The sequence below is a fragment of the Castor canadensis genome, chromosome 12 (genome assembly GCF_047511655.1).
Source record: "Castor canadensis chromosome 12, mCasCan1.hap1v2, whole genome shotgun sequence".
Lineage (NCBI taxonomy): Eukaryota > Metazoa > Chordata > Mammalia > Rodentia > Castoridae > Castor > Castor canadensis.
The window spans coordinates 108829140-108973318 of NC_133397.1; the positions used below are offsets into that span (position 1 = coordinate 108829140).

A 144179-nucleotide genomic window follows, 5' to 3' on the forward strand; every position below is an offset into this window, starting at 1 on the left:
CAATGGAGAAAAGCAGGGCATGGTAGTGAGCACCTACCTTGTCAGCACAGTGACAGCCAGAAGCATAAACAGGAGGATGGGGTCCAGGTAAGACCGGGAAAAAAATGAGACCCCATCTCCAAAATAATCAGAGCAAAAATGGAAGGTTTAGTTCAAGCAGTAAAGTTCTTACCATTGGGAAGGGCTCGGCCGCAGTATCTCACACACACACAGTATCACACACACACCCTCGGCCGCAGTATCTCACACACACACACACACACACACACACACACACACACCCCACACACACACACACACACACACACACACACACACACACACACACACACACACACACACACACACACACACACACCCCCCCCCCCCCCCCCCAGTGAAGAGTAGCAGTAGGGGCCTAGGTTTGTTTGACTCCAGAGTTTCCATGACTTTCAGGCAAAACAGTTATCAGAGCTAGAGAAAAATACAAGCAAATGACTTTCTACGGATGATAATTTTGGTTTGTAGAATTAAACTTGGTGAAGGCACATGGAACCATTTAAAAATTCTTTTGACAAAGTACAAGTAAATCGTGGCTTCCTTAGACAAAAACAAAATAGGTACTTGCCAATCAGCATTTATGAGTTATACTCAGGGGAAATTTATTTTATAAGAGGATTCTTAATTTACCAAAGGGAGTTATATATATGTAACTTTTCAGAAATATGCCTGTTACCCAAGGTCAGGAGATTATATTTCCACACACGCAACTGTGTTGCCACCTAGTGGCTGGGCTGATATTTTATTCAATTTATTCAATAAGCAATTACTGATCAAACATCTAGGGCATTAACTACTATTATCTCCCTCTTACCCATGAGAGGGCAGTAGAGCTCATGTATGTGAATTAATTTATCACATCCATACAACCACATTACAGATTTGATCTCATATTTGGTACTTGGAATTCAATCTGCTTTGTTTTGTCAAATAATCTTCCTGAAGGCAAAGTTCAAAAAAATAAATCACAGGGCTAGAGTGGGGCTCAAGTGGCAGAGTGTCTGCCTGACAAGAGCAAGACCCTGAGTTCAAACTCCAGTACTGCAATAAAATAAATAAATAAATAAATAAAGGCTGGAGGAGTGGCTCAAGTGGTAATGCGCCTGCCTAGCAAGCTTGAGGCCCTGAGTTCAAACTTGAGTAGCGCTAAATAAATAAGTAAACATCAAAAACATGCTATTTTAGCTCAAAATCTCATCTTGGACGACTATCTGGGAGGCTTTCTAAATACATTCATAAGGGAGCCGGGAAATTCATAAAGATCAGTGTTCAAAATTGATTACAAATAACATCCTTATTTCCTCATTGGGACATGATTAAAGAAAGAAGTCTTGTCATTACTTCTCCCTCATTGCAGAATGTAATTCCTGTTTTATTGTCCACAGCGCATGGTTTCATCGAGGGTTTTTTTGTTGTTGTTAAGTGGGGATTGCGACAGTCGCCTGTGATGTGTTAACCAAACGCACCTCTCTTTCTGGGAGTCTTCCACTTTGGGACCTCTATGTGAACAAATGCGGGAAGGGTTTGGTCACCAGATCCGAGCTGGGGCGGGGCGGGGCGGCTTGCCAGTGCCCGGGAAACAGGCTCCACTCACCCTGCCCGAGCGAAACTGGCTGGCTTGCAGCAGGCACAGCGCCATGCACACACCTGGGCAGAGCGGGGCGCGCAGCCGGCGGAGCGCGCACGCCGGGGTCTCAGCCGCGCGTGGCGGCGGACCACAGGCACCCGAGCGAGGATCAAAGGCGTCCTGCTGGGGACTCCAAGCCATTGCTGGAAACAACGTCTTCTGCTTGAGCTCGGCCAGAAAGCGGTGCTGCTGTCTCACTAGAAATCGCAGGCAGGCGACAATTCTACAGCTTCCCTGAGAAAGGTGCCATTTGGCTTTCTTGATCAAGCTAAGCTTTAGCTCGCGGGTAACTGCGAGGAGTCTAGCGTCCCGTAGAGCTCAGGCCCGTCGCGTAGGCACGACGAGGGCGAAGAGCTCAGCTCTAGGCCTTGGCAGGACGACGGCGGCGCTGCCACCTGCTTCCTGGGGTCGCAGTCTCCCGCGACCGAAGTTCTGCTCAAGGGTCTGGCGGGTTCGCGAACTGGAGGCGGAAAGGCTCTACTCACGCCGTCCGGGGCGGTGCCGCGGACCGGCCCAGCGTAAGGGTGGGAACGGAAGCCAATAGGAAGCCGGTCATGATGGATGGGCGGGGTCTGGGGGGCGGGGCCTGGAGTGGAGGGCGGGGTCTTCGGCGGGGCGTGCGGGGGCGGGACGGAGTCGACTCCAGTGGGACCCCAGAGACCGGCGCCTTAGCGGCGGACCCGGGTCTCGGAACCTCTCTGTGGAGGCAGCGTCGAGGCCCAGGCAGGTAGGCGCTGGGCGGTCCCCGGCGGGGTCTGAGGCCGGTTGGCGTCGCCCGCTGGGCGTCGGGCGCGAGGCTGTGGGGTGGCGCCGCGCGGTCGGCGGGGTGTCGGGAGCCGGGCTGGCGGAGTCATAGCACCCGCGCGCCCGGCATTCTCGGCGCCTCCCGGGCCTCGACCTGCGCCCGCGACGCCGGGGCCTCGGGAGACGCTGTGCGAGGGTGGGCGGGCCGCGCGGGTCCCTGGACCCAGCGGTGCTCGGCAGTCCAAGGAAGACCCGGGGCGGGGGAAAGGCGGGCTCTCGCCGGGCTTAGCCGGCGAGCTGGAACCTGGGCATGCCGAGACGATGGACTTCAAAACAGTTGGTGTGCTTTTTTGTGTTTGTGTGCGTGTGCGTGTGCGCGCTTGGATTCAGAACAGACTCTGACAAGCACCGCAGTGAAAGTCGCTAAGTAGGGTTTTAATTTAAAAATCTGACCCAAGAGGATTTGAGTAACTAGCGCACGGAAGATGATTAAATAATGAGTCAAAAGGCTCCGGTGCCAGCCGACATTCCAGGTGTAACTTTTCTGGGCTTCTGCTTCCCTGATTGTAAAAGTGGCGTTCGGGGGGTCATATGATATGAGGGAGAGAATTCTGCCCATGCCAGGCATTAATATTTGTGCACCCGGGGCATGCATGTTTTGTAAAGCAACTGCTAAGAGCCTGGCACACAGTATGCACGCTGTAAGCCTCTACCCTTCAAGCTAGTGATTCATCTATAGTGTGTTAGATAAAGTGTTGAATTTCTGTTTACTTTGTAAACAAGTTGCTGAAGCTCTTTTCTTACAAAAATCACTCTTTTTTTTTTTTTTTGTAGTGTGGTCTATTTTTAAACTGACTCATGAAAATTTCTAGGCTGGGCACATATCTGTATACTGTTGCTGGATCATTTACCATGAAGTTTGGTGGCAATCAAAGAAATCTACTTTGCCTCAGGTAAACAGTTGTAGTTTAAGGTACCTGGTAAAGTAAACTAGCAGTATCGCTTCAGATTAAGACTTTCATTTGTTTTTGTAAATTGAGGGACTGCTCAAAGGAAGATCTGAGCCTTCCAAAACAAAGTTAACATACGACTGTTTTTTGTACAGTCTTTATTACAGACATTTGTGTTCTTTAGTATGGGTCTGCGTGTCCGGAGTTTTAGGGGGGCGATGGGAAATAAAAGAACGAATAGCAGGTTTCTACTGGTGATACTTACAGGAGTGTTCCAGAGTAATTTCCTAGGCAGAAATCAGGAAATGTACTAATTGCGTCTCTTGGCCTTTCATTAGGTTTTTTTTTGTGTGTGTGTGTGTGTGTGTGTGTGTGTGTGTGTGTTGAGTGTGGCAGAAGTTTTTTAGATGTATAAATAAAGCAAAAAATTAATCTTTCTGTTCGACAACAGGCAGTTTTCTAAAGCTGGATGTTACATTCCTTTTAAATGACCTGTATTGCATCTTATGTTATAGGCAAGAATTTTAAATCCCTGAGTAGCAAGATCAAACTGAATGGAGAACTAGTGGGAATAATTTCTGTACTATTGTACAAGTTTTACTTAAACATTTCAGCAGTTCAGTGGGATGACGGGTGTCTTGAAACTAAAAACACCACTTTTAAGCATGTACTTCTTAATAAATTTTGCTGTGAATTTATAACTTGTTGATCTTACAGGTGTAAACCTTACATTTACATTATTTAATGAGCACTTATGGTGTCCCACAGTACAGTTTTAGTACTTAAATCGTATTCACATATGACAAGAATGTAATTTCTTCTGTCTGGGAGCTAACATTCTATCAAGTGAGCTAAAATAGTTACTGAAAAATCTGTTATGAACACTGGTTATAACAAGAACATCAACTAGCATCAACCTGAGCCAGGCAGCGTTCTAAATTTGTTACATGTATTCAATTAAATAGTAATGCTATTATTATGATCTCTTCAATTCATTGGGAATAGAGAAATTGAGTGACTTGCCAGTGACCAGGTAGCCTAAGTAGCAGAGATGGCAGTCAGGTACCAAGTCCCTGAGCTTAACCTCTGCACTATACCAAACTTCAAATTCTGTGAGATGCAAGTGATAAATCCAGTGGGTATTTAAAAGAGAGGTCTATGAAAAACTTCTTTTAAAAGTGGGGGATGGGAAGAGAGGGAGAGGGTAGAGAGAGAGACAGAGGGAGAAAGACAGAGAAACTGGTATTGCAAGACATAGACGAAGGCATGGCCAACGTACAATGTAATTACACTTTGTATGTAAAAACTTTTTTTTTGTTGTTGGTGAATGACATGGGATTCTTTTTGTTTCTAAGCTCCCAGTCACTCAAGAAGTGTAATCATGGCATTATCTTAGCAATATAACAGGTGTTTATTTCTTAATAAAGAGTTTAGACTATCTGTTCTCAAACCATAAATTAAATGTTAGATACAAGGAAAAAAAAGCACCACGCATGGTGGAGTACACCTGTAATCCCAGCATTCAACAGGCTGAGGTGGGAGTACCGTGTGTTTGAGGCCAGCCTAGACTGTCTAGCGAGACCCTGTCTCAAAAAAACCAACCAACCAACCAAACAAAAAAATCCCAAAGGGCTGGAGGTGTGGCTCAAGCAGTAGAGCGCCTGTCTAGCAAGTGCAAAGCCCTGAGTTCAGACTTTAGTACTGCAAAACAAAATAAAACAAAACAAAAAGTCCTAGGGTTTCAGTGTAATAACAGAGGTATAGAGTTTAATAGGGAACGCTAATGAAGAAAATTTATTCTATATGTGATAGGGAGGGTTGAAGAAAAGATACCTTACTTGAATCTGGCTTTGGAGGATGAGTTTGTTGAGATGGGGAAGATATGAATGAAAACCAGAGATCTGTATTTGAGGAATGTGTTATAGTCACTGAAGTCTAGAGATACAGAGATGGGTGGTTGGGCTAAAATGAAGAATTCCTGGAAGTAATGTAGAAAAAGGAAAATCCAGAGCATGGTTGCTGACCACGTTAGGACCAGCGCAATTGCTAGGGTAAGGGTGGAGATTCAGTTCCCCTCATTTGGAATAATGAAGTGAGTGATTAGTCCAGTTAGACAAAATCTTTTGCTATGAATGTGGTATTAAGGGTACTTTTAATACTTTGAAGTACTGGGTATTTTTATGAAATAACATCAGATTTAGGTAAATAAAAAATTATGATTCAGAAAAACAAAAAAAGGGTGCTGGTTTCAGGTATGGAGAGCTTATATATCCTACTGAGGACTTTGGGCTTGATTCTAAAGATGATGGAGAGCCTGAAAAGGGTTTTAGGTCATTAGGAAAGATAACATCAGTGATAATGAAGTGTGGAGGTTGGTTTAGAAGAGAAGCAAGAATTAGGGAGATAAGCTAGGAGGCTTTGCTACTGAATAGTCCAGATAGGAGCAGATAAGTACCTGGAGTAGGACATTTGTTATAGAGGTGGAGAGAAGAGGATAGACAGATGATGGTGTGGAATGGGGAGCACTTAAAACTCAGTTTGTTCTGAAGGAAAAGAAAAGTAAATGGTTTAGTATCTTAGTTTGGAAAAGTATGGATAAAGGATCTTGGGTTTTTTTTTTTTTAATCTGGGATTATGAGCTCCAGATCTTGTACTTATCTAGGCAAGCACCCTACTACTTGAGCCACACCTCCTAGTCCTTATTCTATCTTTTAATGTGGGAGGGGGAAGATAATTGTTTCATCTTTGAACTTGAGTTTGAAGTATCTATGGAGTACTGAGAGGGAGATGTCAAGATAGGAGCCATGAGGTGTGAGGTCACTGACAGGAAAGTCAAAGAACAGATGACACTGCACCCTGGGGATTTTTCTAAACCCAGATTTATAGAAAGTGAGAATGTGTAACATAGATGGAATTTTATTTTCTGTAGTAAAAAAAATAATGCAAAAAAAAAAAAAGAAGAAGAAGATAGATCCAGAGCCCAGAAGGTTGGTTGGTGATTCAGATTTCAGAGTTAGCCAGTAAGTGTTCATGGAAGCCAGAAGAGCAGGTGAAATTGCTCAGGAAGAGCATATAGAATTGAAAAGGACCAAGGATAAATGGTTTGCTCTGTATAAGGAAAAGGATCAATTATTTACTCAGGATGATTTTCTCATAAATTGTTATTATAAAGCAGTGAAATGCTCTTAATTGAAAATTAAGCAACTTTTCCATTCATGTGAGTTCTGTTGTTTTAAAATTTCATTTGGAAGTCACTCAGTTATCCAGAGGTACGTTGTTCAAAGTATTATTGGAATCCTTCTTTTCAGAAAACTTGATAGCAAATTCACAGCCACATAGGAAAGTAGATATTCTAGCTTTATGATAAAATTATTTTTACTCTCCTTTCTGTTTTCATGGCATATGTATACCTTGAGGCAAACCTTTGAAAACATGACTGTCCTGTCACTTGATTGTTAAGTCAAAGATAGAGCTTTAAAAAACAAACACACTTTGTCTTCTGTGAATTTAGATTATCAGTAAAGTATTCTGGTTCATTAATCTTGATAACCAGCCTTACTCGTTCTTGACCCCTAACTGCTTAGCCATTTCTACAGTTCATATTCGTCTTCAAAGAATGAAGGTTTGCCACCACTAAGGTACTCAAAAGAATGTGTTACAGTTTTGAAGGCATTTTCAAAACTTTTAAAAAATTTTCTCTTCATTTGTAGTATCATTAGTATACTAAGGTAGAGGTACCAAACTTCTGTTCAGGGCTAGATAGTATTTTAGACTTTGTGGACCAGTCTTTGTTACAACCTCCCAGGGCTGCTAAGAAAACTATCAAAGAGAGTAGGTGAAGCATGGATAAGCATGGGTTATGTTGCTGTATAACTTTATTTGTAGACACTGAAACTTGAATTTTATATAACTTTCACTTCACAAAATGTTATACTTCTTTGATTTTTCTCCCTCCAACCATTTAAAAATGTAAAAACCACTTCTAACTCACAGGCCTTACAAAAACAGGCAGTGGGCCAGTTAGCCCACAGAGGCAGGCCATAGTCTTGCAACTGTGTCCTGGGGGATATTCTTTGAAATACTTGTGTTTGTAAGTTTAGTTTTTTTTTTTTAAATCGTGGTTCTTTAAGGTTATTCCTTGTTTTTCTAAATTCTAGTACATATCCTAAAGCATCGGGACATTTTTCATTGATCCTTCATTTCTCATATAGAGTAAAAGGAATATTCCCTTTATCAGTTTGGAACCTGAGCTACAGAAGAACAGATGAACTTGAACAATAGCAGAATAAAAAATACAGTTTTTGCTTTGTTTTGTGGGACTGGGGATTAAACCCAAGGCCTCCGGCATGCTAGGTGAGCGCTCTACCACTTGAGTCATGCCCCCAGCCCTTACTGATTTTCAGATAGAGTTTTACTTCTTTTGCCTGAGTTTGCCTTGAACTCTATCCTGCTTCTACCTCCCGAGTAGTTGGGATTACACATGCATACCATCCTGCCCAGCTAAAATCATGTTTGAAAATATTTTTCAATACTCAGTACTCCTTAGTAAGCCAATAAAATAGTGATTTTTTTTTTTTTTTTGTTTCAGTGAAAGTGGAGGCATTGAAACTGGGGTGAAATAAAGGATCCTAACTTGGAGTATCCTTGGAGTATTTCAAAGGGTTGGATGAGATGGGTCTTTTAAAATCTTTTTCTTTTTTGACTTGAATGAATACTTTTTATCTTAAAGAAAAGAAAGTTTTGTCTTCACTTCGTAGGCATTAATAGAAGGTTATAAGATTGAAGGGTTATATAAATGATGGTGAGATAAGAAAATGAAATTCAAAGAAATTATTTTTTCACATCTAGGTATCCCAGGTGTTCAGCCCACTTTCAATGAGGAAATTCAAGATTTTTTTCCCTTATAAATCTTAAACTCCTTCTTCGCAGCCTGAAAAAAATTTAAACATTCAGTTTAGCATTATTAATCCATTTGGGTCTCTTCCTTTTCTCTTTGAGTACTGAGGCTTGCACTCAGGGCCTCGAGCTTGTTAGGCATGTACTCTGCCACTTGGGCCACGCCTCCAGTACTCATGATTTTCATAGCAGTGATAAGTAATTATTAGTTTTCCTTCCAAGTTTGAGTTCTAGGACAGTTTAGCGAGTTATTTTTCCTGTAACCTAAAGGGGTTTGTTTTTTTTCCCCTCTCCCCGTGGGAGTGGAAAAACAAAGTCTTCATTCAAACTGTGTGGGATATGTTTGAATTGGTTACTTAGCAATCTGCAGCATAATTTTGTTTTTAAATATTTATGCGTACTTTTTAATATACTGATTGAATAAAGGGTCTATTACGGTTGTAATAATAAGGCCTGCTGGAAGGAAATGACACAGGCTGTTCCACAACAGTATTTACTAAAAATCTCCTTTTCTTTGATTCCTATTTAAACTGCAGGGGGCAACAAGGAACAAAAGAGAAAAATTATGAGAATTAGAGTTATGATTAATTTGATCATAATCATAATTCAGTGGTTATCTTTGCACAGTTAATTTATATTAACATGATTCAAGGTCAAACATAGTGTGGAAGGATTTTATCTGCTGTTAGTAAAAATGATGATGTGTTCAAACAGGTTTTATTTTTGAACTGCAAATGCATTCTTCAAGTGTGATATTTTAAAGAGTTTAATGAAAATTATAATTTACACATCAAACTAGTTCAGTTTGCCTTTAAATTTATTGTTTTATAGGACTGGGGGTGTGGCTCAAGTGTTAGAGCACCTGCCTAGGAAGCTCCAGGTCTTGAGTTCAAACCCAGTACCACCAAAAGAAAAAAAAAAAGGAATGCTAATATAACCAATATATATATTTAGAAAAAAAAAACGCATTTAAAACAAATTTTTCTGTGGTACAGGGGATTGAACTCATGGCCTTGTACTTGCTAGGTGGGTGCTCTACCAACTTGAGCCATTCTGCCAGCCCTATTGTTTTATCATTAGAAAAAAGCATGAAGTAAAAATTACAGAGCCCTGTTCAGTAGCTTGATCTGGAAGTATAAAAATGTTGAGGAAATTGATGACTTGAAAAAGGTATAAGCCTTTTAATGAAGACTGTTTAAGATACGGTTTTATCAAATGAGCAAAATCTGAATAAGATGACAGGCTCCATACATTTGTAATAATGTTGCAAATGAAAGCTGAAAGTCTTGAAAATAAAAAAGATTATTATTATTATTATTTTATTTGTTGCTGTGTTAGGTATCCAATGCAGGGCCTCAGGCGTGCTTATATATAAGTGAATTGTTGATCATCGTAAGTTAACTGAGGAAAAAAGGTTTGTTTTTGTTTCTGTTTTTTCACTGTTGGTCATGGAACCCAGGTCCTATCGCATACTGGACAGGTGCTCTACCACTTAGTTACATCTCCAGACTTGTGGGGGGGGAGTTTAAATAATTGTAAGTAATAGAATAGCAAATATGGTTAGAAAACATAAAGCAGAAAATTTTAAGCAAAGCTGAAGATTCAGATAATAACCCCCCCCCACACACACATACAGGCTTATACTTTTAATCACTTTTTAAACACCTACCAGTAGGGAAGGAGTTTGGCAACACAGAGGTACAGGTGGACAAGCAGTTGGTATAGCATTACAGTGAACTTATAGGTGTCCTCTTGCTTCTGTCCAGGGCACAGGCCCGCTGCTCTCTATAGGGAGCTTTCCAGAAAAGGCAATAGGCAGGTCATGGGCAAGCACACTGCCCAGCAGATGCTTGGGCTCTCTTTCTGTCCCCTTTCTTTTAAGGGCTAAGAGTGTTGTTTGAAATCGCTATGTATGGCAAAACTTTGGTATGCATAGAAGACTCTTTGAAGGTTGTTAATTAAAAGAAGGTTGTCCAATTTAAACTGTATTTTATTGAATGGTAATTGTACCTATTTTCTGTGTCATACAGAGTTTGATAGTTGATAAGAGATAAGGAGCTAAAGGTTGGTAGAGTGACTCAGCCCTAAGTTCAAACCCCCTTAACCCCCTTCTCTCACCCCCCCACAAATCAAAGAGATAAGGAGCTAAGAGGATTGTGTGTCTAGACTTTTTTTTTTTTAGTTGAAAGGCAGTGTCATTTGGCAATTATTTTCTAGTGTTTTTGAATAACAAAATTTGCACATTTAAAGCATATTTTTTGGCATTGTTGTGAGCTCACTTTGAAGCTTTATTCTGAAGGGTCCCATTTGGCCATTGTTATGTCATAGAAGACATGCAACTGTATCTTTCAAACATTGTTACCATGTCTCCAAGACAGCATTATCAGTGAAGAAAGTTTGGGCAAAATAAAATGTAGAGATATTATTACATCTCCTTTCTCTGTCATCAAACTTTTCATCATAATTCTCCTGAAGGGAAATTTGAAACTTTGAAAAAAAAGTTCGGCAAAAAAATCCATCATCCCCATCACATCAATAATTGAATTTGATGTGTATTCCAAGAAGAGAATGAATTCTTTCAGCTTAGTTCTTCGTTTACTGTGAAGAATGATCACATGACTTTGCTTATCACCATTTTGTATTAAGACTAAAGAACTCCCATTGCTATAGAGTGTGTTGCTATTTTTATCACTCATGACAACTTATTGTTTCAGCTAGAATTCTCAACCCTGACCCAATTAAAAGTAAAAGAATAAAACAGACACTTAAGTGAACCTGATAAGCATGTAGCATTGTTCTGTGTTTTCCAGACTGGAATTAATTTAGGAACAGGAAACATTACCTATTTCATTGAATTGAGTACTTTTTGTTTTGTTGTTAGGTTGAGTCTTTTCTCTAACTTAATTTTTATATTATGCATCTTAGCATTTTAAATGTATTTAAATAATGATAAAATAATATTTGATCTTAACTTTGTATTTTACTTTATTGTATGTGGTTGGGTAATTAGTGTTTTGTGAAACTTCTGTTTGACTTGTGTGTATTTATTGTGGTGCCAAATATATTTTTTCAATGAATTTGGTCAAAAAAGTTCATAAATATTGCTCTATAGTGCACGAGAAAGAGGATTTGATTCACACAGGTGAACCAGACCTGTGTTTTCTATAAAACTCTACCAACATATGGTGATACTGCACTTAGACAGTCTCTCTTTGATATTCCATCCTTCCTTGGCCCCCACAATTATGACTGCTCACTCTGTCTCCTCCCCTTTTGATATTACATGTTCCTTGAAAGCCAGTTTCTCCCCACAAACTTTCCTCTCCTTTGCCCAGTGCCCCAGCCTTCAGTTTTGCCCTCATCACTAAGAAGCAAGGCATTCCCCCCAGGTGAAGGTAATCACTGATTTTCCTCTCTGTGGCCCAAGTTTATTTTGTTCACTATTGTGTCCCACTTTAGGAGGGAGTTGTCCAGTTTCAAATGAGTATTCTTGCATTGATCCCTTTCTAACCACAGCTCATTGTTAAGTACCTCTTTAAAGAGTGTGTCCTGAGACTGAGGCAGGAGGATCAGGAGTTTGAGGCCAGCATAGGCTGTCTCAAAACATACAAATAACCAAACAAAGGAACAACAACAAAAAAATGATTTGCATCCTCAAGTAGCCAGGTCTTTAACTCTTAGGGCTTTTTTATTTTTTGTTTTCTGTTTTTGACTTTTTGAGAAAGATTTCCTTTTTTTTTTTTTTTTTGCAGTACTGGGGCTTGAACTCATGGCCTTACTTGTGTCACTCCACCAGCCCTATTGTTGTGAAGGGTTTTTCAAGATTGGGTCTTGTGGAACTCTTTGCTCCAGCTGGCCTCGAACTGTGATCCTCCTGATCTCTGCCTACTGAGTAGCTAGGATTATAGGCGTGAGCCAACGGCGCTGGCTTGAGTCAGATTTTTAAAGCCCAGGCTGGCCTTAAACTTGTGATCCACCACCTCTGTCTCCTGAGAGCTGGATTTATAGGCATGTTCTACCACACCTGGCTTTTCATGGTCATTTTTATTTATTAGGTTAAGGTCTTATAATATATGAGCAAGCTCAACCCACTTGAACTTGATCCTTATTAAACACATACTTTCTCATCTTCCTTCCATTTCCATAGGACTGCCATCCTTTTCAGACCCCCACGATAGCCCTAGCACTTTCTTTCATGAGCCTTAACTTCCCCTGCACTTGTTATATATTTCCTTTCTTTTTTTTCTGCTATTTAAGAAATACAGCTTTTGTTTGTTTCTTTTTGGCCACCTTTAAAATATTTCATTTGAAGTTGCTTCTGTTTTTTTTGTTTGTTTGTTTGGTTTTTTTTTCTTTTTGTACTGCTGTTTGAACTCAGGGCTAGGCAGGCACTCTACCACTTGAGCCAGTCTGCCAGCCCTCCCCCCTTTTTTGTTTCACTGTCTCTTTTTAGGCCCTTTTCCTCCCATGATGTCTGTGATCCACATTTTTCTGGTGTTGTTTCTTTCACGTTATCTGCTATTCTTGGTTATTTTCTGTGGTCCTTAGTCATGACAGTGCTCTCAAGGGTTCTTTGTCTGCCTCTTGCTGTTTAGGGAGCCTCTGCTCTTGCTTTTTTCCTATTCTACTCCTTTACTCTCCTTAAACCTTTAGCTTTTTCATCTTTCAGTTTACTTTTGGGAGAGAGTAAATGGAGAAAGTAGAGTCCTTTGGATGGGTAGCCCCAAGCCTACAGATTCGCCTGCATCCTTATCCTTTTGTCATTACCTCCTGCTGCAGTAAAAGAACTGTCCCTCTTCCTGGAGAATGCCATCCTTCCAAGTATTGAAGACGCTTGCCCTTTTCCTCTTGGGGTTTTGTTCTCTATCCTTATTTCTTTAATCTTCTCTACTGACTCCTTTCCACCAGTGTTTAAATATAACTTTGTTCTTTCCTGTCTTAAAAAAATTTTAAAAAAGCATTGCTGGACCTTATGTCCCTGTGGACAATACAGTGGGTTTTTGTTTTGTTTTGTTTTTCGGCAGTGCTGGGATTTGAACTCAGGCCTTTGCTCTACCACTTGGGCCATGCCCTCAGTCCTCCTACTTCTCAATTCACTGTGATCTCCCCTAGCCTCCTCCCAGGCACTGAGGCTGCTTTTGCCCAGGTCCTAATGACCAGAGACACTCAAATTGTTACCTTACTTGACCTTTTGACAGTGCATCTGTTACTGTTGACCCCTTTTTTCTTCTTGAAAGTTTCTTCCTTTAGCTTCCATAATTTTACATACTCCTGATATTTAGCTGCAGATAGTATAGGAGAAAAGGAGAAAAGATTTCACTTGTTAGCCTTGCTTCCCTTTGGTATACAGGACTAAGCTCTGGTCAGCTAGCCATAAACACTAGTGCTATATGGGCCCACAGGAAGGCTGCTTAAATATAGCTGCCCTTTCATCCTTTCTGCTTCCTGGAGTGTGGAGGTAGTAACTGGAGCTGCAATTGCTAGTATGGACTATGAAGTGATCTTGAACAAAGAAGCTATGAGTTGAGGATGGCATAGCAGAAATACAGAAACCTGAGAACTGGATGACACACACTTTTGAAGAGACAGAGAAACAAATAAGTATATTAATTAAGCCATCTGCTGTTTTCACTTTAAATTATATGTGCTCAAACATAATCCTGACTGATACACTACTCTAAAGTGGTGCTGTGAAAATTGAGACAGCCAGGCAGGTGGCTCACACCTGTAATCCTAGCTACTCAGGAGGCGGAGATGAGGAGGATTACAGTTGAAAATCCCAGGCCAAAAGTTTCCAAAACCCCATCTCAACCAATAGCTAAGCAAGCACAGTGGTGTGCATCTGTCATCCTAGCTACAAGGGAGGCTGAGATTGGGAGGATCGCACAGTTCCAGGCCAGCCCAGGCTAAAGTCAGTGAGATTCCATCTCAGTCCATAAAAACTGGGTGTTGTGGCGCATGCCTGACATACAGCTACATGGGAAGTGTAAATAGGAGGACCATGGTCCAGGCTGGTCTAGGCATAAAAATGAGACCTTATTAAAAAAATAAGTGGAGCAAAAAGGGCTGGTGGCATGGCTCAAGTGGTAGAGGGCCTGTCTGGCAAGTGCGAGGCCTTGAATTCAAACCCCAGTGACTGGTACACAGTAGGCACTTAATAAAGCTTAACTGCTGTTACTGCTATTTTCATTCTCACAAAGCTGTGCATGAATTGGGTGTCCAGAAAGTGATGAATGACTTTTTTTTTTTTTTAAACAAGTGAGAGCTGGGGCTTGGCTCAGGTGGTAGAGCACTTTCCTGACAAGTGCAAGGTTCTGAGTTCAAACCTTAGTACCACTTACAAAATTAACAAACAGGAAGCATTGGAAGTATAGTGGTGAGCATAGCTGCCTTGAAAAATTAACAAACAAAAATACTAAAGTATAATACTTGCTTACACTTATTTTAAAAAATTATAAAAACAGATAAACTAAAAGAAAACTCAACTGTAGTTCTGTTACCCAGACCACTGTTAGCATTTTTGTGTGTATTCATATTAACTCTAAATTCTATGAATTTATTCATACAGATTTAAAGATTGCAAGTTTTCTTAGAGAAAAACTGTATAGTTACTTCTCACCAGTCTGTTCTGGCATGCTTCTTAGGATATTGAAATCACACTGTGATCAGTTCAGTACTGTTGTCGTGTAGTGATGGGCACCTGTTTTGGCCAGCATGGTGTAGTCCTGTTTCAGATTTGCTGAGAGCTGGGCAGTTGGTGAGGATGACCTTGCCTTGTCTGATCATCTTCAGAGGCCCTTTGGACCCCAGCAAGTACTTTTCACTTTTTATAAGGAGCTGGAGCCTAGAGTTGATCTACTCCAGCAATTTTTTCATCTTCCTTGTGGCTACCATCTTCTGCCATAGGTATGGAATGGTTCCCAACCTAGAACAGATAGAGGATAGGACAGAAGATTTAGGGTCTAGAGATTCAACCTGCAGGGTTCCCAGTATCACTTACATCTTGGCCACTGGAGCCCACTTACCAAGAGCCCATACAGATTTTTGTTTGTTTAGTTGTTTTTGTTTTGGGGACAGGTCTCACTGTGCAACCAGTCAGGCCTTGAACTCGAGACTCTCCTGACTCAGCTTATTGAGAGATTTCAGGAATGTGCCACCATGCCCAGCCAATACAGATTTTTAAGTTACCTTAAATATACTACTAAGTCTTTATAACATTCTTTACATAATAGAAGTTGAACATAACTTGTATTGGTATTTTAGTGTATGGATTTGTCATTCCTTATTGGAAATTTATTTTCCATTCTATAACATTCTAAACTTACTCTTATACATACATCTTTGTCAATCCATCCAATTATTTCCTTAGAATAAATTATTAAAAGTGATACTTCTGCATCATGTATATGTATTTTTTAAAAAACCCACTTACTTGGGTTTTATTTGATATAGGAAAATATAAAAACTACCATTTAAAGGCCCACTATTCCACCATCTGGATAGGCCCTGTTTTAGCATTTAAAGTATCTCAAGCATTGTAACAAGTTATAAAATGAACAGTAGAACATTTGCTTCTCTATCCCTAGGTCCTTCTTGCTGGTGCCATAGTAGCCCATTCTACTGAAGGCAGTTTTACTTTTTGTTGCTTTTGTATTGTTGAGATAAAACATGCAAGGAATGTGTAACTTGGAGATGTGATTTAGAAACTTGAGAAATTCATCTTGTAGCTTTTTAGCTTTAGAAAAAATAGGAAGTTTATGTTTTATAGTGGAATAAGTTTATGTTTTTAGGAAAGCCCATTGTGTCCCTGGTTTGAAATTCTTGAAAATTGTAACTCTAAATGAAAAATAATAGGGTACAATTATAAATATACTATAACTGCAACTACATAAAAATAGTCTCATGAAAAAAGGCAGGGAGGAAATACACCAAAATATACCAGTGATTATGTTGGAGGTCATAGACTTACGGGTATTTCCCCTTATTTTCTCTAAAAAAAAAAAAGGGTATTGTTGTTTTATAACTTTTAAAACATTAAAAAGTAGAATCTTTTTAGCTTTTGGAAAAAACTTTCCAACCATTGAACACTTTAGGAAACAAGGATTTTGCTGCCTTTATTTTCTGTTGTCTTGCTGAGAAGAATGTAGCCAAGCAGGAATTTCTGATTTCAGCTCTAAATTATGTTAAGGTTGTTTTAAAGAAATTTGTGTAACTGAAAAGTTCTAGTTGGGACAGTTATTTCTTGCTTAGAGGACATTAGATTAAAAGATTAAAATACTTTTCTAACTTGCATTAATATCATGTAATTCTAAAAGTTTTGTGTTATTGAAGCTAGTTCTATGGGTAATTTTTCACATTGTGGTATTTTGTTAAATGTCCCCTTTTGAATGTTTTAATTTGACTCTTACCTAAGCCATATCTGGTTGTTTCTTTCTTTCTTTTGTTTTATTTTGAAACAGAATCTCCTTGTATATCCTGCACTGGATTTGAACTCAGACCCTTCCTGCCTCAGCCTCCTGAGTGCTGGGATTACTAGTATGTACCACCACACCTGGCTCAGCTAAGCCATTTTAAAATCTAGCTATGAGCCAGCTGTTTTTATCCCCTTGGAAAGAGTCAGGCATCAGTCCCTGGGTCTCTTGTACTTTCATACTTTCGGGGACCCCTGTTAAACACTTTGAGTGTTTTATCTTGAGGTTCCAGTCCCTTTCCCCTTAGAAGGCAGGGAAACAGAGAACCCCTAGTTATTTTTAAAGGCTTCCCTGTTGTCTCTCAGAATCCTCACTATTAATTAATTGCAATTCTCTTATGCAGCTTTGAGAAAGGTAATGGACTGAAGTCAGCAGAACAGTTTTGCCCGCACTACTTTGAAGCTGTGCACTGCTCTCAGATGTGAGGTATTTGACTTCTATTGTTTTGATTTTGGCCTTTGAGGCCCTGCTAAAACTCAGAGAAGACAGGAAGAGTTGCATTTGACATCCTGTTATATTAGTTGATATTATTGTTATGTCTACCGACAAACAAATCTTTGGAATAAAGCAGAACTAGGTTACTTAACCAGTGCAGCTTCAGCTTCCTCATCCACAAAATAATAAATCTACCATTGTAGAACTAATAACTACCCATCAAGATTGTTGTGAGAATGCAATGCAGTAATGAAAGTACATTAGCATAGTGCTTGGCTCGTGTAAGCACTTCATAACTATTGTCATTTAAAACCTTACATGTCTAGACAGACATACCTCTTCTGACCTTCCTGGGTTTTCTCTGCTTACATTTTTTAAATAGTTTTTTTATCCTATCTAATTGATTTTTTTTTTGAGACAGGGTTTCTCTGTGTAGCCCAGGCTGGCCTGGAACTCCATCTTTCCTGCCTCAGCCTCTGGAGTGCTGGGATTATCATAGGTGTGTGTTACCATGCCTGGACTCTCTTTACAATTTTCTGAAAATCTTTGGATAGTGGTGATTAGGTTCCATTGCTGATCAGAAATAGTGTAAGAACTGAGTTAGTCTGAGAGCACTGCTTGATGTCAGTCATGCTATTAGATGACATTAAATACTCTTCTGTTACACCATGACCTTCTTTTTGGAAGAGACATAGTGCATTATTTAGAAATTTTTTAACTTGGATTAATTCGTTTTCATTTTTTCCCAAGAGTCTCTGTCTTTTCTCTCTGTCTCTCTGCTTCTGTCCCTGTCTCTCCGCTTCTGTCCCTGTCTCTCTGTGTTGCTGGGGATTTTGAATACAGGGCCTTGAGCATGCTTCGCATGATCTCTGCCCCTGAACCCAAAATGTCTTTCTAAATTTATGTTTCTTAGGTAGATTTAGGTGAATGTCTCACAAATGCTGGTATTTGGTAAAACATGACTTTATAGGTTTACCTTGTTTTATTAGTTTTTTATTTAGCTAATTATTATGTTTCAGTCCAATGATGGGATTTGGTCATTGCACCAATTAGCATATATGTCATTAGCAGATAGAAGGGGTTCTGCTATAGACACATAGTTCACATTCCTTTCACAAACGTTACCTAATAGCAAAAGAGGTGACTTAGAAGCCCCTCATTGACTGGAGAAGCCAGTAGACTATTAGAGATTTGGACAGTAATTATTTGTGGATCAGCTAGATAGTTATGATATAATCTTGATGATATCACTGTACATTTTAAACTGTTTGGACCCTCTGTTTTTTTTTTGTTTGTTTTTGCAGTACTGGGGCTTGAACTCAGGGCTTATACCTTGAGCTACTCCACCAGCCTTTTTTTTGCGTTGGGTATTTCTGAGATCTATATTTCTTGTGATCTATTTTGCCCAGGCTGGCTTGGGCAAGATAGAACTGTGATCCTTCTGATCTCTGCCTCCTCAGTAGCGAGGCTTACAGCAGTGAGCCACTGGTCCCTAGCCCACCCTCTCTTGTTGCAGCTAAAATACATACTTGATTTTCATGAGTGAAACATCATACCTTTCATGTTGAAAATGGAATGTGGAACCCAAGGTAATTCCTAGGCTTATAGCAGAGACCTGGGGTGAGGCAAGAGCTGCTGGGGGCTTGGTCTCTGTATTCCTAGTGTGGGGATCTGATCATTTTGTTCCTCAGCACTCAAAATGCTTTGGGCTCCTGCAAAGCTAATTTCTAAGCGTATATTGGTCTCTGGGCTCCAGAGTAACTGTAGAAATCAGAATTATCTCCTAAGTGCTAGCAGGTATGGTGACATGAAGAGCCTCTTCATCTTCCTAGGGATTTTAAGATTTTTAAAAATAAAAATTTAGCTAAGAAGTTGGTTTGAGGACTTAGTTCTTTTTCTGCTTTATTTAAAGTGTGTTTCCCAGTCAGGTGTGGTGGTGCGTGACTGTAATTCCAGTACTCAGGAGGCTGAAACCAAGAGAATTACAGGTTTTGGGTCAGCCTAGACTACATAGTGAGACCCTGTCTCAAAACAAACAAAATAAACAAGTTTAATAAGAATTCTCCAGAGTAAACAAAAGAAAGTATTATTTCTGTTTTATTGCAGAATTTTTGGCATCCTGCTTACATTAGGCCCCTAAATTGGAATACCTTATTCTGTACTCATGATTTCCCAGGACTGTTAAGGATTGTACATTATGATGTGAGAAAAGCATTAAAATTGCTCTTTTTTACTCAATTAATCTAAAAAATAAAGTTTGACTATATAGCTAGTATTCATATTGACACTGGTGCTTTCACTCCGAGTCAGACTTCATATGAGCAAGGAATTCCTTGGAAAAAATTGACAGTGACTTTTAGCAGTCTGTGTGTGTCCAAGCGGGTGGATTTGTAGATTGTATCTTAATGGTAGAATCATCACAACCCTCGAAAATGAGAAGAGTGATGGTCATGAAAATATTTTCCACTTTATAGTTTTCTGGTTATGTTATAGAGAAAAAATTAAAAAATAAAGTAAGTTATACCATTTTCCTTTTCCAAAAGAAAAGTGTTCCAAAATTGATTTTCTATAATAACAAGAGGTTATCATGGTTGTTGATTTTCTATACTGACAAGCAGTTATTACTATTATTTTTTAATATTAGCATGTTCAGTATACCCCTTCAAGGCAAAAGTGAGGTTTTTTGTTTTGTTGTTTTGTCTTTTTGGCAGTACTGGGGTTTGAATTCAAGAACTTGCACTTGTTAGGTAGGCGTTCTAACATTTGAGCCATTTCTGCTATCCTGTTTGTTTCTTTTTTTTTGAGACAAGAGTCTTGCTATGTAGTCTAGACTGGCCTGGAACTTGTGATCCTCCTGCCTCAGCCTCTCAAGTGCTGGGATTATAGCTATAAACAACCATGCCAGCTCAAAAGTGATGTTTTAACAGCAAATGAGAAATAAATGGTTTTTCTAAAGAAACATGATTTATAAAGAAAATGTGACATTGATAAAGTATGTTTTGCTATTTGTTTTTGCCCCAAATGAAGAATATATGTCATCTGTAAAACTCTATCTGCACTTTGAATCAGTTTGTCAATTTTAAAAAATGTAAAACTGTCCAATTAGTTTGTATGTATAGTTGCTAGATACTGAAGAAAATGGAAATTTGATATTGAAGTGTAACAGGAGCTCTTATTTAATTGAGGTGAACAGAGCTAACCAATGAGCATTTTGATTCAGTGACACTCTTCTCTTACTGGTTCTGTTTTGTGGTCATTTACTCTCTTATTTTTGTGGCCCCTTGTGTTAGTTTGCCAGGGGATGCCATGACAAAGCACAAAAGACTGGGTGGTCCCAGCATCAGAAACTGATACTCTCACAAGTCCAAGATGAAGCCATGGTGTGGTAGGTTTCTTCTGAGATGATGTCGTCTCCCTGTCTTCCTGTGGTCATACCCTGTATCTATTTTTGTTCACATTTCTTCTCTTACTGGATGGGGGTCTATGCTGGTAATTTCATGTTAACTTAATTACTTTTAAAATCTTGATTGTTAAAAACAGTCATATTCTGAAGTACATGTTAGGATTTCAGCATGTAAATTTTCAGGAGACCCAGTTCAGCCCTAACATCCTTAGAACCAAATATTGAAATAAACTGAATCTAAGATTAGATCATTGAAGGGCTCAAATGGTATTGTTCCTGCCTAGAAAGCATGAGATCTGGAGTTCAAATTCCCAGTACCACCAAAAAAAGAGAGAGAGATTAGATCATTGAATCACTATATCTAGAAAAAAAAAATCATGTTTTTTTTAATGTATAATATTTGTAATTAAACTTTAGTGAGAATGAAGTGGTTACTATTGTTATATATTTATTTTTTGCTGGTACTGGGATTTGAGCTCAGGGTTGAGCACTTGCTAGGCAATGAACCACACACCACTTGAACCACATACCCAGGCCTTTTCTGCTTTTAATTATTTTTTAGGTAAGTTCTCATGATTTGCTGGGTGCCTGTTTGAGACAGGCCTACCAACGGCCTCCTGTATAGTTGGAATTGTAGGTATGCACTACTGTGGCTCCTTATTGGTTGCCTGGGCTGGCCTCAAATGATCCTACTGATCTATGCCTCCCGAGTAGCTAGGATTATAGGCATGAGCCACCGTGTTTGGTTTATTAATTTTTAATAATTAAAACTAATAAAATAAATTGATCTTTAAATGTCTTTATATTTTTCGTTTTTGTACTTTATAATCTACACAATGTTCTAGTTATATATTTCTATAATTTACAAATATAAATTAATTCTTTTCAGAGTTTAAGATTAAAATTTAGGTAACTTTAACTTCGATATGGCTAATTCTCAAAATGTCTTTCTATCCTGAAGGTAGCAAATGACATGCTATTAAATTCTGCCTTTTGGGCCAAGGGTGTAGCTTAGTGGTAGAGCATGTACTTTGTGCACACAAAGCCCTGGATTCAATCCCCGCCACCAAAAAAAAAAAGAAAACAGAAACAAATTCTGACTTTCCAGTGACGATGATGACACGTGTGTGACTTTAGTCATCTGCTCTTGCTCAGCCTTGGTTTCCTCATCTGGAAACAAAGGTTCCTTCCTCTAAGGACTGTTGTGAGGATTGAATGAGGCTGTGCATCTCGTACCTAGCAAATACTAGGTAAAAAATACAGATATAAAGTTCTCTATTATTGTGGTGCCACTTATTGTTTAAATAAGTTATTTTGATGTTATTCATTTCTACTGAAGGTGTTCTGAGATTTTTTTCTTTTTTAGCAGTACTGGGGTTTGCTTACTAGGCAGAAGCTCTACTGCTCCAGCATGCCCCCAGCCCTTTGATGTTTTCCCATTCTACAAATGAGGCTACTGAAGTAAAGTAACAGGCATCACATTTTTCATAAACCTTTCTTCTTTTAAACATTCCTGACAACATCAGGATTTCCTCATTCATTCAACAGATACGTACTAAGGAATTACTAAATAGTGCACCCTCTTTAGGCCCCTGGGATGTGGTAGGGTAGAGACAAAAATAACCAAATAGAGTAATAGGGTGTCAGGTAATGATCTGTCCTACAGAGAAAATACAGCTGGCTAAGGAAAGGAGTCTTACCTTACAGAGGATGGAGGGGGCAGGTGAAAATTGAGTGGAAATGGAAAATGAGAGTGGAGAGGTGATGACTTCTGAATTTGTGTCTGAGCAGTCAAGATAAGAAGTTGAAGTTAGAAATACGCTCTGAAGGTGGAGCCACCGCAATCACCATTGGGTTGGGTGCAGGAATGACCGTGAGGGTTAAGTGGCTGTAGCAAGAAAATTTCCTGTGGTAGCTGTTAAAATAAGTGAGTATCACAGCAGAGCTGGGGTCACTTGAAAAGGTTTGTGAATAATACGGAGAACCACCTACAGAAGACAATCACAGAGTTATCATTACGCTGAGCCCTTGGCCAGTGCCTCGAACTTTTAAATAGACTCTGCCTTGCGTCAACTCTCATTTTTCATTCTTTCATCAGAGAAACCTCAAAAAATTCCTGTGACAAATGTCACAACAGACTTGATAGAACTGTGAAAGGATTACATTTACTTTTTGAAGTGTCTTTACATTTCTTGTTTTGCAATTAGGCGCAATCATTGCTTGAGAGATTTATGCTTTGTGTTACGAGTACTAGTCAGATTTTTTTAAGTTTCCTTGCTATTTTGGGAGCCATTTTTAGTTACTTACGAGGCGGTTTTCTCGGCTGGGAGTGAGATAAAAGGCTGATATCCTCTATGTGCTTGCTTTGAAGATTTGTTATTCAAAGAACAGTCAATAGATGATACGTGTTTGAAAAGTCAAAGCCAGCTTGACACTTGCCTTTTTCCCCCCTTCTATTGATTTGGTCTTTCTCATTTGCTTTAAAATATTTTTAGCTAAATTTTAATGAAGAACTTTCTGCAAGATTTGCTTTCTGTAGACTTTATTACAAATTTTAGGCTGAGTATAGTGGCTCATACCTATAATCCCAGCTACTTGGAGATCAGGACGGTCATGGTCTGATGCCAGCCCAGGCAAAAAGTTCATGAGACCCAGTCTCAGTAAAGGTTAGGTGTGGCTCAAGTGGTAGAGAACCTGCTTTGGAAGTGTGAAACCATAAGTTCAAGCCCAGTCCCACCATAAATAAATAAAGCTAGGTGTGGTAGTACACAACCATGGGAAGTGTAAATAGAAGATTGGTGGCCCAGGCTGGCTTGGCATAAGTGCTAGACCTTATCTCAAAAATAACCACATTGATGCTGGGCACTGGTGGCTCATGCCTGTCATCCTAGCTACTCTGGGGGCAGAGTTCAGGAGGATTGCTGTTCAGGGCCAGCCCAGGCATAGTTCATGAGACCCTGTCTTGAAAATATCCAACACAAAACCTGATTGGTAGAGTGGCTCAAGTGGTTGTGTGTGTCTGCCTAGAAAGCGTTGAGGCCCTGAGTTCAAACTTCATACTGCAAAAAAAAGAAAAAAGAAAAAAAATAACCAAATCAATAAAAGGGATGAGGACTTGGCTCAAAAAGTAGCTGAGCACCTTCCTAGCAAGTGCATGGCCCTGAGTTCAAATCTCAGTACTTCAAAAAAAAAAATCCAGTGGCTTTACAAATTAAATGATACATAATATAAATATATTCAGTAGAAAATTCAAAAACAGCAACTGTGTGTGCTTCCTCACAACAGCCTTATAAAGATTAAGAAGTATCTGTATTTTTTGTGGGAGTGGATAAAATCATGCATTAGTTAATCTCTTTGTGCCTCATTTACTCATCTAAAAGGAAGTTTTCAGTAGTGTCTAGCTCATGGAGTTATTAAAAATTAGATGAGTTACTTTTGACAAAGTGAGCATTATCTATACGGTAATTGTGATGATGATTCTATATAGATGTAAGAGTGAGCTTAGAAGGATTAAGTAATTTGACTAAGGCTACAAAGCAAGAGCCGGGTCTGGTGGTGTTTGAACCCTGTGTAACTCCGTAGCTCTGGACTGCTAAGAGTGTTGATTATCTGGTATTACTGAAATACATGGAGAAAGGAGCAAGGCAAAGTGTCAGCAGTCATGTTAGAATCAGAAGGTGAAAAACTTTTAAGGCGTATGGACTTTATGTTATCTCTGGTACATCATGAACTATTTACGTATTTAGTTTTATTTAAAGCAGAAACTACTTTTAAAAATATCCAAACTTTGAACATATTTTGTGTATGTACCATGAAAACACAGGTGTATGTACTTGTGACATTTTTTAAAACTTTAAAACTCTACATGGTAACTTTTCTCATCCTTTTCAGTATTATCTGTTGGCTGTAGTTGCTTGTTTTGCCATTATGTTAGTATTGACTTGCATCCCTAAGTAGTAGTAGCAAGGGTCAAACAATTAAGATAAATTTATAGGAAGAATTTAATACAGTCATCTCCCAGTATCTGTGGGGGGTTGGTTCCAGAACCTTATTGATCATACCAAACTCTTGTGGATGCTCAGGTTCCTTATATAAAATGGCTCAGCATTTTCATATAACCTATGGATATTTTCACTGATGCTCTAAATCATCTCTGGCATATATTACCTAATACAGTGTAAGTATCACGTAGGTAGTTATTAGTACATTGTTTAGGGAATAATGACAAGTACATGTTTAGTACAGATCACATTTTTTTTCAATCCACAGTTGGTTATGTCCACAGATGCAAAAAGATACAGAAAGGCAACTGTATTCAGGAAATGATGTCCACTGACTTAATTTATTTCTGTAAACTGGTGGTAGTGGGAGGTATTATTCAGTTTTGATGGCAGGATCTTGGTCTAGTTTTTGAAAGTTGGTTGTTCTTTGGAAGTATGGCTTGGCAAATAACTTGGTAGATTATGGAGCACCCCCAAAAGACTTGTGACTTGATCATACCTAATTTCAGAAATAGCATTCTGGTAACAACAATGGAGTGGATTGAGACAGAAGTCTGGGAGGCTATATAGGAGACTGAGAAAGAAGGGTATAAACTAAGGTCACTGTAATGGGAACAGAAATGAAAGGAGACATATTTGTCAAGATGTATACTGATACCCGCATACATACAGTGTTTAAATAACTTGACATAGGGTGATAACCTCTATTAAGCACTTGTATTGTACACGATACCTTAAATATCATTTCATTTATCCTCCTAATAACTAGTGAATATTATTCCATTGATACAAATGAGGAAATAAAAGCTCTTGAGAGGTTAAGGAAACAAGGCCATACTGCTAAGTGAATTTCAGAGGATTTAAATCCAGATGTCTGGCTCCAAAGGCTGCATTCTTTGTATGATATACCATGATTCCTGCCTTAGAAATTAAATACATGGTCCCTACCTAAGTTTTCTAACATCTATTTCTATGGTTTGTGTCCTTGATTGCTGGGTTGAGCAATTTATTACATCCCCTAGGAACAAATTTCCTACATTTGGAGAATCTTATTCCTTTCCCACTGTGTAAAAAAGAGACTGTAAGAAGATTTTTATTAAGGAAGCTAAACAGAAAAAGAGCACATTCTCTCCTCAGCCTCACAACTGGCTTTAACCAAAAAGCTACTAAAAATCTGGATGTGTTTTATTCTTCTCTAATTCCCTGCTAGAGCTGAATAAGGTAAATCAAAAATAGCTGAAATTGCAGCCAAACTCTTTCCTTCTTCGAGATTTAAAAAGTAGCAACTTGAGATGTTTTAGAGGTTTGGCTAATTCCATGGTGAATTCCATGTAATAAAACTTGACACCCACCCTCAGCTCAACTTTACCGAAGGGAGAAGTTGAATGATCAGCCCTTCAATCTAATTTGCTTGCAAAGGTTTGTGGCCTTAGAAGTAGTAAAACAAAAGAACATCTTATCCTCTACTGTTCTTTTTAGACAATTTAAAATAAAACAGTAAGGACTGGAGGTGTTAGTAGTAGAGTGTGTGCTTAACATGTGTAAAGACCCTGGGTTCCATCCCTAGCACCAAATAAAACAAAATAATAATACACTAGAAGAAATAGGAAAATACAAGTCATCGTAAAGAAAAAAGAGTCAATACAAAGAAGTCTGAAGATGAGCTAGTTGTTTGAACTGGCCATGAGGAACGTCAAGATTATTATAACCATTAAATAGTATGCAATAAAAATGAGTATAATAAGTAAAGAGATAGAGTGTTTCGGGAGACAAATGGAAATATCAAAAAGAGGACTGAGTCCTAGGGGGTGTGGCTCAAGTGGTAGAGTGCTGGCCTGGCAAGTGTGAGGCCCTGAGTTCAGTCCTCTGTACTGCAAAATAAATAAATGAACAAGAGAGGGAGAGGGGAGGAAGTGAAAATTTAAAGCTGAAAAGCAGAATAAGTGAAATAAAAATTCTTAGAGAAGCTTAAAAGTAGATTAAACTTCTTTTGGTAGAAGAAATGACTAGTGAACTTAAATGTCCATAGAATTTATCCAGATGGAAATTCAGAAAGAAAAAACAGGAAGTGATGAATAGAGTAAAATAAAATGGAATGTTATTGGTAATGTGGGTTGGAGTCTCAGATGATGAGGAGAGAGAGAATGGGACAGGGAAAAAACTTTGAATTTGATGGAAAACATCAACTCCAAATCTAAGAAACTACAAACCTCACACAGGATAAATATAAAGAAAACTGCACTCAGGCTTATCATAAATTGCTGAGAAGCAGAGATAAAAAGACAATTATAAAGCAGTTAAAGAGGAAAAAAAAAAAAAAACCATACTGCATCCAGGGGCACTAGCCTAAAAGAGTTTGCTGGCCTCACATGAGAAGCAGTGCAAACTAAGTCAAAAGAATGACCACTTTAGGGCTGAGGGTGGAGCTCAGTGTAGAACACTTGCTTATCATGTGTGAGGCCCTGGGTTCAATCGCCACACACACACAGAGACAGCTTTAAAAACTAAAATACTGTCCCAAATTGAAAGTGAACTAAGTTATTTTGGATTAATGAAAGTGGAGGAATTTTGTGACCAGCAGGTCTGTATTACAAGAATTGTTTAAGTAAGGGTGAGAAAACAGAGATTAATAAAAATTTACAGAGAAGAAAACTAAAACCCAGAATAGTGACTGTGTTAATAAGTTGCAGGGTGAGGACTAAACTCCATTCCTTCTGAGTTCTAGTCCTGTTCTCTTTGTTTGGGAACCAGTGCAGTGTGTTGAGTGGAAGAAGCAAGGGGAGTGAGTGATCACATTCAGACCAGAACTCCAGCCCCACCAGCTGTTGGGACCTTGGACTCTTTGATAGCTATTTATTTCCATTTTTCGGTGAAAAATTTGGCACAGAGAAATCAGTATCTACTTTACATGGTTGATGGGAGGATTGTAATGTTCACTGAAGTCACTTTCACTCTATAGACATAAAATAAATACTGTTTCTCCTAATGTCTGTCTACTGTACTATCCTGCCTTTTTTTTTCAATGAATTTTTTTGAGGAGATCATTTTCCTTAGGGATTTTATCTCACCTCTTTCCTGAAATGTCATCCTATGGACCAATAATGATTCTGTTTCCATGTGGCTAAGTAGTTGGAATCCTTTAGTCAACTATTTTTTTTTTTCAACTAAACAGTCATTTTTTTGGCACCAGACCTGAAACTAGTGTTTTAAAAATAGCCATGAATATCTAAGCTCATTTCCCAGGACAAAAGAAGAGCTAAGAGTGTAAGTAAAACTGCAGTGAGTACTATATATTCCTTGGGGCCTGAATGTCTTAGTGAGGAAGAAACCTCAGATGATTTAATATTCAATGTGGTTGAGCTCAGTTCCAGAGAAGACATGGATTTAGTCCACTGGGGGAAGGAAGGGAGAAGTGTGGCTGTATGACAATTTATTTTAGATGACCAGATCCAACTCTGTTCTGAGAAAGTAATCCTGCATCTATAGAATTTTGGCTTGAATTCAAAGACTGGTTTTTGAATAGAATGATTAACACGTCATACTCACCATTCATTCACAGCTTTCTTATTACAAATAAGAAGCTTGTTAAATCTAGTCTCTAGCAGCAAGCCCTATGTGAAATTTTGACATGAGATGTTTTACTGAAAGGTGGTCAGATTGCCTCCCAAGTGAGATGCCCTGCATTTGGATTCTGCTCACTGCAGTAACTTGTATTCACATGATTTAATTGATTCTCACTCCATTATCAAGACACAGAAGACTAGCATTACTCTGAGGGACAATATCTTCAACAAAGGAGACCATTTCTTTTAAAATTTCATATTGGCAGTGTTTTCACTTGAAGTACTCATATTCAGGAAGTTAAGTCCACTTGACTGTTTTGGTTGTTTTTTTAATGAGAAATAATGAGAGAACTCAATGACTTTAGTAGGGTAGAGAAAAAAATGTGAATTTTGTTTTTTTTTTTTTTTTTGTGGTAGTGGGGTTTGAACTCAGGGTATTGCACTTGCTAGGCAGCTGTTCTACCACTTGAGCCACCTCTCTAACCCTTTACTGTGAAGTAGAAGAAAGACCTTTTAACCTGGGCAATTCATTTAGTTCTGAGCTTAATGCTCTGGTCTGTAAATAATGTATGTACAGTAATATGTATCAGCATTGTAAGGAGGAGGAAAGGAGACAGATTAACTGAAAGTGCTTTGTAACAGAAAATTGTATAGCAAAGTAATGACATGAATGACATTTTTTAAACATCTTTAAAAGTCAGAATGAAATAAAGATAACTATATGGAGAAATTCCTAGCATTGCTTTCATGCATATGTGTATTATAACCCATATTGGTTCATCTCTACCAAACCTCTTCGCTACTTCCTGGTCACCTTCCCATAATGGCCTCTTGTCAGTTTAAGATTACTTTTTTCAGTCCTCTACAGTGAGCTCATCAACCACATTCAAGTTTTAGGTTTCCTTTCCTTTCCCTGTTCCTCCTGTACACATTCTCCCCTTAGTGTGTGACCCATGTCCAATGATATTACTGCATTTGTTTTAGATCTAAAGTCCTCATATGAGGGAAAATACACAATTTTTGGCTGCCTAAGCCTGGCTAACTTCACTTAAAATGATGTTCTCCTGTTCCATCCATTTACTTGGGAATGACAAAATTTCATTCTTCTTTGTGGCTGAATAAAATTCCATTGTGTATAAATACCCATTTTCTTTCTTATCGTCTCATGTTTTCTCTTCAAAAAAATTGAAGAACAAGAGGACAGAACAGGTTCTGCCTGGAAGTGAGAGGGGGTTGAGGGGAAGGGGGTGGGGATAGGGGGAGACGTGACCCAAACAACGTATACACATATGAATAAATGTAAAAACAATTTTAAAAAGTCAGAATGAAAGCCAGGCTTGGTGGGGCACACTTGTAGTCCCAACTACTCAGGAGGCTGAGGCAGGAGGATCAGTTGAGAGCAGGAGCTTGGGCAACATAGCCCCCATCTCAAAAAGTAAAAGTGATTTCATTTGTACTAGAACAAAAACCCACAGAAATTCCAGATAGTACTTAGATATTTTATCTTTCATCACTTTTTTAATTTTAAAAATTAACTGTGTTGAGATAATTTTGTACAATAAAATGCACCCCTTAGAAAGTATCATCAGTGAATTTTGGCAAATGTGTTCATTCATGTAACACCACCTCTATCAACATGTAATATGTTCTCTTACCCTACTCCTGGCCCTGGGCAACCACAGTGATGTCCTTTCTTTCGTTGAATGCTAATTTGTTACAGAGTTATACCTACAATATGTAGTGTTTTGTTTCTGCACAATATTTTTGAGACATCTCTGTGTTGTTGTGCATATCATTTTTTCGTATTTATTGCTGAGTAATAGTCCATTGTATAAATATACCCCAATTTGTTTATGCATTCACCTGTCTATGGCCTTTGGGTTGTTTTAGTTTGGGACTATTATGAATAAAACTGCTATGAATAATCATGTCAAAGTATTTGTGAAGATATGTGTTTTCCTTTTGTGTGAAATAACTACCAGTGAAATTGTTATGCCATATGGTAGTGGTATATTTAATTAAAATTCAATTTAGAATTAAAGCAACTGGCTAGCTATTTTCCAAAGTGATTATACTGATTATACCAGCAATGTTTGAGAGTTCCAGGTACTGCAATACTTAAAATCGTCATTCTTTTAAATTTAAGCCATTCTAGTGCGTATGTAGGGGTATCTGTGTTTTAATGTTCGTTTCCTTAATGACTAATAGTGGTGTGCATCTTTTCATGTGCTTTATTGGTTACTCATAAATCTTTTGTAAAATGTCTGTTCATATCTTACTCATACTCTCATGTTGTAATTGTAGTGTTTGACATAGCTGTAATAGTTAATATGGTGTGTATTTTAAATCCTCAGATATACACATACATCACATATATATTTTTTATCATTGTCTGTGGCTTGCTCATTTTTTTTGGCAATACTGGAGTTTGAACTCAGGGCCTCATGCTTGCTAGGCAGGCACTGTAGCAGTTGAGTCATATCCCCAGCCCTTTTTTGTGATGGAATTTTTTGAGATAGGGTCTCGAAAACTCTTTGCCTGGCTGGCTTCAAACTGTGACCCTCCTGATCTCTGCCTCCCCAGTAGCTAGGATTGCAGACTTTTTTTTTTTTTTGTGCACCGTTCCTGGAGGTACTGCAGTACCAGGCCGATGCATGGAGTGGATGGAGCAAGCTCCTATTCCATCTTGTAGTTCCAAAAATCCATTTAATGAATTGTCCTCGGATAGAGGACGTATCAGATATTAAACTGATAAGAACAGATACTACACTTGATCTTAGCCAAAAGGCTGAGAAGCGATGATTACAGACTTTTGATGAAGTCCCTTACAAATTTTTTCTTTTATGGTAAATGCTTATTTTTTCTTTTATTATTATATATGTGCATACAAGGCTTGGGTCATTTCTCCCCCCTGCCCCCACCCCCCTCCCTTACCACCCACTCCGCCCCCTCCATCCCCTCCTCACCCCCTCAATACCCAGCAGAAACTATTTTGCCCTTATTTTTAATTTTGTTGTAGAGAGAGTATAAGCAATAATAGGAAGGAACAAGGGTTTTTGCTGGTTGAGATAAGGATAGCTATACAGGGCATTGACTCACATTGATTTCCTGTGCGTGTGTTACCTTCTCGGTTAATTCTTTTTGATCTCACCTTTTCTCTAGTTCCTGGTCCCCTTCTCCTATTAGCCTCAGTTGCTTTTAAGGTATCTGCTTTAGTTTCTCTGCGTTAAGGGCAACAAATGCTAGCTAATTTTTTAGGTGTCTTACCTATCCTCACCCCTCCCTTGTGTGCTCTCACTTTTATCATGTGATCAAAGTCCAATCCCATTGTTGTGTTTGCCCTTGATCTAATGTCCACATATGAGGGAGAACATATGATTTTTGGTGTTTTGGGCCAGGCTAACCTCACTCAGAATGATGTTCTCCAATTCCATCTATTTACCAGCAAATGATAACATTTCGTTCTTAATCCATTCGTCAGTGGTGGGGCATCTTGGCTGTTTCCATAACTTGGCTATTGTGAATAGTGCCGCAATAAACATGGGTGTGCAGGTGCCTCTGGAGTAACCTGTGTCACAATCTTTTGGGTGTATCCCCAAGAGTGGTATTGCTGGATCAAATGGTAGATCAATGTCTAGCTTTTTAAGTAGCTTCCAAATTTTTTGCCAGAGTGGTTGAACTAGTTTACATTCCCACCAGCAGTGTAAGAGGGTTCCTTTTTCCCCTCATCCTCGCCAACACCTGTTGTTGGTGGTGTTGCTGATGATGGCTATTCTAACAGGGGTGAGGTGGAATCTTAGCGTGGTTTTAATTTGCATTTCCTTTATTGCTAGAGATGGTGAGCATTTTTTCATGTGTTTTCTGGCCATTTGAATTTCTTCTTTTGAGAAAGTTCTGTTTAGTTCACTTGCCCATTTCTTTATTGGTTCATTAGTTTTGGGAGAATTTAGTTTTTTAAGTTCCCTATATATTCTGGTTATCAGTCCTTTGTCTGATGTGTAGCTGGAAAATATTTTCTCCCACTCTGTGGATGGTCTCTTCAGTTTAGAGACCATTTCTTTTGATGAACAGAAGCTTTTTAGCTTTATGAGGTCCCATTTATCTATGCTATCTCTTAGTTGCTGTGCTGCTGGGGTTTCGTTGAGAAAGTTCTTACCTATACCTATTAACTCCAGAGTATTTCCTACTCTTTCCTGTACCAACTTTAGAGTTTGTGGTCTGATACTAAGATCCTTGATCCATTTTGAGTTAATCTTGGTATAGGCTGATATACATGGATCTAGTTTCAGTTTTTTGCAGACTGCTAACCAGTTTTCCAAGCAGTTTTTGTTGAAGAGGCTGCTATTTCTCCATCATATATTTTTAGCTCCTTTGTCAAAGACAAGTTGGTTATAGTTGTGTGGCTTCATATCTGGGTCCCTGGGTCCTCTGTTCTGTTCCACTGGTCTTCATGTCTGTCTTTGTGCCAGTACCATGCTGTTTTTATTGTTATTGCTTTGTAATATAGTTTGAAGTCAGGTATTGTGATACCTCCTGCATTGTTCTTTTGACTGAGTATTGCCTTGGCTATTCTTGGCCTCTTGTGTTTCCATATAAATTTAACAGTAGATTTTTCAATCTCTTTAATGAATGTCATTGGAATTTTGATGGGAATTGCATTAAACATGTAGACTACTTTTGGGAGTATCGACATTTTTACTATGTTGATTCTTATGGTAAATGCTTTTTGTGTCAGATGTAAGAAATCTTTTTCTTCCCCAAAGTCATTAAGATTTTTTTTTCTGTTTTTTTCCTTCTAAAAGGTTTATAGTTTCAGCTTGTGATAATACTTCATGTTAGTTTTTATAAAATGGTGTGGGTGAGAGCCCAGGTTCATTTTTTCTGTATCAGTATTCATCTGATTCTCATTTTGCAGGAGCTCTACCACTGGAGCCACACTCCCCCGCCCCTCATGTTTTTGCCTGCGGTCAGCCTTGTCCCTCAGTCCTTCTGTCTAGGCCTCCCCAGCATAAGGCACTACACCCAGTTTGTTAAAATTGGGTTCACTCATTTTTTTCTCGAGCCACCACCCTCTCAGTTTTTGCCTCCTGAGTAGCTGGGATTATAGGTGTGAGCCACCTGCACCTGGCTGATTTTAATTCTTTAAAATATGTTAAGTCTTAAGGCTGGGGGTATGGCTCAAGCGCAAGGCCCTGAGTTCACCCGCGCACATGATTTATTAAGTAGTATTTTGTGGTTCAGAATGTGGTCTGTTGGTGAATGTTCTGTGTCTGCTTGAACAGAACATGTACTTTATTAGTATTGGGTATTATGTCACTTCTGGAAATGGCATTTGTGTCAAGTGAATTGATAGTGTTCAAGTCTTGAATGTATTTACTGATTTTTTGACTTTTTATTGTGTCAGTTACTGATGAAAAGTCATGGACTCTCCACCTGAGGTTGTGGATTTGCCTCTTTGTCCTTTTGTTTTTTTTGCTTCTTTCATCATGAAACTCTTACTAGGTACATTAAGATTTTCTTGATGAGTTGACTCGATTATCTGTCTGAAATATCCCTCTTTATCTCTCCTAATATTTCTTGGTCAGGAATCTAAGCAAAATTCATCTTTTTTTTTTTTTTATGGTACTGGGAATTCAAGTCAAACCCTGAGCTTGCTAGGCAAGTGCTCTACCACTTGAGCCACATCCCCAGTCCTTTTAAGAGTTTTGTTTTGTTTTGTTTCTCACATAGGTTCTTGCTTCCTTTAGCAGGCTGGCCTCAAACCTGGATCCTGTCTCTCTCTGTCTCTCAAGTAACTGGAATTACAGGCATGTATCACCAAGCCTGGCAGGGAATCTTCTTTGTCTGACATTAATATAACCAATCCAGCTTCCTTATATTAGTGCTTACTTAAGTGCTTATATCTCTTTACTTTAAGACATGTGTGTCTTTGTATTCAAAGTGCATTTTTTATAGACAGCATAGTTAGGTCTTGCTTTTTTTGTCAAGTTCAATAGCTTTAAGTGTAGTCCATTTACATTTAATGCAATTATTGATAAAGTCAAATTTAAGGGTACCATCTTGTTATTCATTTTGTTTGTCCCTGTGGAATTGTTTTTATTGTGGTAATGGTGGTGAATTCCTCTCCCCCATCTTTTTTGAATGAATTGAGTATATTTTTAGAATTACATTTGATTTTTTTTTTTTTTGGTAGTACTGGGATTTGAACTCAAGGCTTCATGTTTGCTAGGCAGGTGCTCTTACCACTTGAGCCACTCCTCCAGTCATATTTGATCTTTATTGATTTTTTTAACTGTTCGTTTTTTTTCTTTTAGTATTTACATTAGGGATTACAACATATAACTAACCTATTACTTCCTATGTGAAGTGAGGAGCTTAGAACACCATATTTCCATTTTCCTCTTCCTCCTTTGTGCTTTTCTTCCTTTTACTTCCATGTTGTTATAAATCCCACAGTGCATCAGTCAGTCACCTTTTAAAGAGATTAATAATGAGAAAAAGAAGTCTTTTATATTTATCTACCTGTACCATTTCTGGTTCTCTGCATCCTTTGCTTAGATCAAGATTTCTATCTGGTGTCATTGCTCTTCAACTGGAAGAACTTTCTTCAACATTTCTAACATTGTAGACAAGGCTAGCTTCAAGAGCATACTACCAATTTAGTACCCTGGGCCCTAATTTGCAGTACTCAGAGATTTTATGCTCTGTGCTGGCTGCCTTGAGAATCTTAATAATTTCATTTTTTGTGTGTGCTTTATTTCATTGTTCATTTTGGTTTTTGAGGCAGAGGTTCACTAGATAGCCCAAACTGGCCTAGAACTTGCTATGTAGCTGAGGCTGGCCTCAAACTCATTAGCTAGGAAGGCACTTGAGCCATGTCTCACCCTTAGCCTCAAATTCACCATCTGTGCCTCAGCCTCCTGAATGCTGGGGTTATAGGTGTGTGCCACCACGCCCAACCAAGTTTATGTTTTATTCGTGAAATTTGTTGAGACAGTAGAGCCTTGGGGCCTCAATTTATAAATGGTTCTACCTTCTGATACCTATGGGGAGGATTCTTAGCTACCTTCTCCAGCCCCTTAGCACACCTGGCTTCTTCTCTCTGCCCCCATACTGTAGTCACTAGTGCCCTTGGCCCTGAGCATGTGAGGTTGAAGTTGGAATGTGTGACCCGTGGGTATCTTGAGGCAGGGCTGACAGTGACTGTGTGGCCTCAAGCTGGCTGAACCATGGTGGGCAGCAGGGAGATGCTTTACCTTTGCAGAGATGAGCCTCTTGTCTACCCCTGAGTCAGATCTGAGACTCTTGTGGACAGAGGTGTAAAGATCCTTGGGGGTCATCTGTCCGTCATAGGTTGGAGTAGGAGGCACGTAGGACGTCCTGACAGGACTTCCCTGGGCCCTGCCATGGCCAGAACATTAGCATGTGGATTTGGCAGTTGGCAGAACGGGGCATTAGTAGTCAAGTGAGCGTGCCTGCTCCACATCATGGGATTGGGCTCTCAGAGCTCCTGTGAGGATCTGCACTTACCCTATAAGGCCTCTTCCCAAGAACGTTCTCCTGGCTGTCTCCGTGCCTGGAGAGATCACCTCTCCCTCCTTCTCTCCTGAATCTAGCTTGTGTTTTTCTCTTTGGGCAGCTTGAGGTACCTGCCAGGAGAAATAGCTGTCAGGGCTAGGCAGATATGAATTGTTTATCTTCAGTGATTCTTCATACAAGGAAAATGCTCTGGAAGTTTGCACTTCAGATGGGCACTGCACAATATATAGATGAATTGTAAAATTCAGGCTATCAGTATAATTGTTTTTATTTAAGAGAACATTAAATAGTGAATAAAAATACATAACTTGAGAAAGAGGCTGTAGAAGGGGGAAAAGGGCTTTATATATATATATGTATATATACATAATTTGTATATGTATAATTTTTTTTGAGACTCTTTTCCTGCCTTTTGAACAAGAAGCCTCACATTTCCTATTTGTACTTCAACCCCCAAATTATGTTGCTGGCTGAGTGCTGGTCTGCTGTTGGGATCTTACAGCAGTTGTTTAACTGAAAGTGTCTTTATTTCACCTTCATTTTGAAGGATAGTCTAGAACTCTAGATTCACAATGCTTTTTCTCTCAGTTCTTTAAAAGATTTCCAGTGTTTCCTGGTTTACCTTGTTTCCACTATATGAAATCATGTATTTTTTTTTTCTCTGGCTACTTTTGTCTCATTGTTTAGGCCAGGGTGGCCTTGAACTCTCTATGTGGCCCAGGCTGGCCTCAAACTCGTGATCCTCCTGCCTCAGCCTCTCCAATGCTGGTATTGCAGACATGTGCCACCATGTTTCTGGCTACTTCTTAAGATTTTCCTCTTATCACTGCTTTTTCACAACTTAATTATGTTTTGCCTTCTCCAGGCTGTCCTTAAGTATATCCTTTTTGGAGTTCATAGAACCTGTTAGATCTATAAGTTTATAGAGTTTTCATAAAACTTAGAAAAATTCATTCATGTAACTTGAAATATTTATTTTCTGCCCTCTTTCACTTCTGGAACTCAAGTTATATGTAGGGCAAACCACTTGATCCTTCCCTGTGAGGCTATTTTGGATTTGTTTTTATTTTAGCCTTCTTTCTGTGCTTCAGATCTTCTTTGGTTTTGTTTTTATGGTTTCTGTTAACTTTACTGGTCATTTCTTCTGAAATATCTTAAATATTCAACCCATCCAGTGAATTTTTCATTTCAGAAAGTGTATTTATATTTAGTATAGACAAATAGCATATATTATTAAATAAACACTTGATTTATTTTGTATAAAGCATTAAATCTGCAACTAAACTTTCATAAAATGTTTAACATAAATAAAGGACCTTATTACACTTTTATACATCTCGTTCAGTAGGCTTGCGTCAGAAAGGCAGTTTCTGATGAAAAGACTTCAGTTAAGTCACTAAGTATTGAATTCATTGGATATTCACACTCTACCTCTGAAAAAAGGCAAAGTTTGCTTCTATTGGGCAATTTCTCATGATTTTAGTGTTTTTACTGCTCATGCTGAGTGTAGCATATAAAGAAAACCTTCTAACTGCAAAAAGACTATTTAAAACTTTTACATAAATAACAAACATCACTGTCCAGATCAGAGAGCATCTCAGAAGCTGGTCATTCTGTTTTTCTTTTATTTTTCTTTCTCTGTGTGTGTGTGTATATATATGTATATATTTATTTATTTTAATTATTATTTGTGGTACTGGGGTTTGAAGTCAGGGCCTAGTGCTTGCTAGGCAGGCACTCTTATCACTTGCGCCGCGTCTCCATTCCCAATTTGTATTTCTTTTTAAAAAAGGTGTGTTGAACTTGTTCTCCTGATGAAATGGTTGGGAAAAAAAAACAAAACTAAATTCAGTACCATAAGAGATCTGTGAACTTGTGTAGTAAGGAAAAAGAAAGAAAGAAAGGAAGAAAAAAGTCCTGAACATCATTTTTGCAGCCAGAACATGTTGCTGTTGTTCACTATCAGAAGGGAATTCAGAAACCTGCAAGGACGCCATGTCTGTGTTTAGGGTGGTGAGCAGTGTGTCCTGGACACCAGGCTCTGTGCAGGTCTTATGTGCTAAAGACTGACAATAGTAGGGTGCACATTTATCTTCTATATTTTTGCAGGTTTGTAGTTACTTCCAGGGGAAGGCAGGTTTCATCCAGTTACTCTAACCATTGCCAGAAGTGAGTATCTTTCTAGTCCTTTCATCAGTTTTCTTTTTTTGTTTTGTTTTGTTTGTGGTACTGGAGTTTGAACTCAGGGCCTCACACTTCCTAGGCACATGCTCTACCACTTGAGCCACTCTGCCAGCCCAGTTTTCATTTTATTTGAAGTAAAATTTATATATCATAAATTAACCCTTTTGCCTGTCATCATTTTGTAAATCAGCTTTTAAAATGTTTGAAATTTTTCTCTAAGTTATTATGCCAGATACTTATGTAATTAAATAAAATATTTTAAATAATTTGGAGAAATTTGCTGTACACAAGGCTTGAACTAGTATTCTTTCTCAGTATTTAGTTTACCTGAATGGATTAGGATTGGTTTCCTTTTTAGTATGCTGAAAGTAGGTCTGTAACCTATTTTATAAGTTATATTTTAAGAGCTGATAAACTCTGTTATACTTCTTATATGAAAGTAAATGCACAGAAGAGCAATTAAATATGAAAACACAGGAGCCTGATTACAAATCCCCTCCAAGCATTCTGTTCATTATACTTTTAAAAATGCTTTTGATTTTTCATATTTATATTTTTTTGTGCTGTTGAGGGATTGAATGACCACTGCTAGCTCTTCTGTTGAGATCACCCATTGTGGTCATACTTTTGTGAGTTCTTCCTGACTTCAGTAGTCTAATAGCTGGAGAAGTCATTGACTCATTTTGTGGTATTAAGAGAAGAAACAAAAAATTTTAAATTGGGGAAGCTCTTCATTTTTCTCAGCCCATTTCATTTAGAAATGTGGAGGCAAGCTTGAAAAAGCTTGGGTCAAATAGGTATTTATTGGCTAAATTTAAGGAGTTTTCAAAAGATGAAGCTTGGAAGAGACCCAGAGCTTGAAGCCTGAGCATCACTTTGTCCATGGTGGAGGTCAAGACATGGAGCTGAAGGATCATGTAGGCTGGGAGAGCCATGGGGGAGGAGGTGCTGGGGGCAGGGCAGGTGGCTGACATGTTGAGGCAACTTTTGTTTGGCAAGTGATACTTTTTGAATGGGACCATATCCCAACCTGTATGTGAGAATAGGCAAGCCATATTATAAAGAGAAAGACTGACAATAGTCATAAAATGCATTAAAACTTTTGTTTTTGCTTGTTTCCTTTTGTAGGGCCAGGAATCAAACCTGGGGCCTTGGCATGCTAGGGAAGTGTTCTACCACATAGCCACATGCCCAGCCCTTTGATTTTGCTTTGAGACAGAGTGTCACTCTGCTGTAGCCCAGGTTGGCCCTAGACTCGTGCTCCTGTCTCTGCCTTCTGAGTGCTGGGATTACAGGCATGGCACCACTACACCTGGCTTAAAACTATGTCTGAGGTAGTTCATTTTTTGAAAGCTGTGATGAGTTACTGCATACATTAAGCACAGGTAGGGTATCTCTGATTGCTGCTTGTATTAGCAGTGTCTTCTGCTGTCATGCCCTCTGTTGCCAGTGAAGCACCGCTGGTACACCTCATCCATATTTGTGTGTGAATTCTATAGATTTAGCCATCTGGTGCCAGCTAAAATTTTAAGTTTATAAAATTTTTGTAACTCTGGCAATTTTTTTCTTTTTTTTCCCCTCAATTTGACTCATTCACACTTAAAACATGTTAACCAGGGGAAAGTAGAGAAAGGGTTAACAAGGACAGAAACCTTTAGGAATCTCCCAAGAGCCAGACAAAAAGCCTGTCTTGTCTGTAGTGAAGAAAACCAGAGTTTAAAGACACTCTAAAATCCTTAGGAACCCCTATTAACCATCAGATTCAAGAAGAGGATCTTGAGTAATCAACAGAAACTAGATAGATCTCTGCATTCTACACATTAGTCTTTTATCAAGAATTTGGTGTGGTTTTGATACTTTTTCCACTCACATAAGTTTGATTTCTTAAAGATTCATTAGAATGATTTTCTTTGAATTAGACTATCACCAAGGTTTATTTGCTGGTAAAGCTGGTTTTCCTACAGACTTGTGGGAATGGTTTAAATGAAAGTTGATAGAAATTCTGAAGAGCAGTTTCTCTGCCAAGAATAAGTTGTGTGTGTGTGTGTGTGTGTGTGTGTATTTGTGTATTTGTGTGTTGCATGTATATCAGTTTTGGTCAGCTGTACTGAGGGAGCTGGGCTAAGATATTTTCCTGCCTGCTAATCAGGGCCACACAGACGAAGCTCAAGGAAGGATGACCCTACCTCAGAAGTTTTGAGTCAATTGCTATTTATAACCAGTAGGCAGTAGATCTGGAGAGCAGGTCTTTGCTCAGTTGGTAGGAAAAGTTTTCTGCCAAATTTTACATTTAAGGAAACAGTTTATGGCTTAACTGACTGATGCCTCTGTGAGAAAGGAAGGAGTGTGACAGTGACTGTATTTTTTGCTGATTTGGGTCAGGGGTGTGGTGGCATAGCTGTGGGAAGCTCAGTCAGTGACAAAATAGGTGATTACATTTTAAAGCAGTGGTAAGTAATGGGTGCCTGGGACTCTCTTGAGCAGTGTCTGGAACCCTGTGCAGCTAATAGTAAAGTTGAAATCAGGATGTGCAGTGGTTATTAACAGAAAGGAGGACGACATCAACTGTTGGTGTATTTGTAAACTAGCTCTTATCTGGATGTATGTATATTCTTTTTGGTTACTGAACGTGTTTCTGTGTGCATATGCTTTTTAATAATATTCCATTGGTCCTTGTTTCCTTAAGAGAAGGTTTCATAAAGGATAAATTTATGGATGGGAATTGTAGCTTAGTGGTAGAGAGCTTGCTTGGCATGTGTAAAACTCTGGGTTCCATCCCCAGAACTATAACTATATATACAAAACAATATTGTATACTGCTTTGTGTAATTGCTTATAAATCCCATTGTCCCTAACTATAGGAAATTAAATATGGCAGAATATTAAAACTGTAACTTGAGAAATGCCACAGTAATAATTTCTTAGTATTATTATATTGCCATGCGAGGAGTGCCTTGATGGAGTTGAATCACAGGCATATTTTTACATAGGCAGTATAAATGAATTAGTTAGGGATAGGTGGGCAATATTTTACAGAAGATTAGATTAGGATAATACAAAACTGTTTTAACATATTCCTGTTTCATTTTAATAGGATTATCAAGATAAAGTTGTAGCCTTTTTCAACAAGGATCAGTGATCAAAATTGTTCTGTTTAAGGGGATATTTCCAAGTTAAACATGAAAGGAAAACACTGGGATCATTTCAGTTCTGACAAGATAAAGAATACCGTATTTCACAGTTAACTTGCAATGGAACCTTTGTAAGATTCATCGTTTGTCATGCACCCAACTGGGAACATGGATGTTGGGTTTTCTCGTTCTGCTGTTCAGACACTGTCAAGAAGCCACTGCAAAAACATCAAACAAAAAATTTCTCAGTGGGAAGGAAGAACTAATGGCGTATCTAATCCAGCTAAGTGGCATCCAAAGGATTTTGGAGTGAGATATAATTATCACCAAGAAATCCTTCCTAAGAAAACTCTAGTTGGTGAAGCAAAGAGCAAAAAGTTGGACGTAACCAACCCCCAAAATGTATGTCTACCTATGAGTGAAGATGCCAAAAGCTATGGTCAAAATGAGGATGTATGTGAGAAACACGAATGTGAAGACACACGCTCCTGTAAAAATGAATCAGAATCCAACTGGGTATGCTCTCGGATCAAACAGATTGAAAGCTGGAAAGTTGCTTTAGATCCAGAGCCTTCATTACCTCCTGGAAACTTCTATACCTCACAAATACTGTGGAAAAAAATAGAAGCACTTCCCCCAGATAAAGTCTTAAATTCTACTTTAGAGCATTGTGACTCTTCAGAAAAAGAACTGAATTTCAGAGTTCTGGATAGTTCTTACGGAATAACCAAGAGCTTAGAAAATATTTATTGCGAAGCTGAGGGGCAAGAATGTAGACCTTCTATAAATCCTTTGCCAAAACCCCGTAGAACATTCAGATATTTATCTGAATCTGGTAGTATGCCACATAAAGAAATAAACTGTGACAAAAAGTACTGTGAAAATAATTATTGTGCAGGATCTTTGGCCTCTTCTCAGGAACCTGAACCAAAGAAATGTGGTGGGAAGATCAGAGGGAGATCTAAAAGGTATGTTTTTATTCTAGGGATAATGATTAGTGAGTGTTTTACTAAGTAAATTTAGTAAACGTTTTACTTACTGAGGAAGTAATCCTTACAGGATTATAGAGCTTCTTTTTCCTTTCAAATGTATTTCTATTCCCCAGTTAAGGTTTATAGGCCTAGTTTGAAAATACAGATGCTGATTAACAAGGAGGGAAAATGAGAAGAGGAAAAAGAAGAAGTTTGGGTAATACCTACAACAATCTTCTGACATAAAAGCATCAGAAAACCTGACAGTTTGTATCTTTAAGAACTTATATGGTGGTGAGCTACCATATTTGTGATCCTGGCTACTTGGGAGGCTAAGATTGAGAGGATCAAAGCCCTGAGTTCAAACTCCAGTCCCACCAAAAATAAATAAGGATAATTACTTTTTAAAAAAGGAATTTACATGGAAGCAAGTACCTTCTTCGACTTCATTTAGTCCCACTTTTAATTAGGAAGTAACTTAATAAAAGAACCTAGTGAAAAATAGGAACGTGATTGTTAAAATCTTCATTTTTTCATGTGCATGAGGGCACCAGCCTAATTTATTATTCTTAGATCTTTGATTTAAAAAAAAAAGCCACCCTTGCAATTTTGCACACAATTCTCTTACTTATCAATTCTTCTGTACCCATGCCAATTTAAAGATTAGGGCTTTTAAAGACATAATTGAAATATCTCTCCTTTCTTAAGGAAATCCTTTGAATTTGAGGATATTCAGCACTTTCGAAATCGGAATTCACAGAAGATTCATGAAGAACTTGGAAGAAATTCTGGTTCAGCACTTTATTATACACAGTCTGAGGATAATATCTATGAGGATATCATATGTAGGTGTACACAGCTTTGCAATTAAACTTAATGAGTGTGCATTTGGTGATGCCCTTAATTATAGTAAGGTATTTTCTTTTAATAATCAACCATGTCTTGTTCTAGGTTTGTCTTTGTGATATGGAAGCCTTTGGTGTATAAATTCTTTTATTCTTTAATGAGTTTTATAATTAGTATAATGGACCATTCAGTTCAGAAGTAAATGTTTGCTGTACAGTATTTTGAGAATTCTTTCAGTCTGGTTGGGCACCAACATCATTTATAAGCTTAACATGCCATCAGTCTTGAGACCTATATCTTTACTGCACTGTAGAATAAGCAAACTGAATGTGGTCAGTTTTATTTCTTTGCTAGCTGTAGTGACATTTCTTCCACGTATTGACGTTCCTCTAAGCAATCTTTTCATTACTTTTAAAGACCCCACCAAAGAAAACCCCTATGAAGATATTCCAGTGCAGCCTTTGCCCATGTGGAGAACCCCTTCAGCATGGAAGCTACTGCCTCCTAAAAGTGCCTTCAGAACACCCAAGGTACTGCCAGAGAGCTAAGGGGAAAAAACATTAGAGTCTTGTTTATATTGTGTGCAAAAGGGCTAAAGTGGCTTAACTGGGGCAAAACTAAGAGCATCAAAATGTGAGGTGTGGCAGTGGAGGTGGCTTTTAGGTAGCATGCAGCTTTTCAATTTCTTTACCTTCTTACTGGGTTTGTTATTTTAGCACTTCAAAAAGAATTTCATGTGAGTATCTTTACATTGGCCATGAACTTTTCACTTCACTACAGTCCTTCTCCCCCCATACATACACTCCCTATTAGTCTCATAGCAGCCTATGGCCCTTTTAAATCCTTTTAGGACCTGCTGGGGTCCTAAAAGACCCTGGATTGAGTTAGAGAAGACTGAATTGTTTTTCTCCGGGAATTTGCTTACATTGTAGTAGGAGAATTTTGGATTGGAAAACAGAGAAGCTACTCTACCAATGGTAAAAGAAATGTATCCTCATTTGACATGATTTTAAGGAAAGATAAATATTTTTCTGGGGTAACTTTGACTTTGCGTGAAAACACAGGCGTTATGTAGATGGTCCTACTTTCCATTGCCCCTTCTGTTTCAGCTTCCTCCCAAGCCTCAGTTCCTTCACCGGAAGACTATGGAGCTGAAGAACTCCCAAGCTTACATACGGTCACAGCTCACGAAGGACACCACTCTGCCTGTCACTCTAACGGAGTGGAAGCTTTTCCGAGCTGGAGAAGTGGCAAACAGGAAAAAGAGAAATCTTCCGAGGGTGAGGAGTCCCATGACTTTCAGCTCCAAATCTTACTTCAGCATTTCCACAAATAACAATAAGTAAATTTTGGATTAAAGTGTATGATAGCTTAGAACTGACGTATTGGAATGAAACAATCTGGAAAGCATCTTTAAGTTTTAAAGTTGTGCTCATGCAAGAGCAGTACATGAATGGCTTTTGCCAGGGCTTCTTTATGAGTCTGGAAACTGATACCAGATGGAGGCTCCGCCTCAGCTACCTCAGCTCTTGTTCACATGGGCTACCTGTCTCAAGTCAGCAAAAGAATCTCCCATGTAAGGGCCATCCAGCAGTGACGTCAGGGCATACTAGCTCACTCACTCCTGTTCCAAAGTGAGTTCAGTTTTGTGCCTGAGTTTATAGATTTTTCAGTGATGACAAAGTATATGTCTGCCTTTCATTTGGGGCAAAAATTTCCAGTCAGGGAGGGAGAAAAGAAATCAAACCATTATGTGGGACTAGAAATTATCAAAACCATATTAAATATATGACTTCTTCCTTATGGGAGAAAAGACAGTAAGTCTTCACATCGTCTTGACTTGAACTGTTATAACTAAAATGAAGAAATTGAGATTACTTGGAGACAGGTATGTGTCTGTCTGTCTTTCTCTCTGTCTATGTAGATATCTATCTATCTTGTTTTGGGCCCAGGCTGGCCTTGATCCTCTTGGGTGCTGGGATTACAGGCATGTACTACCCTACCCAGCCATATATACTTTCTTTTAAGGGAGACACTTAAGAGATTATATGAAAATATTTTTAAACTCTGTTTAACTCAAGATGTTTTCGGGATTCATAAAATATTATGCAGATAATATGCAGTAATGAAGAAATCAGATATTTAAATGTTACTCTTTAATCCCATCTGAATTAGCCATATGTATTCGGTTAACACATAATTTTTATACCTGACTTTAACATTAAACAAAATCACAGCTGCTTCTTGGCTTAGCAATTGTTGATTGGTTCCTTGGGAGATACTCTGTTTCACAGTTCCTTTAATTCTCCTGCTTTGTTTCCTGGTTTTCCTCTTTAAAACTGGAGGTTTCAAGACCTTCCAGGTGTCCTGCAGTAGCTTTCTGTTCAGGTAGCTCATTCTGGCCCTTAAAGGAGCATCCCATGTGGCCAGAAGCAACAGATCATGTGCTCTTGGGGGAAGCAGACAAACTCCTACGGAGCTGCAGTGAAGACTTTTCTCTCTTGGAATGGCATTAACACGTTTAGGAATTGTGGATCAAATCGGATGTGAGGAGGTCCTTGGGGTGCAGCTCAGTGACAGAGTGTTTGCCCCCATGTGTGAGGCCTTGGGCTTGATCCCCAACACTAGAAAACAGACAAACAAATAAATAAGAGAGACTGAAGGGGTTTTGCACTGCTTTTGATGCTTTATGTACTGTGAATCTCAAATTTCGGAAGACCTTTCTGATGGTAGATAATATAATCCAACTCTTCCTTTTCTAGACTATTCCCAAAGATTTTCGAAGTGGGGAAAAAAACAATGGTGATGGACTCTTTTTGTTTCTTTATTTGCTTTTGAGACAGTCTCACTATGTAGCCCACACTGGCCTCAAACTCAAGATCCTCCTGAGTGCTAGGATTATAGGTGTGTACCATTATGCCTGGCTGATGATGAACTCTTAACTATTGAATAGGCTGTTAGTATTTATATCTGTGATCCTGTTTGGATTAAATCGTTTTAGAATGACCTGTATACAGTGCAGATTTTGGCTTTTAGTATCTTTAGGGACATTCCATAAAAAATCATTTATTTCAACTCTGTTGGCTCCAGCTTTCCCTGGAAGTTTAGAAATCATTGATGTAGTCCGAATGCCTACTCTCCACCCTTTCTTTCTTTCTCTGCTATGGAAGTCTGTGTGGGATTGTTTGCTAGAGCTCATCTTCTGATGGTTTATACTGTTTGTGCCATGTGTGTAGAGCAATGTGGTTTCTATCATTTCTTAAAAAGAATATTCTGCAGTGTTCTTTGCAACTAAAAGGTAAATGCAGGCTCCTCTTCCTAGCTCATTACCAAAATTTAAGTTTCTCTCTTTGTCTCTTATCACTACAGCAGTAGTTTCCTTTCCTTTATAATATTTGAATACACTTTGACTATACTTTTTAAGTGGACATTATGCTATTTTGGGTCATTATGAATCCAAAATATGTTATTCCTAGACATCTTTTCTATACTCCATACAACACCTTTTTTTAAATTTTGGATTCTGCTGTTGGTTCTTTGTATTGGTAATGTTTAAGAATGTTGACAATTTTTTCACATGAATGACAGCTATAAAAATCTTTAAGAGACAGACATTTTCCTAATAATTAATGGAAAAGAAAAGAGACAAGCATCCAGAAATGTAGAAAGAATCTACACACTAGAAGCATGTGTTTCTCACATGTTTTTTCTTGTGCTGGACTAGTTCATGGCCTGTTGATTGCCTGGCTTGCTAAAGAAACAGGGACAAATGATAGTCATAGGCACTAAGTTTTAGGCACTAAGTATGTTAAATCAAGATTGATAAGAAAGTATACATGGAAAAATTAGTCTATTGATTCCTTGTTTTAAAAGCATCTGTGGATCAACTTTAGTTTCTTTTTATGTCTGTCTCTCTGTCTCTGTCTTTCTCTCTGTCTTTCTCTCTCTCTCTCTCTCTCTCTCTCTCTCTTTCACACACACACTCACACACACACACACCCCTTTCCCAGAAGCAAAGAAAGGAAACAACTTAAAAATAAATGGTCTGGATTGTACTTGGTTGAGATGCAAAGATAACAGATTAAAGAGTGGAAAAGACAAAAAGCATATACCGGAGTATATTCAAGAGCTCCTATTTTAAAGACATATTTCTAAAATGAATTGTAATATTGATACTCCTAGTAGCAAAGAGTGTGTTCCCTTTGACAAAAGCTTTCCACATGTCAGCATCCTCTGTTTGGGAAGAATTCCTGAAGCAGAAATAACTGAGCCTCACCCTGCCTTCCAAGTGAATGAGTCTTTCCCTTCCTACTCGGGGCAAGTGAAAACTTGAGTTTAATAAAGGCTTGATCACCATCGGGAGTACAATAGCCACTTTGCCTGCATGTTGAGACACAGACTGACAAGGAGTCTCCCTAAGAGGCTGTGCTGGGCTTGTGTGGAAGGGTGATAGGGTCCTTTCCCACTTCCCCTATCTGTGTTATAAGCACTTGGTATCAGAACCACATATCCTCTAACTTGAGCTCATCATTTTAGAGTCAAAATTGACAAATGTAAAGGTTTTTATGTATAAATGGATCTTTTCTTTAAATGAGAAGCTCTAATAATGCTATCAAGTGGCAACCTTGTAGCTGTCAGTTTTAACTTGTATTTTTTGGCCTTTTTTTTTTCAGCTTGTATTGAGGATAGATGACGTATTTGAATCTAAGAGAGGGAAGAAGAGGGTTAAGTTACACCCTTACACTGGAAAGGAAGTGCTTCCCTCGAAAGGTAAGAATAGTATTTGTTCTAGCTTCTGTAGCTAGCGTAGGAGGGAGAGTCATTGTACAACTTCACGTTTGATATGTATTAGAATTTTTGGTTTCCTTTCCTGTCTGCCCAAATTAAGTGTAACCTTTAGGATAAAGGCTGTTCTTCAAATCTTTTTTATTTAATTCTATGCCAAGTAATAAGTATTGGGTGAATAAATAAATGAAGATAATCATGTACCAATAAGACTAGTTTCATGGGTAGTTTGATTTTTTATTTTTATTTTTTTGGTGGGACTGGGTTTGAACTGAGGACTTCTTGCATACAAAGCAGGCACTCCACCACTTGAGCCACACCTCTTCATAGGCAGTTCAGTCATTATTTGGTAGTCTTACATTGATTTAAGCTCATTATCAGTATGGACTCCTCCAGTGGAGAAATGAAAGTATTAGTTATCTATAGACTTGAAGGTATGTGGTTCTCTACTTGTAGTTTTATTTTGCATAAGCCTAGACAAAACTTACCTTGTCTTAATCAAAACACTACATTCATGATGAATTATCAGAATCCTCATATAACACTCAAGTGAGGGCTGGGGATGTAGTTTAGTGAGAGAGTGCTTGCCTAACATGCACAAGGCCTTGAGTTTCATCTCTAGCACCTCAAAACAAAAACAAAACAAATAAAAGCAAAACCAGACCCCAAAACCTTGTGTGAGATTCTTGACTTGGTTGTCTGACAAAGAAAAATTTCCCTTAAAAAAAAAAACTACATTTTAACAACTTACCTATCTGAAAATAAAATCCTCACAGTGTTAAAACTTAAGATTCTATTCTTACTCTGTAATGATCAGGTTTGATTCCCAATCCTGTAAAACAACAACAACAGCAAAAAAAACTGGCCACTATTTTTAATGTGAGTTTTCTTTTTTTGTGGGGGGGGGGGCAGTACTGGGAATTGAACTCAGGACCTTATTCTTGCTAGGCAAGACCTCTACCTCTGCCACTTGAGCCACACTCCCAGGTCTTTGTATTTTCTTTCTTTCATTCCTTTTTCTTTTCCTCCTTCGTTCGTTCTTTCCTTCCTTCCTTCCTCCCTCTCTCTATTCCTGCCTCCCTCCCTTCCTCCCTCTCTCCCTCCCTCCCTCCCCCTCTCCCTCCCTCCCTCCCTCCCTCCTCTCTCCTCCTCCCTTCTTCCTTCTTCTTCTCCTTCTCCTTCCTTCTCCTTTTCTTTTTCTTTTTTTGGTGGGACCAGTATTTGAACTCAGGACCTTGTGCTTGCAAAGCATTTACTCTACCTCCAGTCAATTTTGCTGTTTTTCTTCTGGAGATGGAGTCTTGTGTACTGTTTGCCCAGGCTGGCCTCAAACCAAGGTCCTCCCAATCTCAGCCTCCCAAGTAGCTAGTATTACAGGCATGAGCCACTGGCTCCCAGCAAGTTTTTTGTTTTCTTCTTTTTCTTTTTGTATCTCCTTCATTCACCCTCTCCCAAGTTTTTGTATTTTTCAAAGGCAAATATTAAAACATGTTTTAATCTTCTCCAGAGGAAAAGAAATACTTTGAGCCACCATTAGTAATAATAGCTTCCATTTATAGAAAAAAATAATAGTTTCTTTGCAGATTCTATCATACATGTATGACAAGGGGCCACACTAGGAGTTAGGGACTATCCTGATTTCACAGATGGAGAAGCTGACCTAGAAGAGGAAGTGTAGATCTGAATCCAGGACCATGACCACACCAAGTCTTTTTCTATCATGAACATTCACTCTTAATTTTTCTCATAAGCTTGAATTTTAGCAGTATATCTCTTCTCTGAATGTTGCCTTATCCTCAGCAAGGTTATTACCAAAGAACTTTTATTAGTATAGTTCAGAGCTAAAAAATACAGAAAATGAAAACTGATGACGTATATTGTGTTAGATCCTTTCCAGTGGATTAGTGTTAATTTTCTAAAGAACCTGTGTGGCAAATATTATTGTCACTGTTTTATAGATAAGGAAATAAATTATAAATTACAAATCATGTAAAAAATCAGGACAGTGGGGCCAAGATAAGTACTTGCAGCAGTCATTTTCTCAGATTAACAGGAGTCTGCTCGTATCTGCCCTCCATGTGCTCCACTCCATGTTGGTCATTGCCAATCCCTTACTTTATTTCTGTGCTTTATGCCTGATGAATTAGGATTTCAGTAAATTTGGCTGTAAGGCAAGTTTCATTTTGTTTTGAGATGAGGGTTTTACTGTGAAGCCCAGGCTGGTCTCTAATTCCTAAACCCAAGCAATCCTCCATATTATCTGGGATTGCAAGGGGCACCACACCTAGTTTAAGACAGGTTTTTGAAGAATCAAATCATTTTGTAAACTATATCATTGTTGAAAAGAAATGAAAATTCTTCAAAGTCTTGAATTGCCAACTTCTAACACCGGAAAAGAAAAATAAATAAGTAAAAAGATGCAATCCCATGCAAACCCCAGAAGTGCCAAAAAAAAAAAAAAAAAAGCAGTCCCTCATACATTGTAACCCTTCCCTAAAAGCTCAGTGAAAATAAGCATTTGTCCAGCCTCTGTGACCAACTCCACCAAGGATCAAAGGAGTTTCTCTCATGTCTGAGGATCTCCTGTCTCCATCATCACTGTTCTCTGATTTTCATTTTTCTCCTTAAGCTTTTGTCTGTGTACCAGCAGTTCTCATTCAAGCTAGTTAATTGTATATGCCTGCTGTGTTAGTACAGGCTAGGGTTTACTGAATATATTTCAGCCAAAACATTTCTAACCTTCAGTTTTCAAATGTTGCAATATGATTTACTGCCCTTTCTCGATGATCATTATAGTTTTATGTGTTGATGTTATGGATAAGAAAGGGACAACCTAGTGCTTTTTTGATTCCTGAAGATTCTCAGTAGATTTCCTTTTTGGCTCCTACCTCCCTTAACCTTCACTTACTGTCTTTGGACTCAGGTCATCAAAGCCCATAGATATCAGTATATCAAATCCACTTAACTGATCTTTAGTAAGGTCTTTTCCAGTTATGTTGCCTTTCTTCCTTTCCCCTTTTCTTTCTTTTTGGATACTTCATAAACTCCTAAGAGGTACCTGGTGCTAAGTACCCAAATACTTTTTTGCACAAATAGTCTTTTGTTATTCATACCTTGTATGGTTTCCTTTTATAAAAAGGCTTTTCAGTGTATTTCACAGCTTTTTCAGGATCCACACAGAGAGATCCTCATAGCTCTACTGTGTTTTATTGTATAGACATAAAATAATTTTATTAGGGCCTGGGATGTAGCTCAGTGAACGCTTCAGTTCAATCCCCAGCCCCTCAAAAAAATGTTTTTTTTTTTTTTTAAATTTAGTTTTGGTTGTTTCTAACATTTTATTTAACCTATGGGGATTTAAGTTTTGTGTGTGTGTATGTCACTATATGTGTGTATGTATATGTACCTTCAAATAATATTTCAACATGTATCCTTTTAGTTGTGTTTTTGTACATTTGTAAGAATACGTCTATAAGATAAGTTCATAGTAATGGACTTACTTGATCAAAGAAGAAATGGATTTACAATTTTTATACTTACTGACATTTGTCCCATAAGCAGATTGCAACAGCTTGTTTCTACAAACAGCATTCATACATGCTTTTTCCATAATCTTCACCAGTGCTGTTTAGTTAAAGATTATTTTGTTAATAACAAGAGTGAAATTTGTATATTACTTATTATTTTAATTTACTTTTTTCATTACGAACTTGGGCAATTTTCATGTTTGCCAACAATTTATAAATCTTTTTCTATGAATTGCCTGTCTTACACTTTTGTCACTTCTTCTGTCATGTGCTCTATCAAGAAACTTAGCCCTATCTTCAGTGTGTGTACAGAAAATTTCCCAGGTTATTATTCACCTTTGGAGTTTACTAGGGAGTTTTTATTAGGTACCAATTTTGTAATGCTACATAATCAGACCTACATATGTTTTCACTTATGACTTCTTAGCTTTGCTTTTCTTGCTGAATTCAAAGATTTCCCCTTTCTTTGCATTTTTCTTATTTGCTTTAACTTTTAGTGTGTGGGTGTGCATGTCTGTCTGTGTACTGTTGAGGATCAAAATCAGGGCCTCACACATGCCATGAAAAAGCTATCCCACTGAGTCCCTAGAATTTTTTTTTTTTGTAAATTATCTATGTTCCTGGAATTAGAGTATAAAGCATTCCTTTGTTGGCTGGGGGTGTAGCTCAGTGGTAGTGTGCATACTCAGCATGTGCTCAGGCTTGAGTTCAATCCTTAGCACCAACCCCACCCTCAAAAAGACACAAAAGCCCCCCCAACACTCGCTTGTAAAACAGTTTAGTCCCTCTATCCTCAAGATTCTTAAAATGTGATCAGGAAAATAAGAACAACTCAAAGCAGTCTGCATACTATATGAATTCAGAGTAAAGTAGCAGTCAGTATGAGTTAGAGAAAGAGACATCATAGAAGAGGCAGTATGTTAATTCATAAGCTTACTTGATAATCTTTCAAAACTCCCACATTTTCTTATTGTTCTAAATTCATAGTCTTGTTGTTGTTAAGATTTTTGCTTGATGTCTTTTTTTTGTTTTTTTTTAATCTGGAACTGGGGATTGAACCCAGGGCTTTGTGCACACTCAGCAAATGTTCTACCACTTGAGCTACACCCCCAGCCCTTTTGTTTTTATTTTTTTATTTTTTTGAGGTAAAAGCTTACTAACCTTGCCCAGGCTGGCTTTGAATTCACCATCCTCCTGCCTCTGCCTCTGAGTAGCTGGGCTTACAGGTGTTCAATACCATATCCTACTTTTGTTACTTTATTTGGGAATATACAGAAAGGATTTGAATGTAAAAATAGAGTCTTGAACTAAACTTCTTTAAAATAGTCTGAACGACTAGTTTAATTTCTAGAACTAGGGCAGTGAGGGGAGTTGAGTATTGAGGTAGAGTGTAGAAAAAAGTCCTCTAAGTTTCAGATTGAACATCATTCTAAGTACCACAGTGAAGTCTCAGTCCATCCTGGTCCTTCCTTCCCAGGTTGTGAATCATCGCTTTGTCTGGCTCTCTAATTCTGTATACACTACCCATCTGTTAGTTAGCAGATTGACTATTGGTTTATCATGTTCAAGTAATCTTTACGTATCGTTAGAATACAATACATCACAGTGCCTACACCGTTACCTCACTTCATCTCATCACATAGGCATCATATTATCTCACATCATCACAAGAAGTGGAGTGAGTACAGTGCAATAAGACATTTTGAGAGAAAGAGGCCACATTCATATAAATTTTATTGCAGTATATTATTATAATTGTTCTAGTTTATTACTAGTTATTGTCAGTTTCTTACTATGCCTAATATGTAAATTAAATTTTCTCATAGGTATATATGTATTGGAAGAGAACATAGTATATCTAGGATTCAGTATTGACAACAGTTTCAGGCATCCATGGCGAGTGAGGTCTTGGAACATATCCTCTATAGATAAGGGGAATCCACTGTATTTGCTTTGAGTGACTGTCCTAACTTGACACAACTAAGGTTTGGAGAAAGACTCAGGTTCCTCATTACTCCTTACTCCAAGTGCCCAGGTCTGTGAAGGTTCTACATTGCTCTCATCCTCATGTATTTCCTCCTTTTGGACAATACAACTGGAAACTCTTCTTTTCTTTTCAGGTGAAACCAGTGGGAACGAAAGCGATGCCGAGTATCTGCCAAAGAGTGAGTGAGTCAGTGAGGCTGCTCCCTTTCTCGTGATGATCCTGGCAATGGGTGGAGTGACACCTGCCTTTGTGATTAAGCATGTTTTTTTTCCCACATGAAGTTTCATTTTGTAGGTCATTTCTTCATTTTGAGAACCTGTTGAGATTAGGGGAACCAAATAGTATGCAGTCAGATGCTCAAGAGCTTTAAAAATTTCCCATAGTGAAGTGAGGCAAACTCGTATGGTTCCTAGGATGGAATGTTCTTAGGGGAACAGTACAGAGCTGCATGCCCAGACATATATGCAGTAGTTTCGTGGCAGCCAAAAGAGAGTCACCCTCTGAGACAAGTACTTAACATTAAATAACTGATTTTTCATAGTAACTTAAGTATAATTACCAAGTGACTTTGACATCTCTGACATTGGAAAAGGAAACATCCATTTTTACTCATAGGCGCTTACATTTCAAATTACTGTGCTGTTTATATTAGAAGACAGAATGCACCATGCACTTACGGTGCTCTGTATATCTTTGTCTGATGAATTGTCACAGCAAGTGACTTGCTTCCTGCTTAACTGGCATACTGAGGCATAGGAGAATAGGAGACATGAATTACCAAAGCTGAGTACAGGGACGTTCCAAGCCTGACACTCTAATCTTATGATTAATAGTCTTGTGCTCCCTCCACTGACCTTCATTGCTTCAGATGTTTGATTCTGTAGCCTGACTAAAGGGGAAACTTAAGGCATCGCCAGGTTCAGCCTTGATGTATAAGGATGACTAATTTAGTGCTATTTATTGGTAATGAGGAAGGAATAATTGCTTGAGTTCAACTCAACCCTTTGAGGTAAGTAAAGTTTTGGCTAGAACACTGAATGTACTGGGTGATTCTAGGGAGCCATTTCTAGTTGTAGGTTTTGAGTTTTTAATATTTTGATCTATAGCATGACTTCTTTTGGGGAAAAATACATTATATTACAAAAAGGAAAGAACAGGACAGTCAAAGGATGTGCCTTTTTTGGCCTGTAACTCACAATGCACAAAAGACAGTCTCTGGAATTCTTAAGACTATTTTCTTTGCTAGTATACCACTTCCTCTAGTGGAGATTACCTCAAGTTGTTCAGAATTTAGAGATAAGTTAGAATAGAGGATAGATTTGGGGTTTGGGTGGTAGAGCCACATACTGTTTGAATAGTATGCTTCCTGCTGGGTGTGGTCATCCTAGCACTAAGTCTGAGGTAAGGGGATCTCGAGTTTGAGGCCAGCCTGGGCTACATAGTGAGACTTTGTCTCAAAAAGCCAATGAGGGGAAAGGGGGGAGGTGGCCCAAATAATGTATATACATGTAAGTAAATGTAAAAATGATAAAATAAAATTTTAATAAGCCAGTCAGTACAGTGCTTCTGTAATTTCATTCTTTTGAGGAATAGTGATTGCTTCCTCTATTTTTTTGTATTGCTGGGGATTGAACCCAGAGCCTTGCACATGCTAGGCCACTACCACTCAGGCTGTACCACTGAGCTACATTTCTAGCCTCATTTTTCCCTCTTGAATGTAGCACCATTTATTAATTAAGCACATATCCATTGTTAGTAATATTTGCCAAGGAGAGAAAAGGCCAGCTCTTCAATGTGAGCATAACTATTGTTTTAATGTTATCAGACTCACCCCTTTCTATACTTAGGCTTTGTAGGACTCAAGTTTGTTTTTTTTGCTTTTGTTTGTTTGTTTGTTTTTTAAGTCAAATCTTCCTCTCCACCATGACTCCCCAGCATTGACATTTATTGTCAGTCTAGCATTTTCCCACCTGTTTTCCATGTGCTCTGGTGTGCAGCCATAAAAGATAGAATAGCATAGAGAACATGTTAGCCATACGTAGCATATTGGTTAGGACATGGAATGTCAGTCCCACTGCTGGTCAGAGGAGCAGCACTTGCAAAGGTCTGTGCTTGTCCTCTGAATGCATCAAAACCCAAACTGGAATGTCTGTATGGCAGATACTGGGTGGTCAACATTCATTCAGCAATGACTGTGTGAAGATTAGTCCTACATGAGTGATGACTTCTAGGGCTGCTTTTATTACAGATCGCCACAAGCGCTTAGCACAGCTGCAGCAGTCTTCCAAGAGGAATCCTCACTACCAGACCTTGGAGCGGGATCTTATTGAACTGCAGGAGCAGCAGCTATTTGAACTTTTTGTGGTGGTATCTCTACAGAAGAAGCCATCAGGAACAAGCTACATTCCCCAAGTCATACAGCAGTTCCCTAGCAAGGTAGGTGCAAGGAGGCCAAGAAGCATTTGGGCAAGTTTCTGTGTGCTATGCAGATTTGCAGATTTATGTCCTGTCTTCCTGCTTGTTATCTCACCCAGCCTTTACCAGTACTGTATTTGGTGTAGTAGGTGGTAAGTGACTTGATGGCCTCTCACATGAGGCACAAGCTATAGGCAAATAGGGGGAGGAGGGACCAAGCTTATACCCAGGCCAGTTTTTTATATTTGGTTTTACATCTAGTAATTTGGCAAATTACAAAGCCTCACATCTCTCCTCCCTAGTGAGAGGAAGAAGAATGCTGCAGAATCAGGTAGTGTGGTATTACATGGATTCTGAGCCAGCACTGTATTCGCCACTTACTAGCATTGTGGCTGTGTAGCAGGTACTTAACCGTACTATGCCTGAGTTCCTTCATTTATAAAATGGGGTTGAATAGTATCTACCCATTTGAGCTACAGTAAGCTTGTTTTTTTCTTTCTGTACTGGGGTTTGAACTCACAGCCTCAAGCTTGCTAGGCGGGCAATCCATCACTTAAGCCCTTGAGCCACGCCCTCAGCCCAAGCCATTGTAAAGTTTAAATGAGCTAATTCTAATTCTAAGGCACTTAAAACAATTTCATCATATAGTAAGTGAACTCTTCATGTAATGCTATCTGTTGTTAGTAAGGACAGAATGAGATAACACATGTAAAGCTTAATGAACTTGTACATGTAAGGTGCCTCATGTAGTTCCTGGCACACAGTATGCACTTGATAAATGGTAGCTGTTATTATTAATTTTTTTTTGGGATAGAGTCTTGCTATCTAGTCAGAGTTGGCCTCAAACTGGCAATCTTGCCTCAGCCTCCCGAGTGCTGGGATTGTAGGCGTGCCCAGCTTTGCTGTTACTAACACTATTACTTGGTTTGTTCTTCCATTTTTGAAAAAAAAAAAACATTCATTCAGCCAAGTATTGTGGTGTACACCAGTAATTCCAGCACTCTGGAGGCTGAGGTAGAAAAATCACTGGTTTGAGACCAGCCTGGGCCACATTGAGAGAGCCCCTGTCACAAAAAAACAAAAATCATCCATTGGTTTAAAAAATGCCTACTGTTTTCCAGGATTAGATGAAAAGAGTACAAAAATATTAGATGATGAAAGTGAGAAACATTTTCTTAATCCCTGCTTCACAGAGGTAATTGAACTTGTGAGCAAATTGAACCCACAGATTTGTTTCTTTTGGATTTGCAGAGTGCTTTGTAAAAATGACATCAGTTATATACACATATGTATTATATGCATATGTACATGATTATATACATATATATGTATATATATTCATATATTGGTGGTGATGGGGTTTGAACCTAGGGTCTTTTGCATTCTAACCAAGCCCTCTACTACTGAGTTACACTCTTAGCCAACATCAGTGATTTTTGTTTTCAAATTTCAGGGACTAGGAATATCATTCCTGTGCAAGGCTCTGAGTTCATTTAATCTCCAGCACCACAAAAGAAAAAATTCAAATTTCACATACAAGTTTGTAGTTGTGCCTTTCCTGAGAAACTGGAAAGACTGCCAACACTTAACCTGCATTCCTAAGTGTCAGGAATTGACTGAAGCTTTGGAAAGAGCAGGACTTCATGGGTCGATGCAGTCACACAGTGCCGCTCGCTGGGAAGAGCCCTGCACTTGGTGTTTAATGCTCTGAAGTCACAGTCTTGATGTGCTTAATAATTTTATCTTGAAATTTATGTTTTTTAAATTGAACTCTGATTGGCCAGTTTGACTGTGTCAAGGTCTTAAGGGTTTGGTTCATGCACAGCCTCCTATTGATCCTGCTGATCCCCTGGGATGGGATTGCTAAAACCTAATCCCCTGGGCTCTCTTTCCATCTCCACAAAGTGACTGCTGCCACCTTCTGTCCCTGGAAGGGGCTTGGGCATAGGCATGGGGAAGGTTTAGGAATCAAGTGGGTGTTGCCCTGCAGTGTCTCCACACAATGCATGGAGACATCCCTTCCTCCTCTGGACTGGTGGTGCCACATTTACTAAGTGGACAACTTGGTAGAGGTCAGCCTTCCCACCATCCCCAGTCCACGTACTGAGTACATCCTTGTGTGGAACCTATAACCCCTGGGGCTTGCCTAATTGCCATGAGCAGACTGTCAGTTCTGCTGCTGGCCAGAGAGGAAATGTAGAAGCTAGTGGGCCACTTGTGCACTAGATCACAGGCCCCAGCCCCTGAGTGCCTGTGAGGGTCTGCACTGCACTCCCACCCCCTGCCATACTTGAGCCTAGGGAATATGACATTAAATAGCAAATAAAACCCCAGGACAGGTTGAGAGACCACAGGAGAAAGGACAAAGACATGCATTTTATATTAAATTTTTCCTGCTCTTTGAACATAGGCCCCATATTTTAATTTTGCACTGTGCCCCAGTAATGAGTGATCATTTTAAGTAGGTCACTTACTTGCTTTTCAACTTACGACTTACACTCTTCTCTTTTTTAAGTTATCTGCTGTTCACTTTGGGACTTTGGGTTTATAACCCTGAGTTATATGTTTAGCTAAAAATGTTAGTGAAACACAAGTGTTCTAGAATCTGAGAGGCATTTCCTGCATGGATTCTCACCTTTAAAACATCTTCAGCCAGGTGCCAATGGCTCATGCCTATAATCCTAGCTACTCAGTAGGCAGAGATCAGAAGGATTGAGGTTTGTGGCCAACCTGTGCAAATAGTTTGAGAGACCCTAGCTTGAAAATATCCAACACAAAGAAGGGGTGGTGAAGTGGCTTAAGTGATAGAGCATCTCCCTAGCAAGCATGAAACCCTGAGTTCAAACCCCAGTACCACGAAGAAAATTAAGAAAACATCTTCAACAGCACCAGCCATGGTGGCGCACCTCTGTAATCCCATCACTCAGGAGGCTGAGGCAGAAAGATTTCAGATTCAATGCCAGCCTGGGCTTATGGTGAGACCCTGTCTCAGAAAACAAAACATCTCTGTAATAAGTAAGTCCACAAGTTTAATTTCCCATGAAGTTCTTCAGTGTAGTCTGAGGGCACAGTGTCATAGTATATTGGTTAGGAAAACAATAGTATAATAGTCTAAAATAATATAATCTAGATAGCCTTGAGAAATCAAATTTCCTATCAGAAATTAAGAGGAGCTTAATTTTTTCCTGTGATTCTGATTAGTCTTTAAATTGGAGAGAGAATACTAAGCCTGAATGAATAGACTCAGAACCAAAGTACTTGGTCAACTCTGGCAGTGACTGGGGATGTCTCTAAGTAAACTTAGTACCTCAGAAACTCATCAGTAGGGGGAGAAAGCCAATCCTGAATAGTTCCCTTTTGGTCTCTGTTGTGGAAAGCCTTGACTGAAGATAATTGTGACTCATTTAAATAAAAATTATAGACTATGATGCAAGTAAAAATTTGCTACATGTGTTTCCTTTTTTTATTTTTCCTCTGAAGAGCTGGGGATGGGACCCAGGGCCTTGCACATGCTAGGGAAGTGCTTTCATTGAGCTACAACCCCCTCACCCTGATGCTTCTCTTGTGTGTGTTTTATGCAGCATTGGGTTTGAACTCAAGGCCTCTCACACGACAAGTATTCTGCTGCTTGAGCCACACTACCATCCCTTTTTGCTTTATGTGTTTTGTATTTACACACAGGCTGACCTGGATCCAGAGCCTCACAGGCTGACCTGGATCCAGAGCCTCCTATTTATGCTCCCTGAAGGATGACAGGCTCATGCCACCATGCCCAGCTTTTATTGTTTGAGATGAGGGTCTCATGAACTTCTTGCCCAAGCTGGCCTTGAACCTTGATCCTCCAGATCTCCAGCTCCCAAGTAGCTAGGATTACAGATGTGAGCTACTATGCCCAGAATTGTTCCGTTTTTTAAGAACTTAAAATCCATGTGAGTCAGAATGGCCATTTTTTTTTAAGAAAGTAGAAGACAGTAACTTCTGTTGATTATCTAAAAACAATATGATAGCTAGACTTACATGATTGTTTTATAAGAGGACAGTCGTACTAATTTCTGGATGTCTTTTGGTTTAACTAAATTTAGGCTGTCTTTTAAAGTACAATACCACACATTTACAAGAGTCTTCCATGCTAAAATTTTACAGGAAGTTGCAAACCAGTAATTTGTTAGCAAAAATTATATGCTAAGGAAAATGATTATATATGGGGTGAATTCTAAAAATTGTATCTTTTCTAAATAACATTCATCTGCATTTTCAAAGTATCCCTGATTATTGATTAGAGAATATTCTGAGCTGACTACATTTTGCTCTCAGTAATACTGTAGAGTGGATTTTTATCTTATGTGCTATGATTCATAAAAATACTGGGTGTGAATACTAGTGTGTGAATCTGAATTAAGATTCTGCCTCTAGATAAAAATCTCTTTTCAACCATCTTCCTTACATGAAATTATAGGGTCTCCCACAGGTGCCATTTCTGTTTAAAAATAGTATTCTTCCATCTGTAATGTTTTCAGTGCATCTTCAGTGACTTCCAGTCTTCTTCTTCCTGTTTTGTTAAGCAGTCCAAAACCACACTAAGAGAAACATCTGCTCAGGCTTGTCAGAGATCTCTTTTCCCAAGACCAGGCTGAGGTTTTTATTTCTGTTCTCCACTGTCATAGAATAATGTCGCATATGGTGTTATATATTTTCAGGGCGATCATGGCTATAAGCAATCCAAAGACACTGAAGAGAGGCTTAAAGTTATCCCAAAATTTTGTTTTCCTGATTCAAAGGACTGGGTGCCAACTTCAGAACTCAAGAGGTAAATGGAGTGCCTCTTCTGATTTCTATGTGTTGGAACTGCAAAAATAGAATCTGAGTATTTGAGAAATGGATAGAGCCAGGAGTAAACCATGTGAACACTGGCAGATGAAGGATTCACTGGGAGGAAAGGAAGAAACAAAATTAGAACATTTCCTATGTGGGGCTTGAAAAAGACAAAACAATAATTTCAGTGAGAAAGAGAAAACAAGTTTAAGAGTCTCTTCAGTTTGCCAGTTCTGCAGAAAAAAAATAGGTCCACTTTACATACAATAAGAAGTGGCCCAAAGTGGGCAGAAAACAAAAAATGACTTAATCTTTGGGACCGTAGACCTAGAAACAGAGAAAACAGAACAGTGCCTTAGCCTTTTTCTCCTTCAAGTTGATAGACTAGATTATATGTCTCACATGGAACTCGGCAGAGGGAGACTCCAGTTTGGGAGGTGTGAGTATATTGAGAAGGGAAACACTCAATACTTTCTTCCAGGTATTTATAGGAAATTACCATTTTAAATTAATAAACGATCATCATCTCTGAACTCTGTTTTTAAAAATAGGTAACTGCTTCACTTGAAACTAATTATTGAGCTGGGCATGGTGGTGCAGGCCTGTAGACTTGGCTACTTGGAAGGCCCATGAGTTTTAAGGCCAGCCTGGGTAACATAGCAAGGCCCTGTACAAAAAACAAACAAACAACAATGAACCCTAAAGTATATGTATGATGTTATTTAGACTGAAAAGCTTGATTAAGTGAAACATGTCTCATGCTTATGACCTGTTGGATGATAGTCTCCACCATTGCCTAAGTAACCCTGCCCACATTCAGACCTAGCTGCCACCTCCCATGAGCAGTTTCTTTTGATCCCCACTCTGCACTTCACAGCTGTCAGCGTTGATGCTTTTGTGTTGTCAGTTCCACTGCTGACCACATAACCAGATTCTTTCATTGTGGCCTGGCTTCTCCAGGGCTGGCTTTTCCCCCTAGCTTATTCATGTTTATTTTAGTATATTTGGAAAATATAGGAGAATAAATGAAAAGCAGAATTAGGAATCATTCACAACTTGGTTACTCTGTAATCACTGTAAATATTTTAGCATAGTCTTTTCCACACTTTATTTTGGCCATATACAGCTATATATTATTCATTATTTAAATTTGGGGGATTTTGATTATTATGAGTTTCTTTCTTGAACATCTTGGGGTGTTCTGTTTATAAATCATTTATGTTTATCTTTTGGCCCTGTTTCTAATGAGTAGTTTCTATTTTCCTATTGATTTTTACATATTAAGGATATAATCTTTTTCTATCACTGTTCCATACGTATGGCATCTCAGGACTAAATAGAATTTACAAGGAAGAAATGGGATATATCAAAATCCTTTATAGCTTGCCTATACATATGACTAAATTGGACAGTCAATGAAAGGAAAATAGGATTGATTGATAGCTAAAGTAGATAAATACGAAAGAAAACAGCACCAACGGCTTATCCCTTACCTGTTCACTCACTCCAGCATAAGGGAATATATTCTCAAGACCCAAACTTACCTTATGAAGAATGTGACTTGAAATGAATGTAATATTAATGTCTTCTCTTAGATCAAAAAATGATTGATACTGTACCCCAATTTTTGATTGTTTGTTCCCTGAGGAATGCTATAAGCAGTTGTTTAGAGCTCAAAGTAACTGTAACTATGGGCTATTTTTTCAGTGAAACATTCTCCTTTGTCTTGACTGGAGAAGATGGAAGTCGATGGTTTGGTTACTGTAAGAAGCTCTTGGTAAGTACCAGACCTATGCCACAGAGAGAGTTGATCAAAGGTCAACAGGGTCAGACTAGGAACTTCAGAAGGAGTTGAAGGTCTGTTTAGAGATCTGTGTATTAGAGAAGCTTTACACAGCAAGAGCAAAGTGGAGGTGACCTATATGGAGTGTTCCAGAATAGAAGGGCTATGATTTATTTCACTTATTTATTTGTTTGTAATAGAGAACGTAACTATGGACATAGTGGCTGAGTATCAGTGTGGTGTATTTGAAGAATAGAGTACAGTGAGCCAATTGAGGAAGCTCTGAGTTACTTGCCAACCATTTTAGGGTTTTCTTCTTGTTTAGGTGCCTCTAATAAACCGACAATAAATTATGCTGTGGTTTGTAGCACTTCCTTCATCCTTCAGTGATCACTGGGTTCAGAGCCTCAGGTGCTGCCTTATACTAAACAATATTAAAAGAAATCAGACATGGTGGCACAGCCTGGGGTTCCATCTACTCAGGAAGCTAAGGCAAGAACATTGCCTAGTCCAGAAGTTCAAGGCCAGCCTAGCGACATAGCAAGACCCCATCGAAAAACAAATGCTAAAAAGGGTATTAATAGTCCAAATTAGCAAACACTTGTGCTGCTTGATTTTTCTTTTCTTTTAGCCAGAAGGCAAAGGAAGGCGACTTCCTGAGGTATACTGCATGGTTAGTCGCCTAGGCTGCTTCAATCTCTTTTCAAAGGTGAGTGAAGAATGGGCTCTGAGAAAGTGATACTCTCTGGGTACTGAGGTTTTTGTTGTTCATGACTTCACTGGCCAGTGTCAGGTGGCATGGACTTCAACATGCTACTTTAGAAACGCTCCCTGTTAGTAGATAAGGAGCCACAGGCTTAGTGGCTTTAACTTAGATGTTGAAACCAACCACCATTGCTTTATTATTGTTATTGATTTGCTAAAACTCCCAGTTTTAAAAGAACACAGCCTGAAGCTTTTCTTGTCTCATGTTTTTCCTAGAACCTAAACTGCAGGATTTCACTGTCAGTGTGACGTCACTTACCCCTTCCTTACTGAAATGAAAAGAGGCTTCTCTTCTAAAAATTAGTTGATTTGTTAGTAACTTTTCTTGGGGACTGTAAAGATACCCCCAAAAGCTATGATGCTGTAGTGAACTTATATTGATGGCAAAAGCTTGTCTATCTCAAATTCTAATGCTGTTGTTTTCAAGTGTGTATGTCCAGTTTAGCAGTTTCTGTAATTGGATTCTTTTGTGTTTTTGAACTAAGTCCATAATGAAATGATACATTTTGCATGTAGATTCTGGATGAAGTGGAGAAGAGGAGAGAGATGTCTCCTGCCCTTGTGTACCCGTTCATGCGAAGTGTCATAGAGGCTCCTTTCCCAGCTCCTGGACACACCATCACAGTCAAGAGTCACCTGCCTGGAGCTGGAGATGGGGTAAGTTAGCTCAGTTTGAAGGCATTTAATAGCCAGCAAAGAACAGGCCTATAGGAGAGTAATACTTCTCTTTTCCACAAACTGCAAATAACATTTTTTATTCTCATAAGGCACTGAAGAAACATCCAGTTAATCTGTGAGACAGTTGAACTTCAACCCAAGACCCAAAGATTTCCTACCAAACATAGATTGGGCCCCCCTGGAGTGACAATTTCAATGTGATAAATGACAATTACACATGTTATTGTCAGATGGAATGATTTTACCAGAATGTTACTGCACAAAAAAGTAAGCTCGTAGACCATTGGCATTAGTGTAGGCAGCCTTAAAAACTCTTTGTAGCAGATTCTCTTTCCTGAATTTGAGGAAAGAATGAGAAGGACTTATCAGTGTTGTCATTAGGGGCTGTTTTCCAACATCAGCCCTCCTGATTCACATTCTTGCCTTTCAGTCAATTGAACTCTGCCGACCACTAGACTCACGACTGGAACACGTGGATTTTGAGTGTCTTTTTAAGTGCCTGAGTGTGTGTCATCTCATCCGGGTTTGTGCCTCGCTCCTTCTGGAGCGGAGGGTAATCTTTGTTGCTAATAGCCTCAGGTAAGAAAGAGCTGAAATATATTACTTTGTGCTGGTGTTTCTCTTGTTCTTAGTGTTTTAAAATTTGGGCATAGTAGGGTTGTGGACATGGCTTAAGTGGTAGAATGCCTGCTTACCAAATGTGAAGTCCCGAGTTCAAAGTCCAGTACTGCCGAAAGTAAAATAAATACAGTTTAAAAACAAATTAGGTGTAGTAAAAAAAAAATCTAGAACCAGTCCCTCAATTACCTACTGGCTAAAGTGACATGAATAATGCCAAATGTAATAGAATATTCTTTTGTATTAGGTTGAACAGTATCTTTTTGTAATAGATTTCTTTTCTAAATGCATTTTGCTTAAACTGTTGTTAAAAATTAGTTCTGCTAGCTGAGCACAATAGTTCACACCTGTATTCCCAGCTGTTTGGGAGGCTAAGGTAAGAGGACTACTTGAGCACAGGAATTCAAGGCCAGCCTGGGCACCTGCAACATAGCAAGACCTCATCTCTTCCTTCCTCCCTCCCCTCCCTTTCCTCCCTTCATTTTTTGGTGGTCCTGGGGTTTGAACTCAGGGCTTCGCCTTGCTAGGCAGGAGCTCTATCACTTGAGCCATGGCCCCAGTGCTTTTTTGCTTTAGTTATTTTTCAGATAGGGTCTCATGCTTCTGTCTGGAACTGATCTTGGACCATGATCCTCCTACCTATGCCCCACTCATTGCTGGGATTACAGGTATAACCACCATGCCTGGCTTGTTTTCTGAAATGGGATCCCACTAACTTTTTGCACATGCTGGCCTCAATCCATGATCCTCCTGATCTCTAGCTCCAGAGTAGCTTGGATTATAGGCATGAGTCACTTTTCTGGCTCGCAAGACCCCATCTCTTTAAAAACAACAAAAACTGGTATTTCTTTTCTACATGAACATTAATTTTTAGCATGATAAATTATGGAGAAGAGCTGAATTGAGACCAAGTATTTTCAGTAAATTAAGTTACAATTTTAAAATGTTAAAAATTAATGTGTATTCACAGGGCTGTTAATCTGTGAACATTATCTAGCATCTACTAGTAGTTCTTAAACATAATATCTGAAATGTCCTACATATGTGGCACTGTAAGAAACACCATTTGTTTGTCCTCTGCCTAGCACCTTGTCTAAATGTGGCCACGCTGTGGTAGCTACATTATATCCATTCACCTGGCAGCACACCTACATCCCAGTCCTCCCAGCATCTATGATTGACATTGTGTGCTCACCTACTCCATTCCTTATTGGAATCCTTTCTTGCTCCTTACCACAGCTCCAGGACCTACCCATTGAGGAGGTAAGACAGAATAAATGGAAACTACTTCTGCACTGGCAGATGAAGCTGACTTGTCTTTCAAGAGTATAGAATTGTTATTAACTAATCTGTTAGCTACTAATTTATTATGCCTGCATATTTTTAGTACCTTTTTATTAAAAGTGGAAAAATTCTCTAGTTCACATGAACCCAAAGCTCTCTTAATTATAGTGGTGAGCAATGAGCTCATTCTTGTGTTATTCTGAAGGATAGTGTTTTCTTTTTTAAGTCAGATATAAAAATTATTCTGGGTTAGCTTAAAAATTATTTTTAGCAATTGTTCCAAATAAAAAATGCTTCAAATATAGCACACATACAGATAAGGGCCCTAAACTAACAAAATATACAACTTAGCAAATTATCACAAAGTGAACACTTAATGTAATACAACATTGGAATGGATGAAACACTACAGCAATGGAGTCAGTGCTGGCACCCTAGAAATCCCCATTACACCTTCTTCTAATCTCAGGCCCCTTCAGCTTCCCCACAAAAGGTCACCACTGTCTTGACTTTTATGGTGTTCGTTTACTTCTTTTTCTTCATAGTTTTATCTGCTAGGCATGTGTCCCTAAACAAAGTAATTCAGCTTTTCCTGGCTTTAAGCTTGATATAAATGGATTCATATAATACAGTTTTTGTCTGTCTTCTTTGACTCGACATTGTGCGTGTAAGATCCATCCAGATTGATTTAGCAATAGTTGGATCATTCTAATTGTGTATTGTATTCCATTGTGTGAATGTACCACAGTTTTATTATCCATTCTTACGTTGATGAACATTTGAGTTGTCTCTACTTCAAGATTATTATAAATACTCCTGTTATATATTCTTGTACATGACTCTTATACACACATGCATCAAGGTTCTGTGGGTATATACTCTGAAATTGAATTGCTGGCTCAATTCAATTTCATACTTTCAACTTTAGTGAGTAGAATCAAACTGTTTTCCAAAGTGGTTGCACCAGTTTAAACTTCCAGCGTGTTTAAGAGCTCCTGTTGCTCCACTTCCTTGCCAGTATTGCCATGGATTTGTATAGTTTATCCTCCTCAGGTTGGTGGGTATGGAGTGGTATTCTTACTGTAGTTCAGTTTGCATTCCTGATTATTGTTGATTATGTTTATTGACCATTTGAATATCATCTTTTGTAAAATTTACATTCTTTCTTTTTAAACTGTATATTAATAAATACTACAAGGGGATTCATTGTGATAATTTCATAGATGTGTACAGTGTACTTTGAACAAGTTCACCCCACCATTATATTCCCCAAAATAGTGTTTGGTGGGTTTTACTACGCTATCTTCACTCAGATATATACCGTACTTCCATCCTGTTCAACCCGTACTGTTTCCTTCCCTTATCCTGTCCTTCTACTGGATTATTTTCCCTTTTACTGACTTGGGGGTTTCTTCGGTGCTGGGGGTAGAACCCAGGGCTTTACACATGCTAAGTGAGTGCTCTACTACTGAGCTACTCCCCAGCCCAAGATGTCGTCTTATATTCTGAAAACCAGCTTCTGTGTGGGCCTTGCCTTTTCAGTTCTTTAATGCAAAGGAGTTCTTAATCTTAGTGTGGTTCAATTTGTTAATATTTTCTTTTATGTTAATGATTTTTGTGACCTACTTAAATTTTTTATATTAGTGAAGATTTCTTTCTCCTTTATTAGTTTGCCTTTACTTTTGTTTCTGACTGCACCTTATACTTAATTTTCTTATGCATAATGTGAAGTAGCAGTCATTTTTTAATGGATACCTTCCTGTTCCACTTATTGCAGGGCTATTCTTCCCATACTACTCTGTTACATTGGCCTTGTATTTTTTAATCTACAGGTGTGTGCATCATTATTTTGTTCATTGTATTTGTTGTTCTGATTGGTCAGCTTTTAAATGGGCTACAATGTGGAGTAAATTTTGCTTGAAACTGTTCCCATTGCCTGAAAGAATCAACACCCATGGTGATCTAGCAGAGTGTAATGTAATTTGTCTGAGAATGTCTCTGGTTGAACCTGCCTGGCTCCTTTATTCCATAGGTGCTGATAGTTGATCTTTGTGCAGACAAGTTCTTACAGGAGGTGAGTGACAAAGATGTTGATTACATAATATTTGGGGATATAGGTCTCTCTGTATATAATTGAACAGAAAATACATGAGAGTACTTAGAGAAAATAACTCGGGAAAGACTTAGTTCCCACCCATACGTGAATTGACACTGTAGCCAATCATACAAGGTTGACCTGAAAAATTTGGCTTGGATTTATAGCTGTCTATCCCAAAGAAGGAAGAAGGAAACAGAATAAAAGTCATTCTCATTTGAAGTAACCATCCCCATAGCGTTTACTAAGCTGAGAATGTGGCTCAGTGATAGAGTGCTTGGTTTGCATGCACAAGACTGTGGGTTCCCACCTCAGCACCACAAGAAGAAAAGCATTGAATATTTCTAGATATTCTGTTAGGCAGTCAGAATCTAAATATGAGTAGTAAAACATAGTTTAAGCACTCTGGTCTTAATAGACCAAGGTGGCATATATAGAAAGTTTTAGAAATGGCATAATAGAAATTCAAATAGGTATAGTAGAGGCAAGTGGTCATTTCTAGTGGATATTGAAGTTAATGTGAAGCCTTCTCAGAGAAGCCCTCTGGATGTAAACTGTATATGGATTTGTAAGCATTGACACTGGATGAAAGGAATGAGAACATTTTCCAGGACTTGATCTTTTTTCAGAATCAATTAACTCATCACATTTGAAATAACATTTATTTAGGGAATGATCTAGGAGACATAGAAGGAGACTTGAAGATGAGAGATTTGGTTTAAAAAAGTGCCAAATGGGTGGGCATAGTGGCTCATGGCTCAAGTGGTAAAGCAAGTGTGAGGCCCTAATTTCAAGCCCCAGTACCGCCAAAAAAGAAGTGCCAAAAATTTGTACATGGTATATTTATTTTTAACTATTGTTTATATATATAATGTCCATATATATGTAAAATCCATGATGTTTGTGAGATACATATATACACACATGTAGAAAAGAGAACTCCAGACTGACTGTTCAGCCAAAAGATACACAAATCATTTGTAGAATTTGGGGAGGTTGAACTGATAAACTTTTGAGACTTTTCGCCTTGAAGCTCATACAGAATTTCAGTTATTTCTCTCAAGGTATCTGATGAAGATGAAATTCTGCCACCTAAACTTCAGGCTGCCCTGATGCAGATTTTGGAAGAACGAAATGAAATCTTGGTTCATGAGCAGAATTTTTCACAAGGTATGAGACAAGTGGGCCGAGGTCTTAAGGTTAAGGCAGTAAATATTTGTGGAATGCCCAACACTCTGCTAAAAGGTAGACAAAAGTAGCATTTGATTGCCTGAACCTTGAAAGTCTTATAATCTGCTTCCTTGTTGATCCTCAATATGCTAGTCCCCTTTTATTTCAGGGCCTTTGCACTTGTTCAGTTACATTTACAGAATGCTACTCCCCCAGATACCTAGCCAGCTCCTACCATTTCTTTCTGAATATCCATGCTTACATGTTTTCTCACGGAGTTCTTCCTTACTGTCCTGTTGAATTGTACCTCTTTCCCTAGTGCTTGCTGTTTCTTCTCCTTGTCTCATTTTTCCCCTACAGCTTTTATCCTATGGAATATAAGCTTCTGGGAGCAATGGCTTCATTTTGTTCTTTACCTTCTACATTTTAAACAGTGTTCAGTGTGTAAGTACTCAATAAGTATTTTTGAATAAATGGGCAAATATTATTTATTGGGTACTTACTCTGTACCAGGCATTATACTAAGCACTTAGCATACATTTTATTTTATCCTTATAGTGTCCTTGTAAAGCAGGTATCACTATGTAATCCCATTTTCGCAGATGAGAAAACTAAGGCTATTTACTGGTGGAAACATTAGGGAAGGAGCAGAGTTAGAGCAGTAACAAGCATAGTGATACACACTTACAGTGCCAGCACTTAGAAGGCAGAGACAGTAGGATCATGAATTCAAGGCCAGCCAGGATACTATTTGGATATGGAAGAAAAGGGGAGAATCTGAGCTCTCAGCCTGCAGCCTGGAAGGCATAGTAGATGATAGTTGTTAAGAATCACCTGACTTGGGAGTCCAGCATCTCCACTTACCACATGGGAAGACCCTGAACAATTTCTGTGACCATTTGCAATCACAGTTTCCTGAGATGTAAAAGAGGAATAATACCTACCTCATTAGACTATTATAACTGTAAAAGCACTTAATATGATACCTGGCACGTTTTAAGCACTCAATAAATTATCTTTATGAAATAATCTTGGTACATTATGAGATAGGAAAGTTGAGAAGGAAACTGATTTGGTAGGGAATTAAGAGTGATTTTGGTTTTAGGTATGTCTTATTTAATTGATTCACATCCTACCACATTTAGAGAAATGGAATTTATGGGACAGCCGAAATGATGATCATCCATAGACAACCTAAAAATGTAGAAGGTAAACCCAGGTGCTGGTGCTTTACACCTATATCCTAGCCCATCAGGAGGATTTCTGTTCAAAGCCAGCCCAGGCAAATAGTTCAAGAGACCTTATCTCAAAAATACCCAACACATAACAGGGCTGTTGGAGTGGCCAAAGTGGTAAGAGTGCCTGCAAAGCAAGTGGGAAGGCCTGAGTTCAGACCCCAGTGCTGGGGAAAAAAAATGTAGAAGGTGAAATATCAGGGCTGGAGATCTAGGACTGGAAATTACCAACATAGCTAGCTCTACCTCTGTGCCAATTAGCTTTTTATGGAAGGAAATGTTGAAGAGAAGTGGTCTGAGGACCATACTCAGGAAGAGGATGAAGAAAGAAAAACAAATGATTGGTCAGAAAGGCAGGATGGGAACCAGGAAACAAGGAGAGCATGAAGTTGTGAGAAATGAGAGAAGTGAGGAAGTGCTGAGCACAAATGAAGCATAGTTAAAGGAGGGTAAAATGAGAAAGGTTAAGTTTGTTTGGTTCTCACTGATGGCCTTTGAAAGAGCAGTTACTGTGAAACCTCAGATGTGCAAGCCAGGTTGCAAGATTCAGCACATTACGTGCAAGAAGAAAATGAAGGTCAGGATACAAGCCATTTGCTTTTTGCAGGTAATAGGATTGTGCACAAAAGCTACGAATGTATATTCCTAGCCTTACTCTCAGTCCTTTCATCTATGACTTCTCAGGCATAACTGCCATAACTACAGTCAGTGGTCCCGAATACACAAACTTAAATTTTTCTTTTCTTTCCCTTTGTCTTGATGCAGATGTGACACTCAATTCTCTGGTGTCTGAAGCATTTGTCAGGTTTTTTGTGGAGCTTGTGGGACATTATTCTTTGAACATGACTGTCACTGAGCGTGGACAGCGTGTATTCCAAAGGGAGCCATTTCGTAAGTCCCATACCTCCCGAAGTGTACGCCACTTCCTAGATCTCTTCATGGAGACACAGATGTTTGCAGGATTTATCCAGGACCGAGAACTTCGGAAAAGTGGGGTTAAAGGTCAGTTTGCATCAGATTTCTCCCTCTTTGGTCTCTCTCTCTCTTTTTTTTTTTTTTGTCTTTTCTTTTTTGGTGCTGGGATTGAACCCAGGACCTCGCACATGCTAAGCAAGTGCTCTTCCACCGAGCGACATCCTATCTCCTTCTCCCTCTTTATTTGATGAGTACTTGAAAGGTTTGAGTATAATATAAACAAAAACAAAACCATATAAAGCTGCAAGGGCTCAAAATCTGACTTGTTTATTATGGTAATGAATTGTTCTGTGCTGTTGTTTTAGCCATAGAACTAATAAACCAGTAATAAGAACCGAGTTTAGGCTAGGTGTGTAGCTCAGTGGTAGAGTGCTTGCCTAGCATATAAAAGACCCTGGATTCAATTCCCAGCCCTGCAACATGCTCCCCTCTACTTTATTTAACTAATTTGCAGTCTTAAGGGCTGGACAGTTTCACCAACATGAGTTTTCTTCATAGGTTTGTTTGAGGTCCGGGCTCTTCAGTATTTGGAAACAATTCCTGAGTCTGAACCCAGTGGGGTGAATAGAATTTTGCGGAGTCTTGGTGAGTTGCTGTGTTTTTCTGTTAGATAAATGTGGCTGAAAAAGAACTTTGCTGTAAACAAGCCTATAACAAAGGCTTTAGAGTCAGATCAGCAGTGTAACTTCAGATAGGCTGACCAGAAACTTTGACCCTAGTTCCAAAGTGGGAGAAAAGCTTGTTTGTCTCAGAGGTTGGGATTCCCTGTCAGAGTGGTCTGTGGAGCCATTTCCCTAGGTGAAGCTCCGTGATTTATCCCTTTATGGTATCAGTTTCTTTATCATTATTATTAATCAATTCAGGGTTAAGGCTTTGGAGAATCTTATAAAAACTGTCTTTTTTCCCCAGAAATATGTACTTAAGCATCAAATCAGTTTCTCATATAATTTTAGAGTTTTCAGAGCCATACCTTCCACCCTGCATTGGACTCTGAAGCAAAAGAGAGTGTCTGGGAAATCTAATTTTATGCCTCATAAAGATATACACAGTTGGAGTGGCTCAAGCTGTAGAGTGCCTGCCTAGCAAGCATGAGGCCCTGAGTTCAAACCCCAGTACCACCACCAAATAAATAAATAAAAAGAAACACAGTTTATGATTTTTCAATTATGAGTCAGTATGATATAAAAGAGAAGTGGTATAGCTACACAAAATAATGATTAACTTTTATATCCATTGTGTTTATACTGGTCTTTAAAATATATACCCCTAATTAGGTCCTGTCCTTAACTAGCTGAGAGATCATGGACAAATTATGCCTTGGGCTATTATTTCATCTTTATACCATTGGGTTAGATTAGATCTGTGGTTTTCACCTCCACTGATGATAATGTCTGGGGAGCGTAAAAAAAAAAAATTCCCCTGAGCTCCAGGAAGTTAATCACCTGGGAAATAAACCAGGTGATTTTATTTTTTCCTATTTTTTATTAGCATATATTGTACCAAATAAGGGGTTTTGTTGTATTTTCATTCATGTACATGTTATACTTTCATCATATTCACCCCCCATTACCCTTACTTATTTTCCCTTCCCCCTCCCACTAGTCTCTTTCCTCTTCCCAAGTCAGGTGATCTTAACCTGTCATCAGGGTTGAAAGCCACTGGATTAGATTATGTCTTGAGTTCTTTTCTACCTCTATAATTAGACACCTGGGGGAAGGTTGGTGGTTAAACACATCAACTGATAGCTTGATGTGTCAGCTTTTGGTTATTGTACCAAATACCAGAGATACTTAAAGAGAGGAAAGGCTTATTTCAGCTTGCAGTTTTGCATGTTTCAGTCCATGGTTGGTTGTCCCTGTTGCATTTGGTGCCTGTGTTGAGGCAGTACATCATGGTGAGCATGTGGCTGGCAATCTGCTCACTTCATGGCAGCCAGGAAGCAAAGAGGAACAGGAAAGGACAAGGGGTTCAATATCCCTGCTGGGAAACACCCACGACCAGACTTTCTACCTCTAGTCCCCATCTCTTAAAGGTTCTACCACTTCCCAATAGTGCCACAAGCTAGGGACTAAGCCTTCAACACATGGGCCTTCAAGGGACACTTATACAAACCAAATACTTGAGATGACAGCTTAACTCTTGATCTGTTCTGAGTGACTAAGTTGTTAATCCCTTGTCTCAAATAATGTACAATAAATGAAAACAGAGAATTCATTCTACTTTTCTCTCCTTTCAGGAAGTAAGATGAAATTTCTGCAGAAGAAATGAAATCTGTGCTTTTATTCTAAATAGAACTGAAAGTGCCAAAAACATTTGTCCAAAGATCAAGATGCTGTGAAGTATTCTACAAAATCTTTGAAATTTTAAAAGGCTAAGCAGCCAGCCAGGCTCTCAGAGGAGGATTCTCTCCTGCTGTGTAATCACTGGAGACACTACTTTGCCTCCAATTTTGTCCTACAGTAGCCTTTTCTATTTGATTGTTGGGCTTATTCTCTGTGTTTTGTGCTTAGTCTATGAAGGCAGTTGTCTTTTTCAAGGGAAAGACTTGTTGGTGTTGCATTAAAAGAAAACAGGTCACAGATAAGTACAATGAGAAATGCTGAGTTTTCAAAGGTACTAGAGAGCACAAAGAAATGGAGAACACTAGCTTTCCACACATAGTTATCATTGAAACATGGCAGCTTTAAGCCCATGGGCTGTTTGAACTTGTAAACTCCAATATGCTCATATAGGTCTTTTTTTTTTTTTTGGTCTAATATCCTATCTAGGGGAATCTGACTTATGTAGAAGCCCTACTTTTTAGTGCTGTCGGTGAATACCTTGTAGAAATAGAAATCTTCCTCCACAATGTGTGTGGCCTTTGAGTAGCTTGCTCTTTGTGTATCAACATTAAACTTTGCAGAATTATAATTAATATGAAAAATGTCCTTTCAAGGGCATAGGAACTACCTTTTGTTTTTTAGTGTCTACCATTTGCCACACTGTGATGCATGTATGTATGTCAGCTTATCCAGGCCTTAAATCAACTTTATATTTGCCTTTTAACTTTACTAATAATGAAACTGGAATTCAAAGAGGCTAAATAATCTTGGCCAGTTATACAATTGATATAGAACTGAAGCTAGGACTTGACTTTTATGAACAGAGAAATTTGGTTAGTCCTGTGGATGGAAATTTGAACTCTGTAAGATTATAACTATTTAAAAAATTTTCTATTAAGTATACAGGGGCCACCTCTCAGCTCTGAGGATAAGGGATTTTAAACTACAAGTGCCTATAGGAGGCTTTTGTGTGTGTGTGTGTGTGTGTGTGTGTGTGTGTGTGTGGTGCTGGGGATAAATCACAGGGCCTCATGCATCACAAGACTTTTTATTTTCTTTAAATTGTTGGAATTTTTGCTAATTAAATTTGACTCAGAATATGAACATTTCCTGAGCATATGCCACTGAATCACCCAACCCTTTAATATGTAAAGTAGTACTGAAAGAATTTGTCACTAATGGTGCAGTTTTCATTGCTTAATATTATAGGAAATGTCAGTTTTCTTCAACTTTTGATTTTAGCTGGCATAGAAAATACTCAAACTTACAAAGCCTTGTAAATTGTATTGTCACACAACTTACTGACTTGCACAGTATTGTCATTATTACCTATTCAGTTATGTTTGAATGAATCAGAAGCAAACACCACTTAAGACTGGTGCTGTGTAATATACTTCCTACAGATGTGGGTCCAGGGAACAGAACTGAGCCTGCCTTTTAAAATGTTGATTTAAGCAACTTACCCTAGTGGGGTTCCTACCAGACTTCTGCCCTTATACTCTTCTTACACTCCAACCCTGAGGGAACAATTAGTAATTGGGTGTTTATAAAATGGGATTAGAAGGGTTTACTGTGGTGGATCCTGCCTATCTCTCCGTGGGGAGACTTTGCTTCAGGGATGAGAGTATTAATTTATTCCTGCAATCTGAAGCTGCTTCCTCTCCTTAGGTTTGTTGTATTTTGCTTTTGTAAAGTATTGTGAATTCTGGTCATGTTTAAAAAAGAATTGCTCAAAATTTGTATAACATGTTTACAGATCTTTTAATGAATAAAGACATAAAAAATCCCACAGATCTCTTGGAAATTCTTTTTAATAAAATTGCTTAATATGCAAAGATCTACTTCAAGCAAACATATAGATGGTACATTTGCCTAATGGTAAATTAGAAGAGTAATCCGAATCCATTTTAGATTAACCAGGTTTAATAACTATGGCGTTCATTTCCAGGCTTTGGCAGACAGGCCCTGATGGAATGCACCCTGGACAGGACAGGTAGTCTGACCATCTTTGTCTTTACCTGCTGAGTGAGAGACACAACAGAGCAAGTGCACTCACAGCAGTTTTGATGGTTGGGGGCAATCAGGAGCCATCTACTACCTGTTCCAAATATCTTTAAGATACTGGGGTGTCACAAGAGAGATAAGACAGCTCAAAAGCCAACAGGTAAGGCAAAAGGGTGCCCACAAAGAGCAAGCACACCCAGTGGGGAGTCCGCTGGGGTTTTATCTCTAATGCAATGCTGCCCCTCCTCTGAATCGGGCAGATTTTGGGTTCACAGTCTACGTGGTTGGCTAATTGGAAAGAAGACACTGGGAGGGGGCTTTAAAGACAAGTTTAAAAGTTCAGGGATGCAGTAACTTTTGGGTTATTTGCTCCGGAACCAGGGCATCTAGCGTTATTTTGTCCAGCTTACGGTAACACCACTTTGTTCTTAATAGAAACTTACCAAGTTAAAGTATAGGAATGAAGCGAGCATATGGGAAGGGAGTTAGGAGTAGCATTTGTTAACAGCGGTGGTTGCTGAATAAATCCTTTGACATAAAAGACACAGCCTAAGCTGATTTTCACATACCGAAAGTCCAAAAGGCAAAATGACTGGCTTTTATATACTCCTTAACGGAAAAATGATGGGGCTTTTAAAAGTGGGGCACTTATCAATATCGTCTTGGGGAAAAAAGTTAAAACTGTTGTTATAGAGACCCTAAAACTTCGCTGCTTTAATTGGAGATCGGCGCCCACTTCTAGTGTCCGTGAAATAACGTCACTTGTCTAACATTCTCGGGGCCGAGTGAAAGGACAGTGAGGGTACAGCAAGCAAGTACAAAGAGAGAAACCCGACACAGTAGAAGTTTAGGAAAAGGCGGAAACCACTTCTCTCTTCGGGCCAAATCTTGCGACCAACTCCAGAAGTTTTAAAGGACTCGCCTCCATGTTCTGGAAGAACCCAAAGGTCCGACACTACCACGTCACTTGCAGCTCACAGTGCATCAAGCTGAAGACTGGAAGTTGGGATCTTACGCTAACGTTAGCGCGTGACGTCACATTCTCACCAAACGAAATAGCCCGGCAATTCCTAGCGGCCGAGCTAGCGCGCCTTCGGAAATAGCAACTGAGCATGCGCCACAGTCGACGCGCAGGGGACGTAATTACGTCAGTGTCTGGCGCAGGCGTAATTAAACGGAACTGAGCCTGCGCAGAAAACGCTGGCGTACTTGAGCTGTCCGCAATGGCGGGCACAGGTTTAGTGGCCGGAGAGGTTGTGGTGGATGCGCTGCCGTACTTCGATCAAGGTTATGAGGCGCCTGGAGTGCGGGAAGCGGTGAGTGCGGGACGTCTGTGTAGCAGACTGCTCTCGCTGGCAGTCCCAGTGCCGCATGAGGCAGATTCAGGCCCTGCCTACCCTGGCTCACGTTCTCCTTCTTAGGCTGCGGCACTGGTGGAGGAGGAGACTCGCAGATACCGACCTACTAAGAACTACCTGAGCTACCTGACCGCCCCAGACTACTCTGCTTTTGAAGTAAGTATGACTTTCATTTTGAATTGAGGCCTTGAGCTGTGTACAGGTGAATTTAAAATCCCAGTTTAACTATTGCTTGCTTAGCTACTACGTAGGAATCAGCTAGAGTTTTGAATCCGAGACCCAGAAAAATACTTTCTGGAGCTCCGCCAACTCCTAACGCAAAAACTTGTGTGTACATTTTTTTTTTAGGTAAGAGTTGACGTGTAAATTCTCAAAGGATTCCTCTTCTGTCTTAGGACCACTCTGCAGCAAGTGATCTAGGGTTTTTAATACATAAGCTTTATACATGTGCTGTGTAGAACCACAGGAGGGCGATCTTTGTAGCAAAGCCCAAGTATTTACCCTATCAATACACTATTTTAAATGTTTAACCTAAGAGTGCACCCAAGATACTAGGTAGGATCGAATCAGCGAAACGAAATGTAACATAATTTCTAAGTTATTACATTATGTTAAACATTTCAGTCTATACGTGGTTACGGTTTTCCCCCTATTGTATATAAACGTTAATTTATGGAAGGATTGCTATTAAAGGGCAGTATACTTGTTGCTTAACGCCTGGGATATCATCTGATAATCTCATCACTAGTCCACATCATCATTGCTCCAATATAGTATCCTAGATAGCATAGGCCATTCATTACAGGTGACCTACTGATGCAGTCAAGAAAGGAAGTAAATGAGATGGATGGAGCCACAGCTCCTGAAAGGAAGCACAATGATCTAAAGTTAATTTTTTTTTTAAGTAAGTAGGACTAAATACTTATGGTTAAAAAGCATAGTGTAGTAAGTACCGTAAATTGGTAAGAGTTGTTTAGTATCAGCAAGTATTATTACTACTGTACAAGATTGTGTGCGTTCGACAATGCCAAAGTTTGTTTACACCACCATTGCTATGTTGTTACCATGTCACTAGGCAATAGGGATTTTTCAGCTCCATTATAATCTCTTGGGACCGTTTTCAAATTTGTGGTAAATCATTGCTGTGCATTACCGTGTATTTATACTGAAGTAACATGAAAAAATGTTTAATTTTTAAGTGAAAGAAAGGTGTTCCTAGAAATACTGTTTTCTTGTCCCTTTTTTTTCTTTTTTTGGGCAGTACTGGGGTTTGAACTTGTCTGTGTGCTTGCTAGGCAGATGATCTACCACTTGAGCCCCACCTTCAGCCCTGATTTGCTTTTAGTTATTTCTCTAGTTTTTCCCTAGGGGCAGTTTGGCCCATGATCTTTTTTATCTATAGCTTCCCTCATAGCTGATAGCTGGGACTATAGGTTTATGTCACTTCACCCAGCTCACTGATTGAGATGAGGTCTTGCTAACTTTTTGCCTGAGCAGGCCTCCGTATGCAATCTCCCAGTCTCACCTCTCTAGTAGCTGGAATTCCAGGCATAAGCTACTGCTCCAAGCTTTCTCATGTCCTTCTAAATATTGTTACCTAAGTGTAATTGTTATCCCATTAAGAACTAAGTACAATAATGCTTTCTTATTGATCTGGTTTCTGAGGTTTCAGATACCTTAACTGGTTTTTGCTCTCTGTTTTAAATACAGCATGCTTTCTTCCTACCTTTATGATTAGTATAGTGAGTATTTAACTCCTTTTGGAGGGGAGCAGTACTGGTGTTTGAACTCAGGGCTTTGCGTAAGCATTCTGCTACTTGAACTTCACCTCTAGACCCCTCATCCCCACTTTTTCCCCCTTTAGTTTACTGTTCAGATAGGGTCTCATACTTCTGCCACAGCCAGCCTGAGACCTCGGTCTTTGTACTTTCACCTCCCAGCCCCTGCATAGCTGGGATTACAGATGTGCGCTCCTGTGTCTGACTAACCCTTTCTTAATAATAGGTGTTAATAGTGCACTGACCACAGTTTTAGTCCTCAAGAGAACCCTATGAATTATGGAACTTTTTTGTGTATGTGTGTTATTGGAGATTGACCCCTGGGCCTCATGCTTGCTAGGCAAGCACTCTACCACTGAGCTACACTCTCAGACCCTATTTATTATTTTTAATAAAGCAGGGTCTTGCCATGTTGCCTAGATTGGTCTCGAATCCCTGGGCTTAAGGAATCCTCCTACCTCAGTTTACCAAGTAGCTGGGACAGCAGGCACGTACCAGCATGCCTGGCTTATAACTATATATGTATTATCTCTCCTTTTTATGTGTTAAAATGTGGCTTAGAGAAACTAAGGTCTTGGTTAACCAAGACCTTAACCACTTTTCATACTGCCTTTGAAATTACTCTTGCATTTAATTCATTTAACAGCTATTTATGAAGATCTGTACTGAGTATCAAGGAACAGGATAAAGGTCCATACCCTAACAACACTTACATTCTTCGGTATTGACACAAATAAGTCAGAAAAATTCCAGACTGTTATAAATGGTATGCAGAAAATTGAAATAGTGATATGATTGTGTCTGGGAAACTACTCTAGATTGGATGGTTGTGGAAGGTGTATCTAAGCTGAGTTGAGTCTAGGATCTTCTTTTTTTTTTTGTCATCTTCATTGCCTAACTGCCTGGTATGCAGTAGGAATCCAAATGTTTAGCATTCACTGTATGACTATCTTGAGTTTCCAAGGCAGTTTTATTTAATGAATGCCTACTATGAGCCCAACGTTCCTAGAGTTCTTTTTGATAGCTTAGTTCTGTGAATGCTGGCTCAGTCTTTGGAGATAGTTGAACTAAGGTTCCAGAGTTGAAATTCCAACTCTATTGCTTACTGGTCATATGAAGAACAGGCTTCAGTGTTGCATGGCTGCATTTTTGTAGTTTCTCTCTTAACTAATTGTTTGTTGTTAACTCTTTTTCTCTGTGTATGGCTAGGATGCCCTAGTCTTCTCCAGAAAGCTATCTAATCACATTTTCTTAGAGTTGTGTGTGAGAAAGCCTTCTCCAATGAGAAATGCTTAATGTAAAGCTTGTAAACAGGAATATGGGGCTTGAAAGGTGTTTTGCTTACTCTAGTGTGATTATTAGGATAGTTGAAGTCCTCAGAAAATTGAAATTACATAGGATAACTGAAGTATTACTATAAATGAATATTACATTTAAGTGGTCCTTTGTACTCAGGGAAGGAAATGTTCAGGACAGAGGACATAGAACCAAAATGTGAGACTTAAACAGGTGCATCTGTGGGCTGGGGGTATAGGTTGTTGATAAAACTGTTGGTAGCATGCTTGAGATCCTGGGTTCTCACCATGAATATAAAAATTAAAAAAGCTATGATCGCACTCAGACTCCACCTTGGACCAGTTGAGTGGGAGCATGTGAGGGGGTGAGATGGCTGGAACTAGAGATGCCTTCAGAACGCCCCAGCTAGTTGTACTGTGCTTCTGAGATGGAGAATGCTGGTTTAGGATTAATCCTTTCCTCTGTGAACTGTACTTATACATATTGTACAGTATAGAATCAAAGTGTGTGTGTGCTCTTCAGATACTAGTGTGCATTAAACCCAGAGAACTGGGAGGATGGCTGGGAGCGTAGCTCAGTGGTAGAGCAAGTTCTTAGCATGTGCAAGATCCTGGATTCAAGCCCCAGCACCCTTAAAAATAAAAAATGGGAGAAGAGGAATGATCCATTATGATGCATACTATAAAGAGTAAATACTTAAGAAAATTCATTATTTGTTTGGTGATTACTAATTTCATTTTATCATTATGATCTTGGAAATAATTCTTTTTCTGATTTATACATCAGACTGACATAATGAGAAATGAATTTGAAAGACTGGCTGCTCGACAACCAATTGAATTGCTCAGTATGAAACGGTAAGAGAACTAAAATAGAAACGGAACTTTCATTTGTAACTAATGAGTTAAGACTTATGAAGAGTGTATTTGCAGTGTGAAGGGAGAGAATAGAGAGGGGTATAAATGCAAACAATGATTTTGTCCCTTCCCCTTTTTCTCTCTAGAAATATCCTACTTTTTTACTTAAAATAGGTTATTTTTCAGTGTTTTGTTTTGTTTTTTTTTTTTTTTAAGATGATGAGGCAGACTCTTTATTCACGAGGAGTCATGGTGACATGTACAGGGTACCACTGCAACAGAGTCTTGTAGTGGGAGAGAGATCTGAATCAACTTCAGTATAGCTAACATGACAGTTCTTCATGTGAATAGCTTATTTAGGTAGCTTGGCATTAAAGTAAATCAAGTTTTTTGTTCCTGTATAGTGCTCTAAATCTTACTATAAATTTATTATTTCTTAGGGTAAGATAGGTTTCTTTTTATTGCAAAGTCTGCATCTTCTCTTCTGTCTTCTGTTGAGAGGAGACATAAAGACCTGTCGTGATATGTGATTTTATTTTATTTTGTTACTTAATTGCAGATATGAACTTCCAGCCCCTTCCTCAGGTCAGAAAAATGACATTACTGCATGGCAAGAATGTGTAAACAACTCTATGGCTCAGTTAGAGCATCAGGCAGTTCGAATTGAGAATCTGGAACTAATGTCACAGCATGGATGTAATGCCTGGAAAGTATATAATGAGTAAGAAGCTTGCTTCCTTCCTCCTTCCCTTCTGTTTTGTTTTGGTTTGGTTTGGTTTTTGAGACGGGGTCTTCTAGGTAACTTAGGGTGGCCTGCAACTCATTGTGTAGCTCAGGTTGGCCTCCTTGCAGTTCTCCTGCCTCAGCCTTCCAAGTGCCTGGATTATAGGCTTGTATTCCCACATCCAGCTGTCTTTAGTATTTTTAAAGGCCTGGAAGACAGGTTGCAGCAGTTTGATAAAACTAAATATAACTGGATATGACTTAGAATCATGATCCAGAACTACTGTGAGACCCACCTCGAAGCACTAAGGGGACCTAACTTGACTACTGTATTTACCGTACAGTATTGTGAGAAAATTATTTCTGGGGAGTGACTTCTAGATCACCACCTGATAGAATGTAATCCTTAATGTGGGGTTGTTTACATAGTTGATCCTGACCCACGCTGTATTCTTTGATGTCCCCCTGAGCGCTAAAGTAGTAAATACTGTATTTCTTCTAGGGGAAGTATATATATGTATCCACCTACACACATGCCCCATGTAGATCCTAAAGACCCCTCATCTTGGTAGATTTTATTTATTTTATAAAAGTGATAACAAAGTTCAAAAGTATAAACTGCTGTGCTTCAGGCTGCATCACTTATAGATGCCAGACTTGGAATTAAACTGCACCTTGCGGTCTTCTCTGTATGAGAGCTGAAACAAGAAGACAGAGCAGATCCTTGCTCAACCTCAGCTGGGAAATGTACATGCCCAGTGACCCAGATTTATCACTGGCATGCATGTGTTCATGGATGATTGCAAAACCTACAGACTCACAGATAGGGAATGTGTGAGTAATGAGGATCAGAACTGTAAATTATAAATTAACATTTTGCTGAGCCAGGCATGGTGGTGCACGCCTATAATCCTAGCACTCTGCAGTCCCAGAACTTGGTAGGTTGTTGCAGGAGGATCAAAAATTTAAGGCCAGCTTGGGATAATGTAGTGAGACCCTAGCTTGCTAGTTTGTAAAATTCAGTGGTTGTCTTTGCAGCTCCTTTTACCCTAAAATCCCCTGAGTCTCTATTAGTTATTTAAGGAAGAAGACTTGAACCTTATGGCTGCATGTAACTCTTTGTTAGACTATGTTTCCTGAAACATAACTACATGAAATGAAACCACAAAATGATAGATACTTTTTCTCACATCTTCAGAATTTAAAATTTTTATGGCCCTACAATGATCCAGTGGGCAAAATCTCCCAGAATTTGGGAGACTACAGGACAAACAACTTTTGTGACTATATTGTAAGAGGGAAAAAGGAAGAATGGGATCCCAGTGATTAAGAATTTAATAAAAAACAGATAAGTCAAAAAAGTGTAGTTCACAAAGTAGAAAAACATGATTCTTGTGTTCTCAAGAAGTCTTAGCGCTGGTCGCTTGTGTCTCATGCCTGTAATCCTAGCTACTCAGGCCAGCCCTAGGCAAATAGTTCATGAGACTCTATCACAAAAATACCCAACACAAAATGGGGCTGGCATGGCTCAAGTGGTAAAATGCTTGCCTAGCAAGCGTGAGACCCTGAGTTCAAGCCCCAGTGCCACCGAAAAGAAGAGGCTTTAGCTTTGAGGAGACAACCACACCAAGTGACCAGTACTTCATTTTTTGGCAGTATGGGGGCAGGAGCTACTTTGTTTGCTGTGGCCTATAAGCTGTAGGCTGAGGCTGTGGCTCAGTGGTAGAGTTTTTGCCTAGCATGTCCAAGGCCCTGGGTTTGATTCCTCACACCACAGAAAAATACAAGAGTGAGATATGAGTGTTTAGAGAAGACCAACGAAACCAAGCATTGTGGCACACAGCTTTAATCCCAGTGCTGAGGTGACTGAGGCAGGAGAATCTCAAGTTCAAGGCCTACCAAAACCCTGTCACCAAAAAAAAAAAAAAAAAAAAAGTTGTATGAACGGAGAACACAGGAAGAACCACTAAATTGAAAAGAACATTGCTTTCTAGTCTGCTAACTTATCTTTACTTGTCTTCCCTGATTGAAATTCTGCCTGCAGTGCACATCACTTGTTCCATTTAATCATGTAGTACTCTTCACTACTGAACATTGTCCTGATATGTTTTGCCTCCTCCAAACCCAGTGGATGCTTCTCTGCGGAAGGTATATTGTATTTTATCAAAGAAAATTTAGGAGAGATAACAGAACAGGGAGAAGACTACACGTTAAACTTTCAAGGAGAGGCACTTCAAAGGAAAGATCCTTTTTAGTGGTCAGAAGTCAGGTATAGAGCACTAAAATTGATAGTCCTTAACATGGAGTGATATTGAAGCCATAGAAAGAGATGAGGGCTGGTGGAGTGGCTCAAGTAGTAGGGAGTCTGCCTAGCAAGTGTGAGGCCCTGAGTTTAAGCCCCACTACTGAGAGAGAGAGAGAGAAGAAAAGAAAATGAGATGAGCTGAGGGAAAGCCAGTCAGAAGAAATGAGAGTAACTCACTGAGCAGCAGAAAATGACACAAAGCCAGGACACACACGTGAGAGGACCTGGGTTTAATGCCCAGCACTGCAAATTAAAAAAAGAAGAGGAAGAAGAAAGAAACAATCAATATTGGATCTGGAGCAGTAGCACAATAGGGCCAGAAGTTGTTCAAATGGACCCTCAAGATGTCATGAGAGGAAATTGATATGGCATTTGAATGTCTCAATAAAGCTGTTTAAACTTGAAAGAGACATTGAAATCTATTGAATCACTTCTACGGATAGTAATTGCATGGTACTTTACTGATCTTTTTCCCCTGTGCTAGTTGGAGCTGACTGGAACTGATACCTGAATCTCCAGCCTTTTGCAATGGTTTTTTTTCCTTCCCTCTCTCCAGTTAGCAGTAGATACAAGGAGAGAATGACAAGATTAATGTAGATACAGAAATACAGATATAAAAGGACAAAGCGTGCCTGCCTAGCAAGCACAAGGTCCTGAGTTCAAACCCTTATACTGCAAAAAAAAAAAAAAAATAGGGCTGTATCAGATATTTTTCATCTTTATGAAAAGAAGTCATGACAAGCTTGGTGTGGTGGGGCATGCCTGAGGTCTCAGCTATTTGGAAGGGATAGACAGGAGGGTGTCTTGAGCTCTGAAGTTTGAAGCCAACCTGGGCAGCTTAGTGGGATGCTGTCTTCCCTGCAAAAGAGAAAAGTGGTGACAGAAAGAAGTGATGTAAGTATTGAAGATCAAAGTATCGGTAAACGGAATTTGATTAATATTTTTGGATTACTCAATATTTACTCAATATTTACTATTTTAGCAGAAAAATGTGACTTTGTATGAACTAGTTAATTTATTTTTAATTGCTACTTCTTAATTCTCTTGGTCTGACTTTGTTTCTCTTCTTTAGAAATCTAGTTCATATGATTGAACATGCACAGAAAGAACTTCAGAAGTTAAGGTAAATGACTTTTTCTATTTTTAAAAAGTCGAATTGAACCCTTAATAGGGTGGGAGGAAAAAGTAATACTGAGTATATTATTGTATGCTGCTGCCTGGGTATATATAACAATTGCTCTTGTGAAATAGAAATTCATAAAAATTCAGAGAGGTGGATGTTAAGGGCTTACTAAAGTACAAGTTTGTGTATTGTGGCACATGTGTCAAAGGGAAGCTTTTGTACAGGCTTCAGACTTAACTCTTGGATATTCACTGGTTCATGAGAAGTGGTTTGGGAAACTGCTCAGAGATTCATTTGACTACAGAAAGAACAGACTGGCTGTGCATTGTGGTACATGCCTGTAATTCTATCACTCCAGAGGCTGGGGCAGGAGGATCATAAGTTCAAGGCCAGCCCGGACTACATAGTGAGACCCTATCACAAAACAAACAAAACAGAAAAAAGGAAACAGAGTTTCTGTGTCTGAAGGGATTTGTACTTGAAAATAACTTCAGTCAACAGGGAGTCATGTTAAGCATTCTATAAGCAGAATTGTTCCAAGTCTGCAACTGCCTGGGAAACCTGCATGAGGTTCAGGCTGGCTTAGAGTCAGAGCTGCTGCACCACCTTCTTCATAGTGACAATGCTAGAGGAACCAGACTTGGTACACTTTAGAGCCAGCGAGCTCCTCGGTTTGAGGGTCTCCTCAGCTGACGGTTGGCACATTGCTGGCTGAAGGGGCCAGATGGCCAGGCAGCATGCAGCCCCAAATATACTTTAATGTATCCAATTGCAATGCAAGAAATTGCGTTTATTTTGAGGTTTTTTGTTTAATTTGGTTTTGCTTTTCTTAAATAGTAGACTGGCCTCTTTAAAAGTTTATTAACACATAATAATTGTACAAATTAATGGGATTCACTGATATTTTTGATCCACTCTTTGTCCAGCATCTGGCACTGAATTTGCCCTACCTGAGTGAAGGAGAAATAGGCTTGAAGTCTGAAAACATCTCTACCAGGCCATTTATACTTGCAAGTCCGCAAACAGAAAAGACACATTTAAAGGGGGGAACATTGCAGGATAACACACATAACTCTTCATACACATGCACATATAGGAAAGAATCTGGAAAGCCTCTTAGTCCGTTTTCTGTTGCTAAGATCATCATACCACAGACTGGGTAAGTTTTAAACAAAAGAGGCTTATTTTTCCTTACAGTTCTGGAGGTTCAAGGTCAAGGGACTGTATCTGTTGAGATGACCTTGCTGGCAGAGTCCCATAGTGGTGCAGGGGATCACATGGCAAGAGGCAGGGAGACTAGACTGCACATGTGTGTGTTCCATTCTCTTACTCTTATTATAAAGCCACCGGTATTTCTTCATTGGGGCTTCACCCTGATAATCTTATCTACTGCTAAGCACTTCCCAGAGGCCCACCTCTAACCACCATAGTTATATTAAGCTTCCATCGACTCAATACCTCACAATGGCAGTTAAACTCCAGCGTGAGCTTTGGAGGGGACAAACCATTTTCAAGCCACAGCATCCACCAAAAATTCAACAGTAGTTACCAGGAAGGAGAAATGCATGGGAGGGGGATTTTTCATTTGTGATGTATGTGCATGTTTGAGTGTGTTTTTTATTTTCCACAATAAGCATGTTTTATGAAAATTGTAATTGAAAAGAATTAAATTTAATTCCTAAATTAGTCTAACTATGTATTTATTCTTCTAAAGAGATTAAAGATAGTCTCTCGTATTGATTTTATTTCTGTTGATTTTAGTCTTATGTTAAAATGTAGTTGGGTTGTACAAATAACTTTTTACAGGAAGCATATCCAAGATTTAAACTGGCAGCGAAAGAACATGCAACTCACAGCTGGATCTAAATTGAGAGAAATGGAGTCAAAGTGAGTGTCTCTAATGCCATCATGTTTGAAATTGCTTAGCCCCTTCTAGGATCAGGATCAGTAAGACTCAGTCAGTGTTCAGGTGGGATGCCCCGGGTGTCAAAGAATTGCTGTTTTCTGAATCTGACCTTTCTGACGTGAGGCATAGAAAGCAGCTGGAGAATTAAAAACAGAGATTGAATCACTGCTAAGTGATCCTGGTCTTAACAGCACTATGTTTTGAGTCCAGTATTTGTGGTTCTTAATAGAATCTTCCTATATTCCAATCTTTTTACTTTATTTATTTATTTATTGTTCTTGTCAGTACTTGGGATTGAACCCAGAGCCTTAAACATTCTAAATGGGCACTCTGCACTGAGCTACATCCTCATGTCTGTTTTTAAACAGAAATAAGTGTCTTTTGTTTATTAATCTTGTAGGGAAGGAATTTCCATCCTTTGCTTAAAAAATTTGTACCTAGCTTTTTTAATCTTTGTTTATACATTTTATATATATGTTATATGTGTTGTTTTGTGTGTGTATGTGTGGTATGGCTTTTAAGTCAGGACTACACCTTGACCCACTCCACCAGCCTTTTTTTTTTTTTTTTTTGTGATGGGTTATTTTCAAGATAGGGTCTTGAGAACTATCTGCCTGAGCTGGCTTCAAACCTCAGTCCTCCTGATCTCTGCTTCCTGAGTACCTAGGATTACAGGTTTGAGCCACCAGTACCCAACATACATATGTATGTAATTTATACAAATCCCTAAATATAAACTGGGGGTGGTGGTGCACAACTGTAATCCCAGCACTTGGGAGACTGAGAAAGGATTGCAAATTCAAGGCCAGCCTGGGCTACATAGTGAGACCCTGTCTCAAAAAAAAAAAAAAAAATCCATAAATACAGCCATGAATTTTGTTTTTTGTTTTTGTGTTTTTGGCAGCACTGGGGTTTGAACTCAGGGCCTCACACTTGCTTGGCAGATGTTCTTACCACTTGAGCCACTCCACTTTTTTTTTTTTTTTTCCCTGTTTCCCTATCCTTCTTCCCTTCATGCACTTCATTCACCTTTTTCACCCTCCCTTCATCTCCACATCCATGAACACCATGTTAGCATTCTCATATATCCTTTTACATTTGTGTTTTTGTGGGCCTGGGGTTTGAACTCAGGGCTTTGCACTTTCAAAGCAGGCATTCTACCACTTGAGCCATGCCTCTTCACATTTTTCTTTAGGCTGATGTTTCTTTTTAAGTTGTTTTCCTTGAGTTGGTGGAGTGGCTCAAGTAGTAGAGTGCCTGCCTAGCAGGCTTGAGGCCGTGTTCAAACCTCAGTACCACCAAAAAGAATTGTTAAGTTGTTTTCCTTGACATCAGTTGTTAAGATGTTTTTAGGGGAAAAGGAAACTTTCTTAAATCTCTAGCTTTGTTTTTTTTAGACGTTCTAGAATTTTCTCCACTTTTTTGGTGGAATTAGGGTTTGAATTTGGGCCTTCACGCATGAAAAGCAGGCTTTCTATAGCTTGAGCCACTCCTCCAGTCCATTTTGCTCTGGTTATTTCAGAGATGGGATCTTGTGAACTGTTTGCCTGGGCTGGCCTCCAACTGCGATCTTCCTGGTCTCAGCCTTTCAAGTAGCTAGGATTGCAGGTGTGAGCCACTGGCACCTGGCTTTACTACCATTTTCCCGTAACAATTGTTTCTGCCCTTTTTTTTCCTTTTCTTTTCTCTTAGTCCCATGCTATCTTCCATTACTCTTTCCTGTTACTTCTGTTTTACTAATTCTGTTTTCTGTTTCTGCTTACTTTTTATTAAACTTCTTATCTTGAGACAAACTATATTCACGTGCATTGTAAGATATTATATAGAGTTCCTATGTACCCTTCAAACTACTTTCTCACAATTGTGCCTCATTTTTTATTTTTTAATGGAAAGCTAAAAGTGTTATGGCCTTGAGTGAAACTGTATATACACTTAAAATAAAATCTTATAAAAGAAATTTTACTTTGAGTAATTTTTCCTTTTTCTTTTTAAAAATTTTTTTTCCTTTTCTAGCTGGGTATCTCTGGTCAGTAAGAATTATGAGATTGAACGGACTATTGTGCAACTGGAAAATGAAATCTATCAAATTAAGCAGCAACACGGAGAGGCAAACAAAGAAAACATCCGGCAAGACTTCTGAAAAGGGCTGGTGGTGTGACTCACGTGGTAGAGCTTTTGGCTAGCAAGCGCAAGGCCCTGAGTTCAAACCCCAGTACTCTCACACACACACAAAAGACTTCTGAAAAGACTAATTTGGTGGGTAGAAAGGAAGAAAAGTTGAGCTTTCACAAAATATCAGGCATCTGAACTATGAAGGACAACAGCCTGTCACAGAAACCATTGATGGTGAGATGTTTAGAAACCACAGAACATGTGTACCATTGTATTAATTCTATTTGTATTTCTTAGCAAAATAAAGATTTTCAACTTGATGGTATTTTTATAGCTATAAAAATTGAGGTTTTCATAATAAGTATGACTTTAGAATAATATTGTTTGAGAATTAATTTTAAGCAACTTGGACCATATTTAGTAGCTCAGGTCCTTTTAAGACTTCCAACATTGTAAGAAGCTGGGAACTTTTAGTTTATGATTTTGTCTAATAAAGAAGTAGTTCTAAACATACTCTTGATCCACCAAATGTAATGATTAATCTTGGTTGTCACCTTGACTGGATTGAGAGACACCTAGAAAATTGGTATCTAGAGAATTGGGTTGTTATTGTGACTACCTGACAGTATGGGTTGTTCAGAACTTTTGGAATTGGTTTGCATTAGGAATTTGAAGAAGCAGGCTACCCAGCGCCAGTAAGTGGGTGATTTTCTTGAGGGTAGTACTTTTGGGCATTGGACTAAAGGCTACCTTCTTTACACTGTGACAAGGAATTTGCATGCACTTTGTCCATGCCCTGAGACTCTATGTATGGGAGGCTGAGTTTAAAGGTGATAGGCTAATTGATCTTGTAGGGGAAATAAGACCCCACCCATCACAGGCCCAAAGGCAATGTAAAGTCATTTCAAAGACTTCTTTGGGAAGAGACTCTTGGAGCATCTGTCTGGCTTGCACAGGACCACCTAGGGTATTGTTTCCCTGAAATTCCTTTCTCATGCTTAGCCATCAAGGCACTCAGACCACTGCAGCTATGGTTGGAACAGGCATCAGTACAGCTTGTGCTGGTAACAGACCTTGGTGTTGTCCACTTGATGCTAGTTTTCCAGGAATGCATAGTTCAAGAGTTAAGCGGTCTTGGAAGCATCCCTTGAGATTTCAAAGGAGAGCCTAGGAGACCAGGCAGTTCGTTGCTGCGTTGAAGTCTATGCAAACAGCCTCTCATTGAAGCATTGAGTTGTGGATGGAGCCAAAGCTGCAGTGGAAACCCCAGGAAATTGGAGATGCCAGGAATGTGGAACTCCTCGAGGGAAGCTGTAGTCAGTGAGCAGAGCCAGCCTAAGAGAGTGGCTATGTGGACTGCAACCAGCAAGACCATTGGGGCAGGGCTGCCCAAGTCCTTTGGAGCTCCCATTATACTACCATGTTGCCCAGATTCCAGATGTAGCTATAGCACTCGATGTTTGTCCTGCTGGGTTTTAGTCTTGCTTGGTCTGGTCTTTCCTTTCTAGGCCACTGCTCTTTTAGGAATGGGAATGTTTACCCTGTGCCATTGTATTTGGGAGTATGTAAGTTTTTCTTTTGGGTTTTAGGAGACTCACAGCTAAGAGTTTGCCTTGAGTCACAGAAGAGACTTTGGTTTGGGACTTTTGAGCAAAGGGAGCGCTGTTGAGACCTTGGGGGCTCTTGGAATGCAATGAATGCATTTTTCATTGTGAAATGGCCATGAGCCTTTGGGGGCCAAGAGCTTGGTCCCAGCCTGTGGTGCTGTTGAGAGGTGGGGGGACCTTTTGGGGGGGGGGCCTGGTATAAGGAAACTAGGTAATTGAGAGCTGAAGTAGATAATGGGACCCTGTCCCCTTCCCTGTTTGCTTCCCATCTACCATGGAGCTGAGCAGCTTCCCCACCACATGCTCCTACAACCATGATACACTGCTTCTTCACAGGCCCAAAAGCTACTGGACTGAAACCTTGGAAACCATGAGCCAAAATGTACTTTTTCCTTATAAGTTGTTTGTCTTAGGTATGTGTCACAGTAACAGAAAGCTAATATACCGAACAAGGCTTAAGAAACCCAGTGGCTTCATATGTGATACCATCATAGGTAACAGTTACATCAAGCTTAATACATGCTGAACATTGAGCATTTTAGGTAGATTAGCTAGACTTAACATGAATAAAAATAGTTTGGTCCTCACAAAAACCTCAAAACATTATTGCTGTTCCCATATTTGTAATAGACACTTAAGTAATTTGATGAAGCCATCAGGTTGGGATTTTAGCACTATAGTGCTTGCCTAGCAAGATCCTGGATTTGATTCCCAGCACAAAAAGAAAGTGTCTGCTAAGCTTTTGATCCAGTAGTCCAGCTCCAGACTTGTATTTACTACTTGTAAGGAACTTAAGTGTAAACACAAAAGATTCTTCTTGAGTTCAGAGAATACATTTGAGGGCTGGGAATGTAGCCCAGAGGCAGAACTCCTTTCCTAGCATGCATGAGGCCCTGAGTTCAGTCCCCAGTACCACAAAAAACTAAAAATGTTTATAGCATCAAAGTCTAGTCATAATGTACAGAGACCTTTGACAAATCACTGACAGGTGAACACTCCCAAAAATACATGATAGGTTATAAAACAACTCTAGGGCTTTTGACAATGAGAGTCGTGGCCCATGCTTTTAAAGGTACTTGTTTAAGAAAAGCACTTGCAAGCTGGGTGCTAGTGACTCATGCCTGTAATCCTAGCTATTGGGGAGGATCGTGGTTCGAGGCCAAACTGGGCATTAGTGTAGGAGTCCCCATCTCTAAAATAACCAGAGCAAAAAAATGGACTGGAGGTGTGGCTCAAGCTATAAAGCACCTGCTTTGTGCAAAGCCAGTTCAAAGCCCAGTCCCAACCAAAAAAGAAAAAAACAGAAAAGCACTTACAGGACAATTTATATATGATCTCACTTAGGATCTTTAAAAACTTATTTTATAACATGGTTTACTCTTGACAGTTCCATACCTTATGTACACATTAAGTATGGAGTTTCTGGTACGTGAGCTGTCAAATCATATAAGCTGGAACTCATGGCTAGCAGTTTGCAAGTTTTGCCATCATTTGTACAATTATACTTCATTGAATATTTTTGTGTATTGCCCTTTTTAATGACAAAGCTGAATGTGGTGGTATGTACCTCTAATCCTACACTAAGGAGGCAGAGCTAGGAGGATAGAGAATTTGAAACTAGCCTGAGCTACACAATTAGACCCTGTTTCAAATACAAACTACACAATTAGACCCTGTTTTAAATACAAAAATAAATTACCAGAAAATGGAGTATGAGCTATGCTGAAATTGGCAAATCCTTAGCTTCGGTGAATCTTAGTGACCCTAAGTTGCTAAGTGTGTAATTACAGAAGAAAGTAGATGAGAAAAATGTATTTCTTAGATAACAGCCAAAAAGGTACAGTGATGAAGTGAAAAATTTCTCTGAACATTTAGAATTAGCATCAAAAATGCTTTCTAGCTGGGCACGGGTGGCTCACACCTGTAATCCTAGCTGCTCAGGAGTCAGAAATCAAGAGGGTCATGGTTTGAAGCCAGCCCCAAGCAAATAGTTCCCAAGACCCTATCTTGAAAAAGCTCATCCCAAAAAAGGGATGGCAGAGTGGCTCAAGCAGTAAGACCGCCTGTGGCAAACATGTAGGGCCTGAGTTCAAAACCCAGTAATGCCAAAAAAAAAAAAAATGCTTTCTAGTGGTCTAAATCCTGGGAGAAGTTTAATAGTAAGTTGAAAATGTTGGTGGGAATTGATGTAACATTTGTGAGAGGAGAAAAAATTACACAGGCTGAGGGTGTGGCTTAGTGGTAGAGCCTTTGCCTAGTGTGCACAAGGCCCTAGCACTGCCAAAAATAAATAAAAATTTTAAAAGACAAAGACCCAGATTGATAATGAGTTACAAAGTTAGCTACATTCAAGGGAAAAAATAATTTAAGATATTTCTGTGTTCTAGCTTTCTGAAAAGAACCATCCTGTTCCTCCCTGCTTTTACTTTTTCTAAGCTTATTCAGGAATTCATGTATAAAAGGAGGTAATAGTCCCTCATATGAACAATATCTGAAAATTTACACTGAATACTCTTTTTTTTTTTTTTTTTTTTTTTTTGGCAGCACTGGGGTTTGAACTCAGGGCCTCATGCTTGCTAGGCAGGCGCTCTATCACTTGAGCCGCTCCTCCACCCCAACCCCCAGTTTTTCTGAATGGTTTTAAAATTATGCAACAAAAGACTTGATTTTGCAAATTTTAAATTATACTTATCTGTTTTTATGTGTGTGCTACTGGGGTTTGAACTCAGGGCCTTGTGCTTGTTAGGCAGATGCTTGACTACTTGAGCCACATTCTCCAGTCCTTGACTTTATAATTTTACCTAAGAATATGCACATTGGTTTGAAGTCTTTTCATTTTCTTCCCTATGCTTGGGATTGAACTGAGGGCCTTGTGCATAAGTACTCTTCCATTGGCTATACTTAGCCCAAGTTTGGGGTCTTTTTAAAAATTTACTGGGTTTTTTGTTTGTTTTGTAGTACTGGGGTTTGAACTCAGGGCCTACACCTGAGCCACTCCACCAGCCCTTTTTTGTGATGGGTTTTTTTGAGATAGGGTCTTGTGAACTGTTTGCCCAGACTGGCTTCAGACTGTGATCCTCATGCTCTCTGCCTCCTGAGTAGCTAGCTTTACAGGTATGAGCCACTGACACTTGGCCCCAGGTTTGGGTATTTTATCTGTACTTCTATAAGAGAAAACATTGCAAAGAGGTAGAATGAAGTAGTCACCCTTATCTGTCAGCTTCAAGAGAAATATAACTGCTTAGCCCATTTGAAATTTTTTTTTCATGGTACTATAAATTGAACTCAGAGCCTCATACACACTAGACAAATGCTCTACCACTAAGCTACATACTTCATTCCTTTTTTAAAACTTTAACACAGGGTCTCACTAGGTTGCCCAGGCTAGCCTCAAACTTGAGATCCTCCTACCTCAGGCCCTCTGGTAGCTGGGATTATAGTTATGTACCACAGAGCCCAGCTTTAAATTTATTTTTAATTTTTGTCTAAAACATACTTTTCAGCATGTGTGAAGCCCTGGGTTCAAGCTCCATTAACCCCCTTCACACACACACACACACACACACACACACACACACACACTTCCCTTTGTTGCCCTTTCTCCTGTGTCTTCATTTCTCTTTGGCAGTCATTTGTTACTGCCACCCCACACTTAGTGGTATAAAACAGTAAGTATCACTTGTTGTTGTATTTCACAGTTCCAGGGCCTGTTTGGGCTCAGGTGAACAGTACCCACTCAGGGTTTCTCTTGCACTTGTGGTCAGATGGCCGCTGAGACTTGAGTCTTCTAGAAGGGATCTCCACTCATCTGAAAACTCAAATGGGGACTGGAACAGCTGGGAATCCTGGGGCACCTCAGTCATGTGGTTTTTCTGGCACAGTGACTTCAGGGTAGCCAGTCTTATATGACAGTTCAGGGTTCCAAAGGCACATGTCAGAGTCCAGCAGAAGATACGTTGTCTTCTATCACTTGGCCCGGGGAGTCACACTGTTAACTTCTGCTCCATTGTATTTTTAAGAAGCAAGTTAGTAAGGCCGGTCATATTCAAAGGAAAATTAATTGAACTCCATCTCAGGAAGAATTTGTGGACTACTTTTAACTTGGATATGTCTTCATATCCCCTGTTCCCTTACCTGTGATTCAATCCTAAAGTTGTTAGGTGGGACAGAGCAAAGTAGACATCCACATGCACCATGAGCCCTAAATTCAATCTGGTGTTCTTATAAGAAATCTCACCAGAGGAAGAACACCATGTGAAGAGAGAGAGGCATGATGAGTCTGTAGGCCAAGGAATGCCCAGGGTTTCTGTCAACCACTAGCACCTGGGAGAGAGGCATAGAAGATTCTTCCTAGAAACTTCTGAGAGAATATAGCGCTGCTGATAGCTTGACTTTGGATTTGTAGCTTCCAGAACTGTAGGACAATAAATTTCTATTATTTTAAGTTACCTAGTTTACAGTGCTTTGTTACAGCAACCCTTGGAAAACTCATACAGGTACATCATGGAGAACTACATTTCTGCACTGAAGGGATTACATGTTGAGTGTTGTGATCTATCTGAACAAACGATCCAGACAGGTCACTGAGCAGTGAGGCTCAACAAATGAGGCTGCACACACACACACACACACAGCTTCTAACCTGTTAGCTCCCCACTTTCAAATATTAAGAGAAAATTGAAGATTGCCAGATAGATGGATAGATGAGGTAGGTCTCCATTTTGAAAGACAAGGAAGAAAAAAATGTGGAGAAAACATGATGAAAGAAGAAGAAAACCTTGTTTTTTCAGAAACATCCTCATAGAAGAATTCAGGTTGTTTCATTAAGAAGCAATTCTGAGAACAAAGCAATTCTTAGAGATTAAAAAATGTGGTAGAAATTGAAATTCAATAGAGGAGTTAAAGTCGATAGCTTGGAAAGGCTGAATTTGATCAAAGTTCATTACATGCATGTTTGGAACTATCACAATGAAACCCCTTTTTACCATTAATTTACAAAAATTTAAAAAAAATTGATACCCAGGCATGATGGCATGTGCCTGTAGTCCTATGTACTTGGAAAACCGAGGCAGGAGGATGGCTTAAGCCCAAGAGTTTAAGGCCAGTCTAGGCAATAAAGCAAGATCCTATCTTTTAAAGAAATGTGAAGCCAGATGTGGAGGTACACACCTGTATTCCCAGCTACTTGCCTATAATCCAAACTACTTGGGAGGTGGAAACCCAGAGGATCATGGTTCAAGGTCAGCTCAGGCAAAAAGTTCGAGAGACCCTATTTCAATGAGTAAGATGGGTAAGGTGGTACCTGTGATCCCTACTGTGGAGAAGTGTAGGTAAGAGGATTACTGTTTAAGAATGACCCCAGGATAAACCACAAGACCCTATCAGAAAAATAACTAAAGCAAAAATAGCTGGGTTCTGACTCAAGTGGTATAGCAAAAAGTGCTTATATAGAGCCTGGCACTAGTGGCTTTCACCTGTAATCCTAGCAATTTGGGAGGGAGCGATCAGGAGGATCACTGGAGAATAGTTTGCAAGAGCCTATCTCAAAAATACCCAAAGCAAAAAAGGGCTGGTGTAGTGACTCAAGTGGTAGAATACCTGCCCAGTAGTCATGAGGCTCTGAGTTCAAACCCCAGTTCCACCAAAACTGACAAGAACAATAAAAAAAAAAAATGATGGACTCTCCCAGAAAGTAGATCCAAATAGAAAAAAAAGGGAAACAGACAAAATACGATCAGTCAAGAATGTCAAAATCCAAATAACTTGAGATCCAGAAAAAACAGAAGGGAAGAAATTATAAAATGTTTTAGAATTTTCCAGATCCAAAGGTCCCAGCACAGTGGATGAAAGTAAACCAACTGTAAGGCACATTTTTGTGACATTTCAAAACTCCAAGCACAAAAATAAGATTCTACAAGCTTCCAGGGAGTGGAGAGACTGTTACATAGAAAGGATCAAGAGATAAAATGTTCAACTTGATGTGGTGCACACCAGTAATCCCGGCTGTCAGAAGACTGAGGCAGAGGGTCACGAGTTCAAAGCCCATCTGGGTAACACCATGTGACCTTGTCGCAAAAACGAAAGAATCTGAATGTCTTCAAGCTTCTCAGCAGCAACTCTGGAAACTAAAAAGAAGATGATGGAGAGGCACCTTCAGAATTCTTAAGGAAATTTATGCCAACCTAGACTCTCTGGATAGCCAGATTATCAGTCACATGTGACATTTTCAGCCATATGAAATCTCAAAATCATACCCTTCCTGACCATCATTTCTCAAGGAAATACTGCAGGAAGAAGTAAAGGAACTCTTCCAAGGAAATTGGTGAAAGGGGATCTCAGGATTGTATCTGTACACTCCATTGGAGGCCATAGTTCAGAGCAGAACAGTGTGACCCTTCAGAGGTGCCATCCTAAGATGCCCACTCTCACTGTACCATCTTCTTACATGTGAGCCTGGCCTACATCTGACCTACACATGCCTTGCTGTAACCATGTCCTCAGGAAGTTCCTGTTCTTCCTTCCCTGACCTGCTGGAAGCGTTCTGCTATTCCTATTCCTGGAGACCTAGTAGAAAATTTTACAGGAGTTCCTACCAAATGTGCAGTACAGAGCTTACATCTGCACCTGCCCAGAAACCCAGACAATGCTAAGCCCTTTGTTTCTCAGCTTTGTTCCCTAACTTCCCCAGAATAGGCTCTGTAATTGGGAAGCTGAAGCCAGACCTCAACCCGCCCCGGGGACTTTGGGACTTTGATCTTTCCATAGCTAAACTGGGCTTGCTTCATGGGTCCTACAGTAGTTACCTTTCACATTCTTTTACATGTAGATAGTTGTGGTAGGTCCCTAAATATGACTAGACTCTAATACCTGGAACCTGTGAATGTGTTATTTCTGTGACAAACAGAACTTTGCAGATGTGATTAAACTATGGTTCCTGAGATGGGGGGAGTTATCCTGGGTAGATCCATTTTAATTACAAGGGTCATTATAAAAGACTGGGGGGAAGTCAGAGAGAGAGAGAGAGAGTGCTAATCTGTAACTTTGAAAATGAAGAAAGGGAGCTGTGAGCCCAGGAATGCAGGTGGCTTCTAGCAGCATCTCCCCTGGTGCTCCTCTCCAGAAGCGGCTCAGCTTTGGAGACTTTTAGATTTGTGATGTTCAGATCTGTAAAGGAGGACATTGTTTTGCTTTTAGCCACATGGTTTGTGATCATCTGCACCAGTAGGGAGCTAATATAAATAATTGGTAAATAGTAATGATAAAGATTTAAAAGGTAAAATTTTAAGTATGTGTTTATTATAGGCAATTCAGAAAATGCAGGCAAAAGAAGAAAATGAAAATCCTTTGTAAACCTGCCACTCAAAGATAGCCACTCTGTGTACCACAAAGTATTTTTTTTTCTTTTCTTTTCAGTGCTGAGGTTTGAACCTAGGGCCTTGCACATGCTAGGCAAGTGCCCTCCACTCAGCTACATCCCTAGGCCCAGAAGAGACTATTTTTATTCAATGGCAGAAGAATGTATGTTACAGATAAAAGCCCTCACAGGTCACTTCATTTCAATACAAATTCAAAGTTAGATGGGGGTTGGGAATGTCCTCAGTGATAGGGCACTTGGCTAGCATGCCTGAGGCCCTGTTTCCAGCCCCAGCACTTAAAAAAAAAAAAAAGATGGGCTAATGGGACACTTTGTAAATTTATTTTGAATATATTTGTGTTTTACCCTGCTGTGTAAAGGCTTATGTTTATTATATCAGCACCTCTTTGGTTCCTCTATCCTCAGAATGTACTTCTGCATATTAGAACTCTATTTGCAGTGACAGACAGCTAGCTAAACTACCTTAAGCAATAAAAGAGAAGAAATTGGTTCATTTACCTGGTGAAGACAGAGGTGAAACTGACTGTTATCCTAACTGTTCTCATCTTCCTTTTTCTCTGTTTCTCCTTTTCTGGCCTTACTTGTCTCCTCCCACCTGTAGGCTTTCTCTTTAAAACCCAGAGGCAATTCCAGATGTACATCATCCCAGGTTAGCAATCTTAGAGGAAGGCAAGTATATCAGTATATATAATTCCAGAGGATTCTGACTGACCTGGTGTGGGTTCTATGTTCAATCCTTGGATTCAGAGGTATGGCGGGGATTTGGCATACTGTGATTGGCAAGGTCTGGATCAGGTGTCTTACCTGTGATCTTAGGGGATAGAGTACTGTAGGGGCAAATTGGGGGGGCAATTTAAAAAGTTGGGGACAGTTGATTGGATTAGATAATTCCCTCAAAGTAAGGAGGGAAAGAAGCAGAACAAAAAAGATAACATGTCTGTTACACCCTGGATCTTTCGTGGGTTAAGAGATAACCCTTTCACTAAGCTGGCCTAGTGTGATAAGCAGTTTACCTACATTCTCCCTGGATTTTGTTTTGTTTTAGAGAAAAATGTAATGAACATGTTATGTTTACATGCTCTAACTTTTGTAGTGGAGAATAGGGATGTTTTTACTGGTCTAATACATGGCTCGACCTGGGAAATAGCTATAGAAGTCAATACCTCTTAAGCTTGTCATATTTTGTTGAGAAATATAAGTTAAGTATTTCATTATTAGCAGGAAGTTAAGATCTGTAGGTTTCGGGGATTTTGTGTGTTTGTGTGTATGTGTGGTACTGGGATTTGAACTCAGAGCCTTGTGAGTGATTGTTTTGTTTTGTTACAGCATTGAGGATTGAATTTTGGGCCTCACACATGCTAGGCAAGTGCTCTACCACTGAATTACATCTCACCTAAGTCCTGCAGTTTTTAATCTCTCGCTCTCTGTCTCCCTCTCCTCCCTCCCTTTCTCTTTATCCCCTCCTTCCATTTCCCTCCTTCCTTCTCTCTTTGCCCTTCTGCCATGGGATGACACAGCAAGAAGGCCCTCGTCAGATGCCGAATCCTTGGTCTTGGACATCCCAGCCTCCAGAACCATGAGCCAATTAATTTCTTTTCATTGTAAATTAAACAAAACCTTTCTTTTAAAACATTATATAGGTTCAAGATCACCCTGTAGTGTCTCTGTCACTTGGTTGTATTCTTACATGTCTTTGAGAGGTAAGGGCTAAGCTCAGCGCTGTCTCATCGCCTAACTGTATCAGGGACGACTCGTTCCTCTAACAGGTGATATCTCCTTCTCTAACAATAGAAGCCTTAGCTGGGCACCTGGATTCTCAGCTAAAAACTAATTTCCCAGATTCCCATCTAACAACTCACTTATGGCCTGTGACTAGGTTGTGGTCCAGCGAGACAGGAACTGAAGCAATATATGCAACTTACAAGTTTTGCCCATAATTTCCACATTTTACCAACCAGGAATCTTATGGTGACATATCTAGCTTCCTTCCATAGGTTATCACCAAGTTGTGGAACTCCAGCTGTGCCTCGCTCTGAGTCACTTCATGTCACGTAGAGCACTCAGTAGCTTTCAGGCTGCACCTTACCCCAAGTGGCTCCATTTTATAAAACAGCAATTTGCTCCATTTTAAGTGCAAAAGCTGAGGCAGAATGACTCTGCATCTTTTTTGTGCAAGTAAATAACCACCATCTGTCCAGCATAGCCATAAGGCACAGACTGATAATGTTATACAAATAAAAAATTACCACTTGTGAACTTATCAAATTAAGTCAAGAACACATGGGCACATGGTGTATCAAAACCAGTCCATAAGCCTATCAAACATACCAGACTAATGGATGATGTAACCCCATCATCTGGTCACATAATAGGAGGGACACCTAACACTGGGACATGGTGGCACCCACCAAACACATCATGGGATTGACGGATAATGAACTCCAGAGTCTCCCCAGGGCTTCAGCTCAGTGCTGTGTCCCTGCTTGACACGGCCACTCATGGTGCACTCAAAACTTGCCCATCCCTGGTCTACCTGTCCATCCTCAGAACTCCAAGCTTTGATAGCTGTTCACCTGCTTCATGACTGCACTCCTTAAATTAACCCCCGTCTGATTACCTGAGTGCTGCTTCGCCCTGTGCTAGCTCTCTGCCTTTGCCTTCAGTTAGGCCTCGTTGAGCCCTGTGACTGCTTTAGTTCTTTCTTAGCTGTTCTGTAAGTTATGTGTCATTACGTGAAGTGTAATGTGTGGTGTGAGAGTTGTTAATATTAGCATTTAAGATTGGAATGGAATAAAAGAATCTGTGATTGCCATGGTCACAATTGCCAAGCAAAATTTAGAGTACTTGGTAAATTAAAGTCAACAAAACTACTGGGCTTGGTGGCTCACATCTATAATCCCAGCTACTTGAGTGGCTGAGGCAGGAGGATTGCAAGTTCCAGGCCAGCCTGGCAATTTATTGAGACTCTGTCTCAAAATTAATTGAAAAGGGGTGGGGATGTGGCTCAGTGTTATGCATAAGGCCCTGGGTTCGATCCTTAGTACCAGGGTGGTGGAGAACCCAGCAAAACTGATACAACTTGTGAATTTATTGTTATTTAATAAATTCCAACATTGTGGAAAGAAATAAATGTCCCTCTATGTTAATGGCATAGCTTACAACAAAAGTCAGCCTTGGAAAAAATGTTACAGACAAGAACAGGAGGGACACTGGGCTAATGATGGGACCAATATGCTCATTTATTTCTTACTTAAATATTTATGCACAGGAATCTCCATTTTTGTGAGATTTAAATACAACATAGCAAATTAAATTCATTAAAATGAGATTTTAGCATACAGGAAGAACCACTCATTTGTTTTTTGTCTTTGTTTTTCAGTACTGGGGATTGAACTCAGGGCCTCAAGCCCTGAGTTTGTTTTTCAGCTAGGGTCTTGCACTAACTTTCCTCAGGTGAGCCTTACACTGTGATCCTCCTACCTCTGCCTCCCAAGTATCCAGGATTAAGATATACACCACCACATCCAGTCCTAGACAACATATTTTTTTAAAGATGGTTTCTTGCTATGTTGTCCAGACTGTCCTTGAATCCCTAAACTCAAACAATCCTCCTGTCTCAGTATCCCAAGTAGCTGGACTCATAGGCATATACACTACCACGCATGGCTTGCAGCAGTGTTTTTGATACCTATAGTCAAACTTTGATTTTCCCATAGTCAATTTTGTAATAGCATAAAGATTAATTACTAGCTGGGTGTGGTGGTGCATACCTATAATCCCAGCTACTCTAGAAATGGGTATTGGGAAGGTTGTGGTTTGAGGCCAGCCCAGGCAAAAAGTTAGTGGGACCCCTTTCTCAACAAACAAGCTTGGTGTGGTATATGTCTATAATCCCAACTACTCAGGAGACTTAGGAGGACTGTGGTCCAAGGCTGGCTCTGGTCAAAAAGTGAGAGACCATGTCTGAAAAGTAATGAAGCAAAAAGGGCTGGTGGAGTGGCTCAAGGTGCAGCCCCTGAGTTCAAACCCCAGTACCATAAAAAAATAATTTACATACAATTTACTAGATAGAAATGCATTGAAAAGGGGTATCAGCATTTTCTTATGACCAAATTTTGTTCCTGTGAATGCATATCCGAAGTCTGCAGAATCTCGAGTCCAGTGGAAGGCACCTAAAGGTCCCATTGCATTTCAGTAAGAGAAAAGAAGCACTTCAAATATGACAGGAGAAGGAGCAGTGTTTCCATAGTTATCCTGCCATCAAGAGCGTAAAGTGGTTTGGTCACGTTACTCAGGTGTGGACTTTAAAATTGCATAATCCAAGACCATGAAAGGCTCAGTGTTCCCTGCTTCCTCCACGTCTCACAACACCTTCCTTTAAAGGAGAACACTGCCCGTGTGTCCTCAGCTCAGACTCACTGAATTCTCTTAACGTCATATCTGCAAGGCGTTGCTGATAGTTAGGGTTACATCTTAGCCACTCACTAATACTGGCCTCAGAACACCTACTTGGCCACATTCAAATGTGCTTTGGCTTATTTTATATCCTGTACTTTTCACTTAATTTGAAGGTCTTCCTTGACCTTCATATTTTCATTGAAGATCACCTTCCTACTTTTTAAAAGAGAATCATTTATTTCTTATAGTAGTCTTGTTTGACCATAGAGAGCACAAGGACATTAAAAAGCTGAACAGTCGGGCTGCTGGCTCACATCTGTAATCAATCCCTGACTCTCAGGAGGATCACTTTAACCCAATAGTTTGAGGACAGCCTGAGCAACATTCTGAAAACAAACCTGTTGGGGTGAGGACACAGTTGAGTGAAGCGTCACTTGTTAAGCAAGCTAAAGGCCCTGGGTTCAGTCCCTAGCACCAAGAAAAAAGGTGGCTATACACAATAGCTGTCCACTTCCCATTCCATGACTTGAGAAGATAAAGATAATTCCTTTTTCGCCAGTGGATCCTTCAGATTTTTTCAGTTTAAACTTAATCTCACATGGCTTCACTTTGTGTTAAAAATATAGAAGTGGTCCAATTCACCAGGAGAGTCTAAGATTATCAACTCACCTGCTCACCTCTCACATCCACACTTTGAAGAGCTGCAAAGTAACAGAGCTCTGTCTTACATTGAACGGCAGTGATCGTCACCCTTTTCTCAGTTTCTAAACAAAATTGAGCCATAACAGACATTGACACACTCCAATTATTACAGTTCTTTTGGATTACTTCTATTTTTTAAAATACAGTGATAGTATTGCAATAGCTCATGAAAAACATTAAAAAAATAAAACAATGCAATTATATAAATTCCCAGTATCCTCCCAAATTTGAGGAATTTAATCAATTCCAAAAGAAAAAAGATTTTTTTCTTTTCTTTTTTCCTCTTCTTTTTAAAGAGAGAGATTTTAAGGGTGAAATCAAGCCAGGCACTATGGCTAATGTCTGTAATTCCAGGTACTTGGGAGGTGAAGACCAGGAAGATCATGGTTCGAGGGCAGTTTGGGCAAAAAGTTAATGAGACCCTATCTCAACCAATAGCTGGGCTCAAGCCTGTCATCCCAGCTACACAGGAAACATAAATAGGAGAATCTCAGTCCAGCTAGACCAGCTTGGGCAAAAATGCTAGACCCTATCCCCAAAATAATGAATGCAAAAATGGCTCAGGGCGTGGCTTGAGTAGTAAAGCATGTGCCTAGCAAGTGTGAGGCCATGCATTCAACCCCACTCTGAATCAATAATAATAATAATAATAAGGTGGAATCAAATATCTTAATACATCAGAGCCTTCTTGTGGCACAACAGAGTATAAAACAATGAGTGTGTCTTTATGTTAATACAGCTAATCAATTGTAATTGGTATAATTACTACTTTGCCATTTTCTCCTAGTGTTCATTACTGCTGAATCCATGATTACAGCACAGGATATAATTATTCTTTGGCAATATGTCAGTTGCAGACCCAGCATTTTTAATATGTGTTTCTCTTTACAAAATTGTTATGTATTGTAGAGTGCAAACCCAGCTACTTCAGTGTTAAAAACTTGATAATTTCAATGAGCACTTAATGTTACTAGTCTCTGAAATGTACCTTTTTTTTTTTTTTTTTTTTGAGACAACGTCTCACTATATACTCCAGGCTAGCCTGGAACTTGCAATCCTCCCACCTCAGCATCTAAACATGCATCTATTAACCTTGTTGAGGAAAAAACATTTAAAAAAACCGAGCAAAGTAGAGCCCTTACCTAGCAAGTGCAAGGGCATGAGTTCAAACCCCAGTGCCACCCCAAAAAAATGAGCTGGATGTGGTGCCACACACCTGTACACCTGTAATTCCAGCTACTCAGGAGGCAGAAGCAGGAGGACCTCGGTCCTGGGCTGGCCTGGGCAAGGTTAGTGTGAGACCTTATGAGAAAAACAAACTAAAAGCAAAAAGAGCAGGGGCATGGCTCAAATGGTAGAGCGCTTGCTTAGCAAGCATGAGGCCCTGAGTTCAAACCCCAATGCTGAAAGCAAAAAAAAAAAAAAAAAAAAAAGGGCAAAAAGTGGCATAAACCTACTACCAGAGAAAGATGGGCAATTTGTGTTTCCACCCCTTCTTTCTCTCTGAAAAACTACCACACCAACCATCTCAGCAAGATGTTTTTACACTCTGAGGTACCCATCCCAGCAATACTGATTGCATTACTACCATCAACTTTAGAATGACAATGTTCTCTTGCCTGTTTTTATTCAAAGTTTGAATTTCAGAACTTTATTCGTGGAACTTTTAAACTAAAAGAGTGAGGTGCTTATGTGAGAGTCATCAGATACTGTTATACTTGGTGATGTTTTCTTAAAGTGGTAGTAAAGGCAAAGTATACATAATTAAGAAAGAAAAATCTAATGGCATCATGATTTGTAAGCAGTATTCTGTAAAATTTCTGACTATGACCTCCACGTGATTGCCATACAAGGCACCCAGCACTGTGCTCTCTTAACCAAGGGTGTCTCCTGCTGAGACGCAGTTACCACCAGCTCAGTGTATTTCCCTTAGATTCTATTCATTAGGTAGCTCTGCACCCTGTGGCTATTACTCGCCACACATTTAACTGATCTGTCTTGCTTAAAAGAATCTCTGACCTTAGACATTGAAGAGGTTACAAAAGGTAGGTCTTGCTAAAGATATGGCTCAGTGACAGAGCTACTAGAAGGAGGCACCAGCATATGCAAGGGCCTGGGTTTGAGCAAATCAAAAGAAAGGTAGACTGATGTCCTAAGCTGCATGTCACAATTAGAGGAACATTGATGAAACCAAAACTTAGAGCTCACAAAAATTTTGTAGAGTGAAATAAAACAAAAAAACCTCTTGCAGCCAAGCACTGGTGGCTCCCGCCTATAATTCTAGCTACTCAGGAGTCAGAGATCAGGAGGATCACAGTTCAAAGCCAGCCCAGACAAATAGTTTATGAAACCCTGTCTAAAAAAAAAAAAACTCATCACATAAAAGGAATGGTGTAGCGGCTCAAGGTGTAGGCCCTGAGTTTAAAACCCAGTACTACAAAAAAAAAAAAATGTTGTTTTTATACACAGTGGAATTTTATTCAGCCATAAAGAAGAATGAAATTTTGTCATTTGCAGGCAAATGGATGGAACTAGAGAACATCATCTTAAGTGAAGTTAGCTAGGCTCAGAAAGCCAAAAATCACATGTTCTCGCCCATATGTGGAATATAGACCTAATACAAATACAGCAATATTGTGAAAAACTGGTCACACTAAGGGGAGATTACACACGAGAAGGGAAGGGAAAAAGAAAGAAACTAAGAAGGTGAAAATGGTTGATGTACTTTCTACACAAGAATGAATATAGAATTTTTAAACCAGTTGAAACCATCATAAGAAAGGGACTAAAGTAGAATGAAGAAAAATAGAGGAGATGAACCAATTGGGGTTATAATACATATATGCAAGGAAATTTCACAAGGAAACTTCCTGTGTAGCTATCTTTATCTTAAATAAGCAAAAATGTCATTTCTTGCTTGTTTTTTTCTTTCTTCTTACACAAAATTGGAGAACAGGAGAGCAGAACAGGACCCGCAAGGGGTGGAGGGGTCGGTACCAGTGGGAGGGGGATGTACACATATATGTAAATGCAGAAATGATACCTGTTGAAGCTATTCCAGGAATAGGGGAAGGGGGGAATAAAAACAAGTATGATATACTTGATACATTGTAATAAACGCCACAATGTACCCCCACCCAGCACAACAACAAAAAAGAAATAATAAGGATAATGAAATGAGAATTTGGATTTAACATGTTGGCAAGTGATAGGATCGCATGGACCACAGCATCAATGATTTCCATCAAGAAGAATGCAAGTATTGGCATTATGATGAAAGCTTGGCTCACTTCAAGCATTGTTACTGTTTTCCATAATGAAGGATGGTCAGCCCTCAGAATAACAGTTCACAGTGTAATAAAAAGGACTCCAAGGAAGTGTTTGGCAAAAATCATGTTAATTGATGATTTCAGTAATAAAGAGCACTTAAAAGAAGAAATAGATAACTATATTATACTGTGGAATAGCTGGGCACGGTGGTGAATATTTGTAATCCCAGCACTCGGGAGGCTGAGGTAGGAGGATCACAAGTTCAAGGGCCTGTCTGGATAATTTAGCAAGACCCTGCCAAGAAAGAGAAGAGGAGAGGAGAGGAGAGAAGAGAAGAGAAGAAAGGAAAGATAGAGGAAGGAAGAAAGGGAGGGGCAGAAAGAAAATAAAAAGCTAGGGATATAGCTCAGTGGTAGAGCACTTACCTAACATGTGCCCTGGGTTCTAGCCCTAGTGCTGAAAACAACTAAACTGAGCAGCATCCTAGTGAGAGGTTTAATCCAAGCACTAAGAATTGGTGCTCAGAAGGCTAAACTTGGATAGGTTTTGATATATCTTGATGCTCACCACTTGCAGCTCCCATTTGCAAGGATAGAACCATTTTCACTGTACTCCTTATAGAGGTCATAAATGGCAACACACATGATATCATACCCCAAGGAGGTAAGTATGAAGACAGTATGCCTCAGGAGCATGGGACTGGAGTGTGTTCTGGGAAGAGGTGCCTGAGGCCCCTTGAGAGGAGAGACTGAGAAAGAAAAACTGAACTGAGTCGGTCTCCAGCCATGGCTGGTGGATTATTTGCCATTGAACAATTGTTCTTCTCTGAACTGGGTCACTGTGATTCAGGTCTCCAGATCTGGAGTGGTAAAAACTTGGAGATCACATACAAGATATGGCAGTGTGGTACCAAATTATTGTTGTCCCTTGTTCTTGTGTGGAACATGTCTACTGTCGAAGGCTGGCAAGGGAATCCTCCACCCCTTCATGCTGGGTTTTCTCCAACTTTCAAGAATTATGGTAAAGTTGTAGAGGTTTGGTTGGATGAATGTGAAGACTACTTTTATACTAGTTGTCCTGAATCAAAGGCCTGACCATATGGGTATATAGCTGAGCTGAAAAACAATTTGAGAAAATCACAACTGAAAAGTTTCAAGTGGCTTGGTGCTGGTGGCTCACGCCTGTAATCCTAGCTACTTAGGAGGCAGAGATTAGGAGGATTGCAGTTGGAAGCCAGCACACGCAAATAGTATGCAAGACCCTATCTCGAAAATACCCAACTTTAAAAAAAAGGGTTGGTGGAGTGGCTCAGGGTGTAGCCCTGAGTTCAAGCCCCAGCACCGCAAAAAAAAAAAAAAAAAAGCTTCAACTGATTCATAGAAGAAATAGATCATGACGTCACTGCACACTACTCTTTGAACTCCACAATAGTTGTGGAGAAATCAGAGGCTTTGAAGTTGCGTACTGTGTTGGTACCATGGGAAAACCAGATGGAGGCTTTGGTGAAGTAGGACCCTGCCACAGGATGGGAGAGACTCAGCTCTTCCGAACCAATGAGCACATCAACTCATGCAATATGACGAGTGTTTTGACATAAGGGCCCCATGGACCAAATGTTACAATCGTGCACGGTACCCTTACAGAACTTAAGGAATGGCAGTACTTTAATAACCTGCACAGACTTCCTTATACCCCTTCAGGAAACAGCTCAGATCACTCAGAGGTCTTAGATCAATTGTCCATCTCTCACTGTGACTCCAAGAAAATGACTCACCAGTGGGAAATGAATAATATCCACGCTGTTCAGAAAGAAGAAAAGGAACCAACAATCTACCTACTGACAAGTGAATTTGTACAGGACTGGAAACCGCCTGGAACCTGCTGCAGCAATTATTAATTCTGTACAGCTCCGAACCTGGAACCTGTGATCAGTTTGAAGGACACAATGAACTGTGATTTTACGATAGCGTTAGCATCTGCACTACTGTTTACACTAAACACTGTAGATGTTTATCTCTTTTTTTAAAGATGATGTTGGTAATTTGCCCTTACCTCTGTTTTGTTAGAAGAGAGTGAAGCGTGTTGTCTTCTTTGGGATTACACTCAGAGGTCTGAAAGGCACTTGATTTTTTTTTTTTTAACACACTTGAAAAAAAGGTTGGAGTAAGTAGATTTTCGCATATAACTTGATGATTATCAATCTGTTGTGTCTTTACTTAATTTTACATCTTTTTGAAGCACTGCTCCAGGTTAGTAGCCAGGGTGGTAACTTTTCTTTTCTTTTTTTTTTTTGTGGTACTGGGGTTGAAGTCAGTGCTTTGCACTTGCCAGGTAGGCGTTCTACCACTTGAGTCATGCCTGCAGCCCTTTATTCTCTGGTTACCTTTTGAGATAGAGTCTCGCTTTTGCCGAGGCCAGACTGGACCACCATCCTCCTATCTTAGGCTTCCCAGGTAAACTGGGATGACAGGCACAAGCCACCAGGCCCAGCTTTGGTGGCTAGTGACTTAAGAGGCTGGGATCAGGAGGATCATGGTTCAAGGACAGCCGGGCAAATAGTTTTGTGAGATCCCATCTTCAAAATAACCAGAGCAAAATGGACTAGAGGTATGTCTCAAGCAGTATAGTGCCTGCTTTGCAAGTGCAAAACCCTGAGTTCAATCCCTGATCATGCCACAAAAAAAAAAAAAAAAAAAATCCAAGCTGTTGTTAAATTGAGTCTTAGAAAACTCCTGAATATTTCACCCTAAGATGTGCCAGGAGTGAGTTGATGTTTCATGTTTGTCTTCATCCAAAAGAAATTTCCTGCACATTTAAAAATTTTTTTTAAAAATGACCATTTCTGGGCTGGAGGGGGCATGGCTGAAATTGTAGAGCACCTGCCTAGCAGGTGTGAGGCCTGTGCTCAAATCCAGTACAGCCACAAAAAAAAAAAAAAAAAAGATAGAAATACAGTTCATTAACAAATGTACAGTACTTTCTGCTAAGTTGAATGTTAGTTCCCTAGTGTTTCTTTTCTTTTTGTGGTGATAGGGCTTGAACTCAGGGCTGCAACTTGAGCCACTCCACCAGCCCTTTTATGTGAAGGGTTATTCAAGATAGGGTTTCGCGGAGCTATTTGCCCCAGCTGGCTTCGAACCTCAATCCTCCTGATCCTGCCTCCTGAGTAGCTAGAATTACAGGTGTGAGCCACCGGCCCCTGGCCTAGAAGTGAACTTCAAATGTTACCTCAAGGGCTCTCTTTTTTGGCCGGTGCCCAGCCTTCCTAGTGTTTCTTAACTTCCTTTTTGGAAAAAAAAAACAATATCTCTCTCTCTCTCTCTCTCTATATATATATATAGAGAGAGAGAGATATATATATATATAAAGCATATATATACTCCTAATATATATAATATTCCTAATATATATATAAAACACATATATAACATTCCTAATATATGTATAAAACATATATATATGTACATATATATATATATACATATATATACCCCTAAAACATACATATACATATTTTTTTCTGGTGGTACCCCAATAGGAGTTTGAACTCAGGGCCTTATGCTTGCTAGTCAGGCACTCTACCACTTGAGCCACTCTGCCAACCCTGGAAATGTTTATAATTAAAGCTTAAGAAAGAAAAAAAATGGAAATAAATCCTCTTTGTGCATCAGAAAAAAAAGAGGGGAGAAAAACCCTATGTTTGTTTCAAAGAAAAGCTCAGAATTTTGTCTTTTGAACCCAATTCTTCAAGCTGTGGAGTAAAAGTTAAGCAACCTAGGGTTTTAGTTAGTTAGTCAGTTGCGGTACTGGGATTTGAACTCAGGGCCTCATGCTTGTAGGCAGGCACTCTACACCTGGGCCACTCTGCTAGGCCTAGAGTTTTATGTATAATCATGAATTGTCAGTTTGTGTTTTGCTGCTGATCTATTTGAATTATTTTTTTGGGCGGGGGAGTCAGTACTGTGGTGTAAACGCATAGCTTCGTGCTTGGGTAAGTACTTGGGTAAGTGCTCTGCCACTTGAGCCACAACTCCAGTTCTTGCTACGAATCTGTGATTAACCATTTTAACATTCATTCTTCTCTAGGGATATCTAAAATGAAATACCTTTATGTGCTTATATAATTGTAAAAATAACTATAGAAAAGGAACTACGAGATAATTGACAATTAGTTCTGTGTTTTCAAATAGGTACCATTTTCAATATTGAATAGATGCAATTGTGTTAGGGATGCAGAGGCCTAAGAAGGTGACACATGCACTGTGCATGAAATTGATGGATAAAGTAAACAGCTTTCTTGTGCAAATTGATAAAAGAAGGCACTCTGTGAACATGATTCCAGATGCAGAGGCAAAAATCCTCACCAAGCACAAAAAGCATCAGAAGCTACTAATTCCCACATCTTTGCACTGCAAGTTCCTTATATCATTATGCATCTCTACACATTTTATTCATTTGTTAATTTATTTATTTTTTATGATACTGGAGATTGAACCCAGGGCCTCCTGCTTGCTAGGCAAATGCTCTACCACTTGAGCCATACCCCAAGCACTACTCATTCATTTAGTTAGTTAGCTAGCTAGCTAGTTAGTTAGTTTTGGGCTTTTTGGGGACAGTGTCTCACTATGTTGCTTAGGCTGGTGTCAAACTCACTATGTAGCCCATGCTTGAGCTTGTGATCCTCTAGCCTCAGCCTACTGAGTGCAGAGATTACAGAAGTGTACCACCACACCTGGCTTTATACACATTTTATAAATTTGACTTATGTAGATTTTAATATACTATATTTCTGTAGAAATTGTACAAATATTCATCATTTTATTAGGGTAAATCTTAATTCTGGGTTGCTCTTTTTTTTTTTTTGATGGAAAAACCTTCATGTTTATTTATTTTTATTTTTTTTTTATTTTTCTTTTATTATTCATATGTGCATACAAGGCTTGGTTCATTTCTCCCCCCTGCCTCCACCCCCTCCCTTACCACCCACTCCACCCCCTCCCTCTCCCCCCCCCAATACCCAGCAGAAACTATTTTGCCCTTATTTCTAATTTTGCTGTAGAGAGAGTATAAGCAATAATAGAAAGGAACAAGGGTTTTTGCTGGTTGAGATAAGGATAGCTATACAGGGCATTGACTCACATTGATTTCCTGTGCGTGGGTGTTACTTTCTAGGTTAATTCTTTTTGATCTAACCTTTTCTCTAGTTGCTCATTTTTTAGATGAGAAGAGACACTGTATTTAATTTTTAAAACAATAAACCTCTGTTTTATTAAACCACTGATGTTTTATGATTCGTTTTCCTAGTACAACATAACCTATCTTGGGTAAACACCGATAACAGAATGCTGCAAAATATTGCTTCTGTGACGGGGTAACATGTGATAAGGAACTGAGTTAGAGGCTGGTCAGGTGCAATATATGTCATGCAGTGACAAAACTCTTGTTTAAACTATTGGATGTGTAGCTCTAGCGGAGGAGGCTGAATATAGACTTTTAATAGTGTGTACTGTTTTTGTTTCGCAACATTGCAAGAAAGAGATGAACACAGGGAAGAATTTGCTTACAGAAATGAAAGATAAAAAGGAAACAGAAAAAAAAAGAAATGAAGATAATCTAACACAGCAGGGATTTATAGAGGAGGGAAAACTTCTGGGGCCTACTCAGAAAGAAATGAGATTTTAAAACACGTTGAGTGGAAAATACTCAGTAAAACTATCACTTGATTAAAATATTTCTAGGCAAAGATCACATTAGGAAGGTGACCTTCATGCCTACTATTTATTTATTTAGAGACAGGATCTCTCCACCTAGGCCAGGCTGGCCTCAAACTTTAGGTCTTCCTGCCTCCACCTCCCCAGTGTCAGTCACCTGTGCCTATTATTATATCTCTCCAGTGCCTTAAAGTGCCTTAGGCACAATTCAGATGAAAAGTGCCCAAGAAAACCTGTCATTTGGATAAAACCTTCAGAGCAAGTTCTAGTCAAGGATGAGGCTTTCCTACCTTATTCTGATAAAGTTATCTACCAGTAGATCGAAAAGCCTACTAAAATCACCCCACACATTTCATTTTGAAAAATTTTAATTTGTAGGAAAATTGTATAGTGCAATATATGCCCACATAGCCTTGAACTAGATTCTCAGCTGTTAACATTTTGAGGGAGGAAGAAGCACTGGGGATTAAACTCAGGGAGGGCCTCATGCTTGCTATGCAGGAACTCTACCACTTGAGTCACTCCAAAGGAGTGAGGGTTGCCTCAGCTGTTAACCTTTTGACACATTTTCTCCCTTTCTCTGTAACATGCACATGCATAAACACACACACGTTTTTGCTGAAGCATTTGGAAGTTAGCTGTAGAAAATACAGAGCTTCACCTTCTCTCTGTCTCTCTCTCTCTCTCTCTCTCTCTGACAGTCTTGCTGTGTTGCTTAGTGTGGCCTTGAACTCCTGGGCTCAAGGGATCTTCCTGGCTCAGTCTCCTGAGTAGGACTATAGGATGCACCACCATATTTGGTTCCTTGTTCTTGTGTATAAATGCCGTGTAGTAAAGAATTTGGCTTGCCCAAAGAGGGGTTTTGACCTTTGCCCTAGGCTTCATGGAGATAGTCTCTGAACACTTGAAATGCTATGTCTGACAGGAGAGTCTTTGTCTGGTGGCCTTGTGTCTTAGTGGGTAGTCTAAAAATGTGACTTAGGGCACCAGCTGGCCAGAATGACCAACAATGTTATCCAGGGTGGGAATGTGGGTGGTATTGTGGATCAACTACATTATCAATCTTGTCTTTGTAGTGAATTCCCAATAAAACTGAAAACTGAGCCTTGGGTGACCTTCCCTGCTTTCCAGTATTTCACGTATATTTTCACATACCACTGCTGGAAGAGTAATGTGTCCTTACTCCCTGAAGAGATAACAAGGGAAGATTGTTGAATGAAAAAATTACAATTTAGGTCGGGTGTGGTGGAGCCCTGTATTATCCCAGCATAGGAGGCTGGTGCAGGAATAGGTCAGCCTGAGTTACATAGCAAATTCAAGGCCAGTATGGGCCTTGTAGCCAGAACCTGACTCAAAAAAATTATACCAATTTACTTTAAAGATCTTGATTGGCTTTATCATCAATGCTAGGATACAATTCCATAAAATAGAAAAAGAGTTCTAATTGCCAAGGAGAGGAGGTTGCTTTTATAGACAGAAAGGGCTGAGAAAGAACAAATAAAAAAAAAATTAGGGCTGAGGATGTGGCTGACAAAAAAATCAGGAGAACAATACCATTTACAACAGCCTCAAAAAACAAAACAAAACAAAACAAACCTAGGAATACACTTAACAAAGGAAGTGAAAGACCTCTACAGTGAAAGCTATAAATCCCTGAAGAAAGAAATCAAAGATGACTACAGAAGATGGAAGGATCTCCTATGCTCATGGATTGGCTAAATCAATATCATGAAAATGGCTATACTACCAAAAGCATCTACATATCCATGCAATCCCCACCAAAATTCCAATGACATTCTTCACAGACAGAAAAATCAATCCTAAAGTTCATATGGAAGCACAAAAGACCTTGAAGAGCCAAAGCAATCCTGAGCAAAAAGAGCAATGCTGGAGGTATCACAATACATGACTTCAAATTACACTACAGAGCCATAGCAATTAAAACAGCATGGTACTGGCACAAAAACAGACCTGAAGATGAATGGAACAGAACAGAAGACCCAGATATATATCCACACAGCTAAGTCACCTGATTTTTGATAAAGGACCCAAAACATAAGTTGGGGAAAAGACAGCCTCTTTAACAAATGGTGCTGGGAAAATTGATGTCTGTAGTAGAAGACTAAAACTAGGTCCCTGTCTTTCACCCTGTACAAATATCAACTCAAAGTGGACCTTAATGTAAGACCTGAAACTTTGAAAACCACTACCAGAAGGAATAGGGAAAACACTGGAACATATAGGCATAGGCAATAACTTCTTGGATAGAATGCCAATAACTCAGCAATTAAGGAAAGGATTAATAAATGGGACTATAGAAAACTAAAAACCTCTGCACAGCAAAGGAAACAGTCAACAGACTAAAAAAGCAGCCCACTGAATGGGAGAAAATTTTTGCCAGCTATACATCTAACAAGGGATTAATATTCAGGATATACAGGGAGCTTGAAAAGCTAAATTCCCAATAATCAGTGACCCAATGAAGAAATGGGGAAATGAACTGAACAATTTTCAAAGTAAAAAGTACAATGGCCAATAAACACATGAAGAATTCTTCAATATCCCTGGCCCTAAAGGAAAGGCAAACTTACACTGAAGCTGGGCACCATGGCTCACACCTGTAATCCTAGCTACTTGGGATAGGAGGATCACAGATTCACACCAGTGTGAGCAAACGTTCTTGAGACCCCCATCTCCAAAAAAACTAGAGCAAAATATACTGGAGGTGTGGCTCAAGTGATAGAGCACCTACTTTGCAAGTACAAAGCCCTGAGTTCAAACCCAGTTCAACAACAATAAAACAACAAGAAAACTACACTGTGATTTCACCTCACTCCAGTCCCATCGTCAAGAACATAAACAAGGGCTGGGGGCACAACTCAGGTGGGAGTGTGCCTGCCTCGCAAGAATAAGGCCCTGAGTTCAAATCTTAGTACCAAAAAACAAGACAAAACAAAGCAACCCAAACAAACAGATTGGTCATTTGTAAGTTAATTTCCTTACAAGAAAAGAGAGCAACAGAAAAATAACTGGAGGGCTGGTGGAGTGACTGAGCGGTAGAGCACCTGCCTAGCAAGCATGACACCCTGAGTTTAAACCCCAGTACCACCAAAAAAAAAAAAAAGAAAAAACAAAAACACTATGGAAAAAATCCTGAAGTTAGGAAAACTGGCTATCTCGCACTATACAAGAATGCACTCTAAATGGATCAAAGATCTTTTTTTTTTGGTGCTCAGCCTTGGATCAAAAATCTTAATGTAAGAATTGATATTTTGAAACTACTACAGGAAAACTCTGGAAGATACAGGCATAGGTAATTATTTTCTGAATAAAACTCCAATTGCCCAGGAAATAAGAGCAAGAATCGACAAATGAGACTGCATCAAATTAAAAAGCACCTGCACATCAGAAGAAACAAGAATTAAGAGACAAGCCACAGAATGGGAAAAACATCTTTTCCAGCTATTCCACAGATAAGGGATTAATATCAAGAATATACAGAGAACTCAGAAAACTAAACAGCAGAAGAAAAAATGATCCAGTTAATAAATGGGCAAGTTAATTGAATAGACAGTTCTCAGAAAAAAATACATGGAGCAATGGTCAACACCCTTAATCATGAAGGAAATGCAAACCAAAGCTACACTAAGATTGCATCCCTCCCCAGTCAGATTGGCCATTGTCAAGAAAACAAGCAAATGCTGGTGAGGTTGTGGGGGAAAGGAGCCCTCAGATGCTGTTGGTGGCAGTGTAAACTAGTGCAACCTTGTGGAAATCAGCATGGAGGTTCCTCAAAAAGCTAAAACTAGACCTGCTTTATGATCCTGCTACACCACGCTTGGGCATGTATCTGAAGGATGTATAATCAACATACAAGAGAAGCACCTGCATATCCACAATTACTGCAGCTTTTTTCACAATAGCCAAACTGGAGTCAGCCAGGGTGCCCAACAACCGATGAATGAAGAACATATTACTCGGTCATAAAGAAAAATGAAATCATGTCATTTGCAGGAAAATGAATGGAACTGGAGATCATCATGCTGAGTGAGTTAAAAGCTGATTCAAAGGACCAAATACCTCATGTGCTCACCAATTTGTGGAACCTAGAGCTAGAATGATGACGGTGGTGGTGATTGATACTACTTATAATAATGGGACATGAATGTATATATTTGGAGGACTGTCTGGGGAGAAGGAAAGGAAAGGCTACTGAGGGTGAAGAGGATGGAAGTACGTTTCATATACACATATGAAGACAGCATAATGAAACACACCAAACACTGTCTGAAAGAAGGAGAGGAGACAGGAGACGAGAATATATCAGAGGGGGTGAACTTGCTCAAGATACTCCATACACATGTATTGAATATTCCAATTAAATGCTCTCATGCTATTAATGTACAATAAATCAAAAATAAAAATTATTTAAAAAATTGTTTTTAAAGAATTTTTTAAATAACCGGTTGGTTACAACCAGGCTGCCTTTTTTTTTGAGTAAAGATTAAGGCAGAAGGAACTTCATTGTCATGCCAGTTGCAGCTGGTCCGTTTGGGAAGTTTGGTTGTTACCTCTCTCATTCTGACTTCTTGGGAGGTCTGAGAAATGGCTTCATTTGAGCTTGGTGACAAGGAATTTTAGCATGAATGACTCTAACCTGGTCCATTGGGGACTACTGCAGGACCTTTGTCCAAACTATCACCTCTTGTATTTTTCACTTAACAGTTATGTCCTCTGATTTGGTCCTGTGTGCTTCTTCGTGTAGGCTTTATGGTTCAGCTCAGGTGTTGAGGGTTTCATCTCCAGCACAGGGTTTAGAGGTCAGGCATTTGGGAAGTGATTAGACTCAAAATTTGGTGGAAACTAGGAGGTGGATTTGGTTGGAGGAAGTGGGTCATCAGGGAGGGGTGTGCCTTTGAAGGGTGTTCCTGTCTCTGGCCCCTTCCTGTCTCTCTGCTTCCTGACCACCAGGAGGTGAGCAGCTCTGCTCTGCCACGCCCTTCTGCCACAATGTTCCACCTCACCACAGCCCAGAAATGATGGAACCAAATGACCATGGACTGAAACCATGAACCAAAATGAAGTAAATCTTTCCTCCTATAAGTTATTTAAGTCATGTATTTTGTCACACTGATGAAAAACTGACTGATACACCCTGGCTTAACTTCAGGGTGTTCCAATAGTCCTTCAAAACCTAAGGGTGTTTTGGGGAACTCAGAGTGAGGGCAGTCTTTTGTGTTCCCTGCAACTTATTAGGCTACAAGTTGACATGAACACATTATAAGCTTACATGCATTATTATTTAAAATATACTCTGCTCATTGTTTGGAGACAGAATACAAATAAATTTCTAGAAAACCCTGGGCATGCAGATGGGAACTGTGAGCCTTAGTCCTCACTGCAGGATCAACTGATTGACTCATTTCAGTGGGGAAATCCTTGGTATTATTCTCTGTAGATCTTTTCTTTGGGATGAGTCAGATTTCTCCAACAATTTTTGCAATCTCCTTAGAAGGATATTGGAGCAGATCTGGAGAGAGAGTTTGAGACATCCTACCAAGTATGTGAGCTCTCTCGCACCTTTTCATTCTCCTTCCAATATTGACTGTGCTCTAGAGTGTGCCTCATGCTTGCAGCACAGCAATCCCCTGTCTTGTCCTCTCCAGAAAACACTCCTACTTCTGTCTGCCCAGCCAGGAAAGCTGGAGATGGGTAGCTGGGGTTCTCACTGCTCCTTTGAAATTTAAAGTAGAACAGGGTCTAATGTCTTCTTCTTTTCTGGCAGTACTGGGGTTTGAACTTGGGGCCTCATGCTTGCTAGCACACAGCCAATTTTGCCTTAGTTATTTTTGGAATAGGCTCTCTTGTTTTGCTTGGGCTGGACCACAATCCTCCTATTTATGCTTCCCAAGTAGCTGAGATTACAGGCATGCTACTCCCAGCTTTTGATTGAGATGGGATTTCTTAACCTTTTGCCTGGGCTGGCCTCAAGCTAACATCCTCTCAATCTCTACCTCCTGATTACAGGCATGAGACACAGTATCTGACTTACTTTTTATGTTTTTCCTTCCTGACATGATTTAGAGTTCAGCTTCCTTGCTTCTGTTAAATCAGTTTCCCTCTTCCCCTGCATTCCATATTCTCCAATAGCTTGCTCTTGTATCCTCTCCCGTTCTTTTTGTCTTTGTAGGTGCAGCCTTAAAACAAAATCAAAACAAAGCAAAAGCAAAATTTTAATTGTTTTAGTGTGATTTGGGGAAGAAGTAGAAGTGTGCTCATGCATTTACTTCACTCTCTTTAATTTGACCCTTTCCAACATTTTTGGTTTTAATTTATTTCAGCTTAGTAGCAGATTTAGTTCAGACACACTGAAACAAAGCTATTATGCAATTTAGATTGCTATCCCAACTTTACTTTTTTTTTGAGACAGGGTCTCACCATGTAGCCCAGGCTGAACTCAAAGTCCTGCCTCAGCCTCCCAAGTGCTAGAATTACAGGAGTATACCACCATGCCTATCTCTAACACTACTTTTAAACAATTTTTAAGCTTACAGAAAAGATGAAGGGAACACCCCTGTACTTTATTTTTTATCTAGATAGCCAGTTGCTAATATTGTGCTACAATTGCTATGTACATGTGTATATATATATATATATATGTGCATATATTCATCTACCTGAATAGACAGATGAATGCATTGAAAACCGTCATGAGACTTCATCCTTTAAATAGCTCCAGCATTGGAGGCATAAGGATACCTGACTTCAAAATATGCTACAAAGCTACAGTAACCAAAACAGTATGGTACTGTCATGCAAACCAACCAGTAGAAGAGAATAAAGAACCCAGAAATTAATCCATGTACTTAGAGCCATCTGATTGTTGACAAACACATAAGGAACATACTTTGGAGGAAGGTCTCTTCAAAAAATGGCACTGGGAGCCAGGTGTGGTGGGTTAGGCCTATAATTCCAGCACTCTGGAGAGCCAGGAGGTTCATGAGTTTGAGACCAGCCTGGACTACATAGTGAGATCCTGGCAAAAAAAAAAAAAAAAAAAAAGGTCCTGGGAAAATGGATACTTAGAGAAGTAAAACTAGACCTGTATCTCTCAACATATAAAAACATCAACTCAAAATGGTTCAAAGACCTAAATGCAAGACTGAAACTATAGAATTACTAGAAGAAAACAGGGGAAACTTTTCAAGACATTGGTTTAAGTAAAGATTTTTTAGTAAGACCCCAAAAGCACAGACCACAATGTAAAAAACAGATAAGTGGGATTATCTTCACATAGGAAGCTTCAGCACAGCAAAAGAAACAGTTGACAGAGTGAACAGATGACCCGCAGAACGGGAGAAAATATTTGCACACTCACCATCTGGAAAAACTAACCATCTCCAAAATATATAAGGAACTCAAGTTGAACAACAAAAAACCAAATCAACCACAACATGATTTAAATATGGGCAAATGATCTGAGTAGTCATTTCTCTGAAGACGCACAGAGGTGTAGCTCAGTGGCAGATCTCATGCTCAGCATGCATGGGTTCAATTCCCAGCACCAAATAAATAAACAAATAAATAAAGACACACAGCTGGCCAAAACATATGAGAAGATGCTTACCATCACTAATGAGGAAAATGCAAATCAAAACCACAGTCAAATACCACCTTATTCCCGTTACAGCAGCTATAAACAATAAGGTTAAAAAACAAATTAATCAGTGCTGGTGAGGAAGTGGAAATAGGGGAACTCTTTTTTTTTTTTTCCATACTGGAGGTTGAACTCAGTGTCATGCTTGCTAGGCAGGTGCTCTACCACTTGAGCCACCAGTCCAAGGGAACTCTTCTTACACTGTTGGTGAGAATGTAAATTAGTAAAACCACTATGAAAAATAGTATGGAGGTTCTTCAAAACAACTAAAAATAGCCAAGTGTTGTGTCATGCACCTGTAGTCCCTGCTACTTGGGGGGTAGAGGTGGGAGGATCACTTGAGCCCAGGTGCTTTAAACCAGCCTGGGCAATACAGCAAGACCTTGTCTCAAAAACAAAAGGAACACCACCACCAACAACTAGAATGCCCATATGATCCAGCTGCCCCACTATTGGGTATATATCCAAAGGAAATGAAATCTTGATAGTGAAGGGTGCCTGCATCCCATGTTTACTGCAGCACTACTCACAATAGCTAAGGCATGGAAGCAACCTAGGTGCCCATCACTGGAGGGAGGATAAGGAAAATATGACCTATGTATGCCGTGGAAGATGATTAGCTATAACAGAGGATGAAATCCTGTCATTTAAGGCAACATGGATGGAACTGGAGGGCATCATGTTAAATGAAAAAGCTAGGCACAAAAAAGGCTAATATTGTATGTTTGCCTTCATTTATGGAAGCTAAAAAAGGTTGATCTCAGGGGTGTAGGGAGCACAGGGTAGGCAGTCACTAGAGACTGGAAAGAGTAGAGGGGAGAGGAGTTAGAGAGAGGTTAGATAACAGGTACCAAAATACAGTTAGACAGGAGAAATTAATTTTAATGTTCTACAGATAGTAGAATAGCTGTAAGCTGCAACTATTTATTATATATTTCATAATAACTAGAAAGAAAGAGTCCAACCCTTCCAACACATAGAAATGCTAAATATTCGAGGAGCTAGAAATGCTAACTGCCTTGATCTGGTTATTACACATTGTATACATATAATGAATTGTACATTATACCCCACAAATGTGTACAAGAATCAGTTTTTAAAAACCCAAAAAATACTCCAGCTGGGTGTGGTGGTACACCACTGTAATTCCAGCACTCAGGAGACTGAGGCAGGAGGAACATGGGTTCTAGACCAGTCCTCACAGAGAAGCCCCATCTCAAAATAAATAAATAAATAAGGGCTGAGGGCATAGCTCAAGTGGTAGATACCTGCCTAACAAGTGTAAATCCCTGAGTTCAAACCCCAGTACTGCCAAAGGAAAAATAATGATAAGCAAGTATAAAATAAAATCTACACACCAAATGGTGCTGGTGGCTCACCCTGTAATCATAGCTATTTGGGAAACTGAGATTAAGAGGATTGTGGTTCAAGGCCAGCCCAGGCAAATAGTTTGAGAGACCTTCCCCCTCCAAAATAACCAGAACAAAATGGGTTGGAGGTGTGTTTCAAGTGGTTGAGTGCCTACTTTGCAAACATGAAGCCCTGAGTTCAAGCCCCAGTCCCATTAAAAAAAAATCTACTTTAGCATGTATCATTGAAGAACACAAACTACAGTATGTTTATCACATCCATGTAGTCAAATATTGATGCAATAGTGTTACACACATACTCACACACACACAAAGGCACACACGCACATGGTCTCCAGGTTTCCCTAAATGTCCTGTTGATGCTCTAAGTCAACACTTTCTCTTATCTGTAACTCACCCCTCCTCCTTTGCTTTCTCTACACTGCTATGGAAAGTGGAAGCTGGGCTTGTCAGAATCAAAGCACACTGAGGCTCTGTGCTCATATCCTCTCAGTTGTACCACCTTGGCAGTTATCCACTTGGTTGTCTGCTTGGGTTGCTTGGTTGTGGCTTGAATGGGTCCTCAGTCCTTCTGCAGTCACCAGTATTCAACCCAGTATCTCTCTCCCAGGTACCAGCATTCTGGTTTAAATTTCATCTATTTATAAGCCTAGTGAACTTGTATAGAAACCTTAGGAACCTCAGGCAAGCCTCAGGAACCTAGGCTGTTCTGGCAAGAGCTGATCCGAGCACCCAGGAAATGATGTTTTTTGATTCATTCAGTATTTCTACTTTTTTTTTTCAGTACTGGGGTTTGAATTCAGGGTCTCACGCTTGCTAGGAGGTGTTTTACCACTTGAGCCACTCCACCAGCCCTTCTTTGTGATGGGTATTTTTGAGATAGGGTCTTGTGAGCTATTTGCTGGGCTGGCCTTGAACCATAATCCTCTTGATCTCTGCCTCCTGAGTAGCTAGGATTACGGGTGTGAGCCACCAGCGCCCCAGTGCTTCTACTTTTCCAATCTAACCAACCAAACTACCTGATGTCAGGTATGAATAGACAAACCACACTGGATTGATAACCTTTTCAGTAGAAGCCAGGAATTGTCATGATCCTGCCCAGATCCTGGAAATCCGTTCTGTTCTACCTTTCTTCCAGATTCTGTCTTGCTGTGTAGCCCAGGCTGGCCTTGAACTGCCAATCCTCCTGCCTCAGCCTCCTGGGGGCTGGGATTACAGATATGCACTATTACGCCCAGCCACCATAGGAATCTTGTACCATCTTTCTCAGTTTGCACTTTATCAAGCCTCCTTCCAAATTACTTTTCAAAACTGGGGGTTTTGAGCCAACTTCACTTTCAAATTTTTGTTAATTTTTTTCAACTGATACATAAAACATAAAAATTATACATGTTTATAGTATATCATGTGATATTTTGATACATATAGATGTTATGTAATGGTAAATCAAGTTAAACTTATCTCGCTCCTCGAACATTTCTCACTTCTTTGTGGTAAAGCCCTTTACACTCCTTTCCTATTAGGTTTTTGAAATGCACAGTGCATTACCATTATCTATGCCATCCCAGTGTGAGAAAGCACACCAGAACTCCTTACTCCTGTCTAACAACAACTTAGTACCCTCTGATCAGTCTCGCCCCTTCCTTTCCTCCCCCAATTTCTCTTCTGATACCAGTCTGTATAGTTGTAAAGGGCAGATGTGATTAAACAGAAGGCACCCACATGGTACACACCTATAATCCCAGCACTGGGGAGGCTGAGGCAGGAGGATTACCAGTTCCAGGCCACAGTCAGACTCTGTCTTAAAAACAAAAAACAAAAACCATCAACAAAGTCAAGCAAATAATGCAAGTCCCTTAAACATGAGTAAACACAGAATTTTAATGGCTTAGCCAGCCACCAGTGGCTCACACCTGTAACCTAGCGACTCAGGAGGCAGAGATCAGGAGGATCACGGTTCAAAGCCAGCCTGGGCAAATAGTTGCGAGACCCTATCTCAAAAAAACCCTTCACAAAAAAGAGCTGAAGGAGTGGCTCAAGGTGAAGGCCCTGACTTCAAGCCCTAGTACTGCCAAAAGAGAAAAGAAAAGAATAATTTTAACAGCTTGAAGCCAGTTGCCCAGAGCTAGCACACAGCCACATACTCAGAGGGGTCATCTTCCTTCTCTTCACATTCCCCACTGAGGACACCTGGCTTTTGCTGAATCTACCTGATTAGGGTAGAGATACCATCAGATCTTTCAAGAAGCTCTTTTGATATCCTCACAGTTTTTCAAGTCTCTGGTTCCTTTCTAGGTCTGGGAATTGTACCTATGAGCCTACCTGCTCTAATAACTGGCAATAATTCTAGTCCCTTCCTAAATGTTTACCGTGAATTTTTTTTTCACATCAGAAGGGTAATGTGCCCACGTCATAACAAGATTTGAGGGCGGCACATGTCACGCAGAGGCGTGAACACCCAATCGTCATGCTCATGAACCAAAAAAGGATCTGTTTACCGTGAATTTGAGAAAGGAAGATTAAATTCTTCAGGCATACTCTCTCTCTTAAAAGGTCAATATTTCCTGGAGGAGTGGCTCAAGTGGTAGAGCACCTGCCTAACAAGTGTGAGGCCCTGAGTTCAAACCCCAATACCACCAAAGGAAAAAAAAAACCCAAGATTTAAATTGACCCAAGGATTATCTTTGCAATGGAGATAGACAAAAAGCACATGAAAAGGTATAAAATTATGAAAGAGTATGTCATGGTAGGTTTGGGGAATTAGGACTATTTCAATGGGGCCTGAGAATGGGGTTTAGGTAATAAGTTGGTGGATGAGATTTTTTTTTTTTTTTGGTGGTGGTACTGGGGATTGAACTCAGGGCCTCACACTTGCTATGCTTGCTAGGCAGGTGCTCTTACCAGTTGAGCCATTCCACCAGCTCAACAAATAAGATTTTAAAGATAATTTGTTAAGCTGTGTGTGATGGCATATGTCTGAAGCAGAGATACAGAGATCAGGATTCCTGTGCCATTTTCAAAGTAAATAAATAGGGTTTGGTGACTGGTTGGATATAAGGTTTATGGAGGAGTCAAAGACACCAATTTGAGCCTGAGAATCTGTAGTACTTTCAGGTGGAACTGTCACTTGTTGTCCTGCTGGCTAGAGAGGCAGAGAAGTGAGGCATCCATTTTACTGGTGGTATTCATGCCTATGGGAATGGACGTTTCAGATTAGCTGACAAAGATAGAGCCTCAGGGAGCACCAGGACTCAAGTGAGGGCCTATAAAAACACAGAGAAAGACCAGTAAGACAGGTAGGGAGGCCATTAAAATGCAAAATAGAAAGCAATAAATGTCACCTAAGAGGTACAAAGTAATGTGGGAGTTCAGAGGAGGATTACAACTTAATCTTTGAGTCTCTGTTAACTCATCTGTAAAATTAGGTTGGAGTAACCAATCTCTGAAGTCCCTTTTGTCTCTAAACCTCTGGATCTATTCAATTTCTAGTGTGCTTATTAATATGGTAAATTCTATGGGAAGGTACAAGGCACAACTTTGAATCTATAACAGACACACACACAAATAGAGATGGAGGTAATTTATAAGTAATGGGGTTAATTTCATGGCATAGCCTGTGGGCCACAAATCCAGAGAAGAAAGAAAGCAAAGTAGTATGTGTGCAAATTCTTCATGGAGGAAGAGAGTGGAAATGGGCTGATTGAGACAGAGATAATATGGGCAGAAATAAAGGTCTGAGTTTAGCCGAGTGTCAGTGGCTCACACCTGTAATCCTAGCTACTGGGGAGTCTGAGATTAGGAGGATCATGGTTCAAGGTCAGCCTAGGGCCTAATTAGCAATGCTCCATCTCAACAATTGCTGGGCATAGTGGTGTGCACCTGTCATTCCAAGCTACATGGGAGGCTAAGATCAGGAGGATGGTGGTTGGAGGCCATCCATGGCAAAAAAGTTTGCAAGACCCCATTCTCAATGGAAACAAGCTAGATGTGGTGGCCTGTAACTGTCATGACAGTGGGAAGCTTAAAAAAGAAGATCATGGTCCAGTCTGGGCTGGGCAAATTTGAGACCGTACTGGTGGACACTGGTGGCTTATGCCTGTAATCCTAGCTACTCAGGAGGCAGATATCAGGAGGATTGTGGTTCAAATCCGGCCCGGGAAAATAGTCTGTGAGACCCTGTCTCAAAAGTACCCATCACAAAAAAAAAAAAAAAAAAAAAGCTGGTAGAGTTACTCAAGCAGTAAGAACACCTGCCTAGCAAGTGTTGAGGTCCTGAGTTTAAACTCCAGTACTGCCAAAAGGTCTGAGTTTACTTACCTGACTGAACTTGAAGATCTTAGCTGAGTATTCCTGGGTAGAAAGGTTCTGGATAGCCTCCTTCTATCATACCTTTCCCATGGTCACTTTATGCTGTCATGGCTGCTGTGGGTTGCTGCCCAGCTCGCTTACCTCCAGGACTGAAATACTCATGTCCCCAGTTTCCCCCAAAGGTGGACAGTTGGGAACTCAGCTCCATCCCTGCCCACTTTACCAAGAGTAGCACAGGCCCAGTGGCTGTTTGATGGGGTTTGCAAAGGCCCAGTCTCCCCACCCCAGTTCAGAATAACTCCAAAGTGTCATTCCAGCCCCAGGCTGCTTTGGGGATCGGAGAGGCCTTTCTCGGCTCTCCCACTGGTCCCAAGAGCGCCCCAAATAAACTTCCTGCATTCTAGTCTCCATCTGTTTGTTTCCTAAGAACCAGATTGCAACACTCATGATTAACGACAGTTTTCACTCAACCTCTTACTGATGCTACTTAATGATTTCACTCTAGAAAAATGTTTTATTAAAATTCTTTATTAGGATATATTTGTTGTACAAGGGGGATTCATTGTGACAGTTCCAAATAGGCTTGCATTGTACATTGGTTAGATCACCCCCACCATCTCTCCTCCTCAACCCCCTCCCTGCTGCACTTAAAGCAATTGCAAGAGGTTTCTTTTTAGTTCCATGTAGTACCATTTGTCAATCCTTTCTCTTAGTTTCTGAGCCACTTGAGTTCTATTTAGGAAGTCATTGCCTATGCCTCTAAGTTCCAGTGTGTTCCCTGCTCTTTCCTACCCTAGCTTGAAAGTTTCAGGTCTTATATTAAGGTCCTTAATCCACTTTGAGTTGATATTTGTACAGGGTGAAAGGCATGGATCTACTGTCAGTTTTCTGCATACAGATATCCAGTTTTCCCAGCAACATTTGTGGAAGAGGACGTCATTTTTCATTGTATGTTTTGGGCACCTTTGTCAAAAATCAGGTGGGTGTAGCTGCATAGATTCATATCCAAGTTTTCTTTTAATCCAGCTTCTGCAGATGAGAAAAATCACTATTGTCTTTCCAAGTCTGGCTTATTTCACTTCCCATAATAATCTCCAACAAATTTCATCCATTTTCTTGCAAATGACATAATTTAGTTCTGTTTTATGGTTGAATTGTGTATATATACCACATTTTCTTTATCCATTCATCCATTTATGGGCATCTAGGCTGATTCTAAAACTTGGTTGTTGTGATTATTCTGAATATTTCTTTTTATGTACATATCTCTTTTTATGCTGAGTATATACCAGGGATGGCTTAGTGAGATCTATATTTGGCAGTTCTGTATTTGTTTTTTTCAGGTAACCTTCATACTGATTTCTACAGTGGCTGCACTAATTTACATTTCTACCAGTGGTATATGAGGGCCACCGCTCCCAGTGCTTGCCAGCTTTGTCGTTTGTTTCTTCGTTATGAACACCACTGTGAATGAGGTAACATGGTGTGTACCTCTCATTTGCATTTCTCTGACAGCTAAGGATGCTGAGCATTTTCTCACGTATTTATTGACCATTTGCACTTCTTTTAGAACAGTCCATTCACTTCATCTGCCCATTTGTTAATTGATTGGATTATTTGGTTTTTTGGTTTTTAACTTTTGTGTTCTTTATGTTTTCTGGATATTAGTTCCCTGTCAAGTAAGTGGTAAAGATTTTCTTCCATATGTAGGCTATTTCTTCATTCTGTTGTTTCCTTTGCTATGCAGAAGTTTTTTAATTTTATGCAGTCCCATTTGCAAGTTCTCACTCCTATTTCCTGGGCTATTGGAGTCCTATTTCATTGCCTCTACCTAGTGTTTTCCCCAAGCTTTACTGTAGTAGTTTCAGAGTTTCAAGTTTTACATTAAATTCTTTGATACATTTTGTATTGATTTTTGTGCAGGGTGAGAGAAAAGGATGTAGTTTTCTCTTCTACATGTGGATATCCAGTTTTTCCACCATGATTTGTCAAAGAGGCTGTCTTTTCTCCATTGTATGTGTTTTGGCTCCTTTGTAGAGAATCAGATGGCTGGAGCTGTGTGCGGCTCTAGTGGTAGATTGCCTGCCTAGCAAGTGCAAGGCCTGGATGTTTGAACCCTAATGCCACTGTCACCACCAAAAAAATGTTTGTCATTGAGAATCAGATGGCTTAGCTATGTGGGTCTTTTATTCTATTCCATTGGTCTGATGACCAAAGTTCACTACATGTTTATTGGAAAATACAGAAAAGTTCACATACAACACCCCCCAAGATTTTTAGCAAATTCCTATTAAAGAAGGAATATTTTCCTAAGTGTTATAGTATTATGAACCTGTATTTCATAGAATATTTTTTGAATTTGTAATTTCCTAGTATTACAGTCTTATTAAAGTATTTTTTAAGAGTTGGTTCCATAATACTTTCTTTTCATTTTTGTTTTTGAGACTGCCTGTAGCCCAGGCTGACCTCAAACTTGTGATCCTCCTGCCTCTGCCTCCTGACTTCCAGGATTACAGCAGGCGAGTTCCACTGCATCTGCTGTGGTTCCACAGTACTTTAAACTTGGAAGTTAATTGTACTCTTCCTCCTCTTTCAGGTGGATGCACGGAGCAAAGTTAGCAAAGTGGCACAATTCACATAGCATTAAAGTTGTACTTCAAGAGCTAAGACGTCTAATGATGTCCAAGGATAATATGAAGCTTCCACAGCCCCCAGAAGGACAAACATAATTAATTTTAGAGGATCTCAAATTCGTCTTCAGTCAACGACCTTTCACTCATATTAATGTCTTGATCAAATATCTCAATGCAAAATACCCACACAGTAAGAGAATTCCAGCTGGTAAACATGACCTGGACATTTGTAAGAATATGTTTAACATATGTACACCCATTGTGGTTTCTGGTAACAGAGGAAAAATGAAGCAGAATTTTTCTTTCTCTTGTTAAGGAACTGTCATTTAAACATGAACTGGGAGTACTCCAAACACAATTCAGGTTTACAAGATGAAATCATGGCAAAAAGCGTCAGAAACAAGTACTTCTGAAATGTAAAATCTCAAGAAGGAAAAGCATGCTTTATCCAAGATGTCTCCATGACCTAATCACCTGCCACTACGTCCCAACTCTTTCTTTTTTTTCCCCCCCTCCGAGTACTGGGGCTTGAACTCAGGGCCTACACCTTGAACCATTCCACTGGCCCTATTTTTGTGAAGGGTGTTTTCCAGATAGGGTCTCACTAACAGTTTGCCCGGGCTGGCTTTGAACTGTGATCTTTCTGATCTCTGCCTCGTGAGAAGCTAGGATTACAGGCGTGAGCCACTGGTGTCCAGATAGGTCCCACCTCTTAATGGATCCAGCACTGCAACCTGGCCACACTGGGGACCAAGCTTCTAGCACATGCAAACTATTGCAATGCCTTTCCAGTTATTTATGTCCTCCTTAACTTCCGTAAGCATGTTCTCAGATTTCCAGTGTACAAGTTGGAAACTTCTTTTTATTAGATTCCAAAGTATTTTATTCTTTCTCATGCTATTGAACATGGAATTGTTTTCTTAATTTTATTTTCAAATTATTGCCACAACTAATTTCTGTATCATGATCTTGTCTCCTGCAATCTTGCTGAGCTTATTAGTTCTCTTAGATTTTGTGTAAATTCTTTACAGCTTTCTCTATATAAGATCGTGTCATCTTCAAATATAGGTTTTTCTCTTTCTCTCATTTCTTTTTTTTTCCAAATTGAGTTCCATTATCTTCTGCAGTTATAGTTCCAGCAATTCCAAGTTTCCTAGGTCACTTTATCTTCTTTTCTTTATTTTTTTTAAAAAAACTTATCATGTCTAAATTCTACCACTAGCAGTTTAAAGCCATAGTTTGATTTGTATCAATTATTTCTAGCTAATGTGCTTGATGAATTGGATAAAAGACTGCCAAGTTGAAGTAAGAAGAAATTGAAAAAAAAAAGGCTGGCAAGTTGTGTTATGTTTGGCTACCAAGGCTGTGTATACCTGACTGGCTCCATGATCCACTATTGGTCCATGGCCTGACTCCCCTAATTCTTCATTAGTCTTCTGAGCATTGTATACTTTTTCTCCACATGGTTGGTGGAAAAAATAATCAACTGAGAGGATCCAATTGTCCTACGAGTCCAAACAGTGAGATTAGCCACATATATCAAACCATCACACGGTGTCCCAGAAATATATACACTTTTTATATGAAGAAATAAAATTTATTGTTTGGCCTCGTAAATAACACTCAGCAACTTAGATAAACAAGAGCAAGCAAAATCTAAGATTAGCAGGTGGAACGAAATAATAAACTTATGAAATGGAGACTAAAAAAAAGAAACAAAACACAGAATGGATGAAATGAAAAAGTTGTTCTTTGAAAAGATAGATGAGATTGACAAACCCATTAACAAAGAAATAAAGAAAGAGGGAGAAGATCCAAATTAATAAAATTCAAATGATGAGGGAGAAACTGAGCAGAGTTGGCTGGAGGAGGAGAGGGGTAAAGACCTCTGAGAAGGCAGCATCTCCAGACACAACACCTCCTTGAAGAATGGAGGCCAGGATGAAGGGAAGGGAAGGAAAGGGATCAAGAAATGACGTGGAGTTTCTCAGAACAGGTCTGCTGAGGAAAGACCTTAAAGAGCTGAAGTGGGTGAGCTGTTCTTGGGTTGGAGAGGGAGGAATGGGGAGGGACACAGATGTACTCACAGGGGATCAGAAGGCCCCATTGCAACTTTGGTGCTGTCCTGGTTTGGTCCTGGAAAAGAATCCAAGGAGAAGAGCTGACCGGACCAAGAGCCACTCTGAGTGGAGAGCAGTACCTTGGAGGTGTGTGAAGAGCAGTAGCTGGGAAGTGGGAGACCAGGCCTGGGTCCATCTAGGTGGGGTCATATACACTACTGAGATCAGGGACCCTCAGGTGTATGTGATAAAGGGGACTGTGCAGGACTGGATGGGGGATACCCTGGATGTGATTTCTAAAACCTGGACGTACAAGACATAGCTGAGGACTCAGGAAAGGGACTGTAAAGTGATGTACTGTCACCTTCTGTCCATTGTCACCCATCTCCTGAGGACAGAGGTCTGAGGCCTGGTCAGGTGTCTGCAGTGGCCAAAGAGCATCCTCTAAGGTGCCTCAGTTAACTAGAACTCTGTGAAGGATGTCATGAGTCATTGCCTTGAAAACTGTGCAGAGACACCCAGGGAGACCTGCCTCACCCCCACCCTCAGTGGGTGGGTGGGGTTGGGGCAGGGGCTGCACCTGCTCTCATTTTAACCCTGCCCAGCCCTCACAAAGTCTTTCTCCTGCATCTTACTCACCCACCAATGGCGTGCGAGGATTCAGGCCACGCCCACATTCTACATTCCATGCTGCCTAGCATCCCCTGCATCTGCCTCTTCTGGCTCACACCGCTGCGAGCTGTTGGAGTAGGAGGACGCGGTGCTGGCTAGAGGCGGAGGAACGTGGTGCGCTGAGTGTTTCTAGTGATTGTGGTGTGTGTGTGTGTGGGACAAGACTGTTTCTGTGTGTGGGAGTTGATTGTGGTGTGTGTGGGTGTTGATTGTGGCGTGTGTGGGAGGAAGATTGGGGTTTTGTGCTTGGGACGAAAGATTTTGTGTGAAGAACGTGTTGTGTGTTAGAGGAAGATTGTTGTGAATATTCAAGAAACATCGTGATAAGACGTGGAGGAGGATTGTGGAGAGTGGAAGAGAGATCGTGATAAGTGGAGGAGGAAGACTGTCGATTGTGGTAGAGATATATCGTGATAACTGGTGGAGGAAGACGGTTGTGTGTGGTGGACAAAGATCTTGAGTGTTTGAGAAAGAGCTGGTAGATTGTGTGGTCATGTGGACCCGCCACCTTCCTCCTCCTAGACCAGCTATTTCTGAAGAAGTCAAACTTCAGAAACGGGCCTCGGGCAAGAAAATGCCGAGAGCCTTCCAGCTCAGGAACAACCTTAGTGTGCCTGTAGGGGGAAAGAAAAAGCAAAAGATAAAAAATGGTAACCCTGAGCTCCCCACTATTTGTGAGGATGTGCCCCCAAACCGCAGTGCTCCTGCACCAACAGCTTGTGAGGGTGCATTGCCTGCCAGTGTCCCTTCACCAGACACTGGCATCAAGAGTAGCAAAAAGCTTGCATATGAGGATTTTCCCGTCATAAACTGGGAGGCCGTCATCACATCCGGGAAGAATGATGTGAAGCGAGATGCCCTCAACGTGTGCAACCACAAAACCGAAGACCTGAAAGAGAAGGACTTGCAGCTGGAGAAGAAGCTTCAAATCCTCTTGGCAGAAAAAGAAGCCATGCAGCTGAGCAGGGAGGAGCTTGAGAAGAAGCTGGCGCTGTCTGAGGCCAGGCTGCTGGAGTCCTCCAGCCAGCTGCAGCAGACCTCAGCAGCCATGCGTATCCTGCAGGAAGAGTTGGAGAGCAGTGCCCAAGAGGTTCTTCAACTGAAAAGTACCCTGGAGGAACTGAGGAGCCTGTTGGAAGAGCCGTCACCTCCACAGCCCCCAGCCGGGCCCAGTGCAGCAGAACAGCGACTGGAGGAGGAGGCTCGGCAGCTGAGAAAAGCGCTAGAGTGCCTGGAGGGTCAGTTAGAGGCCCAAGTGAGGGAGAATGACAGGCTGAGTCGCCTCAAAGAGGACCAGGAGCGGCAGCTCCTGGCACTGGAGCAGGCAGCCAGAATCCCGGGCGAGCAGGCAGTGGATGGAAAGGAGGATATGAAGAGCATGGAGAACCAGGAGACCTTGACTGACCTGAGCGCGGTGCTGAAGGAGCAGCTGGCCCAGCTTCAGCATGACAATATGAAGTTGACCTCCGCCCTGCTGGAGGAGCAGAATGTGAAGAAGAAGCTTGTCAAGAAGCTGGGCCATCTGCAAGAAAACCTAGACGACCTCAAGGTTATCATGGAGGTGAATAGCCAGGAGGCTCCCAGCTGGCAGGAGGAGGGAGTCCAGTGCCTGTGCCACCAGCAGGAAGACATGGTGGCCCATCGAGATCAGGTGGCTGCCAACCAGAAGCCAACTGGCGAGACAGAGGCACCAAAAGACTGCCTCCTGGAGGTGATGGCAGAAGACCTGGAGCCTCAAGGGGTACCAGTGGGTGCAATTGGAGAATGCACTGCCCTCAGTGCACTGCTGAAGGAGATTGAAGACAAGAAGGCGGAGACCATCTGCATGCTGCCCAGACAGAACGGGGAATTCACCTGGGAGCTTCAGGATCTGAAGTTCCAGCTTGATGACCAGTGCAAAATGTGGCAAGGCAAGTTCTGGCAGTCACCCACAGCTGTGCTGCTGGGTCCACCTCAGCGCCCCATGGCCCCCAGAGGAAATGTTTTTTGTTTTTTAAATTTTATTGTTCTTTTTAAGATCATATTACTGGTGTACTTGGTGTTTATTGTGACAGTTACAAAAATTCTTACAGTGTTTCATAGTTGAATTCACCCCCTCCATAATTATCCTTTTATCCACCCTCCCCCACTCCTGGAACAGTTTCAACAGGTCTCATTCCATTTTCATACATAAGTACAAAATATTTCCACCATATTCACCTTCCTAAACCCTTTCCTTATATCTTCCCCCCTCCCACTAGTACCAGCCGCCCAGACAAGACCTGTTTTACCTTCCTGTTCTCTGTTTTTGAAAAAAAAAAAAAAACCAATTTTGTTTGTTTAATAGAGCTATAAGAGGGAGTTTCGCTGTGACATTTCTATGTATATGTGTGTTACAATCCAAATTGGTTCATCTCTATTTTTCTCTTTCTATCTTAGACCCCTCCTTATGGTGATTTCAAAGGTTTAAAAATTCTATATTCATTCTTGTATACAAAGTACATCAGCCATATTCACCTTCTTAACTTCCTTCTATTAGTCTCCCTGTCCCCTTAGCGTGACCTGTTTTATAATATTGCTTGTGTTTGTATTGGATCTGTTTTCCACACATGAGAGAAAACATGTGGCCTTTGGCTTTCTGAACCTGGCTAATTTCATTTTTGATGATGTTCTCCAGTTCCCCAGGATGACCGTAAAGTTGCGTGTGATGAGGGGGAGTTTGAAGACGTCAGCCTCACTGATGACGTGCGTTTTGAGGAACGAGACATTGGAGCAACTTCCCCACTCCAAATGCAGCAGAACCTGCACATGTGGTACAACATCTCAAACCAGCAGGAGTGTGTAGAATTGAAGGATGACCTCTGCCTCCCCTTTTTTTACAGGGCTGATAGAAATGGTCAAGTGACCATTATGTGTGTTTAAAGTGGGGCCGGGGCTCTGCCCCACCCGAGTCCCTGCCACCCCAGCCCCTGCCACCCTGTCCCTGCCACTCCTTCCCAATCACCCTTTTGTATTAATATTAGACCTATTTGAAAAGGGGCCACAAAAACATGCAAAGACATTGCTGTCTTTGTAAGTTGAGAAAATACAAGAAAATGTAACAAACAGCAATATTTTATTAAAGTTGAAAACTTGATTAAAATTTGATGTACTCTTTTCTTTCCACCAATCTTCCAAAATGGTCCAGCCGACCACCATAGTGATGAAGGGAGGTGTCATTAGATGCATGTGTGATGTGAATCTATCACTAAAGAAGACTATTTCTGCCTGTAAGACACAAATTAGTGGGCACCGGTGGCTCACGCCTGTAATCCTAGCGACTCAGGAGGCAGAGATCAGGAAGATCGTGGTTTGAAGCCAGTCCCAGACCAATTGTTCATGAGACCTTACCTTGAAAACACCTATCACAAGGGCTGCTGGAGTGGCTCAAGGTGTAGGCCCCAAGTTCAAGCCCCAGTACCACACACACACACACACAACAAAAACTACACGTAGGATGCCTACATGACTGGTCATTCACCAAGCTTACATTTTTACCTAAACTGAAAGTATTGAGGGGCTAATATAAATTGAACTTTTCTCCTACAGGAAAGCCTAATGAGTAGAAGAGGTGTTAACAGATTAAAATTTTAGACATATCTGACTTTCTAAGGCTGAAAGATCGCTTTGATGTGCAATACCCTGGGTTCATCCCCCAGTGCCACCAAACCAAGACCAAAGGGAGATAGGCTAGGACTGAGCCCTGCAGCTGGACCTGCTCTGTGTCCCAGGCTGTCTTTGAAAAGCCCAGTAGGTGCATCCGTCAGTGAATTCTTCCCAGTGCTCCCACACTCACCTGTGTCATCCAACTTCCAGGAAGGCTGAGGGGGCTGCTTCTGAGCTAAAATTCCTTAGCCTTTTTTTTTTTAAATGGAAAATGGGAAGGACAACTTAAAAGCTAAGAAATGGCTTTCAGCCTGATTGGGAATGAAGTTGGGCCTTTTCAGTCTTTTTTTTCTAGACTACTGAATGAAAATAAATGATCTGGTTCCCCCACCAGCCTTAGCAACCCTAGGCATTCTCAATTACACTCATTTGTATCAGACATTTTGGGTGGGGTTGGCTAAAGTATCCTACAATAATTTTTAACAGTATTCACCAGTTTGAGTTTGTGTGAGTTCTGATTTAGGCAAAACAGAAATGTGCATTTCTGCCAGTCATTCTGCTAGTCCCCAAACAGGTTAGAGCAGACAGACACAGCAACTTGTGAGCAAGTTGTACTTTGTTCCCTCCAGAATATGTGACCAGGGTCTCACACTAGAAGACATCTTCTAATGATGCTTTTCAGCTGGGGAGAATACAGGGCACAGGCATAGAAAATGTCACAACATCGATCTACCATTTGATCCAGCAATACCACTCTTGGGGATATACCCAAAAGACTGTTACTCCAGAGGCACCTGCACACCCATGTTTATTGCGGCACTATTCACAATAGCCAAGTTATGGAAACAGCCAAGATGCCCCAGCACTGACGAATGGATTAAGAAAATGTGGTACCTATACACAATGGAATTTTATGCAGCCATGAAGAAGAACGAAATGTTATCATTCGCTGGTAAATGGATGGAATTGGAGAACATCATTCTGAGTGAGGTTAGCCTGGCCCAAAAGACCAAAAATCGTATGTGCTCCCTCATATGTGGACATTAGATCAAGGGCAAACACAACAAGGGGATTGGACTATGAGCACATGATAAAAGCGAGAGCACACAAGGGAGGGGTGAGGATAGGTAAGACACCTAAAAAACTAGCTAGCATTTGTTGCCCTTAACGCAGAGAAACTAAAGCAGATACCTTAAAGCAACTGAGGCCAATAGGAAAAGGGGAACAGGTACTAGAGAAAAGGTTAGATCAAAAAGAATTAACCTAGAAGGTAACACCCACGCACAGGAAATCAATGTGAGTCAATGCCCTGTATAGCTATCCTTATCTCAACCAGCAAAAACCCTTGTTCTTTCCTATTATTGCTTATACTCTCTCTACAACAAAATTAGAAATAAGGGCAAAATAGTTTCTGCTGGGTATTGAGGGGGGGAGAGGGAGGGGGCGGAGTGGGTGGTAAGGGAGGGGGTGGGGGCAGGGGGGAGAAATGAACCAAGCCTTGTATGCACATATGAATAATAAAAGAAAAATGAAAAAAAAAAGAAAATGTCACAAAATTTTATTTAAATTTAAAGTTTTCTTTCTCTTGATTTATATAGTTGCTAGAAGCATTTATATATATTCTAGGCTCTGAAGAAGGTGCTTCTAAAAGTTGTTGCAGGATTTTTGGAGCTCCTATAGGAAAGAGGAGCTTGGAGATGTCTAGTACACCATTTTGTTGGTGTCACTGCAGAAAATATTTACCAAACATAATAAAGGAGGCAGTAAGGGAGGAAAATAATAAGCAAAATGATAGAAGACATAGAACTCAAATAGCAAACTAACAGACGTAAATCTAGTATCACTAATGTGTTATATACAGTGTTTGTACATTCCAAGTAAAAGAAAGATTAGCAAAAGAGATCTAAAGCTTGTCCTATACACAAAGACTAAAAGACACACATGTTATATTCAGTGACAGAAGCAGATTGTAAATAATGTGAGAGTGAAGACATAACATAAAAAGATAAATAAAAGAGAGTTGAACAGGCTGTGTGAACTTGAGAAAAAGTATACTTTACAACACAAGCAGATAGATAATGAAAGTCATTTATCATGGTTCTGGTGCTAGTCCATCCAGAATATGTAACAAGGGCTGGCAGAGTGGCTCAAGTGGTAGAGTGCCTGCTTAGGAAACATGAGGCCTTGAGTTCAAACCCCTGTGCTGCCCCCCAAATATAAAATAAAATAAAATAAAATAAATAAATAAATAAATATATATATACACATACATACATGTACCAAAAAAAAACCCAATCCCAGATTCATTTTTAAAAACTAGTAGGTTTAAAGGAAGAAAGACATATTTAAAAATAGAATGTTGTGATGCAATATTTCTCTTCCAGTAACAGACAGAAAATGATACAGAAGACCAAGGAAGTAGAACAAAGAAGCATGGAAAAATGAGCAGATTCATCCATCTACAACACAATCCACAAAACATCCAACAACAACAGAACTGGCATTCTTCTCAAGTGTTCATGGAATACCTTTCAGGAGAAACTTTCAGTTAGACATAAAATATCAATAAATTTAATAAGAATTGAGATCAAAGTATCCTCTCTGCCCATGATGAGATGAAATTGGAAGTGAATTACTGAAAAATCTGAAAATATGTGGTAATAAATCATGATACTTCTAAATACTCAAAATCAAAGAAGAAATCTCCAGTAAAATTAGAAAATAATATGAAATAAAGAACTAAAAATGTAACTGTGGCTAAAGCAATGGCTATGGTGAAATTTCTGGTAGTAAAATATGTATTTAAAAGCTAAAGGTCTTTAATCAATACACTAAAATTCTACCTTGAAACTAGACAAATAATAATAAAATTAGATTGAACACAATCAGAAAGTAAGATATGATAAATGTTACATTTAAATAACAGAAATTGAAAAGACTGAAATTACTATAATGATGAATGAAAGAAGGTCTCCACAACTGATGTTACAAAAATCAAAGGAATTATAAAGGATCCCAATTAACAATTTTATACCAACATGTAAAACAGCCTAAATGATGCAAAGAGTACAACCTACAAAAATACAAACTGACCAGAGGAGAACATAAATGCAGATGAACCTATAACAAGAAAAAAGAACTAATAAAAGTGGTATCACTGGATCATATGGCAGGTCTATTTTTAGTTTGAGGAGCTCTCCCTACTGCTTTCCATAGTGGTTGTGCTAACAACCACTACCAGCATACATTCCCACCAGCAGTGTATGAGGGTTCCTTTTCTCCCTGCATCCTCACCAACATTTGTTGTCATGTGTGTTCTTGATGGTAGCTATTCCAACAGGAGTGAGGTGAAATCTGATTTGCATTTCCTTTATGGCCAGGGATGGTAAGCATTTCTTCATGTGTTTTTTGGCCATTACGACTTTTTCCTTTGTAAAAGCACTGTTCAGTGCCTTTGCGCATTTCTTCATTGGACGTTGATTTTTTGGAGAGTTTAGTTTTTGAGCTCCGTGTATATTCTGGTTATCAGTCCTTTGTCAGATGTATAGCTGGCAGAGATTTCTTCCGTTCTGTGGCAGCCTAGCCTCTTCCATTTAGAAACCTTTTCTTTTGTTGTGCAGAAGCTTTTCAGTTTCATGTAGTCCCCTTTGGAAAAGAATCTTTGTCTAGTGTGAGGTCATGAAACTATTCTATATTATCTCCCAAGTTTTTTTCAGTAGTGGGATTTTTTTTTTCAGTTATTAGAATATCTTTATGTATATTTAGAATATGTATATAAATTTCATAATGACCCACTATGTAAATAAACTCATATTTGAAGTATAGAAAAACATAATCTTACACATCTTTGAATTGCCAACTTTGTTTTCAAGTCTGTATTAATAAAGGCTTTTTTAAACACGAAACCTATTAGACAATATTAATACAGTTATCTCCTCTCACTAATGGGGAAAAGTATTCCATTTTATCCCTCAAGCCTATTTAAGTTGCAAATTACATAACCTACCTTTAAAAAGTCTGAAATCACACATAACAAGCATCTTAGTATCTGTAGCCTAACCTACAGAAACCCAATTGAACTCACAGAAACATATATTAAATCAAAAGTACATGTCAATACCATCAAAATGATTTTATTTTTTGTCATTGACAACATGTATGACACTGCAATTGTTATCATTTTGTTTGGTTTCTTAAGTATTACTTAAGTATGCATTAAAAATATGTTAACATTTAAGAAATGTGACACATTAAAGAAGCCCTCTATAAACATAATCTTCTCAATATATTTCCCTACTTTGTTTCATACATAAATAACTTAACCTACAAAATCATAAATAAAACTATCAACTCTTACAGTCTACAAGTATATACACATTTGAGACTGAGGAAAGTTTTCTCTTTGATTTTTAAATAACATGCAGCACAGTATTTGCAATGTTTATTAGCAAGTGCTTCTCCTAAGTTCTTACTGTCTCCCAAGTTGTTCTCTCAATAACAGTCTTTTCAGTTTTCAGTAGTGGGATTTTGAAGTCATGGTCTACACCTGAGCGACTACACTGGCCCTTTTTTGTGATTTTTTTTTTTTTTTGAGTTAGGCTCTCACAGAACTATTTGCCTGGGCTGGCTTTGAACTGTGATCCTCCCAATCTCTTCCTCCTGAGTAGCTAGGATTACAGGTGTGCGCCACTGGCGCCTGTCTTAAATTATTTTATTGCATGAATTCATAGTGATCTCAAAAAGAGAGGGAAAAGCAAGGGCACTGGTACCCTGTTGTAAATCCCCTCCACCCTCATGGATCTCTTACAGCTGTCAATAGTTCCCATCCTGGACAGATTCCCATTTGAGTGCCCACATTTGTCTCCTCCTTTGAGATCTTTCTCAGGATCCTTTTTTTCTGAACAGGATCCCAACAGGACAGAGCCCTCTTGCCCACAGCAGAAAAGTTTATCAACACACCCTTTGTGGATTTTCCTCCCTGCCCCATCTCTCTCTCCCTGGCCTGCTTTCTGGTCTGTTTTCTCATATAACCTACCTACACACAGCCTCTAGCAGCAGGCTTTGCTTGGGGAGCAGAGAACACCAAAACTAAGGAAGTAGAGACAAACAGCTCTTTATAGAAAAATGCAAGCTAACGTGCACAAAGGGACAACCGAATTAAGAAAATCACCATTTTACAGACCCAATGTAAAAACTGATCCAGGAGTGGGAATCTGGGTTTGATCTTTAAAAAAAGAAAAAGAAAAAAAATGGATTCAGGCAAAGGTCATTAATTTATGCTAAAACCACTGAGTGAAAGGTCAGTGTGGAACAAGATATGCTATGCTCTCAACACACTGCTTGCTGACGTGAGAAATATGCTCTCCTGTCTACACTGAAAGAATGGACGCAACACATGGAGAAGAGTGAAGGGGAGTCTTTCATGGCAACCTTGCAAGGCTGGGTACCTGAGGAGCAGAGCCCCCGGGAGCTGTTACAGTAAGCATGGCATTGTCCAGTGCGCGTCTCTTCCCCACGTCCTCATTGACTGAGTACTTTGGGGTGTACATTCTTTCCACAGATGTTGCCTATTCCTATTGGGTTTATTTAAAATACGCCTCTTGGCATTGGTTAAATTTCCGAGGTGGGCTTTAAGTGGTTATCTGCCTTTGTGGCGGGAAGGTCTCCATGTGATATGTGGTTTCTGGCACATTCCCTCACTCTATCATGATTTATCCCACCCTGCTTAAGGTCCCTTATCAGTTGCCCCTCCCTCAACATCTACAAGCTGATGTGCAAATAAGGGGCTACGTTTAAATGCCTTGAAAATGGACCTCCACTGACTTTATTTCTAACAGTGATCAGCAGAGAGAGATGAAGTCACCACCTTTGCCCAATCCAGCTTGTCAGTTTATACTTCCCTGACAACATGCCAGGGACTGGAGGGCTTAAATAACAGGAATCTACTTCACAGTTCTAGAAAAGGGTGAGCAAGGTGTCAGCTGTAGGTTTAATCCCCAGTGGAAGGAAGGAAGGGATGGACGAAGGAAGAAAGGAGGGAGATTGGGAGGAAGGGAGGAGGAGAGGGAGAAGGAAAAAAGAAAAAAGAAAAGTTTAAGAGTTAAAAAAAGGAACGAGGTTGAGCGAAGTGGCTCTCTCCTATAATCCCTGTTGGTGGAGATCACGAGGACAGAGGTTTGAGGCCAGCCCGGGAGAGGAGCTAGCAAGACGCCATTTCATTAACAGGTTGAGTGTGATGACACATGCTTATGATCCCAGCTACTCAGGAGGCTGTAGGTAGGAGGATTCGAGTCTAAGCCTGGCCCAGGGTGGGGGGGTGCCAGGACATATCTGTAAAAAACCACAGCAAAAAAAGCACTGGGGGTGTGGGAGACCGTGGCTAAAGTGAGAGCACCTACCTAGCAAGTGTGAGGTCCTGAGTTCAAATCCCACAACCACCAAAAAAAATTGGCTGGGAGGCTGCTGGCGTAGCTCAGTGTTTTTTTTTTTTAATTTTATTATTCATATGTGCATACAAGACTTGGGTCATTTCTCCCCCCTGCCCCCACCCCTCCCTTACCACCCACTCCACCCCCTCCATCTCCCCCCCACCCCCTCAATACCCAGCAGAAACTATTTTGCCCTTAGTTCTAATTTTGTTGTAGAGAGAGTATAAGCAATAACAGGAAGGAACAAGGGTTTTTGCTGGTTGAGATAAGGATAGCTATACAGGGCATTGACTCACATTGATTTCCTGTGCGTGGGTGTTACCTTCTAGGTTAATTCTTTTTGATCTAACCTTTTCTCTAGTACCTGTTCCCCTTTTCCTATTGGCCTCAGTTGCTTTAAGGTATCTGCTTTAGTTTCTCTGCGTTAAGGGCAACAAATGCTAGCTAGTTTTTTAGGTGTCTTACCTATCCTCACCCCTCCCTTGGGTGCTCTCGCTTTTATCATGTGCTCAAAGTCCAATCCCATTGTTGTGTTTGCCCTTGATCTAATGTCCACATAGGAGGGAGAACATATGATTTTTGGTCTTTTGGGCCAGGCTAACCTCACTCAGAATGATGTTCTCCAATTCCATCCATTTACCAGTGAATGATAACATTTCGTTCTTCTTCATGGCTGCATAGAATTCCATTGTGTATAGATACCACATTTTCTTAATCCATTCATCAATGGTGGGGCATCTTGGCTGTTTCCATAACTTGGCTATTGTGAATAGTGCCGCAATAAACATGGGTGTGCAGGTGCCTCTGGAATAACCTGTGTCACATTCCTTTGGGTATATCCCCAAGAGTGGTATTGCTGGATCAAATGGTAGATCAATGTTTAGTAGCTCAGTGTTAGAGTTATTTTTATTTTCCACAATGAAACACCCTACTGATGTGTTACAGCTTTTGTCTAGCAGGCACAAGGTCCTGGGTTCAATCCCCAGCACCAAAAAATAAAAAATAATAATGAAGACAGCAGCTGGTTCAGTTCCCTGGTGAGGGCCTCCTCCTGGCTAGCAAAGACCCACCTTCTTGCTGAGCCTTCATAAGAGAGAGACAGACACACGTTGCACACAAACGCTTCTCCCATGAGGCAGGCTCTTTGGTGTCCCTTCTTATAAGCGATGCCATCTTGTAATAGAGGGCACTAATCCTGTCAGGAAGACCCCACCCTCATGACCTCATCCAAAGCTAATTTCCCCATGTCCTGTCCAACCCATCATGCTGAGAGTTAGGGCACAGTCAGCCCACACTTAGAGCACAGCAGAGGAACCATCTGCTAACATGTGCCTTCTGGTTTTTCTGTGGTACGGGGTTTAATTCAGAGCCTGTGCTTGCTGGGCAGGAGTTCCACCACTTAACCACTGCCCACATCCCCATCCTTTCTCCTCCTCCTCCTTTGTTTTATGTTATTTTTCAGGTAGGATCTCAGTTTTGCCCCAGGCCACCCCGAACTCCAACTGCAGTCCTACTTATGCTTCCCTGATAGCTGGAATCACAGGCACCACCAATCCCAGCTTATTCATTGATATGGGCTCTTGCTAACTTTTTGCCCAGGCTGGTCTCAAACCCTGATCTTGCAGATCTCCCCCTCCCAAGTAGCTGTGATTACAGGGTGAGCCACCGGGCCCCTTAATGTATATTCTTGTGAAAATACTTAGTTTGACTGCACTAGTGGAGAAATAATCAAAAATATCCTGGCCGTTAGACATTCTGCAAGGAAACTGTCCACACTCTTCAGTATAAATGGTTTTAGATTATTTGTTTGTTGGTTTATTTATTTGTTTATTTTGGTTTTGTTTGAGACAGGTCCTGGCTGGCCTCAAAGTCAAGATCCTTCTGCCTCAGTCTCCCGAGTGCTGGGATTACAGATGTGCACCACCTTGCCTGTCCTGCTACTTGTCTATATGTTTGAAATTATTTCAAAATAAAAGAACACTTTTTTTTAAGGAATGAGTATTTCTGTTCAAAGGAAATAGCACAAAGTCAAATGAATGGCTGAAAGAGTTAAGATGCTAGCCTGTCTCTAAACTCAACGAGGGCTTAACATCTAGCATAGAAGCACCTATTGAAGTCAGCACCCAACAGAAAAGTGAGCAAAGGGCAGGAACACATCATTTTTAGAGAAGAGGAAACTCAAAATCTAACAGGTGGAGTGTGGCTGCAGTGGTGGTATTGTGAGGCCCTGAGTTTAAACCTCAGTACAAAAAGAGAAATCTGTCAAACCTGTGAACAGATTCATTGGCAATCTGAAACAAAAGCGATAGGTCACTTTATAGCAAAATACTGTTAAAACTTAGACTCTGGGTAATGTTAAGACAGGGTGGGCCCATGTGACTATGGGAACATCCGTGCACTGTGGGTGGAGAGTGTAGTCTGTGTAAGCCTTCTGGAGACGTCTCGTTTAAGTTAGTCAAACTAAAGGTAAACATAACATCATTTATCTCCCGACTGGATTTCCCAAAGAAAACTTCACATTGACTCATAAAAGGAAACAAATAAGGATATTCACTGAAGTGTTATTTGTGGTCACGCATAAACTCACTAATACAATAATCTATTGTAATACTATTATAATGTAATAATAAGATTGGAGCCTGTGGGTACATATGGTTGGGAGAAGACAGGGTCACCATGGTGCTCCATGCACAATTAAGTAGCACTATGATAGATGCATAGCTACCAACAAGGATTTTTTTGTTTGGTTTTGTTTTTTGCACCACTGGGGTTTGAACTCAGGGTCTCATGTGTGCTAGGCAAGTGCTCCTAAGGCTTGAGCCACTCCACCAGCCTTTTTGTGTGTGTGATTTTTTTTCTATTTTTTTTTTTTGAGTTAGGGTCTCATGAACTATTTGCTCAAGGCTGGCTTTGAACCACGATTCTCCTGATCTCTGCTTCCCGAGTATCTAGGATGACAGGCGTGAGTCACTGGTGCCCAGTGCAACATGGTTCTCAAAACCATGGTTTTGAGGCAGGCTAGTAACCCGGAAAGGAGAAATCACAATGGGAACTTTCCTTGGTGTTGGAATGTGGAGAAACAGTGAAACAATGTAAATGCTGGAAGGTAGAGAAAACAACACGCATACCTGCCCAACCCCAGGGACCTTCCCACTGATGTCCAGCACCTCCCCCATCCTCCTTCCCAACCATCTTACCTAATGCCCACCGCCCTCCAACCTCCCTTTTTCCACCACAGGATGTTAAAAAACCCCAGCCCGTAAGAAAGGTGTGCTCTCGCCCCTTGCAGAGTGGTATTCTGGTGGCTGAGGGACCCTCTCAGGTCCTCTCTCGCCAATAAAGACCTGCTGCTTGAGAAGGTCACAGATTCTTTCTCACTATGTCTCTTTTCTGCTTCTTCACCTTCCTTTCAGTTGGCATCATGGAACTCTCCTTAGTGCATTTTGCTGAACTCCTTATCTCAGGCCAATGCGGTTCTTTGCCGGTATAAATTTCTTTTCAATTGTAAAATATCCTTTGTAAGTTTGTAAGTTGTAAGTTATAAGACAAGAAGCCTTGGGAGAATTCCGCCCTTGTTTACCTCTTAGGGAAAAGCCCTCTGCTTAAAACATGAACATTGGTCACACCCTATACATGCAATTAAAATCCCTGA

General features: G+C 39.9%; 3 protein-coding genes, 2 non-coding genes and 1 pseudogene across 9 annotated transcripts; 4 read left to right on the forward strand and 2 right to left on the reverse strand.

The window, feature by feature from the left end:
* The first annotated feature begins 2268 nt into the window (after nt 1-2268).
* Nucleotides 2269-75036, forward strand: Dennd2c (DENN domain containing 2C). 4 transcript variants are annotated; one of them, XM_074050701.1, is made up of 21 exons: nt 2289-2393; nt 3245-3363; nt 17071-17153; nt 40947-41951; nt 42663-42799; nt 43218-43330; nt 43910-44080; nt 47474-47570; nt 53233-53277; nt 55348-55535; nt 60212-60321; nt 62034-62103; nt 62741-62818; nt 63391-63531; nt 63983-64131; nt 65256-65433; nt 67487-67528; nt 68614-68719; nt 70720-70956; nt 71428-71514; nt 73166-75036. In XM_074050701.1, exons 4-21 carry the CDS (start codon nt 41134-41136, stop codon nt 73195-73197), a joined length of 2799 nt encoding a protein of 932 aa, XP_073906802.1. In that variant the 5' UTR covers nt 2289-2393; nt 3245-3363; nt 17071-17153; nt 40947-41133; the 3' UTR covers nt 73198-75036. The 4 variants fall into 4 exon arrangements, 3 of the variants coding, with proteins under 3 accessions (XP_020034524.2, XP_073906802.1, XP_020034523.2); XM_020178934.2 differs by lacking the exon at nt 17071-17153; XM_020178935.2 differs by lacking the exons at nt 3245-3363; nt 17071-17153 and having other exon boundaries at nt 2269-2393.
* On the reverse strand, nt 30739-30929 carry LOC141415120 (U2 spliceosomal RNA). Its single transcript, XR_012440145.1, has one exon. It is a non-coding gene; the product is annotated as a U2 spliceosomal RNA (small nuclear RNA).
* Nucleotides 75037-76411: 1375 nt separating the features above from the next.
* Nucleotides 76412-89225, forward strand: Bcas2 (BCAS2 pre-mRNA processing factor). 2 transcript variants are annotated; one of them, XM_020178933.2, is made up of 7 exons: nt 76412-76570; nt 76676-76768; nt 80473-80543; nt 81103-81264; nt 84644-84694; nt 86501-86581; nt 88614-89225. In XM_020178933.2, exons 1-7 carry the CDS (start codon nt 76478-76480, stop codon nt 88738-88740), a joined length of 678 nt encoding a protein of 225 aa, XP_020034522.1. In that variant the 5' UTR covers nt 76412-76477; the 3' UTR covers nt 88741-89225. The 2 variants fall into 2 exon arrangements, with proteins under 2 accessions (XP_020034522.1, XP_073906803.1); XM_074050702.1 differs by lacking the exon at nt 88614-89225 and adding an exon at nt 88123-88570.
* Nucleotides 89226-106012: 16787 nt separating this feature from the next.
* LOC109696063 (N-acetylgalactosaminyltransferase 7-like) lies at nt 106013-108911 on the forward strand (annotated as a pseudogene).
* Nucleotides 108912-123188: 14277 nt separating this feature from the next.
* On the reverse strand, nt 123189-123292 carry LOC141415336 (small nucleolar RNA U13). Its single transcript, XR_012440310.1, has one exon. It is a non-coding gene; the product is annotated as a small nucleolar RNA U13 (small nucleolar RNA).
* Nucleotides 123293-123706: 414 nt separating this feature from the next.
* Nucleotides 123707-135508, forward strand: LOC141414922 (golgin subfamily A member 2-like). Its single transcript, XM_074050703.1, has 3 exons — nt 123707-126089; nt 126454-126593; nt 127707-135508. Exon 3 carries the CDS (start codon nt 130969-130971, stop codon nt 132559-132561), a length of 1593 nt encoding a protein of 530 aa, XP_073906804.1. The 5' UTR covers nt 123707-126089; nt 126454-126593; nt 127707-130968; the 3' UTR covers nt 132562-135508.
* Nucleotides 135509-144179: the final 8671 nt, after the last annotated feature.

Bases quoted from the DNA above. Each gene is read 5' to 3' on its own strand.
- Dennd2c (XM_020178935.2), top strand. From the start codon at position 41,134: ATGCACCCAACTGGGAACATGGATGTTGGGTTTTCTCGTTCTGCTGTT. The intron at 64,132-65,255 runs GTAAGAAAGAGC...TCCTCTGCCTAG, and splicing joins TTTGTTGCTAATAGCCTCAG to CACCTTGTCTAAATGTGGCC. The intron at 68,720-70,719 runs GTATGAGACAAG...GTCTTGATGCAG, and splicing joins TGAGCAGAATTTTTCACAAG to ATGTGACACTCAATTCTCTG.
- Bcas2 (XM_020178933.2), top strand. From the start codon at position 76,478: ATGGCGGGCACAGGTTTAGTGGCCGGAGAGGTTGTGGTGGATGCGCTG. The intron at 76,571-76,675 runs GTGAGTGCGGGA...TCTCCTTCTTAG, and splicing joins CGCCTGGAGTGCGGGAAGCG to GCTGCGGCACTGGTGGAGGA. The intron at 81,265-84,643 runs GTAAGAAGCTTG...TCTCTTCTTTAG, and splicing joins GCCTGGAAAGTATATAATGA to AAATCTAGTTCATATGATTG.
- LOC141414922 (XM_074050703.1), top strand. From the start codon at position 130,969: ATGTGGACCCGCCACCTTCCTCCTCCTAGACCAGCTATTTCTGAAGAA.